Below are 142,704 nucleotides of genomic sequence, written 5' to 3' on the forward strand. Positions count from 1 at the left end.
GAGGGAGGCACGAAAGTGGAGACGGAGCCCGAGCTCCCCGAAAAGGTACGCACCAGTGGAGCGGGAACGTCTCCACCCAATCCCAGGCCTTTTTTCATCCCAATGTGAAGTCCCAAATAGAGTGCCCAAAGAACCATTTTAAAGTTCAAGTTCAGAAGCATTTAGCACGTCTGTGATGTTGTGGGACCACCGCCTCTAACATGCCCCCACACACTTTCATCACCCTCGAAGGGAAAGTCACACCCAAGAAGCAGGCACTCCTCATCCACCACACCCCCACCTCCCTCGACCTCCTCCTGACTTTCTGTGTCTATGTATTGACTTACTCGAGATATTTCACGTACACGGACTCCTGCAGCACGTGGTCTTTTGCGTCTGGCTTCTTTCGCAGGACGTCATGTTTTCGGGGTCCATCCATGTTGTAGCGTGTGTCAATGCTTCACACGGCTGAGCAATGTTTCATCATTTACTCATCCTCCATTGATGGCTGATGGATACTTGGGATGTTTCCACCTTTAGCCATTGTTGTGTGTGTGTTTTTTTTAAGAGAGGCCTCCTGCAGCCTCTCTTGGAGAACCTGCCGGGTGACATGTCTCAGAGGGTCCCAGCCATGAGAGGCCACCCAGCAATTAGGCAGCCATCTCGTCATGCTCCCTGGGGAGGGTGCCAGCGACATGGGCAGGTAGTTCTGTGTGTCATCAGTTTTCTAGAAGCGCCACTGGAGGGGAGCTCATGATCTTGAAGGATCAGGTGTTGGAGATTCCATCTCGAGTCACCTCTCAGCTAACCCTCCTTTCAAGTCCCTAGATATCCTGTCCTACTTCAACTGGATTGTGACCAGGGTGTGTGACAGGTGGAGACGCCGACATGGGAGGGGAGGACAGTGCCAGGGAACTGTGCCCCGGTGTGGTTCACCAGGCGACCCGCCAACACCAGGGCTCTCCTGGGGAGTCAGCTGCTGCCTGATTGTGGAGCCAGCAAAGACGTGTGATGGGCTTTTAGGATGTGACCACATAGAGTCATCAGCTGTGGGGCTGCTTCATCTTTGTTTCCCAAACCCTTTTAATTTATTATATTAAGGCGAAATTCAACACACATAAAATCAACCGTTTTATTTTCATATGTGTGCGTGAGTGTTTAGTTGTTAAGTCATGCCTGACTTTCTGCAACCCCACGGACTGTAGCCCCCCAGGCTCCTCCATTCCATGGGGTTTCCAAGGCAAGAATACTGGAGTGGGTTTCCATTTCTTTCTCCAGGGGATCTTCCTGACCCAGGGGTTGAACCCGAGTCCCCTGCATTGGCAGGTGGATCCGTCACCACTGAGCCACCTGGGAAGTCCCTATATATTTAAATTTTTATTTTGTGTTTGAGTGTAGTTGATTTATAACATTGTGTTACTTTCAGGTGTACAGCACAGTGGTCAGTTACATATGTACATATCAGTTCAGTTCAGGTCAGTCATCCGGTCGTGCCCAACTCTGTGACCCCGTGGACTGCAGCACGCCAGGCCTCCCTGTCCACCAACTCCTGGAGCTTCCTCAAACTCATGTCCATCACGTTGGTGATGCCATGCAACCATCTTATCCTCTGTCATCCCCTTCTCCTCCTGCCTTCAATCTTTCCCAGCATCAGGGTCTTTTCCAGTGAATCAGTTCTTCGCATCAGGCGGCCAAAGTATTGGAGTTTCAGCTTCAGCAGCAGTCCTTCCAGTGAATATTCAGGACTTCCTTTAGGACCGACTACTTTGACCTCCTTGCAGTCCAAGGGAGTCTCAAGAGTCTTCCCCAACACCACAGTTCAAAAGCATCAACTCTTTGGCACTCAGCTTTCTTTACAGTCCAACTCTCACATCCATACATGACCACTGGAAAAACCATAGCTTTGACTAGACCTTTGTTGGCAAAGCAGTGTCTCCGCTTTCTCGTACGCTGTCTAGGTTATACACATATAGTATGTGCATACAGCTACTCTTTTTCAGTCTTTCCCATATAGGTTGTAACAGAGTATTGAGTAGAGGTCCCTGGGCTACACAGTAGGTCCTTGTTTATTACCTAAAAATAAACCATTTAATTAAACTAATTAATTAATTACCCTACTTATTTTTAGAGCTGGATGATTTATTTGTTTAATTGAAGTATAATTGCTTACAGTGCTGTGTTAGTTTCTGCCATGTAACGGCGTGAATCCGCTCTACGCATACAAACATCCCCTCCCTCCCGGGCCTCCCTCCCGGGCCTCCCTCCCGGGCCTCTAGATGGTCTCGGGGCACGGAGCTGAGTTCCCTTCGCTATACTGTAGCTTCCCATTAGCTATCTATTTTTTAAAAAGTTTAAAATTTTGCCCGGACCTTGAAACATGTGGGATCTTCGTTTCCCGACCAGGGAGCGACCCCGCACCCCGCTGCACTGAAAGCTTGGAGCCCTAACCACTGGCCCCGAGGGAAATCCCCACGTTGGCCATTCTAAAGTGCGCAACTCAGCAGCATTCAGCACCATTACAATGTCGTGCCACCACCCCCTCCATCTAGTTCCAAAGTACGTGCCTCCCCCTAAAGGAGCCCTCGTACTCCCTGAGTACTTACTCCCCAACCCGAACCCTCTGGCCAGTCATTTGAAAGTTCAGCCCTACGTGTGAAGCCGGGCCTCTTGATGGATGTCCATGCCACGTGGTAGGAACTTAAAGAAGGAAGGGTGCAGATGAGGACATCTGTCATGTCCAGGCAGAAGGCTGGACACTCCCCAGACGTGTGCTACTCCAGGGGTAACTGGAATGTTTGCCTTCTTCTGTGTTTCAGAGGCTGGACGGTGTCTTAAAAGAGTCAGGGCGGTGGAGGCAAGATGATCGGCAGGGCCTCCGCTTTCTGCTTGGGTGGCGTCAGGCACAGAGTTTATTTATTTACACATTTTTATTTTATTTTATTTTTCTTTCCTTTTTTATTGGATGCACGCACGGCATGCTGGATCTCAGTTCCCTGACCAGGGATGGAACACCTGCTCCCTGCAGTGGAAGCGCAGTCTTAAACGCTGGGCCACCAGGGAAGCCCCAGCCACACTTTTAATTTACGTCACTGGGACTCAGCTTCCTGGCCTCTGGAGGGGCCTGACAATACCTCCCTGGAGGGCAGCTAGGAGGGGCCTTCGTACAGAGGTTGGCACACAGCAGGTGCTTAGAAATCGTTATCAGAATGTTATGCTTATTCCACGATGGACACGGGGTGATGCTGGGGATGCTGCAGAGACTGACCGTGCTGTTGTCAGTGGAGCTGCGGGGGAAAGCCACGCACCACTCTTGCCTGTTCTAGTCCTGAAAGTGAAAGTGATAGTCGCTCAGTCGTGCCCGACTCTTTACTACCCCGTGGACTGTAGCCCACCGGGCTCCTCTGTCCATGGGATTCTCCAGGCAAGAATACTGGAGTGGGTTGCCATGCTCTTCTCCAGAGGATGTTTACGACCCAGGGATCAAACCCAGGTCTCCTGCACTGCAGGCGGATTCTTTACCATCTGAGCCACCAGGGAAGTCTGGAGAATTAAAAGGAGGCAGAAAGGTGAAGACCAGGGCAGAGACCTAGGAAATTGCCTCCACTCAGGAGAAGGCGAGACAGCTTGAAAACCTTTGAAGAAATGAGGACACCATCACAACCTGACTCACCCATACCGGTAGGGTGTCTCGCTGGGCTGGTCCAGGAGCCTCCTCCTCCTCTCCTTTGAACTCGGAAGCTGTGGAGGAGGGTTCCAAAGGCTGTGACTAAGCTCCCAGCCAGCTGACCCTCGCGGCCTTCTGCTGAGCAAGCAGGCGCCGGGCGAGCGCGCCCGGGGCAGTGCATTCATGGGGCTGAGCAAGAATGTGATTTTGTTTGTGGCGTTTCCAACTCTTTGCACACAGAAAAATGCTGCGTGCTTGAGGGTGTGCCCTATTTCTTCTGGCAAAGGAGACTCTTCTTTAATTCCCAAACAGGATCTGGGATCCACTCTCCTGGTGAGGAAGTCACACTGATTGGCCGGGGACCCCCTCCCCACCATTCCCCCAACCCCTAAGGCATCTTTAGCAAGATGCTACTTACTCTAGATCATCAGAAAGGCAGAATCTGACCGTATTTGTTTCCTAGTGACAAACGATCACCAACTGGGTGCTTAAAATCAACAGAAATGTGGGGCTTCCCTGGTGGTTAAGACTTCCCGCTTCCAATGCACGGGGTGTAAGTTCAATCCCTGGTCAGGGAAATAAGATCCAGCGTGCCACTCATCTCGACCAAAAATTCTTTAAAAATTAAGCAAACAGAAATGATTCTCTTCCAGTCCTGGAGGCCAGATGTCTGAAGTCCAGGTGTCAGTAGGGCTGACCGGAGCCCCTCTCCTGGCTGTGGGTGGTCCCCAGCAGTCCCTGGTTTTCCTTAGATGCTAGCTGCTTCCCTCCAGGCTTCGCCTCCGTCACATGGCCATCTCCCCCGCGTGCGTCCTCTCCTCGCATAAGGACACCAGTCCCTGGATTTATGGCCCACCCTAATTCAGTATGGCTTCCTCTTAACTGACTACATCTGCACAGACCCTACTTCCAAATAAAGTCAGATTCTGAGGTCCTGGGTGGATGTGAATTTTGGGAGGGGGGGACACGATTCAGCTCGGTACATGAACAAAAACTGTAAATGGCAGCAAGGATCCTCAAATTCCAAACACACAAACCTGATACACAGAAACACAGATTCGAAGCCAGACTCCCTCCTTTTAAGTACAACTACATTTCATCGGCTTTCTTTTTGTTTGTTTTGTTTTTTTAGGTTAAACTTCTGGGGCTCCTTCATGCCCCAGGCAGCACCACCCAGCCCCAGGTAACCGCCGAGCAGCTGGGGCCTTCCGGGAGCAATTAGAGGTAGCAGGGGTTCTCCGGGGGCAGTGCTCTGAGGGAACCTGCACGTGCTGGGTGCCAGTATACAGAAATACAGCTGGGTTTTATACGTGGCTGTTACATCCTGTGACCTTACTGAATTCACGTCTAAGTCCCAGGAGACTTTTTAAACGGGTCCCTTGGAAGTTTCTGTGTAGACAAGCACATCATCTGTAAATAGGAGCGCTTTTGTGTTTTCCTTCGGCACTTGTGTGCCTTTTCTTGCGTTTCTTGCCAAGTTTGTTCCAGCTCGAACTTCTAGGACTCTGAGGAGCGGCGGTGCTGAGAGTGAAGTCCTGGCTTTGTTCCCAGTCTCAGGGGAAAATCTGTCAGTCTTTCAAAAATAAATACGATGGTAGCTGTAGGCTTTTTGTAGATTTGGAGGGGCAGCTGTGCTGCGTGGCACATGCAGACCAGGGGTCCGTGTCGCCTGCAGTGGGAGTGCCGAGTCTCAACTCTACCTCCAGGGACGTCCCCCCCAGTTCTTTACACGACTGAGGAGGTGTCACGTGTGGGACACTCCACAAGCAGACCGCGAGTGGCGTGGCAAGGTGTGTTCCCGAGAACAGACTTGGAAGCAGAACAGCTAGAAGGTGGTGGTGAAGGGGGGGAGCCCTTACTGAGATCCACCCTTGCCTCCCAATCCGGACACCTACATCCTGGCGGGCTTGGGGAAGAGGGAGCAGAGAAGCTTTCTGTGCGTGACAAGGATGAGCATCGATTGAGCGCTTACTGTGTGCCCTACACTCGTGGCGTATGATAGCATCGAGCTCTAGTTCTCAGAGTAGCTGTATGGGGCGGAGTCATTGTCGGTTCCATTTCAGCCGCAGAAACTAGGGTGCCAGGAGAGGTGAAGTCATTTGCCCAAGGTCACACAGCCAAGAACACGAAGTGCCTGGGCCGTCTGACTTTAGAGCCTGAAATATTCACTTAGCAGAGGTGACGTGCTGTGATGCCTCATGGCTGGGGCCTAGTGACTTTACTGGGCAAAGTCAGTGAACGACGGGAACTCGTGGCTGGCTTTCGCCACCCGACAAGCCAGACTGCAGACTCACACTAGCTTGGGCACAGTGAGGCTCTCTGGGTCACAGAATACTCTGTCAGGGGTATTGTTCTGCCACTCAATTGCTGGCTAAGAGCGGTTTCTATTCAGAGGACAGGGATCACAGATGTCCCATGTCCTGATGTTTGTCATTTTCACATTTTTTTCCTTTTTAGTTGCCTGTCCAACAGTCCACTCTGCACCCGGGGATGGGTTTTCCTAATGAGTTTAAGCTGCACACAGCAGACTCTGACCGACTTCTGAAGGGGACCTTTTTAAATTAGAAAAAAAAAATTTTTGTTTTTGTTTTTAGTAGTTCAGGGACATCCTATAAAAATGAAGAGTGAGATAAAAATAAGACAGCTTTTTATTACTACGGAAGACACTTTGTGTTTGAGAACTCAATATCCACATTGCCTCGAGTGCGTAAGTGAAATGCCTTTCTTCCAAAGAAATAGCTCAAAATGGTGGCCAAGTTATTTTCTCCCCCCGAAGTTTAACATTACTGAGAAATCTGACCTGCCTTTGTTCTTGCAAAAATGCAAGTGACTAATCAATCTGAAAGGAATTAAGCTGCCCTTGGTAACGTGAGGCCACGGAACTCGTCAGTTGTGTGGATTCCAAGGGGGAAGAGAACACGACCAAGCTAAACTGCCCTGAATGATTGGAAAGGGAGATGGACTCTGTGAAGAAAGTGATGTCTGGGTCTTTGAAAATTTAATGAGGGTGTGACTTGACACTTGGTCCCCTGTTGTTCGCCTGGGCAGAGTGGAGAACACTAGTCTGCACAAAATCATCTCCATTCCAATGAGACATTTTCTTTCCCAGATGAAATCAGATTTCTGAAAGCACTGTTTTCCTTTCATGACTGTGATGTGGCAGTGAGCGGGCCACTGTGTGAGGCTTCCCCAGGCTGGACCAGACCCCTGAGCAGATGTAAGGGATTAGCTGAGGTTTCCATCTGCTGACGGTCACTGCTGTCTCTGAATCTCCTGACTGGTTATCAGAGGACACGGGAACTGCTTTGTGCAGGCGGCGTGGGCTGCCTCTTTCTGGCTGAGGGTGAAGAAACTGGCCTTGGCAGAGTTTGGGCTATTGTGACCTCAGTGCTGCGTGAGGACCCTTCTGTCCAACTGCATAGACTTTCTCTTGGAGGACTGAGATGAATAGAAAGAAGTCCTCTGACCTTTCTGGAATGTGTGCACATTTTTTTGATTTCTTAAGCTCATTCTGCAATGGTCAAAGGCTGATAAATGGGTTTCAACATGTTTTCAAGATGTCTCCCACTTCTGCTTGCCATGGTTGTCCAGCAGCAAAACCAGATACGTCCAATTCAAGCAAATACTGTTGCTTTCTCCCCTTCTCTGATACGGCCAGGCCCTGCAGTGGATCACAGAGACATAATAAATACAGACTACAGTCTTGGTCTGAAGGAGTTTCAAGGCTGCAAAGCCAGTAGACAGGAAAACAGTAAGAGAAAGTCTATAAATAGAGTTGTTGTTCAGTTGCTCAGTTGTGCCCCACTCTTTGCCACCCCACGGACTGCAGCATGCCTGGCTTCCTTGTCCATCACTATCTCTCGGAGTTTGCTCAGACTCATGTCCATTGAGATGATGATGCCATAAATAGAGTAGGACATCACATTTTCAATTAAATAATTATTTGAGTAGTTATTTGCTTAATGGCTACATTCTTCCTAGGTCAGAAGGCCCTTGAAGGCACAAAAGGAATCTATCCTTTTCATCACGGTATTCCCAGCACCTGGGCAGTGCTTGAAACAAAGCAAGTCCCTAAATAGGTATTGTCTGATGGAATGAGATTGCAACAAGGTTTTGGGTTTAACACTTGCTACCTTGGAGTGGTGTCTGCTACATGAATTGTTTTCCTTACAGGTTGACATATAAAGCTTTCAACATCTAAGTAACATAGATGGGCATAAAGTGAGTGCCTATCTCAGTGGATAACTAGGATACTTAATTTTCCTTTGTAGGAGCAATCTGCCTGTGAGCAGACTGAAACGCCTGCTGCCTTGGTGGGAGGGGCTTCCCCAGTGGCTCAGTGGTAAAAAATCCACCTGCAATGCAGGAGACATAGGAGAAGCGGGTTAGATCCCTGGGTCAGGAAGATCTCTTGGAGGAGGAAATGGCAACCCCACTCCAGTATTCTTGCCTGGAGAATCCTATGGACAGTGGAGCCTAGCAGGCTACAGTCCACAGTGCACAAAGAGTCGGACACGACTTAGTGACTGAGTATAGCACATCTTGGTGGGATTTAAGAGACACTGGACAGCAGCTCCCTTTAAAAAAAAAATTCTAATTTTTCAATTAGATATTCATTCCTTTGCACACTGCAGGTTTTTAAATCTTCCAATTACCCCATTCAAGTGCAGAAATAAAGGCGTGTACCTTAAGCTTCAGGACTTCCCTGGTGGCTCAGATGGTAAAGCATCTGCCTACAACGCTGGAGACCCAGGTTCAATCCCTCGGTTGGGAAGATCCTCTGGAGAAGGAAGTGGCAACCCACTCCAGTACTCTTGCCTGGAAAATCCCATGGACAGAGGAGTGTGGCTACAGTCCATGGGGTTGCAAAGAGTCTGACACAACTGAGCAACTTCACTTCATCTTAAGCTTTTATTCTCCCAACACCTTTTGCAGGCTTTGTGGAAACGGAGGCCCTGGCTAAGCTGTGGGGATAATATTGATCTAACTCTCTGCTTACAAATAATGGGGCTATGGTTGATTCTGATGGCAGTGAGCTTAGGCGGTGATTGGAGAAGCAACTTTCAGACTCGAACTTGGGAGAAGCACTACAGATCACACTCTTAAGAAATCTAAAGAATTCGGAACTGACATTGAGAAGTGTTTAAAATTGATAATATCATTGAGTTCAAAGCTGCACATGTCACATTATCAAGTTCAAAGTATACTGTCATTCTTTCTCAGTAACTACGCTGTTATCTCCAGGATAACCGAGGCTACAGGAACAAGATCAGGAAGCCAAGTCTGAGGGCTGAGGCCTGATGCCCAGACCCCCTTTCTGCTGGGCCTTCGTCACATAAGCTGCCACACGTCTTATCTGCACCCAGAACTATGTGGGGAGCCTTGAGCAGCACCCAAATGCTGGTTGTATAACTTGAGATTATTAGGAGATTGAATTCTTTGGGATCATCCCACAACCTCGAACAAAGAAAGTGAAAACGGCCCGTTTTGATAAATGACAGCAGAAAGTTTCTTCAACTCAATGGGCCATCTGTAGATATAAAACAGTTGCTAGTAAACTGTATTAGAGATGAATTATCTCATCCATTACAATGTTTCCTTTTCTTTAATGCAATTTAGTTCAAGCAAATTGAACAGAAAAGCTTGGGAGGGGTCACATTCAATGGTGGTGGTGGGGGCTGGGGGGGGGGAGGCAGAGAACTTACTGGAAGCAAGATGTGGAATGGGAAGGGAGGTCCGGAGCACGGGCCAACGGAGGCCTGCTGCCCAGGAGGCCTGTGCCGAGGACCCTGGCTGTGCCCACGGGAAATTGAATTCAGAGCTCCTTCTGGATCGTAAATCTAGGGCAGCTGGCAGCTTGCCCAGGGCGGCTGGCGCGAAAGCGCAGGAGCGTCTGTGTCTGGCCGACCCCTCTGAGGGTGGGCCCCAGGTGTGCCGGCTGGGGATTCGGTTCCAGCCTTAAGACAACGTTCATCCATAAGCTTTACACTTTATGAATGTCAAAGCGCACTCATCGCCAGGAAAGGAGGGCCTCCGTGACACCCCAGAAAGGGCTGAAAAGCTGGAATGACTCTGAAATGCCTCCGGACGAAGGGAGAAGGCTTGACTTTTAAATACGTTTCTCGAGCTTTTTCGCTGAGCGCAAGTGCGAGGAGGACCCCCGCCCCCGGACCCCCCCAAGCCCCTTGCCGCCGGGTTTTGTTCTCCGGACCCCACGTCGGTCCAGAGGCTGCTGGCCCCTGCCCGCCAGGGTCCGGTCTCAGACACACTCGGGGCTCCGGGCGGGGCCGCGCGCGCTCCCGAGGGGGGCCGGCGGGGCCCCGCCCACCGCGCCCGGGGCGGGGCCTGCGCGCCACGTGACGGCGGCGCCGCGCGCTGAGCGCCCCGCCCCGCGGGAGGAGGCCCGGGCCGCGACCCGGCGCGCGCGCTGCTGGAGCCGCCCGGCCGCCCGCGCGCTCCGCACCCGCGGCCCCTCGCCCGCCGGCCCCGGGCTCGCCGGCTGCGGCAGCCGCCTCAAGATGGACGAAGACGGCGGCGGCGGCGGCGAGGGCGGCGGCGGTGAGTGTGGGAGGTGTGGCCGGCCCGCCCGGCGGCCTGGGGCCGGGCCGGGGGGGGTGGGGGTCGCGGACCGCCGGGGAGCGGGGACGGCCGCTCCCGGCTCGGCGGCTGGGGGTCCGGGCCCGCCCGAGGAGACAGCGTCAGGGCAGCAGCGCTGCGGGCTGGCGACCGCCGAGGCCCGCGGCGCGCCGGGCCCCGGAGCCCGAGGCGGGGGTGCGGGGACCCCCGAGGCGGGGGCCGGCGGGGTCGTCGCGGGGGCCGGGCGAGCGTCCGGAACGGCCGGGGTCGCCAGGAGGCTCGGGCCGGGACTCGGGGGTCGCTTTCCCCGGGGCGGGGGACCTTGGGGGCGACCTTCCCCGCCTCCTGTCGCCAAGGGCGTCCACGCCCTCGGAGCCCAACCGCCGGTGACCACCCTCCTGGCGTCTTCCCCAGGTGGTGGGGGTTGCCAGGGGGGACCCCGGGAAACCGGGAGGGCAAAGTTTGGAATTGGGGATACCCCGGGTCCAGGAAGGGCGGCCGCGGAGAGAAGGTTGAGCATCGTGACAGTTTTCTTGGCTTTAGGTCCCAAGTGGTCACGGGGGTCGTTTAAGTGAGGAGGGGGCAGCGAGGGCACAACGCGTGTTAGAAAGTAAGGGAACGTGACGGAGTCAGCCGAAAATAATAAGTAAAAAGTCAGAGGAGACGAGGGTCGGAGTCGGGAACTGCTGCCCGCCCGCAGATGGGACCAGAGAGAACCAGGCTGTCCGTCCGACGCTCAGTCACCTCTTGCTGGAAGATTCACGTTGACTGTAAATTATTTAGTGGAATACAGATTCCTGTCGTGTCATGCTGCGAATTACGCCTTTCAAACCGAATAAGGCGTCCGCATAATGTCTATGGATGGAGTGAGTCGTTGGCTTGGGACACAAAGGGTTAATACGCCTGTTTTTTTACAGGAACACTGGAAGTTAAGGATCTCTCTGTGTGTGTTTTTGCTAAAGATCTCCTAAATGCTGACAGACGGAATCATCAGAATCTTGTAATAAGGGAGCGTTTGGGGAAAAGAAAAAAAAAAATCTTAATTACAGGCTGCCGGAGCAGCTGCCTGTAAGAATCAGCAGTATTGAACGCTTCCGGATGAAGTAGTTAATCAAGGTGCTTTCTAGAATTTAAGTGATGCTCCAGGGGGAGATGTTTGCCTCGCAGTAAGCCGGTGGGACTGGGAGGGTGGGAAGTTGGCCCGAGCCCTGGCATTTGCGGAGTTCACTTCTCCTAGTTGAAGCTAGGGGTAGCACTGTGGCACCGAGTGGCTGTGTTGTTTATGATGGAAAGTTCTGTGGGAAGAAGGAGCCCAGGTGCGCACCCTCCTCCAGCCAGACTGCTGTCTAAAGCGTCCAAGAGATGGATTCTCCCTGGACGCCCTGCTTCCTGCCTGTCACAGCTGCGGTAACGGTACAGGCAGACAAGCAGCTCCTCCTTCGAAAATGAAGACTGATCCGCTATAATACTTAAACGTTTGGCATTCGCGTTCAGGGAGCATGCTGGCTTGGCGATTTCATTCGAAGGTGTTTCGGATTCTGTGAATCAAGAAATGAAGAAAACTTGAAGGTCACAGCAGGTATACATGTTTGTAAAATAGGAAGCCAGTTTAGATCTTGAAGGCTAGAGCAAAGGATAATATTACATCTCAAAAGTCTCAAGACTTGCTATTAACATAGCTCTTTCTGGGGATACAGTCTTGAGACGTCAGAAAAATACCTCATACAGGGGGCTTGCATTAACACTATTCATAATACAGAATTGGAAATTGCGGTGCCTAATAGATTGGTGAAGTAAATTATGGGACATTTTTGGATGAAATATTTCACAAGCGTAAAAAATAAGCAGTCATATATTATGGTCTAAATAATGTAAAAACTGATATACAGATGTTTTATTTTCCCAGTTTTTATTCTCCAAGTTTATGGAATGGTATATATTACTTTCAAATTTGGGGAAAATCTTATTAAAAATTTACCCTGCAGTGGGAAAAGGGCTATGATTGTTTTTAATGTATGTGTCATTTGATTCACTTCGCTGGAACAGTCAACAGTGATACTTATTATCTAAATGTCCCTATAGCATTAACACGTATTGGTGCAGTTTATAAAATATTTCTTCCTTGCTTTATGAAAGGCATTTTTAAAATATGTTCGGCATTCTTAGGATGAATATGTTTTTGAGTAAATGGAAATCTTAAGAAGAGTCATTATACAGTGATTATTATATAAATTTGGTGTGCTTATATTGTATTGATGGGGGTTTTGAAGTTAACATAACTCTTTACAGTTCGCTAGTTTTTTTAAATCACCGTTTAGATTTCTAAAAAAAATTGCTTTGCTTTAAAATTCTTGTTTTTAAAACTGAAGTTCAGCTCTTTGGAAGAGAATAATTTCTCGTGCCAGTCATTTGCAAACGTAAGTTTTTTTTGGCCTATTTTTAAGAGTGTAGTACAGAACTTTGAACTGTATATGGGGAAGTCAGTTTCAGCTTGTTTACAAGAGAGGGTAAATAATCTATTCAAACAGTAGTCATGCCAGAGGGAAAAGGATTTAAAATATCTTCTTTGCTAATATCTTGGTCGAGTTAGGAGACTTCACGGGAGACTCCTGCTTGCTGTTTGGATCATTGAAGTTTTCCTCCAAGGCATTATTTGTTCTTTAAACGCAGGATAAGGAGAGAGGATGTGGCAGGAATGGCTGGAAGGCCCTTCTAAGGAGGAACACGTAGGGGGTACTGGAAGACAGGAGCACATTGTTATTTATAACCGTGCGTTGAGTGCATTAAGGTATTTTTGATTCCTTTGGGGGCCCTGTTGCCTTTCAGTTCTGGACCAGTTCTTGAGACGCGTCTGTATTTGGAAGGTGCCTGGCTCGTCTGGCTGGTTGCCACCGTCCTAAGGCTCAGTTTGGGAACCCGTCTGATTGAACTTCCTGCGTGGACCATCTGTGGCAGATGAAGTGAATAACTTTCCTGGGCTTGCCTCTTCCTCTCCCAGCCCCCCACGCCCACCCCGCCCCGCAGCCGGTGTACATAAGAGTGAAATTTGCGCTTTAGGTGAATAGCTGCTCCACCTCCTTCAATAAAACTCACATAAATTAAGACCAGGTTGAGATCCCGGATTTCGCTTGTCAGACGAGCGATAACCCCCACACCTGAAACCATCTGTGGGCCAGAGTATCCATCAGGTTCCCCTCTTAAGGGGGCAGCGCCGGCCAGGGTTTGGTGGGTGTGGACCCTTCGCTTGGCCTGCGCCCCGCCGCGGGGCTCATCTCCTCGGGCGCGGTTTGGCCGGTAGGAGGCGCCGGTGGGTGACCCGATGGCGGGAGCCCAGGGAGGCGCCCGGTTATCATCCGCCCCCTCCTTCTGCCTCCGGCCGTGTGTCCAGCGGCTGGTCTGCTTTTGGCTCCAGCTCCTGCCTATTGACCCCTGAGCTGGAAAGCCATCCTTCCTCTGACCCTCCAGTGCAGAGATGCTGGCCGCTTGTTCCTCTTGCTGATCTCTGCATCGTCTCACTATTTCCTGTATGATCCTTGGCTTTTCTGTCACACGTGTAACCAACCCCCTGTTTTAAATTCCCTCTCCTTCAGCTCCTTAGAGGTTTTCTCTGGGTGGGCCCAAAAGAGATGCATCAGCTTACCACTGTGGTGAAGAACCTGCCTGCCAGTGCAGGAGATGCGGGTTCAATCCCCGGGTCGGGAAAACCCCCTGGAGGAGGAAACGGCAACCCACTCCAGTATTTTTGCCTGAAGCCCTAACCCTAACCCTAACCCTAACCCATGGACAGAGGAGCCTGGAGGGCTACAGTCCATGGGGTCACTGAGCATGCACACACACATATCCTTGGAGGCAGCAATGCGGGTTCAGGAATTTAACATGTGTTTTTACATGTGTGAGATACAGGATTATTCACTGTGTGGCTTGTAATAGTAAAAGATAGGGAATAACCTGAGCGTGTGTTGCAGGCTGTGTACCCAGATGGCAAGTGAAGATGTGAGGCTTCCGAACGTTTTGCTAAGTTATAAAAGCAAAGTGTAAGCAAATGTGCATTGTTTGTTACCATTTCCGTTTTCAAAAAGGGGGCAGAAAGGAAGTGCTTGCATGAAAATTCTCAGGAAGGCTCAACAAGGAACTCCTAACAGTGGTTACCTGGTGGGGAGGCTGATGGAGGCAGGGAAACCGAAACCTCTCTCTGTGCCTTTTTAGTTTTTGCTGTTCAAAAAAAGGCTTGTCCATCTCCATTGTTTCCCAAACTGGAAACCAGTTTCACAGAAAAATGGTACACTGGTAAGGAAACACCCTTTGTTGAGAGAAATTTTGCAGTGGAAACAGTTGTTTCCATACAATGTTACATTAGTTTCAGGTGTACCACATAATGCTTCAATATCTTGTAGAGTTTTGCTATATTAAAATGTCAGGATAGCATGTAGAAAGTTGTGGAATACATTACTTGTTTTTCAGCCTATGCATAAGAAATTAACTGCTTTCTCATGAATGCTTCAAAAGTGGCTCGATGGGTGCCTTCACAGTGCTAGAACAGTTATTCCGCAGACATCGATACTGTCCGTGCCAATGCCCGGTCCTGTGCGAAAGGGTGAATATGATGAATAAAGCAGCTGAATTTCCTGCATTCCTGAGACTTTTGTTTAGATGGGAGACTGATGAAAAATGTAAACAGATGTATCAAGTCCTTGCAGATTTTGCTGATGTGTGAAAGGAAGTGTGGGAGGGGTGAGAGGTTGAGGGTGAGCGGGCTGCAGGCAGGAGCAGGTCGGTGGGGTGGGTGGCGTAGGGGCAGGCGGCCTCCTGGGGAGAAAACTCTTTCAGGGGTGGCCTGAAGGGGTCCAGGGCCTGGCCAGCAGAGGGCCCAAAGCTGCCCTGTGTGGTGTGAGCAGAGAGGGAACTGGGATGTGTCTGGCAGTTAGAGTAGGTAAGGAATTCACATTTTCTTTGAAGTGCATGAAGCCAAGGAAGGGTTTCAACCTGGGGAATGACATTTGATTTATGTTTAAATAATTGTAGCTAATGTTTACAGAATGGCCTCCGTGTCCGGTTCTGCCCCGCCTGCCTTACGGATCTTAACCTATTTATGTTGCGCAATAAACCTGGTAGGGACTTAATGTCAGCACCGTTTATGGATGAAAAGGGAAACCGTGGAGGCACAGGGAAGCCAGGTAACTGGTTCAGCCGCCGCAGCTAGCAAGTGGTGGAGCCGGGCCTCGAACCCTGGCGTGCTGGTTCCAGAGGCCTTGCCCCTCACCGCTGGACACTGCCCTGTGCCGGAGGGGAGGATGGGCGGCGAGGACCAGGGCCCGGCCCCAGGTGAGGTGAGGCGGGTCGTGCAGCGGAAGTGAAGGCGACGCACAGAAAGCAGTGACACTCTTGTGTTCCCGTCCCCCAGGGTTCATGTAGTAGGCGTTCCGTGTCCTGTCGCCCGATTCCAGGTCTTTACAAAACACAAGGATGGCATTTCAGGCGCGTGTCTCACCTCCGCGCCTTGGCAGCGCCGTGCCTCGGTCGCTCGGGCGGCGGCGCGGCGCCGGCCTCCCCTTCTGCTGCCTTAGCCCTCCCTTAGTGCTCCGTCCTCCCTGATGCTGTCCTTGGCGTCCGGCAGCCAGAGGTCGTGTCACTCCTCTCCACGTCCGCGCTGTCCTCGGTTATCCCAGAGCCCTTTGCTGCCTGCATCCAGGACCTGCGGTCAGGGGTGCCCGAGCCCTCGGCGGGGAGCTGCACGCTTTTCCTCCAGGAGGCCCGACCGGAGGCGTTTGCAGCTGTGTGCACCACACACGGGCTCTCGAGAACTCTCCTTGGTAGCCCTGGTGGTGGTTGTCGTGTCTGACTCTCTGTGGTGCCATAGACTGTAGCCCACCAGGCTCGTCTGTCTGTGGGATTTCCCAGGCAGGAATAATGGAGTGGATTGGCCGTTCCCTTCTCCAGGGGATTCTTCCCACCCAGGGATCGAACCTGCATCTCTGCCTGGCAGGCGATTCTTTACCACTGAGTCACCTGGGAATTGCTGATAACCCTTTAAAAACATAAAGACTACTCTTATCTCGGCCTGTCCTTGCCCTCTCTCCACCATGGACGCGTCCCCTCACTTGTGTCCCCTCGCCGGTCTCCTGGCTGTTCGAGCGCCCCCAGCCCCTGCTCTTCCCGCATGGTCTCCCCTTGGATGGCTGGGCACGCCCTGGCTTCCTTCCTTCCAGCTTCTGTTCCCGTGTCTCCTTTCCGCAGAGGTCTTCCTCGACCCGCCTGTGGTAAGCGGCATCTCCCTGCCCCCTTTCGCAGCCTTCTTTTTCCTGCTTGGCTTTTATCATTCCTCACCTGCTCCCGTCCTGTTCCTAGCTGGCGGCGTCTTTCTCAGAAGGTGAGTTCTGTGAAGGCAGGACTGTGGTCTGCCTTTATCCGCCACTGTGTCTCTAAGACCTGGGCCACTGTGTGTAACAGGCCACCAGGAAACACTTGTTCATGAGCTGAGCGAGTGGAACTCGCTTTTGTCGAGCAGTTGTGGCTCCCTGCCTGCCTTTTGTACTTCCTCAAGGCAACCATGATGAATGTGATGTGGGCCCCCCGGAATGGTTCTCACGCTTGAACACGTATGTGTGTGTGCCCACAAGCAGTGCGTGGATCTATTTTTTGGTTTAAAAACTATCAAAAATGTCATTGTGCTGCGTGCAGTGTTCTGCAGCTCCAGTTAGAGGCTATCCACGCTGTTACATAGAGACCCTGTTTACGTGTTCTCTCTCTCAGCCTGCACTTGGACTGTCTGTCACCTTGGGTTTGTATCGTTACAAACAGCACTAAGGGGGTGCTCATCTCCATTTACGGGCGTGTGAAAGTTCCTCGCAAGTATCGCAGCTGTGGGTTATAGGTATGCTCTCTGTTTCCCCAGATGTTGGCAGGTTCCTTTCTCACTAGGCGTATTATCAGTATTCTAATCAACTCTTGCCATTTGTGAGACTTTTAAAATGTCTTGCCGTCTCCTGGGTAAGAAAGGATGTGTTGTTTTAGTCTGCATGGCTTTGCTAAATGTATTTTGGAGAATCAGAAAAAGGTACTGATAGCTTGGAGGTTAAAGGAGAAGAAACTGCAGAAGCCAAAGGGGACCCCTCGGCTTCCAGCTCCTGTGACCGAAGGTGGTGCTGCAGCTTCACGAGAAGGGCAAGTCTTGAGAGAAAACTGTTTGGAGGGTCCACTTGTTTCTTTTTTTTCTTTGGTCCAAGGTGTCATTATTTTGCTTTCACTTTTGAAGGACAGTTTCTCTGGGTATGCAGTTGTGGGTTAGCTGGTTAATTCCTGGCCATGCTTTGGTGGGTCGAGTCATTGCTTTCTGCCTCCCGTCGCTTCTCTTGAGCAGTCAGCTGTATCAGGCTTGTTTTGTTGAGGGTGGCGTGTCTCTCCCCTCCCCTTGGGCTGCTTTTTAAGATTTTTCTCTCTGCCTTTGGTTCTTAGTTGTGTCAGGTTTTCGTGCAGTGTCCAGAGAGGGTTTTCTTGGAATTGGTCCTTATTGGAATCGGTGGTGGTTCTTCTTTTTGGTAGGGCGGTGACATGACTTACTCTTAAATTAGGTTTGGAGAAGTCTTAGCGTCTGTCTCCACGTTTATTATTTTGGCTGTATGTCCTGTCTCTTCTCCTCTGGGACACTAATTACCTCTTCATCATGTCCTTATATCTCTTTGACATGTTTCCTGTTCTTCATCCTTTTGATCTCTCCATGCTTCACTCCGCGTAATTTTCTCCTGACCTACATTCCAGTGCATTAATCCTTTCTTCATCTCTGTCTGATCTGTGTTAAATTCTTAATTTCAGTCATTGCCTTTTTCAGTGTTCTTGATTCTTTTTTTTTTTTAAATACCAGTTTTCTATGAAAAACTTTCATCATGTCTGTGACTTTCTGTATTAATCAGTTATAGGCATCTGATAAACATTTGGGCATCCTGTGAGATTCTAGATTGCCTGTTAAGCTCTACTTAAATTCTGGATGATGGGTATGAAAAATGGTAGGGGTAGTTTGAGACTTGTCTTCCTCTAGAGAGGCTTCTGGCAGGCAGTTAGGATAGGGAAGTACCACTTCTAGAACCGTGAGGGTCGGTCCCCCTGTGGTTACCCCTCTCCTAGGGCATGGCTCTTCCGGGTTTCCAGCTGCAGGCTCGGGGTGTTTACCAGCACCTCTTCTGCTTGGCAGCCCCTGAGTTCTAATTTGGTCTCCCAGTCCCATCAGACTGCTGGAGATTCTGCTGACCTCAGATTCTCAACTGCTTGTCTCTGCGCAGCTTCTTGGCCTGTCACTCTCTGCCTGAATTGGCAAGTGTCTTGAGGAGGAAACTGCACCTTCTCTGTGGGATCCTGGCCTCCTAGGTCCTCTGATACCTTCACACAGTTAGTTCTTACAATGTACTTAGCTTTTTTAGTTGATTTTTGGCAGAAGGGTTGTCTGCAACAAGCTGGTCAGGTTTTACTGGAAACAGAGTTTCAGGAGTTCCATTTTGGTGTTTAAAATCGGACCTGTTGAGATGTCCTGGTAGAGATGGTAAGAAGATGCTTAGCTGTGTAGTCTGCTAGGAAGATTTAAACTCATTTTAATTCATGGGAATGGATGAGTGAGATCACTTAGAGAGAGTTGAGAGAGGAGGAAAATCCCAGGACTGCAGACAGCCCAGTACAGGAGGCCGAGAAAGAGTAGCCAGCGAAGTCAGGCGCAGCCTGAAGGCCGCGTGGAGTTGCAGGGGGCGCTTGCAGCAGAAGCAGTGAGTGGCCAGCTGCGCTGGCTGAAGTGCAGCAAAGGCGCCCCGTCGCTTGTCCGACTCTGCGACCCCATGGGCTGCCGTCTCCCAGGCTTCTCCATCCATGGAGTTTTCCAGGCAAGAGTACTGGAGTGGGTTGCCGTCTCCTTCTCCAGGGGATCTTCCCGACCCAGGGATCGAGCACCGTTCTCCCGCATTGCAGGCAGACGCTTCACTGTCTGAGCCACCAGGGGAACCCAGGCCTGAATGAGAGGTGGACTGAAATGAGAGTGGGCACGTGTCTACAGGGTTTGATAACTTTAGACCGGAGAGGGCTAAAAGTGAACGGGAGAGATTTTACCTCGTGGAGGAGTAGCCTGGGCCGTGGCCCTTCCTAGAAGTTTGCTGTGTGATGAGAACAGAGGGGAGGGGAGCTTAGGATGAGAAAGGTAGGCATTTCTCAAGTAAATCCTGCTGACGGAGGACCAGAAGTAATCCATCAGGCGAGTTAGAGTAGTAACGCTGTTTGCACACTACCACTCTTATTATAAATAACTTTGGGAGAGAGAAATTGTTTTCTTAAAGTTATTGGCACATCCTTCAGGATGCAGGATTATCAGTTTGTAATAGAGGATTGTTAAAACTTCTGAAGTGAAATGAAATGAAAAAATAGATTTTACCATAGTATCCCAAAAGCTGCATGAAGCATATTAAATATTTCAAACTTGTGGGGAAACAGTAAATCATTTAAATGAGAGTAGAAAAATACATGATTCTCCAGCCTGATTTTTTTTTTTTCCCTTGGCCATGTGGCCCGTGGGATCCTGGTTCCCTGACCAGGGATTGAACTCGAACCCCTTGAGGTGGAAGCGTGGAGCCTTAACCACTGGGTCGCCAGGGCAGTCCCTCCATCCTGATTTTGAAGTTAATCAAGCTTGTCAACTTTTTACAGTTAATGTCAGCCTCCCAGTCGACATGATAGAACCGACATGAGGTCCTGTCCTGTTTTGTAATGTGACTGGAGACAATTCGGCAAGTGTTTATTTTGGGTAAATGTCTTTCAGTTTTCTGTAAATATTAGAAAAGACTCACCTGAGTCAATTCAGTTGGCTAAGAATATTTTGTGATTTACTTTGCTAGAGCAAATTTACTCTTTTTGCTGACTTAATGTCACCAGGATCACTGTTCAAATAGTGAGAAATAAGTTCCTGTCTTAAACTCGTAGCAGGGCAATTTTTAAAAATTATTGTTCTCTTCTTTGAGCAACTTATTCCTGTAATTAATAAAAATGGCAGTTTGCTATAAAAAATGGCAGTTTGCTATAAAACTGGGCATTTTAATGATAATTGGAAAGTATTTCCCAATATCTGGCTAATAGCGATTTTTTTTTTTCCGGTTTTCATCCAGATGTTTGGCAACATGTCGACACAGTCTTACTGCAGTTTTCAAATTCACTTTCATGGGAACATATAATATCCTCCGTTTATCTTGGACGGCAGAGCTTCCTTTTTCTCTGGACAGATGCATATGAAACGCATGCTCTTCAAGTGGAGTTTGTGGTCCTCTGAGAATTCCATGAAGGAGGAAATGGGTTGACCTATTTGGTTGCTATGAAGTAAAAACAATCTTGTTTTCTTTTTTTTTTTTTTTAGAGAACATCTGGGTTGCATTTATTTTACATTCTGGAAGTTCTTTAAAACCACAATTTGATAATGTGAGGCTTCATTAAAGCAGTCACTATTTAGCTGTTTCTCTAGTTGATTTAGTGCTAGGGTGGCCGCATAGGCTATTGAAAGTATTTAGAAAATTTTTGCTTTCTGTAACATGTAACTTTTAAATAACAACCCTTGATTTTAAACCAGAAAACAGGACCTAGACATTTTGGGGCAGCAGTGGAAGGGCAAGTCAACTGGGTTGTTTCTCTGCTGCCCACTGCGTGCAGGCTGGCCGTCTGTAGGGTGGAGTTGGAGTCTGTAGCAACCCATTTTGCTCCATATCCCAAATAAATCCTCCCTTTCTTCCTTGCTTAACAACCCTGATTTGCTTAAGCCATCTAAACCGGTAAAGGTAATCCCGTTTTCCTTATTGAAGGAAGGATATAGAAGCCAAGTTCAGCATGAGCTGCGAGGGGCAGTTTACAGGGGGACTTTTGGGGAGACTTTTCCTTCTTGGAGGAATACTCAAGGAGGAAACAGTTTCTCCTCTTGCCGTGGCCTTTGTCGGGCCCGGGTGGTGGCCAACCTGTATTCACGGTACCCCTCAAATCTGTTCAGTTCCAGGCCCTCAGGCTGAGGATGGTCTGCCGGGCTCTCGGTGGAGTTGCTGGGTCACATCCACCCAGGAGGGCCCTCTCCCCTCCCGTCTCCACGTGTCCCGTCTCGTGGGACTGTAAATACCTGTCTTGTTTTGGGCTGTGGAGAGGTGGTGGAGCCAGGGGCCGCGAGGTCGCCTGATGCTGGCTGGAGCAGCAGGCGAGTTTCATTCTCTTTTTTATCAAGAGTAAGGATCTTGTCTTGGCCACTGAGGGCCCAGGGGAAACCTCATCTCTCTCCCACGCGTGTTCGCTGGGTATATATATTTATCCCTTTAAGAACTGGGCTAGGTTATACTTTCTTTCTGAGATGAACACTTTTCTCCTACATTGAATAAAACAAAATCTATTTTCACATGCTCGTAAATCCATTAACAGTTTCGTTTGGCACATCCTTATGACTACATTTATTTTAACACAGAAGGATTTTTTTTTTTTTTTTAAACACAGCAGTCAGAAGCGGCAGGCATCGGCCATTTAATATTCTGTTAGAAGACAGGACTTCCTTTGAGCTCTTTGGAGAGGAAATAAAGCGATCAAGAATGTCCTTTTCCAAGTTGCAGTAATTAGATTAAAATTTTTTTGAATTGAGACAGGCAGATGAGTTCATTTCTGTGTGTGTTAGAGTATGGGAAAACGGGAGGATTTCAGTGACTTTTCAATGTTTGGCCTGTTCACACGATGAGGCTGTATTTCCCGAGTGTGGGAGGACAAGTGGCCACAGACTTTGATGCAGTGTGTGATGCACTCAGAGGGCGAGAACCGTCTTGAGAATAAAATGATGCCTTTCATCGCCTGCGCAACAGGAATATTAATGTCGGGTGAGTGTTCTTCTGAAACATTGCCTGTCCCTAGGAATCACAGAGTGTCTGCCGTGGGCTCCCCCAAGATGCGCCGTTTCTGGAGCTTGAGCCTTTTCATTGAAAATCGCGATTAAGCTCTGTGCCCGTCAGACGGTTACTGTGATGTTTTTGACACAAAGTCACATGCCTTCTTCCCTCCTTCCTCGGGTCAGACTGGTCCTGAGGGGCTCTGAATCTTGCTCACGAGAACATTCCTGGCGGCGGGGCAGCCCGAGGGAGCGTGTGCTGGTCCCACGCCCATCTGGCAGCCCCCGTGGTGGTTCTGCCTCCCAGATGCCCGGTTCTTTGGCCGGACGTGCAGAACATGATTATTATTACTATTTTTTAATCTGGAAAGAACATAAGCCAAGATGCTTCCCCGGGGGCTCTGCTTCTGTCAGCGCTGAGGTGCTTGGCTTCAGGATTTCAGTCTCTGGGCCCTGCGGGGGCCTCCCTTCTGCACACCCCCCCCCGGGGGTGGGGCATCTGAGGCCTGTGTCACGGCTTCTGCACAGAGCAGGCTCGCCCGCGTGTAGCGCTGAGAAAGCCTCTCAGAAGTGTTCTGGCTGCTTCTCCATTCGAAATTCTATTTCCCTTTTCTGTTGGTGAAAATTTGTGCGTGTGTGTCAGTCACTCAGTCGTGTCCGACTCCGCAGCCCCACGGACTGTAGCCCTCCAGGCTCCTCTGTCCATGGCGTTCTCCAGGCAGGAATACTGGAGTGGGGTGCCATTCTCTTTTCCAGGGGTTTGTGAAAATTTGGGGGTAGGGTAAAAAGTATTGCAGCCTTGAGAGGAAAGTCTGCTTCATCTAGTCCTTCCAGCGCCCGGAGATCTGCGGCAGGCCTGCCTGGGAGCCCTGAGTCAGGGGTGCACCCCGGCCCACTGCCCTCCGGGTGGGTGGTTGCTGGCCGCAGCTGTGTCCCTTCGGAGAGGGAACGCCTAGAAGCTTCTCTAATCTCGAGGTTGGCTTGGGCAGTTTTATCTTGGTTTTAGCAATCAAACAGATTGGCGACTGGGAATTTCAGGAACAGATTTGACAGGAGAACCATTTCCTTAATTAAAAGAGCTGTAAATTGACAGCCAGGGCCCATCCAGCGTTCACTAGAGATGAAAGACCAAGCTCCGGTGGTAAAAGCTAATCTGATCACCTTCCCCAAGTGCTGGAGAGGGTTCTTTTAGTATAAACCCTTCGTTTTGAGGCTGTTTTTGCTTGTTTTATTGAAGCTCTTGTTGCCTAATGTCCCTGCACTCCCCCACCCCTCATCCATCATCCATCCAGAGACCATTACTTTTATCCGTTTATTGGAATCAGGGTGCTGGGTGATTCAGTGCTGTGGCGGGTAGCCTTCCTTGTCCTTGGCCACGCTTCCTCCTGGCTGGCTGTGTTGGGATGAACCATGCAACCGCTCCTGCACTGATAACCTCAGTCCCAGGGGATTGGAGAGGCCGCCCGCCCCCCCCTTGTGAAATCTGGGCATTAAGAGTCTAGGGTTTGCCCATTTGCTCCATCAGGTCAGCCACTGAAGGATATTTCTGACAGTTTCCCCAGTTTAAGGCAGAATATAGTCAACCATGGCATCAGTGGTTTGTTCTGAGAATCTGAGTCTAGTAGGGAGGTTTGTTTAAACATTTGAACCGGTTATTTGCTGTTGACATTTTTAAGCAAATATCTGCAGCTGTGGTACCTCCAGCCTTGAGGCTTTGTGTCGATTACTTAATCTCCTTAAGTCTCAGTCTTCTCATATGTAAAATGGACATGAAAAAGCCCATGTGAAATTATGTCCTGAAAAATTAATCAAAAATCCCAATCAGTAGGCATTTAAAGCCATTAGTCAGCAGAGAGGCCCGCCCCTTGCCCCCATTTACGTTCACAGCAGAGCAGAGGGGCGGATCCTGTGGGTTTGGGTTTAGGAATAACCGGTGATTGGCAGTACACTTATTGTTTCTTTTCTCTCTCAAGTTGGTATTTTAAAAACCTTTGAGTCTGCAGAAAAGTTGAAATAGTGTTGTCAATATCCATGTATGTTAACCTCATTGCTAGCATTTGCCACATTTGCCTTATCTTTTAACACTGTTAATACTACTTTTTTTGGCTACCCCATCTGAAAGGAAGTTATGTATAATGTGACACTTTATTCCTGAATACTCCACGGCATTCATCTCCCGAGGACAGTCTCCTACTTAACCACAACCGTTGCCACACTTAAGGGACCCAGCAGTAAGGCCACACTATGCTTTCACATGTCATTCAAATCCTGCTCTCCCCAGTTTGCTCCCACGTTGCCTTTTATAGCTATTTTTCTTACCTATCCAGATTCCCGTCAGGGTTTACACTCTATATTTAGTTCTGTCTCCTCAGTCTTAAAAACAAACAGACAACTTCTTTGTTTTCTACAATGACTTTTTAAGAGTCCAGGCTGGTTGCCTAATACCGTTATTTGTATCCTGTAGTCTAGATGACATATATATAAACAGAAGAGAGGAATGCTTTGGTTTCTTTCATGTCATTTAAAGAACTATATGTTAAAGTCATGTGCTTGATTCAAGGTCAAAGCCACATTCATTTTTCTTGTTCTTTGGTAAATGTGGATCAGATTGGTAACCAAAAGGAGTTACTAACCGGCTCAGATGTCAGTGGAGTATGCGCGTGGGCGGACTTGGAACCAACGCACACAGTGGTTGGTTAGCCCACCCCCATATGGAGGTGATTAGTTATCTGGCTTAACATACTGAGGAGTTTGTTTTAATATTTGGCCCTGGTTTCACAAAGAAACGAGCTTTAGAATTGGAAAACTTAGTAAGACAAACTATTTACATAACACAGAAGAGATGTCTTTGCTGCCAGAACCTTGGAGGAAGAGCAGACGTCCCAGCTCTCAGGGACAAGTCTTTTTCTTCCTCTCTCCTTCCCTCCGCGCCTTCCTATTGGCTTCAAACGCTTGTAGACTTGAGCTGCAGCTGAGGCTAATACAGGATCCAGCTGTAGCTTTTTCTGTTGTTGTTAGTATATCCGGTGATGATCATAGCACACTCATTGTATGAAAATTCAATAAAGGAAAGGACGGGGGGGGGGGGGTGGGGGGAGTGACACTTTGTAAAAGTATTCGAGAGACAGTGACTGGTTCCAGGAGTCTCCCTGCCAGACCTGCCCTGAAGTGCTCCTTCTGTCTGCGAGGAGTCCAGCAGGCCTCTCGGTCCCTCCCTTTTAATCATGTGAACAGCACGAAGCTGACGTGTTTTCAGCGGGGCAGGGACCCCTCAAAATGCTGTTCATGCTCCCATGGAGGGGGCAGCAATCTGGGGAAAGAGTGGTGTTTTCTTTCCTTAGATCTGTTCCATAGAAGTCATACTTAACTCATTTGCCAGACAGCAAGTTAGTATAGAATCAGCAGTTCAGTAAAATTAGGTTTCAGACTTGCTTGTCCGCTTCTACATAATTCCTGTGAAAGCCCTCGTCCCTGATCAGCTCTGTCGTGCCGGTGTCCGTCGCTCAGTCGTGTCCGATTCTTTTGGGACCCTGTGGACTGTAGCCCGCCAGGCTCCTCTGTCCATGGGATTCTCCAGGCGAGGATACTGGAGTGGGTTGCCATTTCCTTCTGCAGGGGATCTTCCCGACCCAGGGATCGAACCCAGGTCTCCTGCATCGCAGGTGGATTCTTTATGGTATGAGCCACTGCGTAACCTCACCCGGTAGCGGAAAATGGATTATGGGTTTCCAAATGATAATTTTTGTGATCGTTGTAGTAATCATAAGACTAGTGATTTTCACATGCTGTGCATCTTGAACATTTTGTTTCTTTTTTTTTTTTTTTTTAATGTTACGGAGGTCAGATTTCCCAGGTTTCTTCTGGTTGTAGCAGACGTCTTGTCTGGGGGCAGTTTGAGACCCGCAAGGCCTGTGAAGAAGTCCTGGGGTTCCATGGTGACCGTCTAAGCTGTGGGCTCTGGACTTGCCCTTGAAACTCTGTACTCTGTTTTTAGATGATCTCTCTACGTTTCTGAGGTTCAGGCATCAGTAGTAAATATATTTATTATTTAGCATAGAAATACCGTTGAGTGTCTTAAGGCTGTGTAAACTTTATAAGAAAAATAAGCCCGTGACACTTTAGTGGATGCAAGAGATGGGTGCTGCTTAACAAATTGGAGAGCTCTCTGCCCGGTCCCTCAGGCCCCTGCTGTGTGCACGCTGGACAGTTCGGTCTCCTGGGTTCTCACAAATTACTATTTTCTGCCTCCCACTGAGAGAAGCGTTTTTTTTAATGACCCTTCAAGAGACTTCCCACAGTCTCCTCTACCTCCGTCCTGCCCCAGTTTTAGTCATAGTTTTTGCTGTTTTTTTAAACTTCCAGGTGGCTTAGTGGTAAAGAACCTGCCTGCCAGTGCAGGAGACGTAAGAGATGCAGGTTCAATCCCTGAATCGGGAAGATCCCCTAGAGAAGGAAATGGCAACCCACCCATTCTCTTGCCTGGAGAATCCCATGGACAGAGGAGCCTGGCGGGCTATAGTCCGTGGGGTCGCAAAAGAGCTGGGCATGACTTAGCAGCTAAAGGAAGGAATAGTCTGGTAGCGTCTTAGATTTACGACTGATCCGTCTGCTGCTCCGTGTAGCACCAGAGACCCCCCCCTCCTGAAGTGACCGATCCAATGAAGGTGTTACGGCACCTCTTCTTTTTTTTTTTTTCTTTTTTTTTTTTTTTAGAAACTGAACTGTGATTTACATAATATTTTGTCATCCTTTTAAAAAGGTTTATTTTGTATTTTCATTCTGTTTAGGTTTAAAAATTTTTTCAAACTTTATTTTTTTCAAGTGTCCTGATTTTCCCCTTTTTCAAAAAACTGAAGTATAGTTGATTAACAGCGTGTTTCTGGTATACAGCAGTGCGATTCAGTTATACATATATTACTACACATTTTTTCATATCCTTTTCCAGCATGGTTTATCACAGGATGGTGAACAGGGCTCTCATGCTCTACGGGAGGACTTGGTTGTTTATTTTATAGATGCTAGTTAGTATCAGCTAATACCGAGGTCCTCATTCATCCCTCTCTGCTACTCCCCCTCTTTGGTAGCAACTTTGTTTTCTGTGTCTGAAGAGTCACCCTTTTAGAGTCATACAGTTCGTGGTTTTTAGTATATTCACAAAGTTATGCAGCCATCATGTAATTTTAGAACATTTTCATCGCCTGAAAGAGCACGCCATCTCTGTTAGCACAGGCCTCCCTACTCGGCCCCACTCTTCTGCCTTCTGCCGCCGTGGATTTGCCTGTTCTGGACGTTTCGTGGCCATGGCCGTCTGTGTTTGGCTCCCTTCTCTGAGCAGGTTCCTCCGAGTTGTAGCATGATCCCATTTTCCGAGCTCATCCACACCCTGAATGATTCAGTCTGGAACGCCTGCGCTCTGCCAGGGAGTGCGGGGGCCCTGGATTGGCTGGAGAGATTTTACTCACCTTTGTCACATGGTTGACAGCGTGGTTTGTGTGCTGCCTTGAAGGTTTTTAAGTTGGCATGTGTTTTCTTCCCATTGAGAAAGCTGAAAGTTATTTTCGACATTTTTATTTGAAGAAGGACGACACTGAAGGTTTGCTGTCCTCAAGCCTTGGTTTAGAATGTTTGTAATGCTCTGCGTGGTTGCCTCAGAGCAGAACTGCGTCGTCAGTAGAAGATTTTTACGCTGGAAACCAACATACGGGTACAAGAAGCCGACTTTCCCAGTGAGCTGTACTGAAATGTTTTAACGAAAGCACAGAGAATCTCCCAGTGGGGATCCAGTGAGACCTGGCAAGTGCGATCCCAGCGGCGGATGCCTGAGACCAGACTTCTGTCCTGTGTTCACCCTGCGTGCACATTAACTCACTTCAGGCGTGTCCGACTCTTTGCCACCCTTTGGGCCAGGCTCCTCCATCCCTGGGATTCTCCAGGCAAGAGTACTGGAGTGGGTTGCCATGCTCTTCTCCAGGGCATCTTCCCAGCTCAAGGATCGAACCCACATCTCTCGAGTCTCCCGCATTGGCAGGCAGGGTCTTTACCACTAGCACCGCCTGGGGAGCCCCTGTTCACCCTGAGATCCCAGCAAACACTCAAAAAGGAGGCAATAGGAAACTCAGAGCAGCAGAGAGTGGGAGAGACCTTTTAACAGAGGAGAGTTTTCTACAGACCTTTGAAAGAGATAAAAAGTTGGAACCTTTCAAAAAGAAGATGAAAACCGGATGCAGGTTTAGAGTGAGCAGAAGGGCTCCCGGGCTGAGCGAGTGTGGTCGTGGATGTGGTCGAGGACTCAGGCCGTCCCCCGGGGGTGCTCCTTCTTTTATCCCGGCCAGGGGTCGGAGCCAGGCCCACAGCCGTCGAAGTGCCTCACTGCTGGACCACCAGGGAATTCCCACCTCTCCCTTCTTGTTTTGAGGCGACAGCACTTTGCCATAAGGCAAACGTTCCTTCATGGAGATGGAATTCTCTGGGGAAGAATGGGGGCTCCCGGAGTAGGTACCAGCACCCAACTGGAGCTTAGTCCCCCGCTGTGTGATGGGGGCTTTTCATCCCAAAGTGAAGCCTGCCAGGGACTTGAACACAGTGAACCTTCCCGTTCAGGATGCAAGTCGAGGAGGGAAGGTACCTAATCCAGTGTGAGAGGAAGCCGCACAGCTGCGTCTTACTTGTAAATATGTCCAGACAGATGGGGAAAAAACAACGTGAAAGAGAAAATGTAATACAAAATTTTTATGGAGAGGGTAACTGCCTTCCAAAGGAGGGGGATTCCGAAGCTAGAACCCTTGAGAAGAGGATCATCGGAAACTTGAGGGAAGGTGGGACTTGAGCACTGAGGGGTTTGACTTCCGGCCTCCCCTCCCCGTCGGGTCACTAGGTTCTGATGGAAGTGATGGAAGAGAAAAAAAGTCAGTGAAAAACCGAAGGGTGAGAATTGAAATCAGGGTGAAGAGATCCCAGGGGCTGACTCCTGACTGCTTCTCAAGGGCTCGGTGCAGGGTTAGGAGAAGTGCAAGAGGATGTGCTCTCGGCTCTGCCGATTGCAAGGAGCACAGGGAGAGTGAGGCCGGAGGACACAGACAGCTGTAGTGTGCTCAGGACTAGAGGGGTCCACCGGCTCACAGTCGCGCGCCCCCGCCGGTGCAGTGGGAGCACCCCAACTCTCCGGAGCAGAAGCCGTGCCAGATGGAGAGTGATGTACAGAAACTAGGTCACAGAAGCAACACGATGGATTCACGGAGACGCTGGACCACTCGCGAATGGGTGATGCAAGCTGATGTGCCTCGGCCCTTCAGCTCACAGACAGATCTGGAAGAAAAAAAAAGCCCACCAAACTCAGCTTCCTAAGCAGTACCAGCCAGCATTTTGAGGGCAAATCGCACCTGAATATCCTTGTTCCATGATAAGTAAAAAGCAAAAGAAGCAACATGTTGCCAGGATAAAATAAGCGACAGTGAGAGACTTTTTGAGGGAGAGGAAAAGTGTAATTTTTGAGGAAGACTAATTATAGAAACTGTAAGTCAATTTCAGGTTGAATCTGCTTTGTGCTTTTTTAAAAAAAATAAAATTCAATTTAAATAAAATTCGAGGAAGACTCTGAAATAACGTGATTGAAAGAGGAGATAAGGGAGATAAAGTGAAATGAATGAGCTGAGAGGAAGAAACCTTAATGATACTAAATGCATTCGCAGGAAGAACATCATTCCAATGTAGCAAGTTAATCAGTGCTCTGATCTAAATAAGTTGTTCCTGAGGAGGCTGACCCAAACCAGCAGAACAGAGGCAGTAATCAGAGATACAATGGAAAAACCTATCTTTGAGCTGAAAAAACAACAGCTGCTTCTGTGTATTGAAAGGGCTCATTCTGCTAAGATGAAATTAGTGGAAAGAGCAACTGTGCTTGTGAAAGTTTTAGATCTCAAAGATAAAATACAGCACAGCCAACCAGTCAGAAAGGGGGCTGGGGGAGGTTACTTAACAAGGAAGAATCCCGATGACTTTAGGCTTTACTGAACCATTGCCAGAAGATAGAGTGGAGGGTAAGAGTTTTGTGGCTGAAAGATTGTAACCAAGAATTAAATAATTACACTAATTGCTGTTCATTTGTGAGGGCAACAAACAGATGTTCTGTGAAGGTACAGAAGTCAGGCCTAGCACCCTGCCTTCTGCTGGAGCTCACCCTGCTTTTGCACTTAAGAATTACAAGGGCCAGCATATTTCCTTATGCTTTAAGGAGCTTTTTTTTTTTCCTGCTGCTACCTGGACCGAATATCTTCCTGATAGGACCAGCTGTGAGTTTTTCTTGGGGTAGGGTGGGCACTTTTTCAAAGATATATTCCAATTTACTAAAGGTTACTTAGAATAACTTAGGAAGGAGAAAGTTGTGATTTATATTTATAATATGATTTATAATGTGATTTATTTTATAATAAAATGGACATGGAATTGAAATCAGGTAAACATAAGTGTAAGTGTATGTAATTACAGATTTGGTTACAAATCAAAATTCAGTCGTCATAAGTCTTGCCAGACAAGATAATGTAATGAAAAAAAAAAAAACTCTACAGTAATTCAGTAATAATGGCAGCAATAATAAAGGTGGATTGAACTCAAACAGAAGCCAAGAAGTAGGTGATGGGGGAGTCAGGGAGGTTGTGACAAAGTAAAAGTCCTGCGTTTTCCTCTTCCTGTTTTATTTTTGATCTTGAAAAATAGAAAAATATAGTTAGTAGTGTGATTTAAAAAAAATAGCTTCAAGTAACATCTAGAATATTTGAAGTAGGATATATACATTCCACATCACTAGAGGGAGAAAAATACGGGTAAATTAATTCACGGGGTAGGGTCAGGTTATGTGGGATCCAGGGACAGGGGAGCCCGGTGGGCTGCCGTCTGTGGGGTCGCACAGAGTCAGACATGACTGAAGCGACTTAGCAGCAGCAGTTCCCTGACTGGGGACTGAACCTGTGCACTCTGCAGTGAAGGTGCAGTCTTAACCACTGGACTGCCAAGGAATTCCCAGTGGAGTTTTGTTTTTGTCACTGGCTTTTTGAATTTATTTAGAGGAGAATCACCTGCTTTTCTTCTGCCCACATACAGGAAAATCTTTAAGAAGTAAATGCCTTGGGGGGTAGGGGTTAGTGGGAGATTATCCATTCTGTGGAATGTATTTGTTTAGAAATTTAGATCTTCCGTGACTCATCCCCGTGCTATTTTGAGATGTTTCTGGACAGATCTTTAGGAAGGTCTTTGAGGCAGAAAGGACTGGGGAAGAAGGGTGGTGTGATCAGAGGTGGGGAGGCGGGTCTGGTGTGGCAGTGGCTCCCTCTAGACGCGGTTTCCCAAAGGTGCGCCTTCCGAGGGTGGCGAGGACCACGGGGAGTAGAGATAGCCCAGTGAACTGCCCCATCCGAACGTCCTTGGCCAGCTGGGGAGGAGCTGGCTTTTGTGGGACATGAAGCTCATCATTTGGAACACCCTCTTCAAGAAGCATAGCACAGAATTGAGTATCAAAGCGAAATTGTTTACAGTGAGAAAGAAGTCATAACTTAGAAATTTTAGAAAGCTTAAAAAACCACAAACAAGTCAAAACTGAGACAAATCCCACAGTTCTTTTCTGTGCTTGCCACAACTTTATACTTTTCCCTACATTTTTGGTTGCCTACTCCAGCTAATTGATAACTTCTGCACATAACAATTATGTTGTATTTTACTGAAAAAAGGAATAGCAAGATCATTCAGTCTTTCCCCCTAGGATGGTTGAATGAAAAATTTAAATTACTGATAATTTAGGAAGGTTTCTTTTAAGATTTTGACCATTGAAAGTTTTTAAGTTTTCATTGTAATACAAGATTTTTTTTTTGACATTTCGAAGCTTTTTCCAGTCTTTTCTTTCAGTTTCTGGTTTTGAATTTTACCAGGAAACTTTTCCATATGTTTGAGTTTTTGATTGATTGATGAAATGTTCTGAAAAACATACCAAATTATTCTAAAGGTGATGCAGGTACAAATGGAATCGGAATGCATGGAAACGTTCCCGCCAAGTTGTGTTACATTACGTAGTTGAATCATGAGCGGGTTTAGAATTTTGTCACCTGAAACCATGTTTCTTCAGGCTCTTTTGTCACTTCGATGGTAGCCTGTGTGCTGCTTTACCTGTGGAGTCTGACACTGCCAGGATGCACCAGGTTGACTGTGGTTCGCTGGGCTGCATCAGGCATGCGCGTTCAACACAGACTTACCTGCTAGTTCCCGGCCGCAGGTGTAGAAACCTGTAGGCATCGGAATTCTCACAGACTCTGTTTTTCACGGTAAACACCAAAGAAGAAAAAAATGTACTTGTGACTTGTAATCGGCAAGTGTCTCCCTAACAGGACAGCATTTCCATTTTGATGAGACTTCAGTGATAGGATCAAGTCTGCCCTGTCTGCAGCGTCCTCGGGATGTCCCCAGTGGTCCACTGGTTAGGACTCGCCCACTCTCACTGCTGAGGGCCGGGATTTGTTCTGTCCCTAGTCGGGCAACTAAAATCGGTAAGACGCAGGGCAAGGCGCAAAAAAAAAAAAAAGGTTCGTATCCAGTGATGGGAACCACTTTCCACAGGCTGCCTTCTGACTCGGTACAGTTCCCAGCTCATTTCTCCTCCACTGGCCCTCCCCCTCTCAGGCACCGAGAGGCCTGACTGTAGTAAAGATCCCTCTGCCTGGTGCCCGCGGTCCACTGTTCCATCAGGTAAGGAGGCTCAGGTGTCTGTCAGCCCTCGGATCACGTGTCCTGTCACGTAAAGTATCCCAGGAACCGGAACCACGTACATCCCCAGCTCAGCTTCCTCCTAGGGGTCCTCAAGTTTTGCAGATTGATCTGAGAGAGAAATTTCCACAAGTGGGATTCTGGATCCAAAGGGAAAATGGATCTGAGAGGCTGGTAGAGGTTACCAGACTTGCTTCCACACCTGTTTGCTATTTTTAACTTCCACCAACCACGTGGGAGACCTCAGGAGCCCGCGCAGCCTCATCCACAGAGAACGCCAGCTAGCCTGTGGGTCTGCGCCGCCCGAAGGTCAGAAATGGAACCTTAGTTTAGTTTTCGTTTGCTTGCCTCTCATTGTGTGCCCGTTTGTCCGCTGGGTTATTGATCGTTTCCTTTTCAACTTCTAGAAGGTGCGTCTTTGTTCGGGCCATTCATTCCATGATCTGCAAATGTTGTCTCCCAATTTGCCGATTCTGTTTTGACTCTCCTTATGACGTTTTGTTGGCTTGTTTTGCTGTCATGAAGAAAATCGTATTTTTAGTGTAGCCAAAATTTTTTTTTTCCTTTTGCTGCTTCTTAATTTTGAGTCATACTTAGAAATGACTTCCCCATTCAAAGATTTTTATAAAAGAGTGTATCTGAATTTTATTTTATAGTTTCCCTTTCTACATTTAAGTCTTTGAACTACTTGGGATTGCTTTTGGTGTATGATGTGAAGTGTACATACAGCTCCCCCCCGCCCCCGCCCCCCAGAAGACTGTTTGGTCCCCATTTATTAAAAAGTTCATCTTTACCTTGCTGCCTTGTCATAAGCTAAGTTGCCATCTGATTCGAGTCCTTCTAGACTTAACTGTTCTGTTCCCTTGGTCTGTCATGTCAGTACCGCCCGATTCCCCTTCCTCATTGCCGGTGCTGTTTTACCATTGTTTAGGATTGTTTCTGCCCCTTTTCATTTTTCTTTTCAGAGTTTTCCTGGCCCTTTTTCTTTTTTTTCTTACGATCTTTACAATCTGCTTGTGTACAGCAGAAAATAAACAGCTGCCACTTTGAGATGGCGTTAGATTTATAGATTACCTTGGAGAGTATGACATGTTTCTGATGTTGCATCTTTATATCCAGAAACATGATACGTCTTCTCATTTAAGTCTGTAAGGTCATGCAAGAATGTGCTAAAGTTTTCCTTCCACTTAGACACAAGTTTTACACATTTACTAAATTTATGTCTGGATGTTTGATGTTTTATTGCCCTCCCAATTGAGGTGTTCTTTCCAGTTTGTTTCCATTTTATTATCTAACTAGTTCTTGTTGGGATTGAGGTAAGCTGTTGATTTCTGTGTATTTGTGTCTCACTAGCTTACCAAATTACTGTTTTCTAGACATGTCGAGTTTTGGTTGGTTCTCTTAGATTCTCTACTTCCACAGTTATTTCTTTGGCAAGTGATCATTTATCTGCTCTCCAGATTTTATTCCTGTGATTTTAGTCTCTTGTCCATTTGCATTGGCCTGGAGTCCTGTTTTGAAACTGTGTGTTTTGAGATGCTAGGGAGGCCTCCATAAGGAGGAGGAGGAGGCGTGGGTTTGAAGCTGAGGAGACAGATAATAGGGCTGGGAATCATATTTGCAAGTCATTAACTGAAGACATTGGGAGCAAGTGCAGTGGGGAATGGGGACAAAGCTGGAGACAAAACGGTGACGACTCGTGGGCGATGATGGGCAGAGACCGCAGAGCCCAGGCGGGGAGGGCTGGCTGGCTCTCTTCTTGTTTTCCCCTCATCTTAAGTAGACTTTATTTTTAGAGCAGTTTTAGGTTCAGAGCAAAACTGAGCAGAAATTTCAGAGGTTTGGTGTGCCCGCTGTCTCTCCGCCCCTGCCGCGGGCAGCGCCTCCGGGAGTGGTCGGCTGCGGCGGCGCCCTGGCGCATCAGGCAGGGCTCAGGTCACCTCAGGCCTGCTCTGGCGCGGGGCATCCTGTGGGTCTGGGCGCAAGTCTGGTACCTGGTGTCCCGCATAGCCGCTTCATGAAAGGCTTCCTCTGAGAGTTTCCTCCTGGTTTCTCAGTGCGCTTGCCCACGCTGTAGGCTGTTCACATTGCACTGCGCTTTGTGTTTTCTCTACTAAGCACACGACTCTGCCTAGTCTTTGTTGAACTCCATCTTGTTCATTAGCAGTCATTTCTTTAATCTTTCGCTATTTTCCCCTCAGCCCTTTTATTCTCTCTAAAAGCAAAGTAAAGAAGTTCTTCGGTGGGAATTGTTCAAACAGGTACCTGCGGGGGAACTGTGCCTGAATGGCGGCCTGAGGGCGCTTGCTTCCTTTTGGTGACAGATAAGCAATAAAATACATGTTTAGGATTCAGTGTTGTTGTTTTTTTTTAGTGGACCTGAACTTAAAAAGCAATTCTTTTAAAAAGAAAACAGCTTTAAAAAAATACAACTGGTTCCTAGAATGTTAATAGTTCATTCTTCTTCTGGTTGGTACAAGCTGTGTAGTCATTTTGAGTGATAACTGTCGGCAGAGGAGACTCATAGGGTCGGAAGGTTGTCCGAGGTATATAAGATGTATTTTCTCCTATCGGAATGTCACAGTGAGGGAAGGCCGTGGTGACGCTGTCCTCGTGGCTCAGCGTCGCGGCCGGCCGGGGGTGCGGGGCCACGTTCTGGAGACGGGAGCAGACACACGCATACGCGTGGCTAAGTCTCAGAGGGTTTCCACTCTTGCTGTCCCTGCAGGTTGGCCAACTTGGGAGACTTTGTGTAGATGAGATGAAGATCAGTGTATACATAGCGCTGCCGTTTGTGGTGTGGCGTCTTAGCTTTTGGTGGGTTTCATACGTGGTAGGAGACCACCATGTGTGAGGAAGAGAGTGGGGGCCTTGGTGGGGGCACCCGGAGCCCAGGACAAGCGCCAGGGGCCCTGCCACAGGGGGCCTGGCCTTGGGGGTGAGCGCTTCTGGCCACGGGGACCAGGGCCGACCCGTGGAACGAGTGGTACCTGAGCCTGGGGGAACGAGCAGGTGGTCCTCCTGCCAGGGGGACACGTGCCCCCGACGGCAGGGAAGCTCGCTGAGCCTAGGGGCCGGGTGGGGGAGAGGCTTGAACCACCGCCAGGACCAGAGGCAAGGCGCTGCACGGCTCCCAGGAGGCTCTGGTTCCTGTGGTGGGTTGGTGGGGAAGAACCGTCAGTGATGGCACGCCCTTGTTCTGCCCGCAGATCGCCCCAGCCCTCCCACTCCTGAGCACAAGGAAGTCCCGTGTCCCCTTCAGGATGGCCCTGGTGGACCCCGGGCGCATCCTGCAGCCGGGCCGGAGCCGGAGGGGGTGTGGTCCGTAGGCAGTGGACACGCAGCTGGCCCTGCCTGCACACAGCTGAGTGACGGGGCTGCTGGGTCCCCAGCGGGGACCAGTCCAAGTTGGTCTTCAGTCCAAGTTGTGCTGAAACCAGCCCCCTCCTTGAGCTCGAGCCGTGGTGTTGAGCCCCTGACGGTGTCCTCCTCGTAGGGGCTTGAGGTGTCTCCTGCTGGCTGACCTGTGCAGTCAGGCTCCCCGAGAACTTCCAACATGAGGGACGAGGGCCTCTCTGCTTTGCCTCCAGGAGGTCCCTTGGCCCAGATGCAGAGTGGACCAGTGGCATCGAGTTCCTGGAAAGGCAGACCTTGGTCAGGACCCAGGAGTCATGTGTGTCCTCTTCCCAGGGCGGTGGGCGCCCGTCCTATCTGGTAATTGCATCCTGGGGACTCGGCACGCCCCTTGCAGGCAGCTCTGCAGCACGGGAGGGTTGACCCCCCCCCCCCCTGCCCCGGGCTCCTGCAGCACGTGATTGGAGGGGAGGGTGGGCACGCTGACCAGCTGGGTGATGTAGGAAGATAACTGTGTGCCTTATATTTACATCAGCGAGGAGGTCTTGAAATAGGGTACCTGCTGGGACTAGAGAGGAAGAGACAGGCTTACTGTCTTAAACAGAACCAGCACTTGACAGAGGTGGGGTTGGCAGGACTTGGTGACCTCTTGGGTGGAGGTCAGAGAGAACTAGCGTGGTGCCCAGTGAAGACCTGAGTCAGGGAAGCAGGGCGAGCCGAACGCATGGAGTTCGGGTTGGCGGGGTGGCTTTGGACACGGTGGTGTGTCTCTGTGACGTCGAGGTCGGGACGTCAGGCAGCTGAGTATCCTGGGGCAGCCCACGCCCCGTTGACCTGTGCTGTGGTGACAGCGCTGAGCTGTCAGGAGACGCAGGGGCGGGGGGCGCCCGAGGGCCAAGGTTGCAGGGAGCGGCCCTGCGTGGGGAGCTTGGGGAGGGGAGAATCTGGGGTGGCAGAGTCAGGACGGAGGCAGCGGGGTGTGGGTTCCAGTGACCAGAGGCAATGGTTGGGAAGACGCCAGGGAGGGCACGGAACCTCTGGGAGCCCGAGAGCCCCGTGTGGAAGGCCAGCTGCGGCTGGAAGAGGCCAGGCCGCAGAGCCCCCTTCCTGGGCAGGTACCCACCGGGTCCTGGCTGCTGCTGGCACTGGCGAGCTGTCTCTAAACTTCCGGAGCACACTCTGTGAGCCGGAGCCCGGTGCAGGGGCAGCTCGCAAAGGCTCCGTGGGTTCCCAGATGTCAGCGGCCCCTCACGACAGGCCAGGAGGCGGGCTGGGAAGGTTGGCAGGCACCGCACTCCTGGTGGGCTTAGCAGGGGCAGGAGCAGGAGCAGCAGCTGGGAGGATAAATGGCCAGTGGCAGGAAGGAGACCCCTGTGCCCCGGGGCCTGGTGGTCAGGGCCGGAGTGTGCTCGACCTCTGGGGGCTTATGGCCGCCCCTGCAGCCTGGACTCCTGGAGCCTGCCAGCGTCTGGCTGTGGGTTTACCAGGGTCGGAGAACTGATTCGCCTCCTGGTTTGTGGTACAAGTGCAGGAATGCGCTTGTCTCTGGGTTGGATTAAAGGGTGGTTGAATTTATCCTTTGTTTTTCGCTTCTCTTCTTTTCACAGCTATTTGTAAGGCCTCCCTAGACAGCCATTTTGCTTTTTTGCATTTCTTTTCCTTGGGGATGTTATTGATCCCTGTCTCCTGTACAATGTCACGAACCTCATTCCATAGTTCATCAGGCACTCTATCTATCAGATCTAGGCCCTTAAATCTGTGTCTCACTTCCACTGTATAATCATAAGGGATTTGATTTAGGTCATACCTGAATGCTCTAGCGGTTTTCCCTACTTTCTTCAGTTTAAGTCTGAATTTGGTAATAAGGAGTTCATGATCTGAGCCACAGTCAGCTCCTGGTCTTCTTTTTGCTGACTGTATAGAGCTTCTCCATCTTTGGCTGCAAAGAATATTATCAATCTGATTTCGGTGTTGACCATCTGGTGATGTCCATGTGTAGAGTCTTCTCTTGTGTTGTTGGAAGAGGGTGTTTGCTATGACCAGTGCATTTTCTTGGCAAAACTCTATTAGTCTTTGCCCTGCTTCATTCCGCATTCCAAGGCCAAATTTGCCTGTTACTCCAGGTGTTTCCTGACTTCTTCTTTTGCATTCCAGTCCCCTATGATGAAAAGGACATGTTTTTTGGGTGTTAGTTCTAAAAGGTCTTGTAGGTCTTCATAAAACCATTCAACTTCAGCTTCTTCAGCGTTACTGGTTGGGGCATAGACTTGGATTACTGTGATATTGAATGGTTTGCCTTGGAAACGAACAGAGATCATTGTGTCGTTTTTGAGATTGCATCCAAGTTCTGCATTTCAGACTCTTGTTGACCGATGGCTACTCCATTTCTTCTGAGGGATTCCTGCCCGCAGTAGTAGATATAATGGTCACCTGAGTTAAGTTCACCCATTCCAGTCCATTTTAGTTCGCTGACTCATAGAATGTCTATGTTCACTCTTGCCGTCTCTTGTTTGACCACTTCCAATTTGCCTTGATTCATGGACCTGACATTCCAGGTTCCTATGCAATATTGCTCTTTACAGCTTCAGACCTTGCTTCTATCACCAGTCACATCCACAGCTGGGTATTGTTTTGCTTTGGCTCCATCCCTTCGTTCTTTCTGGAGTTATTTCTCCACTGATCTCCAGGAGCATATTGGGCACCTACTGACCTGGGGAGTTCCTCTTTCAGTATCCTATCATTTTGCCTTTTCATACTGTTCATGGGGTTCTCAAGGCAAGAATACTGAAGTGGTTTGCCATTCCCTTCTCCAGTGGACCACATTCTGTCAGACCTCTCCACCATAACCTGCCTGTCTTGGGTTGCCCCGTGGGCATGGCTTAGTTTCATTGAGTTAGACAAGGCTGTGGTCCTAGTGTGATTAGATTGACTAGTTTTCTGTGAGTATGGCTTCAGTGTGTCTGCCCTCTGATGCCCTCTTGCAATACTTACCATCTTACTTGGGTTTCTCTTGCCTTGGTTGTGGGGAGTTCCAAAGAATAGCAAGAAGAGATAAGAAAGCCTTCTTCAGTGATCAGTGCAAAGAAATAGAGGAAAACAACAGAATGGGAAAGACTAGAGATCTCTTCAAGAAAATTAAGAGATACCAAGGGAACATTTCATGCAAAGATTAGCTCGATAAAGGACAGAAATGGTATGGACCTAACAGAAGCAGAAGATATTAAGAAGAGGTGGCAAGAATACACAGAAGAACTGTACAAAAAAGATCTTCAAGACCCAGATAATCACGATGGTGTGATCTCTCATCTAGAGCCAGACGTCCTGGAATGTGAAGTCAAGTGGGCCTTAGAAAGCATCACTACAAACAAAGCTAGTGGAGGTGATGGAATTCCAGTTGAGCTCTTTCAAATCCTGAAAGATGATACTGTGAAAGTGCTGCCCTGAATATGCCAGCACATTTGGAAAACTCAGCAGTGGCCACAGGACTGGAAAAGATCAGTTTTCATTCCAATCCCAAAGAAAGGCAATGCCAAAGAATGCTCAAACTACTGCACAATTGCACTCATCTCATTTGCTAGTAAAGTAATACTCAAAATTCTCCAAGCCAGGCTTCAGCAATACGTGAACCGTGAACTTCCAGATGTTCAAGCTGGTTTTAGAAAGGGCAGAGGAACCAGAGATTGCCAACATCCGCTGGTTCATGGAAAAAGCAAGAGAGTTCCAGAAAAACATCTATTTCTGCTTTATTGTCTATGCCAAAGCCTTTGACTGTGTAGATCACAATAAACTATGGAAAATTCTGAAAGAGATGGGAATACCAGACCACCTGACCTGCCTCTTGAGAAATCTGTATGCAGGTCAGGAAGCAACAGTTAGAACTGGACATGGAACAACAGACTGGTTTCAAATAGGAAAAGGAGTACGTCATGGCTGTCTATTGTCACCCTGCTTATTTAACTTCTATGCAGAGTACATCATGAGAAACGCTGGGCTAGAAGAAGCACAAGCTGGAATCAAGATTGCCAGGAGAAATATCAATAACCTCAGATATGCAGATGACACCACCCTTATGGCAGAAAGTGAGGAGGAACTCAAAAGCCTCTTGGTGAAAGTGAAAGAGGAGAGTGAAAATGTTGGCTTAAAGCTCAACATTCAGAAAACGAAGATCATGGCATCTGGTCCCATCACTTCATGGGAAATAGATGGGGAAACAGTGGAAACAGTGTCAGATTTTATTTTGGGGGGCTCCAAAATCACTGCAGATGGTGACTGCAGCCATGAAATTAAAAGATGCTTATTCCTTGGAAGAAAAGTTGTGACCAACCTAGATAGCATATTCAAAAGCAGAGACATTACTTTGCCGACTAAGGTCTGTCTAGTCAAGGCTATGTTTTTTCCTGTGGTCATGTATGGATGTGAGGGTTGGACTGTGAAGAAGGCTGAGCGCCGAAGAATTGATGCTTTTGCACTGTGGTGTTGGAGAAGACTCTTGAGAGTCCCTTGGACTGCAAGGAGATCCAACCAGTCCATTCTGAAGGAGATCAGCCCTGGGATTCCTTTGGAAGGAATGATGTTGAAGCTGAAGCTCCAGTACTTTTGCCACCTCACACGAAGAGTTCACTCATTGGAAAAGACTCTGATGCTAGGAGGGATTGGGGGCAGGAGGAGAAGGGGATGACCAAGGATAAGATGGCTGGATGGCATCACTGACTCAATGGACATGAATCTGAGTGAATTCCGGGAGTTGGTGATGGACAGGGAGGCATGGCGTGCTGCGATTCATGGGGTCGCAAGGAGTCGGACACGACTGAGCGACTGAACTGAACTGAGTTTTTCCAGGAGTAGGCTTGGCAGTGGGTCTGGTGGAAGGGCTGAAAAGGAAAGAAGTTATTAGAAAGGTGCGTCTTTGTGCTGAGCAGGGCACGTGGGACCTGGAGCGTGTGGAGAGACCAGGAGACAAGGGCGTTTAGTGAAGGCAGGTGGCGGAGGAGAGCGGAGCGCCCAGGTTGTCGCCCAGGTTGTTGGGTCAAAGTCAGAGGAGAGCCTGGGAGGGGACAATTGGAAAGAGGGCTTGTTGGGGGCATCTCAGGACAGCAGCGACGTGTCCTCAAGGCCTTCATGAAGGGGGAGATTGATTCCTGTCTCAGGGCTACAGACTGTGAAGGCAGTCCGTCCCTTCCTGGGGTGCAGAGGCGGAGCTCCCTGCTGGCCCCCAGGGTCCAGCTCGGTGAGACCCCGTTCGAGTGTGAGGGTGTGTGCAGCGGGCGTCAGCAGTCCCCATGGAGGGACGGGGCATCTGGCCAGGTCCTGATGCCCTTAAACTGCCCCCTTGCTGGGTCGACTGTGAGCACACAGCGGTTTTTCATTATGAACGGGCTCCCCACCTGGGAGCTGGTGTGGTGATCATATTAATTCTAGTATCTGCCTGTCCCCTGGGATAGGTCCATAATTAACCTCTGAACTGACCAGTCAGCATGAAAGCGATGAACAGTCATATTTCTTACTGTAAATGGATAATCGGGCATGCCGATTTGAGACATAAATTGCTCGAATGTGACTCTTGTGTTGGAGGGCCTGAGAGGTGGGCCCACTCCTGGCACATAAGTGCAGCTTCTGGGCTGCAGGGGCCCTCCGGCAGTGAGCACCCCTGGGTGAGGCCACTGGTGGGAGGGTGCCCTTTTGCGAAACACTGTCACCGGGTCCCGTGAAGTCTGAGCAGGGCTCCCACTTCTGCAGAGCCCTGAGTCCCTGCTCCACAGGGCCCCCTGTCCAGAACGCCCTTCAATCTGGCTCCGTCCCGCTCAGCTTCCAGGGCACTTGGGCAGGTCCTGAGGCCCTTAACCTGCCTCCCTCCCAGTTCAGCTTCGTGGGCAGCGATTCTCCATTATAAGCGGGGCTCTTCCCAGCCCTCTCTAACCCTCAGTCTAAAGTTCCTGCTATTCTCTTTCTTCCCTCGTGGAGCTATTGTTACTGTTCTAATAATAATAATAATGGGTGTGTGTGTGTGTGTGTGTGTGTGTAGGGGAGGAGTGCTGCCTCACTGGACAGAATATGTGAGTCGGGCAGAGGCCTGTGGTCTTGTTCACACGTGTGGCCCCTCGCGCACCAGTCCCTGCTCCGGGCAGGTGTTGAGTAGTGTTTACTCAGTGAATAGAGCCCTGGGTGTGGGGGGTACAGGTGGGAGGGCGGAGACCTCGAGAGGAACCCGGGGAGTGAGACGAAACCCCGCCGAAGGTCGTGGGGGCAGGTGCCTCTGAAGCATGGAATGACATCATCGATTTTCTTTTTTCTGATTGTAAAAGTATAAGCTCCTAAAAAAAAAATTCCAGAAAATTACAAAGAGGAGAAGGAAAGCCATCTATAATTCTCTCACGATCCCCATTTTTGGTTTGTGTGACTGTTCTGTGGGTGAGTATATATATTTTTCAGGACATGAACACAATTTCATACACTTACGGTTTCCTACCCAGGTCTTCTCATTTAATTACGTCATAGACATCCTTCCGTGTCAGCGAGATCCATGTTGGATGGGCTGCGTGGTACGGTCATTGGAATGCACGCCTTTCTCCTGTTGCAATTGTGTAGATTACATTGGGTTTTTTTTCTTGGCCGTGTAAATTGCACTGTGATGAACAGGCTTCAGATTGTCATTTCAGTCCTCCAAGATAGAACCTTCCTTGAGTCTGTGGCGGGTGGAGTAGAATGCAAACTGGGCTCCAAGCATTTCTTTTTGACCGGTTCTGTCTCCTTTGCGTGAGTCATTTGATGCCCTCTGTAGAGCCAGAAGTCCCCAAAAAAGTTCCCCTCTCCCTCTGAGAAGAAGGGGAATAGGTATTTTAGCTTTAGGTGCTTGAGGCTCTGCGTGAAGAAGGAGAAACGCATAGTGAGTCCCTCTGTAGATGAAGGATGCAAATAGTTAACCGGATGAATTGCAGTAACAGCAGCAACAGTTCTGGTGGTCGGTTATTAATTGTCCACGACATGCCCCGTGTTGCACATGGCACTTTGTGTTCTGGAGTAGGAGCTCCTCGGTTCTGTCAACAGTCCTTGAGATCGGTGCTATCAGCCCCATTGTACAGATGAGGAAACCGAGGCCTGACCAGGCGGTGCTGAGCCATGGCCCCCGCAGCTGTGTGTTCCTGGGGTCCGCCCTGGCGACCGCGCCCCTCTCGGTGCCTCTCAGGAACATGAGCTCAGCTGGCAGCCCTGAGAGGTAGTTTCTCTGTAAAGTGACATTAAAAAGACTTTAAAGACACCGTGTCTGTAAAAGGAGAAGCAGAAGTGTTTTAACATCTGGGGGAGCATATTTAAAATCCAGGTGTGGCTGATTCTGTCTGTTTGGCTGCAGAGGCGGCGGGGGAGAGCAGGGCCATTGGGCGCCCGGCCGCGCGTTTCCTCCTGGGTTCCCCCCGCTCTCTCTCTGGCTCGGGCCGCTTTCACCTTCCGTTCTTCTGGTCTGCGCTGTCTCTGGACAGCTGCTGGACATCTGTTGCTGAGGATGTGGTGTGCGGATGTGCCAGTGGCTCTGACCCTGTCGGTATCGGCGCCAGGAGCTGAAGGGTCTCCACGGGTGCTGGGCCACGTCTTCTGTTCCCCCGGTCACCCCAGCCTCAGGCGCTGCCATCGCCCATAAAGATGTCTGACAAAGTTAAGGGCCTTTCTCCCATCGCAGGAATAGAGGAAAAGATGAGACAAAGTGGAAGGAAATCTCCCATTAAAAAGGGGCGGAATTTACATCCTTGAACACAGTGTTCTCCAATGCGAGGGAATCCTCTGTGGATCTGGGCTGCGGGAGGGGTGGCCGAGGGGGAGAGGGGCCCGGGCTTCCAGAAGCTAAAATGTTAAAGTTGAGCATGGCTTGGATGCAGATAAGAAGTTCTTTTGCCTCCTCGACTTGCTTTACAACCCTCATTTTTTATTTTTAAGGTCATCTGGGGGCAGTCTCTCCACTCGCAGCCCGGCTCTTTCAGTGTGGCCTGACCCCCGAGTCCAAGCCCTCCCACACAACTTGAGAACTCGATTCTTTGTTCACAAAGACTTCTTTCCAACCGCTTTCCTCCCCTCAAAATACTCCATATTTGGAGCTGAGTCTTCTGAACCAGAGCATGGCCAGAGGACACATACGTATGTTCTTCTGTCGCATAGACACAGAAAAGTCTGCTCCTTAAAGCACGTGTGTGAACATGGAAATGCCCCTCCCAGCTTGGGGCACACGGTTTTAGGAATGTGCCAAGCTGAGTGATCTATATGATGTTGATCCCCGAAACTGAAAAGGTGATCAGTGGTGGTGTGAGATAGTAAAGGGGGCTGGAGAACCAAGGATACAGGTCCTTAGACCGTTGTTACGTGAGCCTGGGTTTAGCAGTTAAACCCTGAAATGGGGACGTAAAATAAGGGAAGCTTCACATTTTTACATTGATTGCTACATGATTTTTTTTTTTTTTAATAGGAGAATCTGAGTCAGAATGAGCCCGAGCCGTGGTCTGGGTTTTGAAGTCAGCCCCACCTCCCACGGTCTTCTGATTAAAGACACAGAGCCGAAGCAAGTCAGCGGCTCTCGTTCTCCAGAAAGCTAGAGTTTTTATCCCCTGGTTCAGCCGGGGTCCCGTAAGGTTACTTGTTCACACACACGGTGGAATTTTCTGCTGGTCAGTCTCAGAAACATTTGCAGTAAAGTTTATGAGATGATGTTGTCTTGGAAGACGCACAAAGACTCTGACAGCCCGTTTGGGTGGAGAACTACAAATCTGCTAATTATTGGAAACTTAGTTGATGTCAGTGCGCCTTCCCTCTGGAAGCCCCTCGGAGCCGCGTGGGTTGGAGGCAGCGTCCGCGATGGCTGCGCCCGCGTCTTGGCCCGTCCTTGTTGGGAGTGCTTCCAGGTCTGCTGAGTGTTATAGGTTTCTGCCAGAGATCCCTTGCCGAGGTTAAGAAATCTTCTATTCTTAGTTTACTGCATTTTTTTTTTTTAATCAGGAAGGGCTGTTGAATTTTATCAAGTGCTGTTTTTCCGTCTGTTTGAGACAGTCATGTGTTTTCCATTAGGCGCCTTTCTGTACCGTTCAACTTTCTCAAAAAGCCATTTGCACATAGTACATCCACTCACCCAAGGCTTAGAGCTCCTTTAAAGCCCTGACTTTGCAGCCGTGTTACTGCATGTGTTTTTCCTCGAGTTTGATTTCTCCTTCATTCTGTACCTGTCTCCTTTCCACTTTGAGGTGATTCCTGCATTTCTAGGCTGTTGGTGATTCTTCTTTATCCAGAAGCCTCTCTTGTCATTTCACTCATTTAGGGGAGAGGGAAGCACGCACCTTTATGCCTGGGCTGTCCTTTGACCTTGGGCTGCCCTTTGACGTCAGTCGTCTCAGGGACTTTGAAAAGCAAACGACAGAATTACCCTTTTTTCTTTTTTAAAAATATATTTCAGCACAGGGTTTCTCTGGCTTTAGTTTTTTTGCAAGCCTCATATCATTTACCATCAGTGGAATCATACAGTATGTGGGCTTCTGCAGCTGGCTGCTTTTGCTTAGCACATCTAGTAGCAGGAATCAGTAGTGGGGTTTTTTGTTTGTTAATTTTTGTGTTTGTTTTTTTTTTTGCTGAATAATATACTGCATTTTGTGGCTATATCACAACCTGTTCATCTATTCATTGGTAGCTGGACATTTGGGTTGTTGCTACCTTTCAGCTGTTGTAAACGGTGCCCCAGGAATATTCATGTACCAGTATTTGTTTGAATCCCCGTTTTAAGTTCTTCTGGGTATATTCCTAGTGGAGATACTGGGGTATATAGTAATTGTGTGTCCAACTTTTTGAGAAGCCTTTAAAATGTTTTCCGGAGTGACTGAACCATTTTACGTTCCCAACCAGCAATGTATCAAGAAGGTTCCGATTTCTCTGCATCCTTGCCAGCACTTGTTAGAACACTTCCTTGGTGTGAAGTACCACCTCATTGTGGCCTTCATTTGCATTTCCTAGTGACTAGTGGTGTTGAGCGTCTTCCCGTGTGTTTCTTGGGGGTTTGTATGTCTTCTCTGGAGAGATGTCTGTTCAAGCCCTTTGTATTTCATGAGTCGTTTGTCTTTGAGTTACAAGAGTTCTTTATGTTTTCTGGATGCTAGACCCTTACTAGACACAAGATTTACGGATATTTTCTCCCATTATTCTGTAGGTTGGCTTTTCACTTTTTGATAATTTCCTTGGATGCACAAAAGTTTTTATTTGATGAAGTCCAAATTATCTTTTTTCTTTTGTTGCTGGTGCTGTTGGTATCATATTTAAATAATGCCTTGCCAAATCAGGGTCATAGAGATTTACCCCTTCCTGTTTTAAGAGTTCAGTGGTTTAGCTCTTAGATTTGGCTCACTGATCCATTTTGAACTGACTTTTGTATATGGTGTGAGGTAGGGGTTCAACGTCTTTCTTTTGCATCCAGATCATTTGTTGTCCCAGCATCATTTGTTGAAGAGACTGTTCTTTCAAATACTTTTTAATGCACAATTCTGTCCTTAGGCTCTGTATCCCATTCCATTGATCTGTCTGTTTTTGTGCCAGTACCACACTGTTGTTACTAGAGCTTCAAGGAAGGCCTCCAGACTTCAGTGTATACCTGCTGATACAAGCTTGTTAATAATACTCAGATTATCTGTGTCTTTAAGAACCAGAGAGAAAGTGCAGGCTGCTCTTTCTAGCAGTTGATGTGAGGAGAAAGGAGATGGTGTGACAGCGCTGAAGGAGTACGGTAAGTAGTTCAGAGGGCTGGGGTTGGAGAGATTCGATCCAAAGCAGCTGGATCAGAAAGATAAAGATAAAAGAGAGAGAGAGGGGCTGTGGCTTTGGGAGCAAGATTTTGGAGGAGAAAAGGAGTTACAGGCAAGGACTTCACTGGTGGTCCAGTGGTTGGGACCTGGCACTTTCACTGCGGGGAGCCTGGGTTCAGTCCCTGGTTGGGAAACTGAGATCCCACAAACCACACTGCAGGCAAAAGAGAAGAAGGTCAAAGGCACAGGCTTGTGTGCACTGAAAGGTGCTGTTCACGCCCTGGGAGAGCGAGGGACACCGTACTGTGAAACAGGAGCATACTTCGGCTTTTGTAATCTAGATGGGGGTGGGGGGTTGTGGCTTGAAAATTGGGCTACATTTAAGTAGTTGAATTTAAGTGGATGTGTGAAAGCTAGTCATTCTTTTCTCTGTTAGAACTGCTATTAGTTTTTCCTTTAATGAGTACAGTGCAGTCTTTCTCTATGGGGAATGAGTTTCAATTTAAAATAAACTAAGAAGGACTAAAATAAATTGTGAACTTAATCAAACTTAGTTTTGACCTAAAAGGTACCTCTTGGTCCTATGATATGAGATTTAATTTTGTTTTTGTTGCTTTTCATATCGTTACAAAGTTTCTTTAAAAGGGTGGAATGGTGTGGCGCTGGTTTGTGTGGCCAGGAGGAGAAGTGATACAGTGAGGTGCTAATTATTATAAGAAAGTGAGCGGCACTGAGCATGGAGCAAGGCACTGCACTGCCGTGCAGCCTGGGCCCCAGGTTGCCCAGCCGTCAGGCTGTCCTGTTAGTGTCGTCCCATTAAACACCCTTAAAGGTTCCCACTTCTCTTTCTGTGTCTGTGTATACTTGTCTATCTGTAACCTAGAAGGATGGATCTAGAATGCTAACTGGGGGGTTGTAACTGCTTTTTATTCTGCTTCTCATTTGCTTTTTCTGCTTGAGCTTATGTCTTTGCTTTGAGTGAGGTAGAAAGATTTTAAAGATGGGTGAATGGGGATAGAGTTGTGAATCAATGAGAATTACGCATGGAAACATAAGACAGTATTTGCCCCACTCACAGACTTTAATGATTTGACTGCTATAAGTGACACTCATTGTCTGTTCTTGAAATCTTTGGAGAACTTGTGTATAAATACCTACTCTCCATGCAAGTGGAGAAGTGAATATCCTTACTCACTTTTAGCTGCTTCAAATAATGGAGAAAATCACTTGCCTGTCAGTAAAGACTCCCAGCAGGTATTTTGTTCCTGTTAATTACCGATTCATTGACTATTTTGACCCCGGCTAACCGAAGTGTTTGGAGAAGGCAATGGCACCCCACTCCAGTACTCTTGCCTGGAAAATCCCATGGACGGAGGAGCCTGGTAGGCTGCAGTCCATGGGGTCGCAAAGAGTCAGACACGACTGAGTGACTTCACTTTGACTTTTCACTTTCATGCATTGGAGAAGGAAATGGCAACCCACTCCAGTGTTCTTGCCTAGAGAATCCCAGGGATGGGGGAGCCCGGTGGGCTGCCGTCTCTGGGGTCGCACAGAGTTGGACACGACTGAAGCGACTTAGCAACAGCAACAGCAAACCGAAGTGTTGTATGGAACCACTTTATAAAATATTCTTTTGTCATATTAGCTGTGTTGTCAGATAAAAATTAACCATCACCCCAAATCTGCAACATTTCTTTATTATAAGGACTTAGAATAACTGGATCGGCTCAGGTGAAGAGCACTCGTAGTGACTTCTGTCTGGATTGCTGCTTCCCGGGATGTTAAGATGGTAACGATCCTCCAGGTGGGCGGGCATCCTCACCGACTGCGCTGCAGGGGAGCAAAGCCAGCTCTCACCTCCCTTAGCAGAGTCGGGGCCTCTCTCTTACCGGCTTGTTCCCATCTGATGGAGTGAGTATCTTTAAAGGAAGCGAGCCCTGTTGCTCCCTCAGTGACCTTGACAGTTCTGCTCTTGAAAGCCAGCCTGCTGTTTCCTTAGCACTCCGATCCCACCCCATTCAGAGACTGGGATGAGCGCTGACGGGGGCAGGGGTGGGGGGGCCTGCGGTTCTCTGCTCTAGAGCTCTTCTTGGACCCCCTGCCAGTTTTCCCTGAGGTGGCTCGTGGGACTGGGTAACTGGAGATCAAGGGGATAACGAGTTCCTTCTGTCCTGTCACACAGGTATAGAAATACCTGTTTTTTCCCCTCTAGGTGATGTAATTTTTTTTAAAAAAGCAAACTTTTAACTTAGAAAGAAAGGAAAAGGAAAGTGAAGACACTCAGTTGTGTCCGACTTTGCGACCCCATGGACTATAGCCTACCAGGCTCCTCTGTCCATGGGATTTTCCAGGCAAGAGTATTGGAGTGGGTTGCCATTTAATTTTGAACGGATTATAAATTGACAGTTGCAGAGCCAGATCTTACTTGCTCTTTACCCATCCCTGCTCACTGGTTACGTCTCATGTAACTAATACAACATTAAAATCAGGACGTGGGCATCGGTTTGATGTGGGTATAGCTCTGTGTCATTGGAACCCTTGTGTCGGTCGATGTAACGACTAGCGCCATCAAGATGCAAAACCACAGAGATCTGTATCTTTCTCCTGCTGCCCCTTTACAGTCATCCCCAGGCAGTGACTGATCTGTTTTCCATCTCTATAATATTGTTGTGTCAAAAGCATCATATAAGTGGAACCATACAGTATGTAACCTTTTGAGATTGCCTTTTTCCGCCACTCAGCATAACGCTCTTGAGTTCCGTCCGACTTGCGTGTATCAGCAGTTGGTTCAGTCATATTTATTGCTGAGCCGTATCGCATGGTACAGATGCACCAAGTTTATCTCCCTACCTGTTGTAGGACACTGATTGTTTCTCACTTTTAAATGTTATAAATAAAACTGCTGTGGACATTTGTGTATAGGTTTTTGTGTGAACGTAAGTTTTCTTTGGGATAAATGTCCAAGAGTGATGTTGCTGGGTCGTATGCTTAGCGTGGGTCATTTGGAAGAAATTGGTAAACTGTTTTCTAGAGGGCTGTAACAACTTATAGTCCCACCAGCCACGTAAGAGAGACCCAGAGCCCTGCATCCTGTTTTAAATGCTAGCTGTTTTAATCGGTGTGATGCATTTTTCTAATGACTAATATTAAATATCTTTACTTCTGCTTATTTGCTGTTTATCCTCTCCAGGGAAATGTTTCTTTATGTGCTTGCCCATTTTCTAATTGGATTATTTATTTTAAACATATATATAATTTATTTTTGGCTGCGCGGGGCCAGCCTTGCTGTGCAAGGGCTTCCTCTAGTTGGGGCGAGTGGCGGCTGCCCTCTGATTGCAGTGCCAGGCTTCTCACCGCAATGGCGCCTCTGGTGGCCGAGCACTGGTTTAGTTGCTCTGCGGCACGTGGGATCTTCCCAGACCAGGGACTGAACCCGCGTCCCCGGCATCAGCAGACAGGGAAGTTTCTGTTTAAGCGTGTTTAAGTGTGGTGAATCCACCAGTCAGCAGTCTACCAGGGAAAGCACTTAGTCTCATCCATTTCTTTCTGAAAGATACGTAAAGTTGGAAGGAGAAAAGTGGCTTTCCTTAAGCGTGGGGGCCACTGCTCAAGGCGGAGTTGAGGTGGTGTCAGTATTCATATCAGAACTGGTCAGATGGATTGGAAAGAAGATGGACATAGGCAGGTTTATTTTGGGGACATGCTTACTTGATGCAAATTCTATGCATTTTCAGCTAACTGGTTATAAAAATGTTCTTATCTTCCCAACTTAATGAAGCTTTCAAAGGCAGAGTTTTTGAAAAGAGTTTAAGTGAAAAGAATAAAAGGGCATCTTAAATTTTAGGTGATGTTCTTCTGACATCATGGTTGAAAATCTCATTTGGAATCTGATGAGGTACCTCTTTCATCTTCTGTCTGATCTTTAGAGGAACTTCTTGGAAGTCGGGGCCGATTAAAATGCCAGCGCTGACGCCCATAAAATTGTTTAAAGAATACTATTTGGAAGCTTTGGATGTCATGATCTTTTTTTTAGAAACATTATTAATCGAGTTTTTGGGGGGAGAGTTTTAGATTTACATTAAAAATGAAAAACTGAGCAGATAGTACAGAGTTCCCATCTGTCCCCTCCATGTCAGGTGTCCCTGTTCATAACACCCTGTTACTACTTCAGTGTGGTCACATTACAGCTGATGGACCAGTAAGTTACTGTTACCTGAAGCCTGTAGTTTCCAGTAGGGTTCGCTCTTGGTGCTGTCCGGTTCCGGGAGTTTTGACAAAGGCATAATGACACTTCTCCACCGTTAGGGCATCATCCAGAACAGATTCGCTGCCCTAAGCGTCCGGTGCACACCCGCTCACCCCTCCCCTGAGCCCCTGGCAACCATTCATGCTTTGACTGTCTCCGTAGTCCCAGAGGTCACGTGCCTGGAACCCCCCTTTCAGACTGATTTCTGTCCCTTAGTGACGTGCATTTCCAATTCCTCCGCGTCTTCGTGGCTGGATCCTCATTTCTTCTTCATGCTGAGTAACATTCCATTGCCTGTTGTACCACAGTTTACCTGTTCACCTCCTGAAGGATGTCTTAGTTGTTTTCCAGTTTGGGGCAGTTGTTGTGTTTTTTTGGCCATGCCCCTTGGCTTGCGGGACCCCAGTTCCCTGACCAGGGATCAAACCTGCGCCCTCAGTGAAAGTGCAGAGTCCTACCCACTGGATCTCCAGGGGAACCAACTCCCTGGGGCAGTTTTGAATAAAGGTACTGCAGGCACTCGTGTGCAAGTTTTCCTGTGGCCAGGGATTCTTCAGCTCAGTCGGGTGAATTCCTGGGACTATGATTACTGGATCGTATTGTAAGGTGGTGGTTAGCCTTGTCAGGAACTGCCAAACTGTTTTCACACAATTTTTATTCATGTGTATTTGTGAAGCTGTTCCCACTCTGTCCTCCACCACCAATCGCAGCTTCTGCCTGGGGAAAAAAAAAGAATCAGTTGCAGGCCTGATGTGAAAAGTTGTTTGCTTTTTCAGTTATCCAGGGTAGAAATAAAAAGTCTCATTGTTTATTATTAGTTATTCGTGACTGAGGTTAAAATGCATCTTTCAGGATCTTTAAATGGTTCTTGCTTCAAGATACAATATTTATCTTGAAATTTCAAGCAACGTTCAAGAAGAGCATTAAATTTTGATTAGCTTTTTGATGAGTAATGTGGGGACTATCCTATCACAGGTGAGGCAGCTGAGGCACAGAGAGAGTTGGTAAGTTGCTCAAGGTCACACAGCTAGTAAGTGGCGGAGACAAGCTTTGAGACAGGCAGTCTGGCTGCAGGACCTAGGCTCCTAACCACTTTGTATGTATTTAATGCATTGCACTCCTGATTTGTGTTAAGGAGGTAGCCGCGCATAGCTACATTTTAGCAATGTTCAACAGAGTCATTTGGGAAGCTCATTAAAATTCAGAGTCCCTGGCCTCCTACCCAGAGGTTCTGATTTGATAAGCATGGGCTAGGGCCTTGGAACCCTATTTTAGCCAACTGCCTTCACGGGTTGCTGATGAGAAGGCCTGTGGACCGCGTTGAGTGAGAACAGCTGTAGATAATGAGCTGGGATTGCTGATGCAGATGAGACGCGATTGATGAGGCTTCCAGAGAGCTGGCTGAGTCTTGGCTGTACGTGTACTTTTGCTGGATGGAGCCAGGGGGTCACTGCCCTTCGCCACTGCTTTCCGTGGTACACACGCCGCTGCGGAAGTCCTCCCATCCCGTGGTGGTGGTTGGCTCTTCACCCACCGGGAAAAGCGCCCATTGTGGGTTGGCAAGTGGTCATCCAGAGCACGTTGATATATGAGTGTCGAAGCTTGTTTGGTGAAGCGCAGCCCCATGTATTCAAAAAGCTCGCAGGGCCTGCTCTCATTCCTAGCTTCTTACTGACTTGTCCTGTCATTTCTGTTGAGCAGTGATTCTTAATGGGCCCACCCCAGAATTGATGCTGACACCTGAGGGGAGGGGGCCTTTGGAGTCACAGCCGTCGTTTTCAAAGGTTTCACCTTCTACAGTAGTTAGCAGTGGTTTTTATCTGCTCTGAAAGCAACTTAGAGTTGAGGAATCCTATTCCTTTATAAAGTAAGCGTTCTTCATAGCTCTTCTGCCATTGATCCTAGGATGCACATCTCAACCTCTCTAAAACTGGAATGCTTCTTACAGTTGGGCATCTTAAAAATTAAACTTGGTAGTCTTAGGGCTTTTTCCTTCTTCACAGGATGCAAAAGAATAATCAGTGGACTCTGTGATGACCTTGGTGGGGTGGGATGGAAGGGCGGGAGGGAGGCTCCAGAGGAGGGGATGTATGCATATATATATAATATAATATGTATATTTATATATATATAAAATAGCTGGCTCAGGTTGTTGTACAGCAGAAACTAATGAAGCACTGTAAAGCAGTTGTATTCCAATTTTAAAAGTCTAAAAAGAATTTTAAAAATAATGGATGGATTTTCAATTTTCTGAAATAGGCTAACCTTGGAGACATTGCAGCCAGGCCACCGACTCAGGTTTGTACCTCAGACCAGCCTACCCTGCCGTCGTCCCAGGTGGGCGCGCGTCCGTTTCTGTCCACGCGGCAGGTGCGAATGCTCTTCCGGTGTCTTTTGAAGGAAATTCTGCCTGCACTCTGCTGAGGGTTATACGGGGCCACTCCTCCAGAAGCGGACCTGCAGGGCGGTGAGCGCCCCGCCCCGCGCCCAAGCGCGCAGAGCTGCTCTCGTGGTAAGCGCATGCGCAGCCGCCACCCAGATCCAAATGCAGGGCGTGTGCTGGCCCGCGCCAGGCTCCCTCCTCCCCGGACGAACCCGTCCTCCGGTTTCTGTTGCCACCCGTTCGTTTTTTCTGTTCTTAGCCTGTTCTGGACGTTTCCTATCAGCGGAGCTATGCAGTGTGTGGCATTCTGTGGCTGGCTTCCTTCCCCTTGAGCATAACATGTGTAAGTCTCAGGACTTCGCTCCTTTTGTGGCTGCATAATATTCCTTTTTTGGGTTCACTCTGTTCATCCACTCATCACTGGGTGGGCCTTAGGCCGTCTCCGCTTCTGCCCTCTTGGGAGTGCTGGAGCTGTGGACAGCCATGCGCCAGTGTCTGTGTGGACACGCGTTCAGTTCTCCCGGGTGAGCACCTGTGGGGGCACTTGCTGGATCCCACGCAGGCTCAGTGTCGAACCTTTTGAGGAGCTGCCGGACTGTTTGCCAGAGTGGCTGCACTTCACTGCCTTTTAAAATGAACTTCTTTTCTGTTTTATTTTCTCCTTTGGGTTTTAAACTGTTACTTTAAGGTGAATGCTTCTCTCTTCATCTTCAGCGTAATTCCTAAAGAAGCATTTTAGCTTGTGAGTTTCTAAGGACTGGTTTAGCTGGAGCGGATAAGTATTGACACATAGTTGTTTATCATCATTCTCAGAATGTTCTCATTTTGAGAAAATGCTATCTTATGGTGTCTTCTTTGACCAAGGAATTATTTACAGTTGTGTTCCTTAACTTCCCGTCTGTTTAATGGGGTTTTCTAGTGACTTTGTTGCTGATTTCTAACATAATTGCTGTGTGCCGGGGGAACGGGGAACGTGGTCTCTACGGCAGCATTGTTGCAGTGAGTGCCACCTGAGATGCGTGAAGCCCGGGTGAGTGTCTGGAGCAAGAAAAGAAAATATCATAGGGAATCAGGTGCTTCTCACAGCCCTGGAATGGCTGGAGGACGGGAGTCTGGCCAGGTCTCCAGAGTTGAGTCATGGATGGAGACCCTCGTAGGCGGCCCCTGGAACCATGGAGGTCCCCCGGGGGTCGGCCCACAAGCCTGGATCCGGAAGCTCTCTGCTGCAGCCCCACCTCGATTCCTAGCAGCCCCTGGAGAAGGAGCGCGAGGAGGCTGTAGCCGGAGACCCTCCGCTTCCGCATCCTCACTGGCCGGCCGGGAAGCCTTCTTTCACACGGGAGGACCCCTGCTTCTCCTTGCTCTGTGGACTCCTGGGCGGTGCGTCCCACGCGGAGAGCCTGCTTCGTCCTCAGAAGTCTAAACGTGAGAGAGTCCAGGGGTGTAATTTTGACCTTTCAGTGGAGCAGAGCCAGCTCATTGCTTCCGCCACTCTGGTCCTGTGACAGTTCGCGCGACTTTTGCTGAGGGACAGCGTGCAGTCAGTTTGCATAAACATCCTCTTGCGAGACCGCACACCGCCCAGCTCCAGGGGTGTGACTGAACCTCTGTCTCCAGTCGTTGTAAGATGCGTCATCATTTTATGTTCCATTAAGGAAGAATCTGTCAAACTAGACTTAATGATTTCTTCTCCCTTAGGCTTTTTAAAATTTATACCAATTGAAAGGGTTCTTTGAACTTCTTGAAGTGTTTAATTTTTTTTAATAGCCTTTACTAATTATTTACTAATTATTTTATTAGTAGTAGATTAGGTTATTTACTAATAACCTTTACTATCATGCATACATAGAGTAAAATAGAACCCAAATAAGTTGGTTGAGGTGGTTCTAAAACGTACTCACATCGGAGCCGCCCTCCACGCAGAGTAGGTGTTCGGGAACACAGCGGCGGCGTCCTCTGCTGCTCAAGGCACGGCTGACCCGACCCTTCTTGAATGGCTCCTCCTGTGCTGTCTCGGGGAGTTCTCCAGTTCTGCAGGTTATCGTGCTGAGACTTGGTGGACCTTACCAGAGGGGACCCATGCACGTTCCAAAGCAGCAGCCAGCCTCCTGTCTCTTCATCAGATGGCTCTTACGTCGTGTTCTTCGCAGACCCATCAAGGACTGGCACGTCCGCAGCGCCCCCGGCGGTGGGAGGCTCACTCCCAGACGTGAAGGCAGTGACCCGTGTGTGTCACATTGGATTTCATAGATGCGAAGATGTGCCTCTTAAAACTGACGAAGCGGAGGATGCCTATTAGTTCAGCTTGTTAATTAGTCAAATCTATAGCTCTTTCTTTCGCCTTTAGGAAGAGTCCATTTTTACAAGTACACCTGTCAGTTTTTGCTGTGTATGTTTTGAACCTGTCGTGTTAGATGAGTGGATTTCAGACTTGTTAATTTGGGGATTAATGTAACAGCGTCAGTATCTGGTGACTTTTATCTCTTTTTTGCCTGCGTTCGCGTCGCAGGACCAACGTTCCTTTGGTCTATCACTCCCTACCCTTCTGCCTTCAATTGTCATGTGTTCTTACGTTTTGAATAAGCCTCTTGTATCTAAATGGTAGAGATGAACTTATTTGCAAAGAAGAAATAGAGTCACAGATGTAGAAAACAAACTTAACGGTTACCAAGGTGCAGGAAGGTGGAGGTGGGATGAGCTTCGAGATTGGCATTGCCGTATATACCCTAGAGTATATAAAACAGATAACTAGTGAGAACCTGCCGTAGAGCACAGGGAACTCTGCTCTGTGGTGGCCTAAAGGGGAAGGAATCTGAAAAAGAGGGGATCTGTGTCTTCGCACAGCTCATTCACTTTGCTGTACAGCAGAAACCAGTACAGCGTTGTAAAGCGACTTTACTCCAATGGAAATTAATTTTAAAAGGAAAAAAAAAAACCAGGCCTGTTTGTCCCTAATTATACTCAACAGGCTACATAGCACAGAGGTGTCCTGTTTTGTAAAAATCAAACAAACAAAAAAATGAGTCCACCATCAAGTCAGTTAAGAATCTTCTTAGGGACTTCCCTGGTGGTCCCGTGGTTAAGAATCCGCCTGCCAATGCAGGAGACACAGGTTCCCTCCCTGGTCCGGGAAGATCCCACCTGCCACAGGCAAGTAAGCCGGTGCGCAAACCCCAACGAGAGGCCCTTGCAGTGAGAAGCCTGCTCACTGCAACTAGAGAAAGTCCTCACGCAGCAACAAAGACCCAGCGCAGCCAAAAATAATAAGTACATTTTTAAAATGTGCAGAATAAAGAACCCTCTTAGTTCAATACAGTTAGTTTTCCTGGTGCTTCTTCTCTGGTTACAGATTTCATGGCATCTCTAACATGTTAACTTGCACCATGACGTCCTCAGAGCGGTGATGTATGACATTGGATTATGGAGCAAATCCATGTTTGTGGATTTAAATTTCAAAAATTTTACTCTTCACGTTTATAGCAGCATTGTTGACAACAGCCAAAATATAGAAACAGCCCAAACATCCATCAGTAGATGAATGGATGAGCAAAACGGTGGCTTCCGCTGACCGGGCCCCTGATGTGGCTGACATACTGCTGGCCCCGCTAGCCACGTGGACTCCTCCGTCACCACACGAGGGGGAGCCAGTCCTTAGGGTGACCAGACCCGGAGGTCCAGCTGCCGCCGGCCGCAGTGTCCCTCGGTGCAGCCGCACCTTCAGGGCAGCCGGCCCCTCCTGCTTTAACTGTCTGTCGCGTTTTTATAGTGCTCCAGGGAGGTGTTATTTGCTTGGGTTAAACCACACTCCGCTGTAGAGTCTCAGAGTTCCACCTCGTGAATTAACGGGACCAGAGGCCCAACTCTCGCTTTCCCAGCATTCTTAGTGCTGCAGCATTGACCAAAACTCTGAAAAATACCGTATCATAACAGAAAAGTTAGTATTGATCAGTAGCCGAGGTGACAGTAAGGTTTAGGTGACATCAGTTTCCATTAGGGCTAGGTTCCGAAAACACACAGTTGTGAGGCATCTGCATGTGCTTGCGTAACTCTGTCTTATCACCTATTATCAAATTTAAATTTATTAAATTATCAGTTTGATGTTGAGTGGCTAAAACAGTGAGGGTTTCTGGCTGTAGCTCACATCTGTGGCGCATTATCATCTTCTAGGAGAGCTACTGATTAACCTTATAGAGGGCTGTGTGTGTGTAAGATTTGTAAGGCAGTCATTAGATGACTATAGCAATAAACCAAATCGCAGCTTCTTGGTGGATTGGAAGCTGTTAGCTAAATAGGTTATTAATATAATTTGAAAATTAGGACATACTTGGAGATACCATCTGCTTCTGCTTTGATCAGCATATATAATAATCTCCCTTTTCCAATGATTCTGATTTGCAAAAAATTTCCAAATCTTGACATCACTGAAATGGACATTATATTTGATGGGATCTGAGGTCTTATTAAACATCATAAAGTGGTGATTTAATCACTAAGTCGTGTCTGACGCTTGCGACCCCGTGAACTGTAGCCTGGCAGGCTCCTCTGTCCCTGGGGTTTCCCAGGCAAGAAGTACTGGAATGGTTGCCATTCCCTTCTCCAGGGGATCTTCCCCACCCAGGGATTGAACCTGTGTTGTCTCCTGCATTGCAGGCGGATTCTTTACCTACTGAGCCACTCTTATTAATAAGCGATTTTTGCGTGCTTTGTGTTTGTGGTTTATTTCAGTTTTTAATTGGTATTTCTTCTTGGATATTAGATACTTTTAATTTATCAGACTCTACTATCAAATAATATCACACCACTTCACATCCAGCGTAGGAAGCTCCTAACTGTAGTTGCATTTCTCGCCTTCCAGCCTTTGTGCTCATGTGTTATCAACCTAACACACGTTTTTATTATTTTTGCCTTAAACAGTAGCTGTAAATGTTTTTAAGAGATTCATATCATGTGCGGAAGAGGTTTACTCCCATAGTTGGCCTTTACAGTATTTTCCATTCTTCCATGTAGATGCAGATTTTCTTCTGGTGTCTGTCCAGCCCCCACCCCCCCCATCCCATCGGAAGGACATTTAAACAGTTCTTAGTGACTCAGCAGTAGAGAGTCCACCTGCAGTGCAGAAGATTGCCTGGGGTGCAAGGGATGCAGGTTCAGTCCCTGTCAGGAGGATACTCTGGAGGAGGAGATGGCAGCCCACTCCAGTATTCGTGCCTGGGAAAGCCCCTGGGGAGAGGAGCCTGGCGGGCTACAGTCCATGAAGTCGCGAAGACTTGGACAGGACTGAGCAACTACACCACCACATCGCGCAGGTCAACTCGTGACAAATTCCTTAAGGTTTTAATGTCTGAAGACGGCTCTGTCTCACCTTCGTGTTGAAAGCTCCTTGGCAGGGCGCGAAGCTGTGTCCGTTGTTGCTGTTGTTTCCGACAGGAGGCTAAGTCTATCCCTGTTACTCCGTCTGGGCTGAAAGCAGAAGCTCTCACTTTAGTCCTTTAATTAAATCACATGTCCCGAACCCCAGACACCGCCCTCCCCCCACGAGCCTCCATTTGTGGGAAGGTAGTGACTTCTCAAGAAAGGCGGGGGCCTGGCCTGAATTACACAAATTGCTCCTGATACTTAATCTGAAACCTCACTGGCAGCACCTCTGTACTAAAACGGGGAATTTCTCACGACCTTTCCACGCTGCTTTTCCCCCGTGAAAACATTTGTATTTGTAGAAACTACACCTGCTGGTCGTGGCTAAGGGAACTGGCCTGAAGGGACATGAAGAATAACCCCGTGTCTCTGCCTCCCCATCTCTGTGTTGAGACTTGAGCAAGACCCTTATTGCTGGAAAATCAGGAAGACTGTGATCATGATTGGAGCGTTCAGCTACAGTGAATTGCAAAGAATTCTTACCAGCAAGTTCCAGTTAACTTGCTTTTTTAAAAAAAGAGCTTTTATTGAGATTGGAAGGAAATGTCTCATTGCATGCCCTTTTGTATATGTTCAGAGAACATGTGCCTGTGTGTAACCATATCCATGTATAACTTTTTCATTGAGGAAAAAGTTTCATGAAGAAAAAAAAAAACTAGCTTCTTAGGAGAAAAATCAGCTGTAGACTTTCATTTTACCTAACGAAGTCAAAGTGAGAAAATGTGGATGATAAGCAAGCCAAACCCAATTTTTGTCTTCACTGGGAGAAGGCTGCCTAGTTGTGGGAGAGGTGGTGATAATTAAGAACACTTTCTTTGAACATGGCTTATCTCCCCATTTTTTTCCCATGGCACTTGCACGTGATAACCTGTGCATGAGCAGAGTCTGTGACCGCAAAGTTCTTTCGAACGCCAAGAGATACTGATAGACTCTCTCTGACTACCCGCAGAACGTTGGTATCCACCGCGCATTTTGGCTGGTGATGGAAATAATAGGATAGCGAGGTATTTCAGTGACAGCTTGAAGAGATTGGCCCCGAGTATTTCATTGTCTGCTTCTATTCTTTCTATTTACTAATTCTTTCAAGTGTGCCAGGGAACATCCCATTATTTCTCATTAATACTTTAGCCAAACACCCTGAAAAGGTGCCATTTGTACTTGAAACCTTTTTTTTTTAACTTATGAAAAATTCTAAACCCTTAAAGTATAAAATAGATAATGCATACCCATATATCAATCCAATAGATTTAACAGTTGTTACCATTTTGCTTAATTACTTTTTGGCTGAATTATTTCTAAGTATGGATGTAATAACATCACAGCTCGTCAATTCTACAGTGTGAATAAGGACATTTTTTAACATAGTCACAATGTCATTATCCCCCCTTACAGAATCTTTCTTTTAGAGGTACAAATTCTGGTCAGAGTAACTGTAAAGTAAATGGTTATTACTTTAACTCTTTCGGGCCTTAATCGTATAGGACAAGATGGGCATTACTGAGAGAAGGTCAAGGAAATCCATTGATGATCATGGTTAGAAGCTTCAGGATCTTGAGTTGAATCACCCCGTGTTTAGATTCTCTTAGGATGTACCTTCATTCTGTTATCGGCCAGCCTTACTTACCAGGGTTGGAGGGGAGAAGCTGGAGGTGGGTTTTTTTAAACCAAAAAGTCTATTGATGATTGAACTAGAGTGCCACCCTTTCAGACTCTTGTCCTCGCATATCTGCCCAGGTGAACTCAGCAGAACAGGTGTGTGTTTTTCATTACGAGGTCCCCTTTGGGAGCCCAGTCTGTGCCCTGTAGGTATCTTTATTCTTTCATAACAGGATAGTGTCACCCAGCTGGTTTGTTACTTTCAGATTTCCTTCTTAATTTCATTAAGATGCTTGCTGGTAAGAGTAATTCCTTGGAGAGTTCAAGGATTGGCACATCTTTCCTGTCTTGGTTTGGGGAGCATCATTCTCTGCTGGTTCTTATTTTTTCTCTTGATCTGGATACTCCCCCACCCCTACCCCCCATGCATAAATAAGAAGCTTCTGGAAGCCACTAGCAGCAGCTTTAGGATGAAGCTGACACTTTGGACACCAGGATGGAAAGACTGTGTCCATGGTGACACTCGTGAGCTCCTGGGCCCACGTGTAACATACTCTGGGACCTTGTGGGTCTTTAGGTTTATCCTGCTTGGAGCTTGAGCACCTGGGACATGTATATTCATGTATTTTATCAAATACAGAACATTTTAGCCATTACTTCTTCAAATATTCTTTCTCTATCAGGGAAGATCATTAGATGTCTCTTGGCCTGTTTCCCTAATTATAAAATTAGGATAAGAATGGCTGCTCTCAAAGTTACTTGGTGTGGAGGGAGGGTGTGGGGTGTGCGATACAATTTCCTACCCTGAATTTATAAATACATTCTTTCTTTATAAGAAATTATGTGAACTTAAGCCTTTATTCTACTTGGAACTGATAAAAAATATGACGATAATCAGGATTCAGTTTCATTTTCTCACCTGGAGATAACTGACACAGCACATGTCGCGCACAGGAGTCCGCCCTGTCTCTCTGAGCTGCAGCGTCCGCTCTGTGCTGAATCAGTTTCTGTGAGTCTGGTGTATCTCTGGCTACTGTCTTCCAGTGCATCGGTCCAGTTGTCTACCCTGTGCCATGATCCCGTTATCTTACTTGAAGATGCTCTGTGTGTTCTTTTGCTCTTGGCTCAGATTCTTAATCTCTTGTTTCTTTAAACAAATTAATGAAATAGAAATTAAACATACAGTAGAGGGTTATTAAAATCAAAGGCTGTTTCTCTGAAAAGCTTTATGAAATAAGTCAATTATAGCATAAAATGAAGAGAATATAGACGTAAGAATGGAAAATACTACAGGGGTCAATCATTAATACCAGGATATTATGAAGAACTCTGTCAAATAAATATCCGCGCGCCAGCCAGCCTTCACCCACCGTGTTGATGCTTCCTAATATCCTTCTTCCCTGTAGCTCAAATGGTAAAGAATCTGCCTGCAGTGCAGGAGATCTGGGTTCAATCCCTGGGTTGGAAAGATCCTCTGGAGAAGGGAATGGCAGTCCACTGCAGTATTCTTGCCTGGAGAATCCCATGGACAGAGGAGCCTAGCAGGTTACAGTCTGTGCGATCGCAGAGTTGGACGTGACTGAGCTACTCTCACACAGACACGGACACACCCACACCCACACAGACCCACACACAGATACACACCCTCACAGACACACACAGACGTACTTTCTGCCACACCGGCCTGCTCGGAGGGAGGCGGCATCGGGAGTGTGGCGCGCTGCTGGCGCCCTGCTGCACACACGTGTCGCTCCTGAGGGCGCCACAGCCGGTGTCTGTCTGCTGCCGTTACCTTCTCTTCGTTCAGCGTGAGCTTCGTCGGTGTGAAAGCCTGGGCTCAGCCCTTGGTGATGGTGCGAGGTTCTGTTTCATAACTATGCCACAGTTTATTTTCTTAGTGGTGACTCAGATTGTCTTTCTATCAAAACAGGGCTGCTACGTGTGTCCTACATGTGGTCTGCAAGCGAGGGTTCCTTGGTTCCTTTGAATAAATAACCTGGGCACAGAATTGCTGGCTTGCATGTATGCCCATCTTCAACCTTAGTGGATGTCTACAGATGGTTCTCCAGAGTTAATTCGATTTTTTTTTTTAATTTCAGTGCCTGAAGACCTGTCACTAGAAGAAAGAGAAGAACTTCTAGACATCCGTCGAAGGAAAAAGGAACTGATTGATGACATCGAGGTAAACCAAAAAAAAAGCCTTTTCATTTTTGCTCTTGGGTAAAATTGTAAATCGAGTAGCTTCATGAAAATGTGAAAAAGTGGATATCTAGTGTGTGCATATTTGAACCACACGGGGAGGCAGGGAGTGGGAGTTACCCAGGCTGGTGGAACAGAACTGGTACTCACCGGGCAGACAGACTCTGGGGTGGAGGAGAAGGCCTGACTGGAGTCTAGAGCGGGTGACTCCTGACGCCGGCGTCACAGAGGGCATCACACGTACTGCCCTCGGAAATTGTAGGATGAGCCCCTGTCTCGACCAGTGTCCCCAGCACCTAGGACGCTGCCTAGCATGTTATTGGCACTCAGGGATCTTTTGAATAAAGGGCTAAACCTATATCGAGTTCTGGCCGTGCACCCAGCACCTACCAGCTGGTGGGAGTAGAATGACGGATAAACGCAGACACACGGGCGTTGCGCCTTCTGCCCTTGTGTGCTCAGAGGGTGGAGCGGAGGGCTCCCATGGGAGGTGCAGGGGAGCCAGCCACAGTCTCCGAGTTGGTACATTCATAATACTTGTAGAAACCGATCGGACATGCGGCTGCTCTCTGAGCAGCTTCCTAACCACTGGCGAGCCCAAGTCCACTCCGCCTGCCCGGCCACTGCCCGTGGGACCGAGCCATGTCCAGACAGCAGCTCCTTTCTAGGTGCTCACGGTTGGAGTCTGGAGTTTCTTGGCACCTAAGAATCATAGGGGCTTGATAAAAATTTCCTTGTAGTTGAGAGAGAGTTTGTGAAACTTTTTCTTCTATGGTTACCTGTCATTCTTGGAAAAATCAGGTAACCCAGAATATGTGCTTTGGTTGAAAGTATATTTCAAGGCTAACATTCCAGCGTGGATGTTAGTGATCACAGTGCCCCCGGAGCCTCGTGTGGTTCTCACAACCTCACTTCTGAGCTGAGGCCACCAAGGCCCAGGAGCTCAGAGCCGGCTCAGTGGGGAGGACCTGTCCCTCCATGAGGCCTGGGTTTGCCCGAGGCCACAGGCAAGAACCTTGACGCCTCCTGGGCTCTGTCCACGGTGTCGCGTCTCACCCAGGGTGACAGGATCATCCGGAGACGGTGGCTGGGGGCCTGGTACTGACCTGTGTGTGTCTGGCCCAGGCCATCCTGAGACCTGGGTGCCAGCGCTGGCAGGTGTGCGTGTGGTGGGACCTGTTGCTTCCTTTTGCTGTTGGTATCCTTTTACCTCTGTGATCTTACACACATACACTCTAGACTCTGCCTGCTGGGCCCCCCCGCTCTCCTTCTGATGGGAGGTGGACAGGCGGTCATTTTGTTTGCTCCTGAGTCGGGGTGCCTCTGACTGGGAGGTGCTCTGTGTCAAGAAGAGGTCCTGGTTTCTCTACACTTGTGTTGGCCCAACGCACCCGAGGGCGGCTCGAACCTGGGGGCCTGAAAGGTCTCCGGGAGGTGGAGGCCCCTCTGTCAGCCCCACAGCGCGCGCTCTCTGTCTCAATAGAGGCTGAAGTATGAAATCGCAGAAGTGATGACGGAGATTGACAACCTCACGTCGGTGGAGGAGAGGTGAGCGGCGTGGCTGCCCCGTCAGGCCGCCGTGGTGACGGCAGCAGAGGGGGCCGGGCCGGGGACGCCTGTGGGGGGCTGGCCCTTCTCCGCCACCCCTCACTGTCTGGCCTTGCCACTGAGGACGCAGGCACAGCCCCTCAGAAGCACCCTGCCCCGACGTGCCCTCTCTCTAACGGGGAGCTCTGCTTCCGCTTAGCAGTTTGTCACTGTGAAGGGAAGGAGCCTTGTGGCTGCCCTGAGCTGCACCCACCCAGGAGACTGGGGGCCCCTCAGGCAGGGGCGTTGGGGGGCTGTGGCCGTTCCATCCCGAGCTGTCCTGTCAGGACACGAACTCCTCGTGCTCTGTGCAGACGTCCAGTAACAGCTTCTTCATTGTTCCGCACGCACAGCAAAACAACTCAGAGGAACAAGCAGATTGCCATGGGAAGGAAGAAGTTCAACATGGATCCCAAAAAGGTAAGCAGCCGCCACGAGCACGGCTGCCCATGTTATTTACAGATATCCACACCATGAGTCCTTATTCAAGGGTCTCCAAAGGGAGTTTTCTTCAGATATAGCACGTCTGTAGGCGCAGGAGAGTCTCATTTAGCTGGGTGTTCCGGCCGCCGTGAGAGTTTTCCTCTTGCTTCCTGATTCTCTGCTTACAAGGTGTGAGTCAACTCCAGATCGTCAGGGCAACAGTTTTGTGAACTTGGTGATGATCTGATATTTGGGATTTGTAACAAGAGGCTTTTGTGTTTTTTTCCCTTTGGAAGTTGAGTTTACAGAGTAGACGTAATAAGCACTGGAGGGAGATGATCTAACAGGTGGAAGTTTTCAAAACCAGGCCTTAAGTTCTGGGGGCAGCACGGGGGAGGCCGTCCAGTTCGTGGAGAGAGTCAGGTTTTCTCTCATAACAGACAGGTAGGGTAGTATCCCCGCTCGGCCTGAGATGCTCGCTGTCAGGGCCTAGGAATCCGATGAACTCTGCATCACACCTGCAATAACGAGGACTAAGGTTTACTGAGAAGTAACTGTCAGGAGCTGTGCAGAGCACAGCCGAAAAAAAGAGAGAGAGCAAAGAAACCAGAGCTCACAGTAAAATCTGGCAGCCACGGCCCCACCGTGGGCCCACGGCCGCAAGCCCGGGGAGCTTCTGCTGGTCTACATCCTGGACCTTGGGCTCCTCGGAGCCCCGCTCCCTGCAGTGTTGGGGGCACAGAGTCTACCATCTCGCCCATAGCCCGTCGAGCCCTCACGATGAGGACTCCAGCGAGGCCACGGGGGGCGGCCCTGCCCCTGACCCCTTGGCATGGATTTGAGGTCAGACAGCCTCTGCCCAGCCCGCCTCCCCGCCTCACTCCATCCCTCACCCGGGCACCACCCTCGTCCCTGGCATTGTTTTCCAGGAATCTGGGTGAGGACTGTGCTCACCTCTCATCAGAACACTCTGTCCCAGTGTGTCTTCACACTCTGAAAATGGTACCCAGGTGGCTGTACCCACTTAAGCTCCCACCAGAAATATAGGGCAGTTAATTTAGGATTGTCAGACTTACTGTGTTTCTTCAGTAAACTTTTTTTTTTCTTTTGAAGAATGACATGGTACACAGATTTTAAACGTACAGCTTGAAGAATTTTAACAAATGCAAATACGCATGTAACTACAACCCAGACCAAGATGCAGGGCACCTGAGTGTTGCCTTTTTAAAAGCTTACATAGGTGGAATTACAATATACTGAGTCTTCTTACTCCGTGTCACGTCTATAGATTTTATCCGTGCCTGTGTTTGTTCCATCTGGTTCTGTGGCCTTTCATCATGTGAATGTGCTAGAATGTACTTGATGGTTCTCTTACTGGCTGCTGGGTTGTTGCCAGTTTTTAAAAATTCCACATGAGGCTGTTGGGGCCGTTCACGTGTTTAAAAAATTAATAGGCTTTTCAGGTGGATCATGTGAGGGAGCCCTGGCCTTGGGCCTTTAGGCTAAAAGCTAGGCCCTCTCTGCATTTGTAGAAACAATCTCTGGGCAAACAGACGGCAGGATTCCCTCCTCTTTTAAAAGCTTCCTAGTGTGTATGTTGAAACCAGCTCAGCAGCTGTGTCGGAGGTAAACTGTGCTCTCATTGGGGCTTCCTCCGAGCCAGAGCACTGCCAGTGTGGGTCCAGCAGGCGCTCGCAGGGACCGTTGGCTGGTTCCCGCAGGTCTCTCCGTGGCCGCGGATTTGGCTGCCCGAGCTCACTGGCACGGTGACCGAGTACTGTGTTCAGCCACAGGTGGCGGTACATCCATGAAGACAGCTTACCCTGCAGGCTGCCCTCTCGCAGCAGAGGTGGCCTCAGTGCCGAGTGGCCCCCAGGACCCAGGGCGTTTCTCGCAGCGGAGGTGGCCTCAGTGCCGAGTGGCTCCCAGGACCCAGGGCGTTTCACGCAGCGGAGGTGGCCTCAGTGCCGAGTGGCCCCCAGGACCCAGGGCGTTTCTCGCAGCGGAGGTGGCCTCAGTGCCGAGTGGCCCCCAGGACCCAGGGCGTTTCTCGCAGCAGAGGTGGCCGCAGTGTCAGGTGGCTCCCAGGACCCAGGGCGTTTCACTGTGTGCTGGCGGCTGCCAGGGCTCCTGCCATCACGTCTGCATTCACGGCAGGAAGGAGGAGGGAGGAGCCGTGCTGCTCAGGAGTCCCCTTCTATCAAAAAACGAGCAGCTCTCCAGGGTCCTCCTCACAGACTTAATCTGTTTCTTTGACCCGATCTGTTCACAAAGTCGTTTCAAGTTGCAGGGGAGGATGGAGAGGGGGTGCTTGGGACTGGTGTTGGGTCGGCCAGCGGCATATGACGAGCTCCTCTCACACGCAGCACAGACCCTTTTCCTGAGCTGGGGAAGCTCTGTGTCGTGACTCCCTCTGCCTTTATAATGTCTGGTGACTTAGGAGGGCTTATTCCACAGCCTGTCTGTCCTTAGCCTGGTCGCTTTTCTTTGACGGGCGAGATGAGTTCAGTGATGGGAGCACCCCACCGTGCTCTCGTGTCAGTTCGGCTGTGTCCAAACCAGCGAGGCGGTGGCACGTGGTCTCTGGACCTTCCTCAGCGCTGCTTCCGTCATGTTCCTCTCCAGGGAATCCAGTTTCTAATAGAGAATGACCTGCTGCAGAGCTCCCCGGAGGACGTGGCCCAGTTCCTGTATAAAGGGGAAGGCCTGAATAAGACCGTCATCGGGGACTACCTGGGTGAAAGGTGAGCTCAAGGGGAGAGGGCCACCCGCCTGCCCAGGCCGACCCTTGCATTGGGGTCTGTCACGGGGGCTCCGGGGGTGCCTGTGCTCCCCAGGACTGAGCGAGCCCCGCGGAGCCGCATCCTCCCCTGTGTCTTCGTGAGCAGGGGCAGGGGGCAGTCCTGGGGCCAGGTGGGGTCTGCGCTCCTCTGGGGCCCTCTGCTTACCCCGGGGACTGTAGCAGAACCCAGGAGGCCGCTGCTTGCCCCAGAAAGCATCGTGACCTTCTTGGGATGTTTTGCACAGAAGCCTCGGCTCCCTCGGCGGTTGTCTTGCCCCTGTTAGTTGGGGGTATGAGGAAGACTTAATGTTGCAAAAATGGCAACTGCCTACACCTTGATAAACAAATTTAACATACTCCCTAGCAAAATCCAAGCTAATTTCTTTGTAGAAGTTGACAAGCTCATCCTATAATTCATACAGAAATTCAAGGACCCCAGAATAGCCATAGCCATCTTGGAAAAGAAGAACAAAGTTGGAAAAGTTACACTTCCCAATTATAAAACAGACTAAAGCACCACTAACGAAGACAGTCTGGTGTGCTGGTGTAAGAACAGACATATAGGTCATCGAACAGAGTTGAGAATCCAGAAATAGACCCTCACGTAGACCATCAAACGAGATGCCAAGTCTGTTCGGGTGGGGAGATAGTCCTTTCAGAACATGGTGCTGCGACCACTGGATATCCACACGCAGAAAGACGGCACTGGATCTCTCACCAAAGACCTAGATATGAGCACTGAAACTATAAAACCCTAAGAAGAAAACCTCGTGATAGATCTCTCTGGCCTTGGATTAGGCCAGGGTTTCTTAGATATGACAGCAGAAGAGAAAAACAAAATCATTAAATTCCAAAACATCAGTTGCTTCGTAGGACATCATCAAGAAAGGGAGAAGACAGCCCACAGAATAGGAGGAAATATTTGCAGGTCAGAAATCTGATCAGGACTTGTATCCAGTATATAAAAAGAATTCTTATAACTCGGCCATAAAAAGACAGTCTTCGATGGGCAAAGGGTCTGAATAGATATTCATCCAGAGAGGATATACATACCTAGGTGTATGATAGGGGACTTCCCTGCTAGTCCAGTGCAGGGGACGCAGGTTCAGTCCCTCGTTGGGGAACGAAGATCCCACATGCCATGGGGCAACTAAGCTTGTTCGCACGCACCGCAGCAAAGCGCCTGTGCAGCCAGAATAAACAGGCATAGGACAAGGCCATAAGCACAGTGGCCAGTAAGCATATGGTGAGATGCTCAACATCATGAGTCATCAGAGAGATGCAAATCAAACCACAGTGAGGTAGCCGTTCACATCCACTAGGAATGGCTGTCCTTCAAGAAGATCATGAATGTTGGTGAGGATGTGGAGAAACTGGCACCCTCATACAGGGCTGTAAGAAAACAACAATGGTGCAGCCATTTTGGAAAGTCATTGGCAGTTCTTCCAAATAGTGAACTTACCATGTGACCCAGTAACTCTGCTGGTATTCTACTAAACTACTCGGTTTAGTTTTTAAAAGCTAGTTATTAATGGCAGGCATCACTTCCAAACCATCTTCCTCTCTGAGCCCAGGACCTTGCTTTCTGGCTCGTGACCCTGGAGGAGCCGTCTCCCCGCTCTGAGCCTCAGAATCCCGCCTGGGAGGTGGGAACGGGACTAGCGCCTGCTTCGTGGTGGCCCTGAGGTCGAGGCTCTGCACCACGCACCTGGGTGGGTGCCTTAGCGCTCAGCACAGGGGACTCTGAACCTTGGCAGTCGGGCTTATATTTGGGGTCTTACCGTGACTTGTACTGATTGTGAAGTAAACTCCGCATCCTACTGGGTCGTCTCCTTTGAGCTAAGCTTGAAGACAAACGCACTGTGAAAAATAACTTGTCTTTTAGTCATATGACATTAAATCTCTTGAACACTTGCTTTCAGTTCAGTGCAGTCCCTTGGTCGTGTCTGACTCTTTGCAACCCCATGAACTGCAGAACGCCAGGTCTCCTTGTCCATCACCAACTCCCGGAGTTCACCCAAACTCATGTCAGTGATGCCACCCAACCATCTCATCCTCTGTCGTCCCCTTCTCCTCCTGCCTTCAATGTTTCCCAGCATCAGGGTCTTTTCAAATGAGTCAGCTCTCCGCATAAGGTGGCCAAAGTATTGGAATTTCAGCTTCAACATTAGTCCCTCCAGTGAATATCCAGGACTGATCTCCTTTAGGATGGACTAGTTGGATCTCCTTGCAGTCGAGAGTCTTCTCCAACACCACAGTTGAAAAGCATCGATTCTTTGGCGCTCAGCTTTCTTTATAGTCCAACTCTCACGTCCATACATGACCACTGGAAAAACCATAGCCTTAACTAGACGGACCTTTGCTGGCAAAGTAATGTCTCTGCTTTTTAATATGCTGTCTAGGTTGGTCATAACTTTCACTTGCTTTAGGAAATGTCTAATGAAACGACTGAAATGACATGCAGTGAGGCTGTAAAGTCCATTTTCTTTCCTAGGGATGAATTTAACATTAAAGTTCTTCAGGCTTTTGTGGAACTCCACGAGTTTGCTGATCTCAACCTCGTACAAGCCTTAAGGTGAGCGTTCATGCCCTGCGCGTGAAGGGAGGCTGGGCGGGAGAGTGGCCCGGCAGCGCTGGGCGGTGACCCTCCAGGTAACTCCAGCCACCGGAGAGAGAAACGGGGGCGGGCCTCTCCTGCCTCCACGTGGCCCAGGCTCTGGCTCCGCTTCCTGTCGCTTTGCCTTCTCTCTCTTTGCCTGGTCTTCGGCAGTTGTGGGTGTCCCCCTTCCCACCTCTGGGTGCGGTCTCAGTGCCTGGGCCCACTTTACGCCACATTTGGCTTTGCCCACTAGCCACGTGGAGGCCCAGGGTGTGCCCAGCAGGGTGTGGGTTTTGTGCCCGGGAGGCCGCCCTGGCCCAGGATCCCAGCCTCCGTTGGCAGGTGCTGGTCTCAGCCTGTCTCCTGTGTCCTCTGCTGCAGCGCCCCCCCTTTCCTGGTGACTGCTCCCCCAGCTGTGAACTGGGGTGGCCGGCTGCCTTTCTGTGGGCTCAGCCCCTGGCCTTGGCTGAGGGCTGCGCTGGCGGGTCCAGTTTGAGATGATGCGTTTTGAAGACGGTGTCTTGGGGAGGGGCAGGCCTGGCGAGCCTGGGGTGCGGCCACGAGGACCTTGTTCTTTTCATCAGCTGCGGGACCTCCTGCAGACAGCGGGCGCGCCTCGGGGTCCAGGGGGTCAGTGCGCTTCGGCCCCCCGGAAGGGCCTCTGGTCTTGGAGATGCCCACCCACCCCCCTGTTCTCGCCCCTGCAGGCAGTTCCTCTGGAGCTTCAGGCTGCCGGGCGAGGCGCAGAAGATCGACCGCATGATGGAGGCCTTCGCTGCTCGCTACTGCCTGTGCAACCCCGGCGTCTTCCAGTCCACGGGTGAGTGCGCGGCGGGTGGGTGACGTGCGGGCGCCGGGGCTGGGCCCGTGCTGATGGCCCGCGGCGCTGACCCCCCCCAGACACGTGCTACGTGCTGTCCTTCGCCATCATCATGCTCAACACCAGCCTCCACAACCACAACGTGCGCGACAAGCCCACGGCCGAGCGCTTCGTCACCATGAACCGCGGCATCAACGAGGGCGGGGACCTCCCCGAGGAGCTGCTGCGGGTGAGCCGCCCCGCCATGCGCCCCTCCTCCCCGTGCACCCCACCTCCCCGTGTACCCCCGTGTCCCCTGCCCCCTCCCCAGGTAGCCGCCCCCCGTCCCCGCCCCGTGTTCCTCTTCCCCGGTCCGTGTCCCCCTCGTCCCGTCCCCACCTCTGCTCAGGAGCGTCAGGCCCTGCCCTTGCGCCCAAGTCGACGGCCTTTAGAGGGGCCCTGGGCGCGCCCTGGGGGGCTTCGCGGGGCGGCTGGTGGCGCTCGGCCTGAGCCCCGGCCGCCCTCCCTGCGCAGAACCTGTACGAGAGCATCAAGAACGAGCCGTTCAAGATCCCCGAGGACGACGGCAACGACCTGACGCACACGTTCTTCAACCCCGACCGGGAGGGCTGGCTCCTGAAGCTGGGTGAGCGGCGGCGCCGGGGGCGGGACCCCGCCGTGGCCCCTCCGCCCGCGCCCGCGCCGCAGCCCCCGCGGCGCCCGGTGCGCCTCCCCGCGCGGCCGGAGGCGGCGGCTCCCCGAGGTCCCCGCACAGCGGCCCCTGGCGGCCAGGCGCGCCCGCGCGGCGTCTGCTCCGGCGGCCGCGCCGCCCCCGGGCGCCCGCCGCCTCTCTTGGTTCGGTGTGGCTGACTTTCGATGCGTGGTTTAAATGTGCCTTCTTGTTGTTTTCCTTCTGCCTGTGGCTCCCACCTTTCTGTTCTGTGATGGGCTGTCCCTGCTTGTCCTGCGTAGGAGGTACGTACCCAGCGGCTTCCTGCCCTTTGCCAGCTGCTCTCTCTTCTCCTGTCTCTCTGTCGGTTCGTGTGAAGCTCCGACTTGCTTGCCATCCATCTGGCCCTCGTGGCTTCAGACGTGCCGGGCTCACTTCATCCTCCACGCAGGGCAAGGTGCCGCGGCCGCGTCGCCCCTCCGCGGCTGGGCGAGGAGTGAGGGACCGAGGCGCGTGGAGATGCCGGGCGGAGACAAGCTCGCCCCTCCGCGTCCTTGGCCCTGAGCGCATCGCCCGCCGCCCGTCCCGCTAACCAGGCAGTGCGTGTTTGCACCACCTGTGCAGAGTCCAGGCGCGTGTGTTAGAACACGGGTGCTCTCGTCTGACCTCGGAAGCTAAGCAGGGCCAGTCCTGGTTAGTACTTGGATGGGAGAAGCGTGTTAAGAACCTCTTGACTATTGACAAACAAGCAGAAGAGCATTTATATATTCTGGGCCATCTTAGGGATCCGTAGGGAGTTATCATTCTGGTGGGGGTTGAGATTCCTTCTTCTGGTGACATTAGAGCCTGTGAGATGAGCCAGATGACGCAGGCACTCTGCAGACAGTGTGTCAGACACCAGGGCCTACAGGAATGCTGGTGGTTTGAGTCTTTAACCAAGAGGGGATGAACATGGGCCTGGTGACAGTGTGGCCAGTGTAAGAGTCTGTAGCATGGGGCAGCTGTCCTGATTTGGGATCTAGCTCTCACCTTTCTCTGGCTGTGCCAGGGTTCGGAAGACTTTTGGATCTTTGCCTAAAAAGCCAGAAGCGTAGCAATGGCCCTGGGTAATGTCTGAGTGACCTTCCAGACACACCTGGCTTTGAGATCCCATCCAGCCTGTGGGCCTGGGATGAGGGCACGAGGAAGGTGCCCAGAAGAATAGCAGCTGCACTTGGGCTCTTCCTGTTCTCTGTCGCCAGCAAGGGCCCCCCGGGATGGTGACAGCACAGGCCTGCCTGGCAGCCAGGGTGCCCCCAGTGCCCCCTGGGTGACTCTAAAGACTGAACTAGATGTCTGACACCAGGGCTCGTGTTCCAGCCTGTCATCTGGTCGAGCAGATGACCGGACCACAGCGTTGGGCCAGGGCACCGACAGGCACAGGGCCGGCTGGTGCCCAGGAGGGGCCAGGGGCCCAGGGCTTGCTGCTCACCCGTTCCCGCGGCCCCCGCTGTGTCCTCAGACCCAAGGCTGAGGGCCACAGAGCTGGTGACAACTCAGGTCGCGCCTGCAGCCCGGAGCCTCAGCCCCTGGGGCTGTTCTGCTCTCATAGCTGTTAGCGTCCCCCAGGGTGTCCAGTGCACAGCTGGCTGGTCAGAGCGCCAGACTCCTGCCTACGGTTCTGACCCCATGAAGGGTCCCTGGGTGTCGGTCCCCTAGGGACCCAGGAGGCGGGTGCTGAGGCCGTGTTAGGCTGGGCCTGGGTGCACACCTGTACTTAGTGAGGACACACAGCCCTAGGCCCCTGAACGGCCTACACACGCAGGCAGAGAAGCCAGAACTGTGGCCGTGTATGTGCTAAGTTAGGAACCGGAGGTCCTAGCATGACCTCGCTTGGGGGTTGGTTGTCGTAAGTTAATCTTAGTGGAGAGCGTGCTTTCAGGAGGCCAGGGTGTCCCGCCAGAGCAGAGCCTGGTGATGGTGCTTCATGATGGTCCTGTAAATACTGTGTAGTCACTGTGTTTTGAGAGTGAGTCAGATGTGTTAACACAAGAGTTTGGTTGGCACAGAGCTGGCGTGCAGAACAGGCTTGCGTGGTATGCACGAGAGCCCGTGTCTGCTAACAACTATGCAGGCAGCAGGCGTTTACAAAGAGAAGAGGGCTGCTTCTATCCATGCTAGTCAGGAGCAGCCAGGCTCCTTCCTGCAGGGGTGTGTGTGTCTGTGTGTGTGTCTGTGTATGTGTGTCTCCTTGTCCTGAAGCCCAGTCACAAACACATGCTTGGGCAGAGCTGGTCCATCTCCTGCAGCAAAACCTGCTGGAGCTCAGAGACCAAGACTGTCACCGCCGCCACCCTGTAAGGGGGCTTGGGGCTGGGCCAGGCTCAGGGGTCCACCTGACCACACACCTCCGTCTCAATGCCCACTGCCCCTGGCCCAAGAGGCTCCCCTGGTCTCAAGACCTGGACCAGGGGTTGGGCTCCTCCAGACGTGCCACTGAAGTTGGGTGTAGCAGGGCAGGAGTCTAGGTGCAGAAGAGTCTCGAGGCCTTCCAGGAGAACAGAGAGCCCTGCCCATGGTTCGAGACACACCTTGAGGGGGTGGAGGCCTTGGGGGTTGGAGGCATGAAGGGGCCTCAGGGTCTGAGGGCCCCCAAGGACTGGAATTTGGACAGATGCTTCTGACGGGGATGGAAAGTGAGATTAGGGGAGCAGGGGAATCTGGGGACCCTCTTCACGGCATAACTGAGGCTGCCGCCCCACACACCTGCCCTGCCTGCCCAGCCAGCCTGTGGCCATCATGAGGACAGACATCTCATCAGTGACCCAAGGGTGAGGGTCCCAGTCTCCGAGGACCCCTCAGTGGCACTGAAACCGCAGGCGGGGCTCCCTCCCTGCAGCTGGGTGTCTGCGTGTGTCTCCTCCCCCCAGATCTCCCCAAATGTCAGGCCTGGTGCCTCAATTTCTGGACAGCCTTCATGTCCCCCCATGTCCCTGTCTGGGCTCCTCAATCTCAGGGACCAGATCCGTGACCCTCAGCCACAAGGGTCTCACCTGTCTGCACCAGGGAGCCAGGGGGCGGGGCAGCTGCTGCTTACCTCATGCTGGTGGATCGCAGACATCTGTCACCAGGCGCATGTTCTCTCTTTCAACTTTTGTTTTTAAACTTCATGTCGGAAGCAGAGACTAGAAATAGAAATGGAAGCCAGTTGGTTTCTACTGAATATTTGAGAGTGAAAGGTTTCTTTTCTGTAGTTTGAGGAGAGTGGGTGCAGATGAGCTGTGTGTGCGCATGTGTGTCCCAGATCTTGTTAAGAGATTAATTCAATCTAATAATTCCCTGGGCCAAGGCCATAATCGATTTTGATGGATCCCAGGGCCGCCCCAAGTCCTCAGTAATGCGATGACGGTCCTGACGTAACGGGATTAAGTCCTGGACAGACCGGCAGCGGCGCTGACTTCATCCTGTTGTCATTTCCATGTGGGGAAATTAAGACCATTCATCACGACTAACTCTTCCAGGAAGCAGACTTGGGAAACGCTCGGGTCATCTGGGTGCCCTGCAGGCGGGCGGGGGTGCATGCGGGCCCCAGCAGCCACGGGCAGGCCAGGCCGCACACCGTGGCCAGGATCTGGGGCAGAATGTGAAACGTTTTCACGAAGGAGGAGGTGTAAAACCCAGCTCGGCCCCAGTGGCATTTCTGAAAAGCACAGTAGCTCGTGTAGGGCTTGCTCTGCCCAGACTCACGGGGTCCCTCTGCTCTTAGGGGGGCGCGTGAAGACCTGGAAGCGGCGCTGGTTCATCCTCACCGACAACTGCCTTTATTACTTTGAATACACGACGGTAAGCGCAGGGCTGCGGGTCCTCCAGGTCGCGGGACCCTCGGCGGGTGCGAGGGAGGCTGGCTGAGCGCTTTGTCCCGCAGGATAAGGAGCCCCGGGGAATCATCCCGCTGGAGAACCTGAGCATCAGGGAGGTGGAGGACCCGCGGAAACCCGTAAGCTGGCTTCCCCGCCGCCCGCCCTTCCCTCCCGCTCCCCCAGCACCAGGTGACAGTCCTGTCTGTCTCCACCAGAACTGTTTCGAGCTGTACAACCCCAGCCACAAAGGGCAGGTCATCAAAGCCTGTAAGACAGAGGCGGACGGCCGGGTAGTGGAGGGCAACCACGTGGTGTACCGCATCTCGGCGCCCAGCCCGGAGGAGAAGGAGGAGTGGATGAAGTCCATCAGGTGCGCCGGGGCCCGGCGGGCGGGGCCTGTGCTGTGGGCGTGTCAGGGCGGGGCCTGTGCGCTAGGTCGGCCGGGAGGGTCGGGCTCTCGACTGGTCGGGGCGGGTGAGGCCCGAGCTGGGGCTGTCAGAGGGGCGGGGCTGTTGTCGAGCGCGAGTGGCGCTCTTGATGGGGCCTTGTGTGTGGGACTGCCCCTCCCATCCTAACCCAGTTTTTTTTACCCTCTCCCAGAGCGAGTATCAGCAGGGATCCTTTCTATGACATGTTGGCCACGAGGAAAAGGAGGATTGCCAATAAGAAATAGAGCTTTCCTGGTCTGAGCAGCAGGTAAAAGTAAACTGAAACCCCACAGCAGAGTGACTGGGGGCCCCTCCACGACCCCCTGGACCACCCCGACGGCCTGCCCTGTCTCCTCCGGGACAGCAGCCCCTGCTGATCTCAAGAGGCCTCACGTCACCCCTTCCCGCCGCCGCCCTCCCAGCTCCGGGTACATCCTTCTCGAAGCCCCGGCCTGCAGCTGTGCCTGGTGGTCCAGCCTTGAATATCCGCGGGGCAGACTAGGGGCCACACGTGCTCCTTGGTGGCAGTGGCGGTGTTGGCCGTTCTGGAAGCCACTGTTTTGTGTCATAACAGGAAAGGAAAAGCTACCACTTTTTTATTGAGTTTTTTTCTCAGATACATAGGATTATAGCTTTTATACGCCTTTTTATATTCTGAAATTATAATGAAAGATACTTTCTAACAGTAGTATTTTTAGAATGGCAGCTATAAATTTAACTTCTGGACACACGTATATACTGTGCACTGAGAACAAGTTACATATACACATATGCAGCAACTGGGGAGTGGGGTGCCGTGCTCAAGGGGAACCCGAGGGCGCCCCCTGGTGGAGGGAGACGCCCGCGTCCTTGAAGACGCGCGCTGGGCAGGGTGGCTCCAGGGGTCCCGTCTCCTGAGTCATCCAGCTCCGTCTTCGTGGCCCCGCAGATAACTTTTACAAAGACACAAATCATTAAATTTTGGTTTGGGGTGTTTATCCTGTAACTGCTGAATCCCAGGACGGACAGTGTATGTATTGAACCACATGAAACTGCTCACATTTGACCCCTTTCTGATACCCACAAACAGCAGTGTCACATGGTCCAACCAAACACATGGTTCAGGCCAGCTGTGACCCCTGTCTTCACTACTTAAGGCCTGTTGGCCAAACGAATGCTTATAATGATCAGATATATTAATGTAATGTGTAGACATATAAGGAACTAGAGACAATCTTCCTCCGTGTTTTGAGAGATTTGATATATTACAGGAAGGGAAAGAGCAGGCTGGGGGATGAAGGTGTATAGCACTTACGCTTTTCTGTAAATAGTTTAAAACCCCAAATATGCACTGGTGGTCGGACTGGCGAAGATCCCTGACCAGGAGGTTGCCAGGTGCCGCTGGCTGAGGGAGAGGTGCTCAAGCGTGCAGTGAGGAGCTGGGCCCATCACGCCGCAGAGATGGCCCAAGGGTGCACAGGTGGGGCATTCAGGGCCGGGCCAGTGCCATGCCTCTTGTTGTAAGTTTCATTTCCACCACCAGAACCCCCGCACATTATATGTAGGACTCCCTCGCCCACATGGGCTGTTTCGGTGGAGGGTCCCTTCCCTGGGGGACCTTTCCCTGCCCCACTGCGAAGGCACCCACCTTGTTCAGTTTGTACACCTGAGAGGTCATCACCTCTCCTGTGCAAAGGCCAAGTTCAAGAAAGACCACCTCAGCCTATGCATAGAGAGGTAAAACAGAGAAAATGTTTCCTGGGAGTTGCCTCGATGCTGAGACGGAATGGCTGTGGGCTCTCAGCCTCGTGCAGCTTGCAGTCACGCTAAACTGCATGGGGGCCACGCCCAGGACCCTCCACCAGGCATCAAACTGACTTTTTTGGTTCATTCCCAAGCATTTAGGCTTTGCTACTGTAGCAATACCTCAGATTCAAACCTCTAGTTCTGAGAAAGGCAAGTCAGCATTCTTGAAATGCCTGACTGGCATATATGCAACTCTGGCCCCAGTCTTCTGTGAAAAGACGCTGCCCAGACCACCCGACCAAACACTGCTGACGACACCAGCAGCGCCCGCCCCGCTCCTGGGCTGCCTGGGGCACCGGCTCCATCAGTATTTTGTGTGGGACAACCGATCTCTCTCTCCTTTGTTTGATCCAGGTAGAACCCTGGGGATACAGGACTTTCTGTCTTTTGGGTCTGCATCAGGGTGGGGTTGAGAGAAGTGAGCAGAAGGAAACCTCTGTAAGACATTTTCTCTGACCACTTGTGAAGGAGCCTCACCAGACGGCTGTTTGCCCAGAAAGATGCAGAAGGCCGTGGTGCTCAGGATCTGTCCCTTGCCCTAGGAGTGTTAGTGAAGTCATGAAATTGCAGGTTTTGTTGTGACAGTATTAACCTGACAGGCTTAAGGTGTCCTCCCCCCACTAAGCTCTCAGATGGCCTGGTCCAGAAGCCCTGCTGGGTCAGGGCTGTGCGGGGACAGGTCTGTGGCTGGCAGGCCTGGTTGCCTGGACCTCAGGGTGATCCTGTTCACCCCCCTGCCACCCTCCTGTCTGCACTCAGTGCTTGAATTACTTGCCTTGTCCCAACTCTGGCCAGAGAGCTTCCCTCCAGCGACAGGGCTGGAGGCAGGGAAGGTCTGCTGGGTGGGAGGCATGGCTTCCACAGCCCCACTCGCCCCCATTGACATGTGGGGTTTAAGCGGACACCCTGGGCCCATACAGGCAGGTGTCCTCAGGATCACAACATCCTTGAGCAGTTTAATGTGGTACCAAACGAAGTCCAAATAGGAGCTATTTATAGATGAAGCAGCATTTAATGCTGCATATAAAGCAATGCATATTTTTCAAGCTAAAATGCATATATCTACGTAGATGTGCTTTGCTGAGAAGTTAGGTCTGTTGTAGACCAGAAACCACACATTGTGATTTCTCGTTTTATTTTTTCTTAGAAAACATTTCTATTTACAGTAAATAGTTAATATGTAAATAATGTACATATATGTTGATTTCTGGAGTGTTTGTTATTCAATGTACATACTCCTACAACGTGCATGAAGAAATATCCTTTTATCTATTGATAATTTTGTTGTAAAGTGAATGGTAAGCCTGGAGAGTGTATGGTTGTCAAATGGCAAATACTATGTTCATTAAATAAAAACACATTGTTAAAATAAGATTGCTTACAGCTGGGTTCTTTAAAACAGGGGGAGTGTGGGTGAAGCAGCCCACGCCGGACGCTCTCACCAGTGGGGCCGAGAGCCCATGGCTGGAGCTTTAGAAGTTTTAAGACAGTAAATGCAGAGAAAGAAGTCCGTGAGAAGTGTCTGCAAGCAAATGCGGAAACAGCAGTAAAAAAATAAGACACAAAAGGTTTAATTTGCTGCCATTTATATACTATATAAATTTTACATGCTGTATATTTACAGTGGGGCAAGTGCTTTTTTAATCTTTAAAAAAACAAAGATCAAACTTTAGACATCTCTGAACAACACAAACTGTATAAACCATACAGATTATTCAGATACAAACTGTATTAAATACAGTTTTCCCCACTCCATCTCCTGATGCAGGACCAGTGAATTATAAGTGTATCACAGTTTGATAGCATATCCATATTAAAAATAAAATCACAGTATGATTTTGTCTGTAACTAGAAACTTTAAGGGACCAAGCTGACAACTCAGACTCCAATATCATAGTCAAGACAAGAGACACTGTATAAAAAAGTGTTATGTAATAAAAACATACTGTAGGCCTTACAAATAATGTTTGGATTATACATTCATAATGTAAATACTCATCATAACTGGTAAATTGATTGGAATAGTTCCACAAAGTTCAAAAACAGAACTTGTCTATAAAATACATCTTCAAATCTTGAATACAACTAAAATATGAAGCAAATTAGTTTCTAGTATCAGACATTACAGAAAACAGACTGCTCTCAAAAGTCTAGTTGAGAGCTTGTGAATCTTTAAATAAAGTCTTTAAATTAAATATACACGCTGTCAGTTTGTACTTTTAATAATTCCATGGTTTCCCGGTTGGTCTTGCACCGGATGTCTAACTTGGAGGAGCATTGCATGGAATACGAGTGATCAACCTGAGTCTGTGATTAAGCAGCATTTGAGATGTTCTAGTCCAGGGCGTTATTTTCAATGTGATTTATATACACAGTTTATAGATTTACAATGGTCAGCAGTTGTAGAAAGTGTTCATCCGTTTGGAATAAGGGTAATTAAGAAAAGGTAAAAACTAAAAAAAAAACGTCCTCCATGGTAAAATCTGTACAGTATTTACTAAAGAAGCACCACGCAGATTTGAACAAAGTTATTTTCTCTATTTATAATTTAAGCTGGGTTGGGGATGGCTTCTGTTGAACACGGTGAATCTGAAAGACAAGAGGCAGCCGCGTCAGTGATCCAGAGGCAGGAAGTGGAACCCAGGGCCTGGTGAGCCCCAGCTGGGCTGTCTTCCATTCACGTCCCCCCACCCCTTCGCAGATGCCCCAGGTCTCTAGGAAAGCCCCCTGGCCTCCCTGCGGGCAGTAGCTGGGAGGCCAGTGGGGAGGGCGCCCTCTGCTGGGCACTCGGAGCCGCCGCCCTAGGAAGAAAGTCTGCGAATTCTTCAGCGGGGCTCAGGGGCTTTCCCCTTGAGAACTCGCTGCTAAGCGTTCACTGGCCGAACGGTGGTCCTCTGTAGACAGTTCACTCAAACCTCACCTTGCTGAGGAGGAGTTACACATTTGGGCAAAAGTCCCTCCCCCACCCCCACTGGCACCACTGAGCACCAGGCCTGGAGATGATGCTCGAGGCTTTGATTTGCTGTAAAAAAGCACCCAAACCTCATTCAGATCAAGCCAAGCCCTTCTCGTCTGAAGCGCAGGGTGGGGAGGAGCAGGGCGCCCAGAGCTCAGGACAGGGGTCTTGGGAAGGGCCCCCTCCCTCAGGCCCTCAGGTAGGGCTGTGAAGCAATGGCTTCTCCATCTTTCAAATGACTTAAGCTTCTGACCTGCCCTCGTTTTCTCCAGCGAGGGAGAGTGTGTCTAAGGCCCTGAACCTCACCCCCCTCAAGGGCTGACTCCCCACCTGCTCCCATGCAGCCCCAAGCTCCCTCCTCAGGCCCCTCAGCGGCTCCACAAACGGTCAGGACAAACATGCAGAGAGGAAAAGAGCTCACCATAACTAGTGAAGTTTTTGTTTTGAGGCCAAGTTTTCAATCACCTAGAAAGCAAAGGTTAGGAAACATTTTAATGATGTTTTGGCAAAAATTTGAGCACCTGTGCTCTGTGCGTATCACGTCATTAACTTAGAAGCAGTTCTCAAACAGGCTCGTTGCCTGAAATCAGTCCTACACGAGCTGTGCTTCCAAGGGTTTCACTGAAAACACGCTTTTACATGGTGACTGAGGGCCATGTCCCCGTGGGAACAGCCCAATCTGATCCCAGCAAACCCATCAGCATTTCAACGCTGGGTCAAAGAAATCCAGAGCTTGATGGTGCCAGAGAACAGGAGTCTGGAGGAAAGGTCAAGGCACCAGCAGGTAAAGAGGTCCGTCCTCTGAAAGGTGACAGAGGTCAGGACAGGATGGGCGTCTGAGCGTCATCAGATCGAGGACAGGAAAGGGTCCCGCTGCCTGCAGCCCCTGGAGACCTGCATGTGGGCCACCACATGTCCACTACCGGGCTTTGCGTGCCACCTACTGTCCCCCGAGCCAGCTCTGTGGGTGAGCCGCACCCATGGTGGGCTGGCGGCCTCTGGCTGTGGTCCTCACCACAGACTGCAGCCTGAAGGGGAAGATTCAGGCAGACATGCAGAATCCTGAGGACTTGCCCGGACCCTAACCTGAGCCTTGCAGGGGGCCGGGCCGAGGGCGGGATGCGACCTTCACCACACGCAGTCAGAAGGGACTCATCTCATCCAGCCCCTGGCCCAAACCGTGGAGATGTTGGTGGAAACCAAGGTGGAAATGCACATTGTTGCCATCTTAACAAACACAGCAAAGGACACCTAGCTTCCCTTTCCTAATGGCCTCACGAGTGTTCTAATTTGCTCCAAGCACCCCTGGCATCCACCCCTCCCCAAACACCCCACCTATCCTCATCTCTGCTTCTCCCAAACGCCAGTGCGCTGTGTGGCCATCTGTCCCTCCTCCACCAATCATGACGTGACTGTGGGCCATGGGAGGGGGTCCTCCCCTAACCAGCATGACACCTCCCTGGGTCCAGAACACAGTAGAGAACCCATGGTCTCCGGGGCTCCCGGACAGCAGGCAGGGTCACAAGGGGGCACCTCGCGGGTCAGGGTGGGTGGGGGGTCAGCAAGCTGGTCCATGGAAGGCCCAGGCCGGGCTCCGCCAGCTCCGCAGGGCCACAGACTGGCTGGGCTGCAGCGCAGCTTTACTGACACATCAATTTCACAAAATTTTCATGTGAAATGCAAGTCTTCTTTGGACTCTTCCAACCATTTAAAGGAGAAGGCAATGGCAACCCACTCCAGTACTCCTGCCTGGAAAATCCCATGGATGGAGGAGCCTGGTGGGCTGCAGTCCATGGGGTCTCGAAGAGTCGGACACGACTGAGCGGCTTCACTTTCACTTTCATGCATTGGAGAAGGAAATGGCAACCCACTCCAGTGTTCTTGCCTGGAGAATCCCAGGGACGGGGGAGCCTGGTGGGCTTTCTTCTATGGGGTCGCAGAGAGTCGGACACGACTGAAGCGACTTAGCAGCAGCGGCAACCATTTAAAAATGTCCAATCCTTCCCAACCGGCGGGCCACGTGAAGGTCGCATCCCGCCCTCGGCCCGGCCCCCTGCAAGGCTCAGCACTCCTTCTAGGGTCGACGGTCAGGGGAACAGCTAAGAAAGCCAGAAGGGCTGCGTACAGGGCGGTCAGAGCAGGAGAGGCTAGGAAGTTACAAGTGGGCCAAGCCCTGCAGGGCAGACAGGAATCCCAGAGCCCGGCAGGCTGCGGTCGCCCGGGACCCCCACCTGCAGCCGTAGCCCGAGACCCGGGCCAGAGGCGTGACGCCTGCGCACCGGTCACCAGACAACGTCCAGGGTCTCCTCATAACGGGCAGGGGTTCAGGACCCGGGAGAGAAAGGAGGTACCACAACAGTATTTCTGTCAAACATGGCGTCTGAACAGTTCTGCCCCCAGCCAGACGCCCAGAGCCACACGCAGCACAGGCTCCCGGCTCCGCCTCGCTCAGCTTTCCCGCCAGCCCCGAGGCGCCGCGCGAGGCCTCGCGGGAGCCGCGTGAGGGCGCGGGGCGGGGCTCAGCGAGACCGACAGCTGCCCCGCCCCGCGCGGCTCCTTCCTCGAGCGCCGGCCTCCTGCCGAGGGAAGGGCGCCTGTGGCCGCCACTCCCAGCGCGCCCCCTCCGCGGCCGCTCGCCCCGCGCGCCCCCTTACCCTGGCCGCACTCGGACAGCCGACACCTGACCTCCCGGCTCTCCATCCTGAAGCGTTTGGTTTTCTCACAGAAAGGTGCCGCGCCCTCCAGCGGCAGGCCGTCTGCGAGGGGGAAGGCGCCGTCGGCTCTCCGGAAATGGTCCACAGTCTCACAGCTGGCTGCCTTGGGCAAGCGCGGTTCCGAATCTCGCCCAAAGTCCTCTGATTTCCTCGAGTGTCTCTTCTTTTTCTTCTTCTTCTTCTTGTGTCTGTGGAGGTCAGCGTCAGAGTGCGCTACGGAAAGGTCTGAATCCTGCTGATGCCTGCCGAAGACAAAGCCAGGACTAGGGCCACTAGGAAAGCAAACCGCCCCAAGGCGAACGGGTCCTCGCTCTGAGCCACACCCACTTCTGCGGACACTCAGCACGCACACACACGTGAGGCTCTCCTGATTACACATGCGGTTTTCACTGCAGTAATTTAAGTCCAGGGTCATAAACTCACCAGTTTCAACCTGTCCCCACCGCAGCCTTCAACTTTGGGGAGAAGAGCTCTGGCCAAAGCACCAGAGGAAGGAAGGACTCCACTCACCACCTTTTCCTGAAACTAGTTAGTGGCTAAAGGAAAAAGTATCTTTGCCGGGTGTGTCAGGCACACAGAAGGAAGGAGGTTTGATGTCCTTTTCCTTCAAGTAACCACTCTTCACCTGTGGCTTCTGGTAGGTAACCTCTTCCCAGGGTTTCGCTCTTAAGAGACACCAGTGTATAGTAACTGTGTGCTCAGTCCTCTCCTCACGGAGAAGTCATTTTCCAGAAAGCTGCTGACCAATTTAGCTTTTAAAAAATACAAGAACTTCCCAATGAGATTTCAAACTGAGAAATGGAGAAATGGAAACTCAGCTTGAAATCTCACTGGACAATTTGTTGGAGAGTATCAACAGACATAGAATTACAACTACATCTGTGAATAAATAGGTTAACAGTCAATCCTAAAGAAAATCAACCCTGAATATTCATTGGAAAGACTGATACTAAAGCTGTAGCTCCAATACTTTGGCCACCTGATATGAGGAGCAGACTCATTGGAAAAGACCCTGATGCTGGGAAAGACTGAGGGCAAGAGGAGAAGGGGACAACAGAGGATGAGATGGCTGGATGGCATCACTGACTCGATGGACATGGGCTTGAGCAAACTCTGGGAGATGGTGAAGGACAGGGAAGCCTGGAGTGCTGCAGTCCATGGGGTCACAGAGTCGGACACAAATGAGCAACTAACCACCACCACCACTGTGAAGCTGGACAGCCCCAAGCTTCACCTCCTGAATGCCACATGTGTACTCAGAGTTACAAAGCACCAACTAAACACAGCCACGTCTTGAAAGACCAGGTTTTTGGGTGTTTTATAAAACCACATAATAAGATACCGCTTAAAACAGAGCTAAGGTTTAGGAATCGATAAAAACAGGGCAGTCCCAAACCCCCCCGAGATGAAAGCTACGCACGACAGAGCCCTCACCCATCTGCAGGCTGGGTGCAGAGGGCGCACCCCCCACGCACAGCCGCCCCTCACCTGGAGTCTCGGTCCCGGTGTTTGTCTTTGGATTTCTTTTTCTTCTTCGACTTTTTGTGCTTCTTCACTTTGGGCTCCTCTACAGGGTCCTTCTGTAAGCTTCTCCAAGCTTTCTTTTCTACATGACTCTCATTCTCGAGGCTATCGTATCTCCGTTTCCGTGACTTAACATTGTCGTGTTCGTGAAACCGCGTGGCCAGGTCGCAGCTGCCATCTTCAGCCCCGAAGCCGAGCCTGTCGTGGGCGTATTTGGCAGCGGGGTGTGGAGGGGGCGCGTGGGCCATGCCCGCCCGGGGGCTGCTGAAGCGGTGCCGGTCCCTCTCTTTGGCCGCCAGCTCGTAGCCCTTGCGGCCTCTGTAGTGGTCCTTGTAGGGCCGGCCGCTGTAGGGCCCGGCCCGCTCGTACTCTCGCTCAGCGTGGAAGGGCCGCCAGTCCCGGGGCTCCCGGCCGGGGTACAGGGGGGACCTGTCGTGGTGGTACCGGCAGCGCTCCCAGCGCAGCCTGTCTGGGTAGTACTTCTCCCGGGCCCAGGCGTGCTCGCCCTCGGCATGGTGGTAGCGGCCCCACTCCTGGTCGGGGGCGCCCCTGCTCCGGGAGTGGTGGTGGCCCGACCTGGCCAGGGAGCTGGGGCAGGGGGGCTGTGGGGCCAGGGCGCAGGGCTCCAGCCGGGGCCGCTCAGGCCGCGGCCGCTCATGCTCCCGGTGGGGCCGCTTCCGCCGATGCTGCACCTCGGTCCTGCTCCGGCTCTCCCGTGCACGCTCGCCACTGGATGAGCGGTCCCTTCGGCTACGGTAATGTCCTCGGTCAACCTTTCTGAGGCTGCTGACCTTCTCCTGGACCGGACACGGCTCTGGGGCCTTGTGCCCGGCCTTACTGTCTTCCCCTCTCTCACTGCTGCTGCGCTCGGGGGGCCCCTCAGGACGGTTTTCTGTGATCATGTCTAGCTGCGGAGAGGGCACCTCATCTGTGGACACCCCCGTGCTCTTAGCGGGACCCTCCACCTCTGAGCCTCTGTCCCGACTGCTGTGCAAGGGCTCAGGCTCACGGTCGCCCTCGGAAGGCACAGAGGGAACCGGGCTCAGCCTCCCTGTGGCTTCTGCAGCCACCGGGTCCGGGGGCCGCTCTGGTAACGTCCCTCCCACGTCTGGGGACGGTTTGCTCTGATCATCTGTTAAATTCCCAGGGTCACAGGGTGCTGGAAGCTGATCGTCCCCGAGGGCATCCTTGTCGGGGTTACAAAAGGTGCTGACACTCGGCACAGCCTCCTCGGGTTCTGCCGAAACATGTTCCGAGACTTCTTCTTTGGTAGGTTTGATGCTGGGGTCCGAGGGCGGCGAAGCCTTCTTGAGTTTGCTGCTGAGATTCGAGACAGGCTCCAGGTTGTCCCGGGCATCGCTGGGAGGGGAGCAGCCGGCCTCCAGCTCCGCCTCCAGATGCTCCAGAGGCCTCTCCTCTGAGCCAGGTGTCCTGCAGCGCCGCAGAGACAGAAAAGGACAGGGGTCATTTACTCTCTGGGTTTTTGTCAGTGGGCTACAGGGACGGACAAACACTTCATTCATTTACTGAATATTCTATAGCTTTACTGTATCTGGCTGAAACCTAAAACTGGGCTTATCATTTTTGGAAACTTCAAGTTTTCTCATTGTACATAAATGTAAAACTTTCTATCAAGCCTACTTAATTTTTCAGTAATAACTCTGCAATTCTAAGTGCCTCTGGTTTTCAGGTATTTTTCTAATTCTTCTCAGTAACTAAGTCCAGACCATCAAAAAAGTCAAATAATGACAGGGCGCTTACTTTTTCTCTGGATCCCTTTTCTCCGAATTTTCCTGGAGCCTCAGAGACAGAGTAGTTACCTCCCAACAGAGCCAAGAGCTCCCTGAATTACCAACAAACTGTGAGGGACCACTGCTGCAGTAAGCGAATTCTGCCATGCTTTTGACGGACTCCTCAAGTTAAGGAAAGCTGCCAGAAAACAAGAAAAACCCTAAAGCGGGCCCCCTTTTTGGTCTGGGAGAGAGAAAACACGCGAGGTCACTACAGAGGCTCAAGGTCGCACGTGCAGCTGGGGCGAGCATGGCTGGGGTGTGACCGTCACAGGTCACCTGTCATGCTGCTCACGCACGTTCCACCTGAAGACAAGCTGAGCCAGACAAGGGGAGAGACGAGGACAGCCGTGCTGCAAGGGACTGAGTGCTCAGGCTGCCCCCTCTGTAGGCTCAACTGGGAACGTTCCTGACTGGGGTTCTTGCTGAGGGCACATCCCCCTCAAAGGCCCTTCTGACACAGAGTGCATTGGGGTTGTCCCTGTGATGGGGGAGACCAGCGCACCAGTAGGGAGGGGCTGAGGCAGGCAGTTCTGCAGAACAAGCCAGGCGCCCACGGCCCGAGGTCCACGTGGAGAAAACCTCAGCTGTTACTGGCCCCTTCACAGACACCCCCAGGTGTCCAGCTAAAGACAGTCACACCTTGGCCGAGAGCTGTCCTCCAGGAGGCCATCATGGCGTTGACGTGAGGTGACGTGACCTGACCTCTGTGAGGTGCTGGCTCCCGGGCTGTCCACCTGGTGACCATGGCTGCCGCCTCACGGCCCTGCCTTTACTCCCATCACGTTATGTACGCTGAGGTCAGGACACTGACGTGTGTTTTTAAGCATGGAGACACACCGCACTGACTATTAACTTAATCTCAGAGCTCTAGAGAGAGCATAACAAAGCCTTTGCTCCTGGACAGAGCAAGACTCCCAGCCCAGCCCCTCTGCACACCCTCGGGTGCCTGTTGGGGGCGCTGAGTGGGACGTGCTGGCTGGTCAGACATGTACTGACCCAGCACGGGAGGAGGCTCTGCGGGAGAGGAGGTGGGCGCTGGACTAACAGGCCCCGGTAACTGTTTACCTGACTCTCCCACCAGGCAAATCAACGAGTTCTACAGAGGCTTATTCAAGAAGGCTCATCCTGGGCCTTCCGTGAGCAGCCGCGCCCTGCTCCCGCATCCTGCTGCCCTGGGACAGCCGTCTTACCTAGTCTCCTCTGCCGAGCCTTTGGCTTTGTTGCCGAGTTTGAAGGTCTCTAAGATTTTGTCTTCTGGAAGAGGTGGCAAAGGAGCAGGCATCAACTAGGATTAAAAAAAAAAATGGTTTTCAGCTGTGAGTGCCACGCCCGTCCCTCCTGAAATCCAGCCATGTGACCCGCCGGACACGAGGGCAAAAAGGAAGCCCGCCTGCCCGCCACCCCGCAGCCGCTCACCTTCCCAGGGAGGCCGTTTGCCTTGGGAAAGGGGTGTTCTGAGTGCAGCGCAGGCTGGCCTGGGCAAGGGGCCCCGTCTGAGGGCAGGCCGTTTTCCATCGGGTCGCTGTCCGGACCAGTAGCACCATTTAGAGCCACGGGCTCTCGGAGCTCGTGCGGGGAGGCGTCGCCGTCTTCGGCGTCTGGAGCAGGGGAGCACACGCTCTCGGTCAGCCCGCGGCCGTTCTCCTGGCCGAGGCCCTTGGCCTCCTCGTCAGACTCCTCGGAGGACTCGGCGCCGTAGGGGACCAGCACGCCAGCGCTCAGCCTGGGCCTGCCGTTCATCACGGGCCTGGAGCAGGCCTCCCTCGGGGCCGTCTGCTTTGGGACCTTACTAGAGGCGGGCGGCGTGGGGGCACTCGAGGTAGACTGTATTGCACAAGAAGCGGTAATGGTAGAAGAGGGGGCGGGCTTGTTGGGGTGCTCCAAAGAATTGCTGTGAAGGCTAGACTGAGACTGACCTTGGCGCACAGGCAACTTGTTGTGAATACTGATCGTGATTTTCTGTTTCTTGGGGTGTTCTGGAATAACTGAGGGCCTGCTAACTGACCAGTTCTGAACAGACGGGGAGGCGTTCACAGTCCTGCTGACACTGGAATTCCCGCTGGGGCCTGACATGGGGCTGCTCGGCGTCTCCTTCGGTGGTCCCGTCCCGTTCAGGTGAGGGGGGTTCTGGGGACAAGCAGACCACAGCCAGGTGAGAGCTCCAGAAACCGCCAGGCTCAGAGACCTGAGGCGGCGGGCCTTTCCCACTTTGGCCCTCTTTTCTCTCTATGAGGAATGAGGAACACCGCCCCTCTCACGTGGGCCTGCCCGCCCCAGACCTTTCACAGGCCCCCGTTTTCTGGGAATTAATTTCTGGTAAACAGGGACAATGGCTTTTGTCAGAAAACAACCCCCAGACCAAACTCTTCCCGCTCTGGCAGAAAGCAGCAGGTCCTCTTGGGCGTGGAGAAAAACAGGTTCTCCTTTGTGGTTCTGGGAGCCCCTGGCAGTTCAGGCAGGAGGCGGCCAGCCCCGGCGACTTCCCAAGGCCCCAGGAATGCGGCGACAGTCACGTGGCCGGACACGCTCGCTTAGCCATCCCTGCCTCTGTGACCTCCCACCCTTACTTGAGTAGTTCTTTCGCTCCACATCCCAGCTTTTGCTGCTAAAATCCAGAAGTTGCACACCGGTGGTCATGGGTGAATTCTGCCTCATAGAGGAACTTTGTTTGGCCTTCAAAATGTTTTCTTAAGTATCTGAATTAGTTGCTAACTTACCACTGGATAATGGCTCAGCTGATAAAGCGTCTGCTTACAGTGTGGGAGACCTGGGTTCAATCTCTGGGTTGGGAAGAGCCTATGGAGAAGGGGAAGGCTACCCACTCTAGTATTCTGGCCTGGAGAATTCCATGGACTCTATACAGTCCATGGGGTCTCAAAGAGTCGGACACAACTGAGTGACTTTCACTTTCACACCGGAAGTCTTAGCCGCTCATTTGTACCCAACTCTTTGAGACCCCATGGACTGCAGCCCACCAGGCTCCTCTGTCCATTAGATTTTCCAGGCAAGGATACTGGAGTGGGTTGCCATTTCCTTCTCCAGGGGATCTTCCCGACCCAGGGATCGAACCCGGCTCTCCTGCACTGCAGGCAGATTCTGTACTGACTGAGCTACAAGGGAAGGCTTCACAGTTAAACAAAAACATCTCTTGACAAATCAACAGCAGCGGCCCCTCCACACAGGGCAGGCGCTCTGCAGCTGGTCTGTCCCACATCACTCAGGCCGAGCCCAGCACAGGACCTGCTGCCTGTCCAGCTTCCTACAGCACTGAGGCTGTGACTCCCTGTCAAACTGAAAGGCTGTTATGACACGATGGCACAGGTGGCAGGATTCTTCCACGGTGTGTACAGGCTATTCCAACATGTCTGCAGTTTGAACATTTATGTCAAGCAAAAGCCAGGCCTCCACTGAGGATGCCGATGTCACAGGAACCAGACAGCATACTCTCCACTCGCTCTGGGCAGCCCTCAGGGGTGTGATTGGGCCCAGCCAGACGGCAGGCAGAAAACGTCACACCCCTGAAAGGGCTAAACAGAGGCAACGGAAGTGTTCTTTCTGTACAAGCATCTCTCTCCTGGAGGCCAGCATGAATCAAGAACCCCTCAATATTTACTCCATAAAGTGAACGGAGTCCAGGGTGGGAGATCAAGTCCCCAGTGTTTAGACAGACTCACACCCCTGCTTCCTTCTGGATCACATTGTGTGTCCTCAGAGATGTCCCCTATGTTTGAAGTATTTTATACTAAATGGCCTGAATCCACTTTTGTGGATACGAAACTCAGCTGTGCAGGTCAGGCCACCACTGTGCCACTAAGTAGAGGGCTGGACGCTCTGCTCGGGAGGGTTACCTTCATCATGTGCGAGGGGAGCTGGGGGCCTATGAATCCTGAGGCTGCCTGTTTGCTGTTGACAACCCGCTGACCGATGACCGGGCGGGGCGAGGACTGGCCAGGGCTGTGGGCGGAATGAGTAAGTTCACCTCCATTTTTCACATCATGGGACCTGGGGACAGAGAGTGACAGTGCTCAGGGTAACATGGGACACCTCCCCAAAGAGCTCACGCACACCCCACCCTCGGCAATAGGAGACGCGACCTGGGGAAGTGCACACAGTCCTGGCCCGGCCCAGGCTGGCACTGGAGCTCAGGTCAGCACACAAAGGGTCACTGTGGATTCTCATCTGATATCTGTGTATTCTAGCTGAAAGGGTTTTTTTGGGGGGGTGGTAATTTTTTTAAAGCTACTTTTGTTTTCCATTTTTTTAATTCTAAATACGTATCACTTAGAAAGATCTGTGCTATCCTGAAAAGTTAGAAAGAAACAAAGACACTTTGCCTCCCCTCACCCCTTCAAGGAACCTGCTATCCAGATTTTGTGGATTTTCCTCCAGGCTTTAGCCTGGACTGATCTCCTCGACATCAGCGTGTAAAATTTCAAACTGCTTATCCTCCATATATAGAGCACTTTCTCAGAGCATTTTAAAAACATCATAAAAAACACTTTCAACAGCTGCATTGTATTTCCTGACATGCACACGCTACCATTTATGTGATCTGCTATTGTTGGCAATTTCAGGATGTTCTGAATTTCCAGTTACTACCAATGGATATACCTTGGAGCACTCATCAGACTGCCCCAAGGCCCCACATCTCCAGAAGGAATTATCGAATCGGTAACACGCAGCAGCAGGCGGGGCAGGCCCGGGCCTGCCCAGGGGCGTGGCTGGCTGCTGCTGCCCGGGGCTGAGAGATGACCACATTGGGTACTCAGGACTCCCCTTACGAGGCCTCTGCTCACTGCCTCCCCGGCCCGCCAGCCCACCTGGTTTGCTGCCAGCAGCAGAAGCCCTCTGTGGCTACTCCCTTCTGTGAATTTCTTTAACCTGCCAAAGAGCTGGGAGCTACAGTAAACGCATGGCCCACTCTCAAACACACCTTCTTTACTCTCCCCACCATCAAGATGCTGTTTAACCAAACAATGGAATTTAAGCATGCTGATGAAGTGAAGCGCTCTTTCTGACTTAACAGAAAAGGTGGAAGTGCACTTTCCTGACAATACCTGATATAAAAGAGGACATAAGCTTGCTGGCTGAGTACCGATCTGATATCACTGGTAGACACGATGGAGTCATTCATTTGGTACCAGAGGCCGTTGCTAGCCTGTAAGACAGCCAACAAAAGATACTAGATTCGATCAGGTACATGGGGAACCCCAATCCAGAGACCTATAAGAAAAGGGGGCTACCACACATCAATTGGAAAAGGCCCCGTTCCCTCCCAAGAATGCCAGTGGTATCTTACAGTGTACTGTAAATATAGTAATTAACAAAACCCACACAACTTACTTTTATGTAGCAGAAGTAATGGCCAGCATGGCAATTAAAACCAGTGTGTACCAGGACTGCATACAAAACATAAATGATCGGCTCTCCATTTGGCTGAGACATGTACGGTCGAATATCAAGATACTCAGGGTATTTCACATCCTACACAAGTATGAAGAGAGAAAAAAGGAACGTCATCTCTGAAGGTGCAGATCATCCCGTCCATACACGCAGCGCAGGGCAGGAGGCTCACGGAGCAGGGCGCCTTACGGTGCTCCAGCAGGGACCCAACACCCGAGGCCTCATTTCAGAAGACAGGTCTAACCCGGAGCGCGCCTGACTCTAAGTGTGTTTACTGCAATCCTGCCGTATTCTTCCTTCTTTACGCAAGTAAGGACCCAGACTATGTGAATTCTCCAAACTCATCAAAGCAGACAGTTAACAATCACAAGTCTGGACTTGAAGTCATCTCTTATTTTTAACAATTCAGGAGCAGGTTATTTCTTCCGCGTGTTACTGGATTTCTGACCACTTTCAGTTTCAGAAAGTGGGAAGAAAATGGGAAAGGTCAGTATACTACCAATCAGAAAACAAATGAATAAACAAGAAAACAAGCTCTGGTGAAGGAATGGCAAGGTCTGGCTAGGAAATCTTTGGACTTGAAATGCCAAAAGCGTTCCCTCAACGCTCAGCACCTTCACTGACTATGATGCCCAAACGTGGGTAACAAGCACCAGTTGTGACCTTCAGAAAGTCTAGCCAGCTAAGGGATACAGACGAGAACACACACACTCTGTAAACACACATATCAAACTTTGAGCTCAGTTCTTTGACATTTTATTCTACTAACAAGTGCTGGAAGAACTTAGAACATCAGGTAATAAAACTTCCATGTAGCTGCTGGACAGTTAAGCCTTGAAAGGCTCAGCATAAAACAGTTGTTAATAACGTTATCTACCTACCTTAGCAATTTTTCCACCAGTAAAATTTGCAAAACGTTTCAGAGAAAGTGTAAGAACATTAGAAGATCTATGTATAGTGAATCTCTTTGAAGCTGGAACCATCTTTTTACACCTTGGGAAAAAAAACAAAAACAGATGTTTAAGAAGATTAACGTGGGTTGGTTATTTTTTGTTTTTTCGTCTTACCCTTGTTATTTCTCTGAAACAGTCTAAATTAAGTTTCCAAAAGAAGGGTACTGGATGAGAAATACCATCCTTTTCATCCAACAGTGAAAAAATTAAAATTTGAAATTTGAGGGATGGCTTAATTAACATGAATGAAAGCCACAGGGCAGTTCTGAAATGTCAGGCCACTGACACCTTAAAAATTAGATTTATAGAAGTTTCTCTTAATTCAAAACAAACTGAAAAACTGGCTGGTAGAAGAACTCTGAAAACAAAGCCCAGATACAGAAGCAAAGAAGTAAATACTAGAAACGTCCGTGAGGTTTAAAACAAAGGAAGCATCCCTCTGGTCTTAGGAGGAAAGGGGTCCTTCTCCCCGAAACAATGAACCCAGGCACCACATTTTACTGCCCTTGGAAGATACTGTATTTTTCACAAGTTGAAGGTTTGCGGCAACCCTGCGTGGAGCAAGTCTACTGGGCCATCCTTCTAAAAGCATGTGCTTACTTCAGGTCTCTGTGCCACATTTTGGTAATTCCTGCAGTATTTCACGCTTTCTCACTATTATTGTATCTGTTATGATGATCTCTGATCAGTGACCTTTGCTGTTACTCCTCTAGCTATTTTGGCATTTTTAAACAAGTATTTTTAAATTAAGGTTTGTACACTGTTTCTTAGATGTAATGCTATTGCACACTTAAAAACTACGGTATAAGGTAGATGTAACTTTTCTATAAACTGGGAAACAAAAAAATTCATGCAACTCGCTTTATTTCAAGATTCGCTTTATTGTGCTGGTCTGGAACCAAACCCGTGGCTATCCCTGAGGTCTGGCCCTACTCAGTAACAACGCTTACCCATATTACCTGACTTAAAGCGAACATCTACTTAAACCACAAGAAACAGGGCTTTCTTAAAACAGGCCCTCTTGACTTCACGGGGAAACATTACAGAATGACTCAAACTTGAGGGTTCCGGCAGGTACTGACCCCAATCCTGGGAAACCACCGTGAGAAGGAGAGAGCCTTGACTGCTCTGGGAGAAAGCGATGCACCACCCACCCCAACCCTCCACGCCGGGGTCCCTGGAGATGCTGCTCGACATACATGTGCCACCCCAGTCACCTTCACACACAGGGGCACTAACGTGTGGATGGTCTTACCCCTCCCCTCCACCCAGCTCCCCAGGAGTGAGGACCCGCCTCCCCCGGGTCTAAGGAGTGTTAACACTCGGTGCCCTGGCCCTCGGGGAACAGAGCCAGGGTCTTCCCAGACGGTCCTGGAAGCTAACAGGAACCTTGCTGGTCAGGCAGACACGCCAAACCCTTTCACCCCAAGCCTCCCCACTGCCCTGCCCACCAGCACCACCATCGTACTTGCTGCACTTGTACGAGTTTTCTCCATCGAGCTGTTCCGGCTTTACAAACTGCTCCAATGCCTTGTTGACACTCTGAGCAGCCTGGGGACAGAAGAGCACCAGCAGCACGTGACCACGCACTGCCGCTTGTCAGCAAAAAGAAGCAAGGGGGCTCCAAAGGGTAAAGCCAAGTGCAAACCTGGCTGAAAAAGTGCAAGCTTGGTGTGAAAAGAAATGACCACGCACTGCCGCTTGTCGGCAAAAAGAAGCAAGGGGGCTCCAAAGGGTAAAGCCAAGTGCAAACCTGGCTGAAAAAGTGCAAGCTTGGTGTGAAAAGAAATGACCACGCACTCCGCTTGTCGGCAGAGGGGAAAGGGGACTCCAAGGGCAAAGCCAAGCCCAAATTTTATGTAAAAAGAAACTTTTTTCATTACGGTGTTCAGTTTTACACATGTACACACCAAGTTATTGCCCTCCCCACCCCCAATTAAACAAAAAAAGCAGGGGATTCCCTGGTGGCCCAGTAATTAGGACTCTGTGCTTTCACTGCCAAGGGCCCGGGTTCAATCCCTGGTCGGGGAACTAAGATCCCACAAGCCACACAGTGTGGCCAAAACAAAAAATAGAGGTCGCCCACTGCAGCATTATTTACAGTAGCATAAAACAGAAACAAAATCAAAGTATCTACCAGGAACGAAATAGGCATGTAAATTGGCTGAAGCACGACACACGGCAGGCCCAAGCAAAATGGAATGAAAACAGCAAGTGGCCCAACAGACTAAAGGTATAATCCCGTCAGTGTAAACAGTAAACAGACACTCTGGAACAGTTTATATCAAACTGTTAACAAGTGTTCATTCCGGGGGACAGGCTCACACATGTCTCTGAAGTGTTTCTCATTTTTATCGTTAGCGTGTATCACACTTGAGATCAGAAAAACAAAAGCTTCAGACAACAAAAAATGGGAGAGCTCAGAAAATGCAAGAAGCAAAAAACAGTTTCTAAAGAATAACCACCACCTAAATTTGGCTGATATTGGTATCATAATCTGGTTTTATTAAGATTAAAGGTCAAAGGGTTAATAAACATTAACCCTTTAATGTTAATAAAGGTCAAACATTTAATAAAATTATTAAATGTTTTAAGTTTTTTATGATGCCTAATACAAAGTTTCAATAAGCTCCTCTAATGAAGTCTTAGCATATTAAAGTTTTCAATTCATATTCTCTAACAAGTGTAGTCTAAATTGTAAAAGAACTATAAATAAATAAACTATAAATAAATTATGACTAATTTTTGTTTAACTTGACTATTACCACAAATACCAAACTTACCTTTATCTCCAAAGTTATATCGAGATAGGGATCAAAAGTATCTGAAACACCTTTGCAATTTAAACATTTGACTGAAATAAAAATAAAACACAAAAGATAAGAAAGTATAATCAGCATGGCAGTATCAACTACTGAAATGACAGAACACACACACACATTTACAAAACAAAAGCCATAAGCTACTTTTCTCGCCTATCAGACCAGGCAAAACGTGCTCCTACTACACACTGGGAGCCACTAACTTGGTCCACGTATGCTGCTGGCTGGAGTGTAAACTAGTATAACCTCTTGGAAGAACAATATGGCAAAATCAGAATTTGAAATCACATATCCTTTGATACAGAAATTCTAACTAATTATCGTATGTACGTACACTTTTACACAGATATAAAGGTCTGTGTAGACAAGGGTGCTCAATAAAGTGCTGCTGCTGCTGCTGCTAAGTTGCTTCAGTCGTGTCCGACTCTGTGTGACCCCATAGACGGCAGCCCACCAGGCTTCCCCGTCCCTGGGATTCTCCAGGCAAGAACACTGGAGTGGGCTGCCATTTCCTTCTCCAATGCATGAAAGTGAAAAGGGAAAGTGAAGTCGCTCAGTCGTGTCTGACTCTTCCGGACCCCATGAGTGCAGCCCACCAGGCTCCTCCGTCCATGGGATTTTCCCGGCAAGAGTACTGGAGTGGGGTGCCATTGCCTTCTCCGAATAAAGCGCTAGTGGTAACAACAACAAAAAAACTAGAAACCACCTAAAAGTTCCCTGGTGGGAGTGAAATAAACGGAACACTCCTGCAACAGGGAAAGGCTGTGTTAGACCTGCATGTGCAGAAAACGCTAGAAAGCTTCCAGTGTGAAAAGAACCCAGGCTGTTCACGCACAAGAAGCTGCTGGGAGGATAGCCACAAGCTGGGCCAGGGGCTGACGGAGGATGGGGGATGGGAGCCTGGGCCGGCAGGGAGACACACGGGCCCTTCTTAACCCTTTCGGAGCCCTTGCATCCTTTTACACCACATGCCAGATCACAAGTATCAACCTTCAAAACCAAGAGTTTACCTCTAGATCTTAGGTAGCCTCCAAATATCTGACAGACAAGTGTGGTGGCCTGGGTGTGTCTGTCCAATCTGAAAAAACAACAAAAAAAAAGAAAAGAGTGAGATGAGAGAAGCGTTCTGCAAAAATAAGAGGCGCTGTACCTGATGCTAAAATCACGTACATCCATTAAAGAATGAGAATTCACTCAAGAAAGCCGCACAATATGGAGACAGCCAAAGAACAGCCCTGCCCAATCAAAGACATGTCTGGGGCAAGGAGGAGAACTGGTCGGACGGTATTAAGAAGGGATTCGGAAATCAGGGCAGGACTCTGGCCCCGAGGCAGGCAGCAAGAGGCAGTCGCCCAGAGCAGGACTGGGACCCAAGCGTGAGGACCCTGCTCTGCAGCCCAGCACCCTCCAGAGGAAGGGAACGCAGGCCTGCGGGGGTGTCAAAGCAACGGCAAGTGGGCCACGACTTGTCTGTTTCTCCACCCTTCCCCTGAGCCCACGTTTAGATTTTAAAGAAGAAACTGCAGGGACTGGTAACTGACCCCAATGACAAAGGGGACACACACAGATTTCAAAGGCTGGAGACAGGAAGCACACCTTTACCATTTCAACCATTTTAAAGTGAGGCAAACCACTTGAGGAAGAGGCGGCACAAAGTCAAAAGGTGAAGCTGACAGGGAGCGGGCACCCCTCCGGGAAGGCCCCCCTCCGGGAAGGCCCCCCTCCGGGAAGGCCGTGCCAGCGGGGCGGCCGGGGTGGGGGCGGGGGCGACTGATGCTGCGGACTCACTTATTGCTGCCGTTCAAGCATGCTTTTTGCATAGCATCAACAGTGTACTGAAGGAATTCGTGGGCGTCTTCTTGGTTTCCAAAGCGGAAGTGCCTGGCTATACCTGTAGAGTTTGAGGAAAGACAAAGCCTTATCACCACCTATCATACGCCCAGGCTGTACTTCCCCTTGATTGTATCTTATGACAGTATACTGGTTAAATAACTATTTTATGAGGAAATAGCATTAATAAGTTTCCCCTGAGAACAGCTAGGATGAGCCCTACAGACCACTAAAAGCCCACATGGGCTGGAGTTTCTGAGAACCCAGAGACTCTGTCTTCAGCGATAAAATGATTCTTGAATAAACTCAACTTTAGCTGTTATTGTTTCAAATTTTTGTCTCAAATGTTATGTTAGTGCATATATCTTAACTGGGGTGCAAGAATTCCCTAAGAGAATCTATATAAAACACAAAGTGTGAACCTATCTAATTCTATCCCAATAACCTAGAGAACATATTATATTCTCCACTGCACAGTAACATTTCAGTCCTATTTCTAATTGACTAAATACCACAAGCCAAAATGACAATGAAAAACAATACAGAAGCATAAATACACATACAATTTTATGTGAATGAATATATAGATACGTATTAACTTGAATCATATGAAATTGACCACATTCCACAAATTCTGACCTACAAAAATGACAATTTCATTATTTAACCATGTATGTCTACAGTTGGCGGGGTGTATGTCTGTAGATGTATGTACATACACACACCAATAGCGTTCTCTTAAAGAACTAGGTTTAAAAAAATTAATTATGTCTGCCATGTATGTGTGCGTGCGTATACATGTGCATACCAGCATATATAATATACACATATAATTCAAACAAAATCACCCCTGGGTAAAATTTTGCTAAGATCCAGCAATGTTTAAAAAAAAACGTTCATGGTCTTCTCCAGCCTGTTAATAGCACCAAAGGCCAAGATCATCTTCATCCTCAGCAGCTTTTTAGGCAAAAGCATTATAAATTGTCACTGTGTAATTATCCACCCCTACAATTACCCAGCTAGATACCAGATTAAGAGTCAGGTTTTCGTTTTATTTGTAAGCATTTTTTATTCCAACTCAGTTAATTAAGATAATACAAAAGCTTACTGCAAAAAACATGCAGAAAGTGCATAAAAAATTTCATGCAACCTATCAGAATCATTATAATGCAAGAGGAGATTTTAAAGTCATTAAAAATTATATAGAAACTTGTGAAATTTATCCACAAATCTGCTAACTTCTGAGTATAAAATGTTCTTTAAGAATATAATTAACTTTATTTTGATAATTCCTGTCACTATGTATAGTGTAATACTTATTCATTGAGTTAAAGCTAACTGAAAACTATTTAAAGAAATCGGTGGGACAATATTTAGAGTTAGTATTACTCAGCATAGAAACCCAAATATCTAGGGAAAATGCTGCAAAAGTTATCAATTTTATTAACAAATTTGAGGGTTTTATAATTTTTGATTTGTTTATATATCAAACTGAATACCACCTTCTTTACTATATTGTCATCTTTTGCTTTAGGTTTCAAAATGTTTTTACATAGTAAATGGTTTGCTAAAAAACTGTTATTCGTTAAAGACATATTCATACACAATAAACTGTTTGCTGCAGTACCAAAGGAGCTCATCATTTACAAGTCAGATCATTAAGAGCAACTGGCTAACGAATATTCATATAAACTACTAGAGAGGATACTTACGCCGCATCTCATTAATGACAAACATCGGTTTAATAACATCCCCAGGATTGCTGAGTGCCTGGGTGATATGTGCTTGCATTGTACACATCATGCAAAATCCTTCTGCATGACCTGAAAGATAACAGATGAGAATCCTCCAAGTTAGCAAAATATGACACCATATGTACATCAAGAGTATTATAGATAACACAAGCACACTCCTGAAACAAGGATAGCGGAACTATGTGTCCTGTTATTGAGCTATATACTTTTACTCGTTTCCATTTAATTCTCCAACAAACCTAAGTGATAAATATATATTGGCTCTATTTTACAAGAAAGGAAACTGAGGCTCAGAGAGTTAAAAATCTGCCCAATGCCAAATAGTGATTAAGGGGCAGGCACATAATTGGGCTCAAATCATACCCTTCTAATTTCGAAGCCTGTGCTCTTAACTATTGTCTATACTAGAGAAATTAGAAGTTTTTTTCCGTATGCTACCATTTGTCTCAAACAGTAAAGGAATGTCTCCTTTCAAAATCTCAAGTGTTCTAGCTTTTCCACATACAAAGGTCTCTGCTGTAATTTTTTAACAGCTTTTTAAAAATATGAAAACCACCTTAGCGCATACTAAGTGGTGCTACTGGCATCTAGTGGGTAGAGATCACAAATGCTGTTCAACAGCCTACAGTAAGCAGCCTCTACCATAAAGAATTATGTGGCCCCAAAAGTCAATTACACTGAATTCAAGAAACGCCTAAAACTAAAGGCAGCTCAGTCCTGCCTAACCAAGCTTTTAAAGTCTCAAAAGGTCCAGACTGTTTCCAGTTAACATTACTGTGTCCCAGAGTAGAGCTCAAAAATATTCACAGGAATAAAAAGAAAACCTAGCACCCAGCAACATAAAATTGTAATTGAAGAGTACAAGGCATGCAATAATGCAGAAAAGACCAATAACAGGGAGCAGATAAGCAGAAATAGACCCGGAAATGACACAGAAATAGACCTGGAAATGTCCTCAAAAACAAGGACAATAAAAAAGACATTATATATATATATATATAATGTCTTTTTTATTATTATTATATATATATATATATTTCTATGCTCAAGGATGTAGAAAAAAGCAAGGGCATGTTAAGGAGAGACACGGAAATAAAACCTCATCTACTTTACAGATGAAAGGTAGGATTTCTGAGATGAAAAACACAACAAGTAGATTTAATAACAGATTAGAAAGAAGGAAAGATCAGCAAACTTGAAGACTTAGCAGCAGAAGTTATCTATTATGAAACACAAACCTCAAAAAAAAACAAAAAACACCTCTCAAAATAACAAGAACAAAAAAGCGTATCAGTGACCTATGGGACTACTTCCAGCTATCCCCAGTACACATGTAATTGGAGTCTGAAGAAGAAGAGACAGGACAAATATTTTAAGAAATGACTGTTTCCAAAGGGACAGCACAAGGCAGTTTTTTCTTAAGAGCAGCAGAACAGTTGTGCATTCTGACTGAGGTGCTGATTTACATGAACCTATCACTCAAAGAGTTGACTCACTGGAGAAGATGCTGACTCTGGGAAGGATTGGGGGCAGGAGGAGAAGGGGACGACTGAGGATGAGATGGCTGGATGGCAACATGGACTCGGTTGAGTCTGAGTGAACTCCAGGAGATGGTGATGGACAGGGAGGCCTGGAGTGCTGCAATTCATGGGGTCGCAAAGAGTCGGACACGACTGAGCGACTGAACTGAACTGAACTGATACCTGTATTAAAATTCATAAAACTGACCCTCCCAAATTAACAGACATGTACACTAAAGAAGTTAACCATATAGTAACTATAATAATTGTTATAAATGTTAATTTATTAATGTGAATAAATACTGGGGGCTCCCCAAGTGATGCTAGCGGTAAAGAACCTGTCTGCCAGTGCAGAAGCTGTGAGACACACAGGTCTGGCCCTCGGTTTGGGGACATCCTCTGGAGGAGGGCATGGCAACCCACGCCACTACTGCCTGGAGGATCCCAGGGTCACAAAGAGCTGGACACAACTGAAGTGACTTAGCACAATTATAATAAACAGTTTCTTAAATGACTAAAAAGGCATACAAACACAAAGAGTAAATTTATAGATCTAACAACTTCAACAAAACCCAGACAGAAGGCTACTTATAACAGTGATAAAAATCAAAACTTTAAAGCAAGTGGAAATAAATGGTGTATATGAGAACAAAGGTACAACTGGCAACAGACTTGTGAGAAGCGACGCAAGAGACGGCAGCAGAGCGCCAACTCTCACGTGTAAAGAGAAGGATGTCAGCACAGGACTTCCACACCCCAGGAGGACATCTTTCAGAAACACAGCTGAACGTCTCAGATGCACTGGCGGTACTTCTTCCTATTCCTCCCACTAAGAACAACAACAACAAACACCCTCTGGCCATGGCATATGAAACAGACGTGAGAAAGCTGGGAAAGGTAGAGAGAAAGAGACACAATAACAGTTTCAGAGCCCAAAGAATGACACGGCGGTGAGTTTTCTGGGTTGCTTTCTGCTTCATATATTTCTGACTTGGAGCAGAAGAAGCCACCAACCTGGAAATAGCAATAAAAGCGGGGAACAAATCCACAGTGAAAGCTTCTGGCACAGTGTTAAAAAAAAGCAGATTAGGAATGGGAACTTTCATCCATGCTGAGTGATAACAAACCACACCCCCACCTCACATCAGTGAGATCCAAAGAGGGGCCTGGACTTCCACCTCCACACCCAGTAGTAAAGAAGCATCCCTCCATATTACGCTCAATTTAAGTAAGTCAGACACAGAAAGACAAATGCTGCTATGGTAATACGTACATGTGGAATCAAAAAACTACAACACACTAGTGAACAACAAAAAGGTAACATACTCGGCTACAGAGAACAAATCAGTGGTTACCTGCGGGGAGAGAGACGGGGAGGGCGGGACAGCAGTAAGAGATTGATAAGTACAAACTATGGTGTAAAGTAAGCTGCAAGGACAGTGTGCAACCCGGGAAACATAGCCAGCATCTTGTAATAAACGTGTTTATAAATGGAGCATAACCTTTAAAAACTGGGAGTCACTATACTGTACACCTGGTAAAGGCTGAGCGCCGAAGAATTGATGCTTCTGAACTGTGATGCTGCAGAAGACTCCTGAGAGTCCCCTGGACTGCATCAAACCAGTCAGTCCTAAAGGAGATCAACCCTGAATATTCAGTGGAATGACTGAGCTGAAGCTGAAGCTCTACGACTTTGGCACCTGATGCAAAGAGCTGACTCAGAAAAGACCCTGATGCTAGGAAAGACTGAGGGCAGTGAGAGAAGGGGACGACAGAGGGTGAGATGGCTGGATGGCATCGCCAAATCAAAGGATGTGAATGTGAGCAAGCTCCGGGAGACAGTAAAGGACAGGGAAGCTGGGGGTGCTGCAGTCCGTGGGGTCACAAAGAATTGGTCACAACTTAGTGACTGAACAATAACATGTAACACTGTAATGAATTATACCTCAAGAAAGAAAGAGAGGGAGAGAAAGAAGCATCTGTCCAGCTTCCCACTGGGTAGTGTCAGAAGCAGGACTCTCGCCATCGGCCAGTGGTAAAAAGCCACTGCAGTCTCCCTGGAGACGGGGGGGGGGGGGGGGGGGGGGGGGAGGGAGGGAGCGGAAACCCCCACCTCCATCCAGCAGGAACGTGGAGCCCAACCCCCACCTCGGCTGTCAACTGTGGAGTCTGGACTTCTATCTCCACCTAATATTTCCTCCTTTGCCAGAATGGTGTCAAGAGAAAGCCAGCCAAAACACAGGCCAGATAAGATCCAGTATTTTATAGCATAACACAAAAATGTCCAGCTTTCAACCGAAAATCACTCATCGTGCTAAGAACCAAGAATTTCTGAATGCTGGAGAGGTGAATGAAAGACAATGAATAGATGCCAACCCTAAGATAATAAGACATGTTAGAATTATCTAACAAAGGTTTAAAGCAGCCACGGCAAAAATGCCTCAACAGGTAGTTATGGATATACTAGAAACAAATAAAGCAATGTAGAAAGACTCAACAAAGAAATGAGAGAAATAAAGAACCAAACGGAAATTTTAGGAATGGAAGCACAATAACCCAAGTAAGAAGCTCTGTGGACGAGCTAAGCAGAAGAACGGAACTGACCGAGGAAAGCGCCAGGAAACCCGCGCGCAGAACAGCAGAACTCACGTACTCTGAGCAACAGAGAAAAGCGGACTGGGAGAGACAGGAGGCCGAGGCAGGGCCCCGTGGGACTCTAACAGAAGGTCCAACACACGCGCTACCAGAGTCCCAGAAGCAGGGGAGAGGAAGACTGGGTGCAAAGTGGAAGAAGCGAAGGCGGCAACTGCCCCAAGTTTGGCAAAAGATGTAATTCAAGAAGCGCTGCAAATACCAAACAGGAAAAAGAGCAAAGAAATAAACACCAAGACACGTCACATCCAACTTGTGAAAACTAAAGACACGGAAAAACACCTTGGAAGTAGCGGCAGAAAAACACTTCACCTGTAAGAGAAAACTTGACTAGAAACGGATTTCACACCCAAAACCATGGAGGACAAAGGAAGTCGCACACAAATTTTCAAGTGCTGAAAGAAAGGGGCTGTAAACCCAGAATCCTATGGCCAGGGGAAAGGTCCTCCAGGAAGATGATGAAATCGAGACACTTCCAAGTGAAGCAAAACGCGGAGAATCTGTCACCAGTAGACTTACCTAAAAGAATGACTTCAGGAACAACTTAAAGAACGCCTTCCCTAAGTCAGAAGCTCTCTAAACAAAAAGGAAGTGATTTGGATTTTTGGTTGTTTTTTTTTTTTAAGCAACCCTGGAACATCAAGAAGGAAGAAAAAAAACATAGTAATCAAAAATATGCTGCTGCTGCTGCTGCTGCTAAGTCGCTTCAGTCGTGTCCGACTCTGTGTGACCCCATAGACGGCAGCCCACCAGGCTCCCCCGTCCCTGGGATTCTCCAGGCAAGAACACTGGAGTGGGGTGCCATTTCCTTCTCCAAACCATGAAAGTGAACAGTGAAAGTGAAGTCGCTCAGTCGTGTCCGACTATTCACGACCCCATGGACTGCAGCCTACCAGGCTCCTCCATCCATGGGATTTTCCAGGCAAGAGTACTGGAGTGGGGTGCCATTGCCTTCTCGCCTATAGATAAATACATTTTCCTTCTCTTGGGTTTTCTAAATTATGTGACAATTGAAATAAGGATTATAACACTGTCTCTAAATGTGGTTCTAAATGTATGTAAAGGAAATATTTAATTACATGGTAACTAGGGAAGAATAAAGGAGACAAAAAGTGAAGTTTCTACATTTCCCTTAAATTGGTAAAATGACAACATTAGTAAACTGTGAAAAGCTACACATAATGTAAGCCCAGAGGAACCTCTAAAAAGACTATATAAAGAGAGCTACTCAAAAACATAAACACGAAAACAAACTGTAAACAAAAGTTTAAAATACTCAAGTAACCCACAGGTAGGCAGAGAGATAGGACAAACGGATAACTGAACAGAAAACAAAATACAAAATGGTAAACTTGAGTCCTAATGTATAAATGACTACCTTAAATATTAATAAATATACTAATTAAAAGATCTAAACTAACAAAGCAGATTTGAAAACATGATTCAACTATTTTGCCTGTTTAAGAAACTCACTTCAAATGTAATGAGACAAACAGGCTCAAAGAAAAAAGACGGAAAAATATATGTCATGCAAACACTAACCCAAAGAAAGCAGGAATGGCCATGTTAATGGCAGACAGAGCAGACTTCAGAGCAAAGAAAGCTGTCAGAGAAAAGGACATTATATGAAGGATCAGTCCATCAGAAAGAAAAAGCAATCCTAAACGTGTTTGTACCAAACAACAAAGCTGAAAAGTACATGAATCAAACGCTGACAGGACTGAAAATGGATATACAGAAATCCACAACTAGAGCTGGAAACCTCAACATCCTTCTGTCAACAACTGAACAATTAACCAGAAAACCAGCAAGGAGAACTCGACAACACCAAGAGCCAACGAGATTCCATCAACATTTATAGAATATGCCACCCAACACGTGTGTTTCAAGGGCTCACAGAACATACACCAAGATAGACTATATCCTGGGCCACAAACAAACCTCAAAAAATAAGACAACAGAAACCATAAAAAGTACGGAATGGAAAATCCTAAAAATCAGTGAGAGACAGAGAGAGAACACAAGAAAGTCTATAAATACCTGGAAACTGAGTAACACTTCTCAACAACCCATGGTTCAAAGGGTTAAAATAAAAACTGAAAAGACAACGTATCAAAAGTTTGGAGACACAGCTAAAGCAGTGTCCAAAGGGAAATTTACACTTGTAACAATATCAGAAACAAAAACAAGTAAATCAACACAGACCCTGCAGACATCAAAAGAAACACGAGAATATATATAAACATATTCCGTAATTAACTTGACTCATGTAAATTTGACAACTTAGGAGAAATGGACTAACTCCTCAGAAAAGTGGAATTATCATAACCCATCGAAAATAAAATAATCTGAATAGCCCTATACTTACTAAGGAAATTAAATCTGCAACTTTAAAACTCCCCCAAAAAAGAAATCTCAAGGCCAAAATATTTTCACTGATGGATTCTACACTAAATGTTTATATAAAAATTTACATCAATATTCTATACAATCTCTTCCAAAAAATAGGAGTTAACATATCCCAAACACATTTTATAAAGCTCAGTTCAGTTCAGTCGCTCAGTCGTGTCCAACTCTTTGCGACCCCATAAATTACAGCACGCCAGGCCTCCCTGTCCATCACCAACTCCTGGAGTTCACCCAAACTCATGTGCATCGAGTTGGTGATGCCATCCAGCCATCTCACCCTCTGTCGTCCCCTTCTCCTCCTGCCCCCAATCCCTCCCAGCATCAGAGTCTCTTCCACTGAGTCAACTCTTCGCATGAGGTGGCCAAAGTATTGGAGTTTCAGCCTCAGCATCAGTCCTTCCAATGAACACCCAGGACTGGTCTCCTTTAGGATGGACTGGCTGGATCTCCTTGCAGTCCAAGGGACTTTCAAGAGTCTTCTTCAACACCACAGTTCAAAAGCATCAATTCTTCGGCGCTCAGCCTTCTTCACAGTCCAACTCTCACATCCATAGATGACCACTGGAAAAACCATAGCCTTGACTAGACAGACCTTTGTTGGCGAAGTAATATCTCTGCTTTTGAATATACTATCTAGGTTGGTCATAACTTTTCTTCCAAGGAGTAAGTGTCTTTTAATTTCATGGTTGCAGTCACCATCTGCAGTGATTTTGGAGCCCCCAAAAATAAAGTCTGACACTGTTTCCACTGTTTCCCCATCTATTTCCCATGAAGTGATGGGACCAGATGCCATGATCTTTGTTTTCCGAATGTTGAGCTTTAAGCCAGCTTCTTCACTCTCCACTTTCACTTTCATCAAGAGGCTTTTGAGTTCCTCTTCACTTTCTGCCATAAGGGAGGTGTCATCTGCATATCTGAGGTTATTAATATTTCTCCCGGCAATCTTGATTCCAGCTTGTGCTTCTTCCAGCCCAGCGTTTCTCATGATGTACTCTGCACAGAAGTGAAATAAGCAGGGTGACAATATACAGCCTTGACGTACTCCTTTTCCTATTTGGAACCAGTCTGTTGTTCCATGACCAGTTCTAATTGTTGCTTCCTGACCTGCATATAGGTTTCTCAAGAGGCAGGTCAGGTGGTCTGGTATTCCCATCCGTTGAAGAATTTTCCAGTTTATTGTGATCCATACAGTCAAAGGATTTGCCATAGTCAATAAAGCAGAAATAGATGTTTTTCTGGAACTCTCTTGCTTTTTCCATGATCCAGCGGATGTTGGCAATTTGATCTCTGGTTCCTCTGCCTTTCCCAAAACCAGCTTGAACATCTGGAAGTTCACGGTTTACGTATTGCTGAAGCCTGGCTTGGAGAATTTTGAGCATTACTTTACTAGCATGTGAGATGAGTGCAATTGTGCGTTAGTTTGAGCATTCTTTGGCATTGCCTTTCTTTGGGATTGGAAGGAAAACTGACCTTTTGCAGTCCTGTGGCCACTGCTGAGTTTTCCAAATTTGTTGGCATATTGAGTGCAGCACTTTCACAGCATCATCTTTCAGGATTTGAAATAGCTCAACTGGAATTCCATCACCTCCACTAGCTTTGTTCGTAGTGATGCTTTCTAAGGCCCACTTGACTTCACATTCCAGGATATCTGGCTCTAGGTAAGCGATCACACCATCGTGATTATCTGGGTCGTGAAGATCTTTTTGTACAGTTCTTCTGTGTATTCTTGCCACCTCTTCTTAATATCTTCTGCTTCTGTTAGGTCCATACCATTTCTGTCCTTTATCAAGCCCATCATATAAAGCTAGTATTATCCTAATACCAAAACCAAACAAAGGGTATAAAAACAGAAGATTACAGACTGATACATCTCATGAACAGATGTAACAACCCTTAATAAAAATTCAGCAAAATACAAAAACAGGAGAAGGAAATGGCAACCCACTCCAGTATTCTTGCCTGGAAAATCCATGGACAGAGGAGCCTGGCGGGCTGCAGTCCATGGGGTTACATGACTGAGCATGTGTGCAGGAGGGTGGAGGGTGATGGGTTGGTAGCAATAAACTGGTAGAACTAAAAAAAATAAAAATAAAAATAATTAAACATCATGACTAAATGTAGTTTATTCCTGGGATACAAAGCTGACTCAATATTGGAAAATCTACCAGAATATTCCACCATGATAAGCTAAAGAAGAAATTCACATGATCGTATCAATTTGATATAGAAAAAGCTATTGACAAAAATCCACACTATTTCATGATAAAAAGCAGGAGCTGCTTAAACAGGGGGAAAAGAAGAAACAGAGAACTTCCCTGACTTGATAAACAGGACACACCAGAAACCTACAGCTAATGTCAAACTGAATGCTCTTCCCCTAAGATCAGAAATGAGGCGAGGATGTCACCTCTGATCACTGATTCAACACAGTGCTAGAAGTTCTAGCCAGTGAAATAAGGCAAGAAAAGGGACAAAAGGATATAGATCAGTAAAAAGTAAGTAAAAATGCCCCTATTTACATATGGCATGACTCTCTAGATAGAAAAATACAAGGACTCCACCAAAAAAAAAGCCTAGAACTGTTGAGTGAAATCAGCAAGGTCAACATTCAAAAATTTACAAGAATGAAATGTATTTTTATATACCAGCAATAAATAGATGAACACCAAAATTAAAAATATAGTGATGCTTCTGATTCCTCAAAAATTAAAATAATTAGATGTATAACTAACAAAACAAAACATGCTGATAACTATGCAACACTGACGAAGCAAAACAGAGACCTAAGTAAATGAAGAGACACACCACATCCACGGACTGGAAATGTCAGCACAGTAAGACGCCAATTCTCCCCAAACTGAGATACAGGCTTAACAAAATTCCTATCAAAATCCCAGTAAGTTTTTTTGTAAATACAGATAAGATTATTGTATAATTTCTATAGATAAACAAGGGAACTGGAATAGAGAAAAACAATTTTGAAAAAGAGTAAGTGGACGGAATCACTCTATCTGATATCAAGATTTACTGCACAGTCACAATAACAAAAGACCATACTGAGGGTCAGATATGTACCTTAACAGAACAGAACAGGGGACCCAGAGACAGACCCACACCCAGGTGATTTTTTACAAAAGTATGAAAGCTATTCAGTGAAGAAGCTAACCTTTTCAACAAACGCTGCAAGAGCAAATGAACATCCACAAACATACAAACAAAAAACCAAACTGACATAAAAAGGATCGTATATCTAAACATAAAACATAAAACTTTTCAGAAAAAAAAAAAAAATACATACCCAAAAGACCTACTATCTAGAATACATAAAGAAGAAAACAACAATATAAAAACAAAAGAACACTACTGAAAACGAACAAAAGACACAAAGAGACATTTTACCAAAGAGGATATACAGATGATAAACACACATGGAGAGAAGTTCAGGACCTTTAGGCATTAGGGAAATCCAAATTAAAACCACAATAAGATATCATTGTATGCATAATTAAAGTATGGCTAAATGAAAAATAGTGACAACATCAAATGTTGGCAACAATGAAGAGCAACTGGAACTCTTCATACATTGATGGTGGAAATGCAAAATGGTCAGCCATCTAAGAAACTATTAGGCAATTTCTTTTAAAACCAAATATGCAACTGCCTCGTGACCCAGCAATGGCAGTCTGGGCACTTATTCCAGAGAAATAGACTTGTGATCACACATATGCTCTACACAGTAATGTTTACAGAAGCTCTATTCATAATATCCAAAACTAGCAACAACCCAGACATCCTTTAATGGATGAATGGTTAAACAAATTGTGGTTCATCCATACCATGGAATACGACTCAGCAACAAAAAGGAACAAATTATTGATATATACAACAAAGTGAAGACATATCCAAAAACTTAGGCTTCAGTGAAGAAGCCAATTCCCTATTATATAATTCAATAGATGCAATATTCTTGAAACAACAAAATAACATAACTGAGAACCAGTGGTTACCAGGAATTAAAGAGGATGTAGGGGCTTGAGGGAAATGGGCTTGGTTGTGAAAGGGAAACATTTCCTTAGGAATGGAAATGTTCCATACCTTGACTGTATCAGTATCAATATCCTGGCTGCAGACTGAAGTGCAGCGTCACCACTCAGGGTAACTGGGAAAGGGTACGTGGGAAGTCTCTGTGCGATTTCTTACAACTGCGTGGAAATCTAAACTTACCTTAAAATAAAAAGCTTAACTTCAAACAAGGCAAAATAAAGACATTTCGGACCAGGAATAAAAAAACAAAACAAAAATCAGCAAAAACAGTTAAGAGAATTCCTCCAGGCATAAGAAAATTTCAGCTGGTACCTGGATCTACACAGAGGAATTAAAAGCAGCGGAAATGAGAAGAGTAAGAAAATATAAAAGATTGGTAAAGAAACCTTAACAAACCTCTTAAAACTTTCAACTTTTATTTAAAGCAAAATAACACAACATACTATGTGGTAACAAGATAAGTAAAAATAAAATGCATGACAACAGTAGCACAAACGCCTCCCAGGGAGAGGCCGTCAAGGTGTGCTGTCACACAGTCCTTACGAAACATAAGAAGTGGAACAGCATTGTACAGAAGGCTACGATAAGCTAAAGATACGTGTTAAACCCTAGAGCAACCACTAAAAGGAGAAAACAAAGTTGAGAAGATATGCCAGTAAAGTAGAGGAAATATCATATAATCACTCATTCCAAGGAAGGCAGAAACCGATGAAAAAGGGAGCAAAGGATACAGGACAAACATAAGACAAACAGCAAGATGGTAAACAAAAAACCCAATCATATTAATACTCTCATTAAATATAAATGATTTACACTAAGATAAAAGATAGGAAAAAATAAAATGAAACAAAATAAAATAAAAGATAGAGACCGTAAGACTGGATTAAAAAATAAGAACTATAGGCTATTTATAAGAATTTTATTCCATGTATTTTATTTCCATGTATCTCTCTCAAAATTTGATAGAACAAGTAGACAGAAAAGCAGGAGACACATAAAAGACTATCTTAACGTTATCAACTAACTAAACATAATCAGCATTTACAGAAACGCCAACCAATGCAGAATACACATCCTTATTAAGCACACGTGGAATATTTAACAAACTAAACCACATTCTAGTGCATAAAGCAAGTCTCAAGTTTCAAAGGATTCAAACAATAAAAATATCTTCTCTGACCACGATGGAATTAAATTAGTAATCAGTAGCAGGACAATTTCTGAAAAATCCCCAAACATCTGGCAACTGAATGACATGCCTCTACGCAATCACATGGGTAACCAATCAGGTAACTGTATTTAAAAAAAAGAAAATACTAGAATTAAGGAGCTCGAAAACTTGTAGGATACAAGATCAATAAACAAGAGTCAACTGCATTTCTACGTTCTAGCAATAAACAATCAAAACTGGAAGGTCAAAATATATATTACCATTTATAATAGCTTTCAAAAATATGAAATACTTAGCAATAAATCCGACTGTAAGATGTGCACATTATACTTGTATACTGAAAGCTACGCAGCAGTGCAAGAAAAACCAAAGCGAACCTGAACAAACAAGAGACGCGCCCTGTGCTTGTGGGTCAGAAGACAACACAGTTTAGCCGCCATACGTCTCAGACTGATTTACAGAGTCCACATGATCCTAGCCAAGCTCTCAGGAGGCTTTTTTGTAGAAATTGACAAACCGATTTCAAAGTTAATTTGGAAGTGCAAAAGACCAAGAATAGCCAAAACGGCTTTGAAAAAAGAGAGCAAAGTTGAAAAAGCTACCTAGTTTCAAAACTTTTAAATACACAGTAACCAGACACTGCTGTTATCAGGCTGCAGGGCAACTAAGCCAGAGGGCCCTACAGCTGTGTTCTGCAATGAGAAGCCACCTCATGAGAAGCACTAGCACCCCAAGAAAGAGCAGGCCCCGCTCGCTGCAAAGAGAGAAAGCCGGTGCAGCAATGAAGACCCAGCGCAGTCCAAAATGCAAATAATAAATAAAAGAAAGAATGTGTTTAAAAGACACTGTGTTATGGAGTCAAGACAGACAGTGCATCAGTGTAACAAAACAGGTCAGAAACAGATCCATATGGATACAATCAATCGATTTTTGACAAAGGTACAAAAATAATTCAGCGGAGAAAGGGCTATCTTTTGAACAAACAGCGTTGGAACAATTGGATATTCATATTGAAAAACATGAACTCTACACCACAGACAAAAATTAACTCAAAATGGATCACTGACCTAAACATAAAAACTAAAAGTATAAGACTGCTAAAAAAAAGCAATAGAGGAAATCTTTGCGACCTTTGGTTAGGCAAAGATTTCTTAAATACAACACTGAGCGCACAAGAGACAAAAAAGAAAAATACTGAAGTAAATAAAACATGTTATTTGAAAGACAGCGTGAAGAGGCTACTTTCTCTAGTTTGAGAAATCACATTTGCAAATCATGTACTGGATAAAGGACTTCTATCCAGCATATATAAAGAACTCTCAAAATTCAACAACAAGAGAATTATCCAATTTTAAATCAGGCCAAAGATAGGAGCAAGCCCTTGAGCAAAGCAAACACACAGCTGCTGAAGAGCTGAAGAACCATATGGAGGGGTGTTCAACACTATTATTCACTAACAGAGATGCAAACTCAAGCCACGGAAAGATACTATCACAGTACACACCTGTGAAGAGCTGCTAAAATCACAGAGGCTCAAGGAGGATGTGGAGCAAATGAAACTTTTGTTCACTGCTAGTGGGAATGTGAAATCTCATAATCCTCTTCCCAGTCTGGAAGTGTCTTAAAGTGCAGTGCACCCATATTATGGGACCAGACCATTCCTTTTCTAGATGCTTACCCACAAGAAGCGGACACACGTCCTTACAGAAACCTCACAGCAGCTTCGCTTATGATGACTCCGAAAGGGAAATAACCCAAAGGTCCGTCAACAAGTGAATGGAGAAACAAACTGTGGTACATGGATCCCTACAGTGGAATACTACACAGCAATAAAAAGTGACCACTGATACAGGCAGCGACACAGACTGATACTGAAATAACTGCTGAGTGAAAAAAGCCAGGCAATATAAACATGAATACTGTGTAATCCCCCACAGATGACATTCTAGGAAATACAAGCTCATCTGCAGTAAAACAGAAAGCCCATCAGTGGCTGCACGGCCTGGAAGGAATGCGGGGCAGGAAGGGCTGGAAGGACTGATTTCAAAGACACACTGAGACTTTCCAGGGCGATGAAAGAGTTCATTATTGTGGTAGTCGTTTCATGGGTGCACACAAACGTCAAGATGCATCGAACTGTGTATTTTACGGATGTGCAGTTTCTTGCTCATTGATAATGAGGGAAAACTAGTGATGGCCTGTAAAAGACGAGCACCTGACTCTGAAACCCCAGGCAGCTGCATCTTTGTCTCCATCCCTCTCTCTCGACGTCCAGGTGCCAGGGCTGGACTCTCATTCACACCCCCGTTTTATTAAGTGCAAAAATGATCAGAAAGCTGTCCGTGTTATGTCAATTATTACATATTAACATAATGATCAACTATGGACTTGGAAAAGGAAAAAATGAGGGCAAAGAGCTCCTCGTTCTGTAATCTGAACCCCATGGCAGAGCAAACATCTCCTGGTGGTTGACAGTCTCAGTGATTTTCCTTTGGTTACTTTAAAATTTTCTGTACTTTCCAAATTCTTTACACAGCCATTATTTTGCTCTTTGGGGGGAAAAAAGTTTTAAAAGAATGCGTCTAAATTCTCCATCAAGTAAAGGACTATTCGGGAATTTCCTGGTGGTCCAGTGGTTAGGACTCAGCACTTTCACTCCCGAGAGCCCGGGATTCAGTCCCTGGTGGGAGAACTAAGATCCCACAAGCCACACACAAAAAAGTAAAGAACTATTCAGAAAGAAATCAAGGGCTTTTTTTTTTCACCCCAATAATGAAGGCCTAGCACCTGAACATACACATTATCATAGATCAAAGAACAGGGAGTTTTCATTTATAAAAGGTGAAGTGCATTTATAATACTTTATGTAGAAGTTCAAAACCTCAACAAAAAATGGATACATTCTAAATTCTGAATTTCACTAGTTGACCACTGAGTTGACTTTCCCCTAGTTAAAGTAAAACATGCTCTTTGAAAGATATAACATGTTTTTAAAGACATAACATGTTTTAACGAATTTCCTGCCCTCTAGGTTGGAAACTGAGCTCTCACACACCAAAGGGAAAGTCCTGCACAAATTTCCAGGGGTTAGGAGCTGTGACCAGAGGCTCCTCTTACGCCTAAAGCCTGTAAATGAATCAAGCCTTCAACACAGGATGGATGCCAGGAGAGGCAGGACTCAACCCTGTTTGTCCCAAGCTGTTGGCAGCAGATATTTATCGAAAGATTTTTAGCAAGTGTAGAAAGTCAGCAGTGTATTCAGAAACGCCAAATGCTGAAAAAAATACACGTTTCTTCTTAAATAATTCCACAGATTAAATTACATGCAAAATGTTTTTCACGCAACCTGCATGCAAACCTTTGAGTCTTCCTCCGTGGTTTCTAAAAGACACCAACTTAGTGATGACCAAATTCTTGACTTAATTTTTTCAGAGAGAAAAATGAAAGTAGGTTAGCATATCGAAACACCAGCACACGCATAACATAACACAGGACACTTACATGTCTTGGAGTGCTCATGCGACAGCATGTAGTTGGCGAGAGGTGGCGTGTAAGTTAAACACTGCAGTGCTGCGTTTGCAAAACAGGTATTGCCCAAATTCTGGAGCCCAGCTCCTACTCTATGAGTCTGCTGCCATTTAAGACAAATCTTCTCAGATGGGAAGAGAACTTTTTGTGGAGGAGCAATGCCGTCACCTAGGGCTAGAAAAATAAACATTTAAAACGAAAGCTTTGTACACTTTTGAAGCTAAATAAATAACAACACATCACACCTGAATCTGACCAAGATTCGTATGACCAGCTAACCAGAAACGCAGTGGAGAAAGGGACATTTTAAAAGAAAGCCTAGAATGCGGGAAATTCTAAATGATTTGGTTTTTCTGATAAAAAAATTTCAAGGACAAGAGTGTGTGTGGGAGGGGGGACAGTATTTAACAGATTTTAAAAAACTTAAAAAAGACATTCACCAAATGCAAAGGGTAGACCTTGTTTGGAAGCTGGTTTCAATGACCAACTGTTAAAAACCATTCTATGACACCTGGGGACGTCTGAATATTGACTGGACTTTTCATAGAAAAACATTCTAATTTTCAGAAAAGAATGATTTAGATAAACACATTAAAATATTTATAGATGAAGTAGAAATTCTTAGATTTGCTTTAAACGGTTGGGAAGTGAGGAGAGGAGTTAAGTGGGTGGAGGTATGAGTGGCCAGGAGTCGATAAACAAAGCTGACGACGGGTGCCTGAGAGTTCATTATAGTTATCCTCTTATATCTACTGAAATAAACACCCCCACAACAGCAAGCGCAGGCAAGTCGATGCCCGGTGACACCTGCCGTGGGCGCAGACAGTCCGGCCCCCAGCACCGCCGCCCGCCGTCTCACTCAGTCCTCACTCGCTGTGGGTCAGTCTCGAGTCTAGAGGCTGGTAGTGACGTCATCCCAGCTTTAACAGTAAGGAAGCGGGATTTCAGGCACCAGGATAACATACTCGTAAAGATACTATACACGAACAATTTTTTATCTATTTTTAAGACTCAAATGGCCGATTGACAACTACGCTAATAAAACTCAGGTGAAGCGCAAAAACAACTTATTTAGGAGAGGCCAAAATCATCCTCAGCCAGAGTGTTTCTCAGAAGTCTGCCAGCTTCTCAGTGCCACCCGACTAAGACGCACACTAGATGGTTCTCGGCTTGCAACAGCGATCCTGAGCATTTAAGGACGCAAAACGGCAGGCTTCAGCTTTGGGAAGAAGGGCGAGCCAAGTTAGGAACAGAGACATGAGCCTTGAAAATGTGTGGCAAGGGCCCCAAAAATGGCCAGGCGGGGCGACACCAAGTCAGTCCTGAGGGAGAGGGGCCCCAGTAAGGCGAGAGGAGGCTGGGTCTGCGAGAAGACGCCCTGTGGCAGAGTCCTGCTTATAAAGGTCTCTAAACCTCTCTGGACAACAGTCAGTAAAACTGTTCTGTGAGAAAAAGTCCCCACCAAACACCTTCAGCAAATCGCACCCCCCAGCCCACATCACAGCATCACATGCACCAAGAGGACTCAAACAATCCCGGGGCCAAGCCATCCTCCGTGCACAGAGTCCTGAGTGGGAATCAATCTTTTCTCACAACTTCAAAGCTTTCAAATCCCCGAGTGTCAGGAGCGCCAGCTAAGGTGTCCCCATCTTACTTAACTGGATGAGTTTTAACACATGTAACCACATCTATATGGTTTGATACATAATGTAATATTTACGTGATCTGCTCTCTTTCAAAGAGCTTTATGACTACAGATGACCTTAACTGGGAAAAAAAAAAAAAAAATTGAAAACAAAGTTGGGCAGAGCTCACTTGTCAAAAGTCAACTGTTTTTAAATTTTTAAGAGGCAGACATTTACTTAGGGCACGGTAGTTAATTGACAAGTTAATGAAACGCTTGTCCATCTCGATTCTCACCAGAATAAAGTTTATCCTTCAAAAAATTAGGATAATTAAAGAAATTAATAGTAACTAAAAATAATCTTACCCTGTTATGATACGTTTGTTAATCATGAAGCAGAAGCAGAGGAAAATGAAGCCCGTCAAATAACATAACTCTGCTGGCCACTCAGGTGGCAATAATTTATCTTGCAAAATAAGCCCCTCTCTGAAACTACCAACTTATGGACAGCATTTATACAGGAGTTTCCTGTAGTGATTCCGTCTTTTAAAAAGTAATACCTTGATCCTTTTGTGGTGATGGTTTTGATTTTTCAGGTACAGATGAACTTGAATAAACTACAGCACCAGGTACTGGTCCTAAAGAAAGTGTGTGATTTGAAACATCATTTAACGAAGACACAGCACCCCAGCTGGCAGAACCTGCATCCATGTCTCCAGGTGAGACAGCCTCAGAACTGCCAGGCTGGTTCTGATAGGTTGATGGGTCTGAAGATTCAGAAGCTTTGTCAACTATGGTCATTGTTCAACTCTGTAAAAGACAAAAAACATACAGTTGCTTCATAAGGTCAAGAAAAGTAATCTACTTATTCTACCATTAAATCTTGGAAAATAATTAAAAGCAGGCTAATTTTCCAATAAATCACTCCAATATAAAGGCAACAGTATCTTTTTTTAGCTCTGTAATAATTTTCTTGGGGTATTTACCACTGTGCTAATCGGAACATGCCAACAATTTTTCATCATAAAATCTTCAGTGAAGTATTTGATTAGATCATGTCATTCTATTTCACGCCCTCTGAAAATCTAATATTTTGATTTACAATCAAGTACCTCAATTTTCAATTCTCTACATTCACGAAGTAACTGTCTTTTTCTCTCTTTTGCTTAAACCTAGAATGTGAAATGCACTAATACCTTTGGCTCAATTTTCAATTCATATATAATTCCTCAGGGAAAAGTCTCAACTACCTGAAAAGAAAACCTAACTTAAAGCTTCAAGTTCAAAATGACATTGTTTGAACTGTATTACTTTTTAAAAAAATATAGGAAGTCTCACTTTTGAAACATATTTTCTGAAGAGGCTCATTTATTTGGTATACATGACTTTTTAAAATGAAGCCGGTTAAGGCATTTCTGACATCAAACTGGAAAACAAACAAGTGTTATAAAAGTACTTGACTATAATTTTCTCTCTGAACCCTACTAAAATCTTAGAACCACCATTAATTAAGCACTTTCTACATGCTGGGCATTGTGTTAGTCACTAACTTAATATTCGTAGGGACCTATGAGAGACTGCACAGAATCCACCGGGCCTACGAAATGGGGCCACCCTAACCCAAACTAGTCACCGCTGGGCACAGGCGCCAGGCCCCACACTCCCAGCTGCGCTTCCTTCGGGCTCCACCAAGGCCCAGTGCACAGCCCCGCAGCGGCGGCCAGCCGAGCAGGCCACTGCCCTGCAGGTGACCCTCCAGGTGAGCCCCGCCTCTCACGGCTCCCCGACCCCTGCAGCCCCGCTCTGCCAGCCCCGGAAGCCCCCCCAGGCACCGCTGCCCTCTCCTACCTGCTCTCCCCAGCTCTGCACAGGCTGGTCTTCCCCCAGGTCTCTCCCACCCTTCCACCTCCAGCCAGTGAACACTCCCCGGCTCCCTTTAGACGGCATTTCCTCTGGGACACTTGCCTGGACAGCCCCCTCCCCCAAGACGGGCTGAGAACCCCTCCTGGAAGCTCCCCAGCAGCGGGGCACCCTTTGCTGGTTTCCGGGGGAGACTGCCACGCTCCTCTCCCTCGCGTTCCTGTTTGTACACCCTCACCTGGCACAGGGAAAGCTCTCCCCACACGTGCTGAACAGGTGAATGAGCTGCGAAGAGAGAATGGAACCAGTGTCTGCTCTTTGCACCAGGCTGCAGGTGACTATTTGTATAAAGTATCTCATTTAATCCTTAAGGACTCTGACGTAGAATTAAAACTTGTTTCAAAAACTATTCAAAACAGTGAAATAAATACCCATGCATATGACACCTTAACAAATGTTATGATGCACTGTCTACTCACAACAAGGGTTTTTTTAAAGCCTTGATTTTGTTGTGATTTTACATGAAAGCAAGATTATCACCTCCCTAAAAAGTACAACCATAAAGAAAAAATTGTGGAATCTTCTGTAAAAATAGAAAAGAAGATGTTAATTAGATCTTAACAAAAAGAAAAACTGAATTGAAGTGTTAAGTCAATCTAAGTAAAATATAGTACAGGACCCTTACTCAGGAAGAAAGCTGGAGCCACATTATCCAAATAAAAATTACACTTTCCTCATTTGACAGTCAAAAGAAACTACGAAACAAGAAGCAAGACTAAGAAAATAAGAGAGGAAGGAGTCGAGGAGGAAGAAAAGGAAGAAGCAAATTAACCTAGCCTTATTTACAATAATGTTAAATAGCAAAACCCTTGATTTTCTGGGGTGAACATCCCTTTCAGGACAATCATTCACTAATGACCTAATAAAACTATTTTACTTGCTGCAATTGCCTTTTTTTTTCTTTTTTTGGTGGTCAGGGGGAACAACTCTTAAAAAAAAAAAAAATAAGTAAAACATACAACTCAGTCACTGGCAACCAAACAGCATTACAACTTGGGAAAACCAGAACCATCCATTCTCCTTCATGACGTGTATTCAGCCAATGAATTCTTACCCTGAAACCATCAGGCATTCAACTGAACTCCATCTGCTACGGAGAAACCTTTCTGGAAGCCAAACTATGCTGTGTAGGATTCAGATGTAACGTGTTCTTTACTCTCAGGAAAGCTTTTAAACATTACTGTTATAAATCTCAGGACTTTTAAACAACTACTTCAATGAACAGTTTAAACTTCTCTCAACATCTTCTGATGGCAGATAAAAAATTACAAAAGCATGTTTGAAAAAAATTGGGTACAAGAATCAAGGTTGGATGGTGTGTGGAGGAATGAGACAAGGTGATTTCACAAGTGTTTCCTTTGAGCGTAACTCGCTCTAAGTACAATATTTTACTTGAAAGTCTTAAAATGCTGTCCCTCCTATGGTATGTCTTCTCCCTTGTGGTGGCAAGAGGCTAGAATATATGTTTCTTTTTCATTTTTAGAAGAATAAGCATCTCTCTGAACATTATGGCTCTCCTCATACACTGTGGTAATAATATCAATACATGCAAAAAGAAACTGTTACATTCTGTTTTTAATATATTAACAATGTAATCCACCTTCTAGCTGTATTTCCATTTTCAAACACATATGCTTTAAAAAGACACAACCTGGGTTTTAATTACTTGTAAGTAAACACATCGACTACCTTTAAACTTCTACAAACCAAACTCTGTAGACTTAATTCAATGACACAGAAAAGAAAGTGAAACTGGCTCTAAACACAAACAAGTGAGACAGATGATTCATTATCACCAATCCATTTTGAATGAATAAATACAGTCAAAAGAGAATGGTGTTCCGAATATACAAGTTAAGATTTGAGACTCCACTAACACGTGGAAGAAGCTAAAACAGTGGGCTCACTTTGAAAAACAGGTGCTAACTAGTTTCTCAACCAGTTTTCCTGTTATTTGAGTGTTATTTACTTTAAACAACCAACGTGCTTTTCCCATCAACAAGTCAGCCCTCCTTATAGGCCTCCCGGAAAATAAAAGAGCTATTCACCAAAAACGATCTCGATTGCATTCATCATAAAGCGAGGTTAAAGTCCTAAGACCGTAAAAACTTCGGGTTCTGGCAAATCTTCTCAAACATCTTGATTGCCCTCTCCCGCCACCCCCTCTCCAGGTAACCTGGCTCTTCCTGCCCCGGAGATAAAAGACTAGGACCCCGGCACACGCGCTTTTGGGGAGGAGAGGGGACCGCGACGCCGGGCCGGCCCCCACCTCTCCCTGCGAGTGGGTGCCCGCTCCGCCCGGCGGCCGGCGTGCGCAACTCGGGACGCCCGGCGGGGACCCGGCCAGGTGGCCGGCCCCGTGAGGGCGGAGCGCGCCGGCGCTGGCGCGGCGGGCCGACCCGGTGGGAAAGTTTGTCTCTTTGAGGGGGCAGGGAGGCGAGCCCGGGGCTCCGGGGGGCGCTCGGGGCGCGGGGAGGGGGGCGGGAGGTGGCAGCCACGCGGGGTGGGGGGGTGCTCCGCGGCCGGCGGCCGGCACACGCCCACCCGGGACAGACCGGTGCCGGCCCGGCCGCCCCGGACCCGGCCCACGGCCCGAGTGGGCGGGCTGGGCCGGGCGGGGGCGCCGGGAGGGCAGTGTCCATGGCAACCGGGGGGCAGCCCGGCCTCCCCCGCGCAGCCCGGCTCCCGCGGCGCCGCGGCCGCCGCCCCCCTCCCCGGCGGGCCTGGCGCCGGCCGGCCGGCGGCGGCAGCGCTGCCACCCGCGCGGCGGGGTCCCGGGCGGCCCAGCCCGCTGCGGAGCGGGGACGGCGGGCGAGGGGCCGCGCCAGCCCCCCGGCGGGCCGCGCTGGCTGAGAGGGCGGCGGCGGCGGCGGCCGCGGCGAGCCGGGCGATCGGCGGGCCCCACGCCGGCCGGCGGCGGGCGGGGAGGAGGCGGGAGCTTACCTGACCCGGCTCGGCGCTCGCTCCATCCCCCTCGGCCGCCGCCGCCGCCGCCGCCGCCGCACACAGCCCAGCCGCCCGGCGGGGGACAATGACGTGCCTCCATCCGGGCACCGCCGCCGCCGCCTCCGGGTCAGCGCCGCGGCCGCAGCGCCCCGCCGGGCCGCCAGGGGGCGCGCCAAGGCCGCGCCCCGCACGCGCCGCCGCCGCCGCCCAGGGGCCGTCGCACAAGAGGCGCGGCGCGCAGCTAACGGGCCGGGCGGGCGCGGGAGGGGCCGTCGCCCAAAGCGCCGCGGGCGCGGGCTGGCGCACGCGTCACTGGAGCGCCGGGGCGGCCGCGGGAGCGACGCGCTGATTGGCGGCGCCGGGCCGCGCGCGCGGCGCGGGTGCGCTGAGGTCCTTCCCCAGCGGCCGCGGAGCGCGAGGGGAGGCCCGGGAGCGCCCCCCGCCTCTGCCCGGCGTGCGCCCGGTCTGGCCCCCGCCGGGGGGACGCGACCACGCGGGGACACCTGGGTTCCCCCAACCCTAAAACGGCCGGTCTCCGGAAGAGATTCTCCTCGGTCTAGCGACCCGGAATTTAAGGACGCCGGAGCCAGCGGGGCACCTTCGGACTTCGCCAGCTGTGTTCCTGCAAGCGGAGAATTTTTCCACACGAGCTCCAGAAGAGGCAGACCCCCAACCACCCCCCCCGGCCCGGCCCATCCCGCCACGAGATCATCTCAGCTCAGAGCCGGGCACCTTCTTTGGGGGCAGCTAGACCGGCTCTTGTTCCCGAGGGCCAGATCCAGCCGCTTATTGGATGTCTCCATCGCGAGGCCGAGCAGAGAACAGAATTGATTGTGGCATCTCCCTTCCACCACCACCATCCTGCTCCTCCGCGTGTGGTTCCCTGCTTTGATGAGCAGACGCGGCCCTCTCCTGCACTAACCTGAGTGCTTCCTCTGTCTCCTTCTCCTGACCCTACTACATTAAGTCACTTCCACCTGAACCTACCCAGGGGGGCTCTCGTCCCTTCCTAGCCTGGCCGCTCGCCTTCCTTCCAGTCACCCTGCTGCCCACTTTCAACCTTCACAGGCCAGGATCCTCTTTTTAAAAAAAGACAGGTCAGATGTCGCTCCCTTCCTAAGAGCCTTTAGCTACTTTCTTGACCCACAGAAAAGTCTGCTCTTCCTGGCATGGAAGGCCTCCAGTTCCCTTTCCTCTTAGGGCCCAGCCGAAACTGCCTACAAACATCCCACTCCATGCCTCTTCTTCCATTAGCGCACCCCCCCGCCCATCAGAATCTTACTGCTCCCCCTATATCTAAGTAGCTCTAATTTTACCGTTAAGAAAAGTCACTCAAGTGATCAGCTGTACATTTGGATTAGAACACTGAAGTTTAAGGAAACAAGAAAGGAAAAAGTGAATTTCAAGCCTCCAAAATTCAGGACCCACTTTGGGGATTAAAGATCTTTCTGGTGGCTCAGACGGTAAAGAATCTGCCTGCAATGCCAGAGACCCAGGTTTGATCCCTGTTTGGGAAGGTCCCCTGGAGAAGGAAATGGCAACCCACTCCAGTATTCTTGCCTGGAAAATCCCATGGACGGAGGAGCCTGGTGGGCTACAGTCTAATGGGTTGCAAAGAGTCGGACCGGATTGAGCGACTTTACTTGGGGATTAACACCACAATTTACTTCCTGATGAAGAATGCTTATGAAATTTCACCTGCATGGTCCTGGCAACACTATTAAGAGATTTGTAAGAACAGACCAGCCATAGGGATGGAGCCAGTAATTTGCTTGCCTTTTCCAAATCACTTTCAGGTGATTAAAAACAGAAGGAAAAGGAATTAAGGAGTCAAATGCCTAACAGTCACCTGAGCTTTGTGATTATTTCAAAATGCTTTCTTTGGAAGCCACATAAGAAGTCTGGCTTCTAATTTCATCTACCACTTCACATCCTATTGACAAACTGCCCCTGCCACCAGCCTCTTAATATAGTAGAATTGTTGTTCAGTCGTTCGGTCGTGTCTGACTCTTTGTGACCCCGTGGACTGCAGCATGCCAGGCTTCCCTGTCCTTCACTATCTCCAGGAGTTTGGGCAAACTCATGTCCATTGAGTCAGTGAGGCCATCCAACCATCTCATCCTCTCTTGCCCCAGGGATTTTTTTTTTTTTTTTTTAATCCTTTGGCATTCTCTATCTAGAACAGAATTATTTTGAGAGGCGGGGTTGTCCCATGGCCTTCTACCTCCTCCTTCCTCTATGCCTTGAAAACAAACACAGAGGCCCTATTCCTCTAAAGAACTTCAGGGCCACTTACTGTAGCAAACCTATGACTTAAGTGCAGAAGTTGACAAAGGATGGCCTTCAAACAGCCAGGTCTTTGGCTTTTGCCACAGAAACTCATTTTCCTCCAGACCAGAGTTCAACCAAAGTGAGTGCTGCTGGAAGACAGTTTCACTCTGCCTCTGTTCTTACAAGCCGTGGGACCTACACGAGTTACTTAGCTGGTTACCTTGACCGACACTGTCTTTACGCGAGAGGTAAACTGACACCAGGGGCTTCCGAGGTGGCTCAGTGGTTAAAAACTCTGCCTGCCAGTGCAGAAGACTTGTGTTCCATCCCTGCATTGGGAAGATACCCTGGAGTAGGAAACAGCAGCCCACTCCAGTATTCTTGCCTGGAAAATCCCATGGACAGAGGAGGCTGGTGGGCTACAGTCCACGGGGTCGCAAAGAGCTGGACATGACTGAGCGCATGCACAGAAAGTGACACCAAGTGCTCCGCCTCCCAGTCCAGGTAATCATGTGATCAAAGAGCAAAAGGTGTCCAAAAGGAATAAATTAGGTTTTCCAAGCACCTCTAGATACCGAGGGAGCCTGTGGTGGGTGCTGTTAATGTCCCATCTAGATCCCCTTGGCTGGCCGAGGCGCCCGACCACTCCCAGCTGCTCTGTGTGCTGGCCGCTAAGAACGCAGAGCTACCCAGTTCTAACAGGTGTGCTTGGCCAGCTGTCAATGAAATTGGTCCAGAGCCAATGAAATCAGAAGCAAGCTCATCTCCCCCTGAGACTGCATCCTTACTTAACTCCTTTTCCTGACCGTCCTTCCTCCATTCTCTTTCTCCCCAGAACACTCCCCCTCCATGTAACGCAGGCATCGGAGTTCTGTCTCAAGCCTTGCTTCTTGGTGGCCCAACTTCAGAGAGTCGGTACACGGAGCGGTCCTAAGAAGCAGAGTCTTAAGGATAGGATTTCAGGTGCTTGCTAGGAAGCTGACAGCTGTGTGATGACCATTATCTTGGGGCACCTGGATGGGAGAGTGGTAGATGGGGGTGCACTGGCTTATCCAATCTCTGGTGTTTGAGGACGTGGGGGAAGTTTTTTAAAACTGAAATTAGGTGGCCACTTATGCTTGAAAGAGGCAAAACAACTGCCTCCAGGCAATTTCTTAGCAATATACAGCAAAGCCAAAAGGATCTGCTTAGCAGCCTGTTCCAGCAAATTTGAAAAACTTAGCAGTGGCCACAGGACTGGAAAAGGTCAGTTTTCATTCCAATCCCAAAGAAAGGCAATGCCAAAGAATGCTCAAACTACCACACAATTGCACTCATCTCACATGCTAGTAAAGTAATGCTCAAAATTCTCCAAGCCAGGCTTCAGCAATACGTGAACCGTGAACTTCCTGATGTTCAAGCTGGTTTTAGAAAAGGCAGAGGAACCAGAGATCAAATTGCCAACATCCGCTGGATCATGGAAAAACCAAGAGAGTTCCAGAAAAATATCTATTTCTGCTTTATTGACTATGCCAAAGCCTTTGACTGTGTGGATCACAAGAAACTGTGGAAAATTCTGAAAGAGATGGGAATACCAGACCACCTGACCTGCCTCTTGAGAAATCTGTATGCAGGTCAGGAAGCAACAGTTAGAACTGGACATGGAACAACAGACTGGTTCCAAATAGGAAAAGGAGTACGTCAAGGCTGTATATTGTCACCCTGCTTATTTAACTTCTATGCAGAGTACATCATGAGAAACGCTGGACTGGAAGAAACACAAGCTGGAATCAAGATTGCTGGGAGAAATATCAATAACCTCAGATATGCAGATGACACCTCCCTTATGGCAGAAAGTGAGGAGGAACTCAAAAGCCTCTTGATGAAAATGAAAGTGGAGAGTGAAAAAGTTGGCCTAAAGCTCAACATTCAGAAAACAAAGATCATGGCATCTGGTCCCATCACTTCATGGGAAATAGACGGGGAAACAGTGGAAACAGTGTCAGACTTTATTTTTGGGGGCTCCAAAATCACTGCAGATGGTGACTGCAGCCATGAAATTAAAAGACACTTACTCCTTGGAAGAAAAGTTATGACCAACCTAGATAGCATATTCAAAAGCAGAGACATTACTTTGCCGACTAAGGTCCATCTAGTCAAGGCTATGGTTTTTCCTGTGGTCATGTATGGATGTGAGAGTTGGACTGTGAAGAAGGCTGAGCGCCGAAGAATTGATGCTTTTGAACTGTGGTGTTGGAGAAGACTCTTGAGGGTCCCTTGGACTGCAAGGAGATCCAACCAGTCCATTCTGAAGGAGATCAACCCTGGGATTTCTTTGGAAGGAATGATGCTAAAGCTGAAACTCCAGTACTTTGGCCACCTCATGCAAAGAGTTGACTCATTGGAAAAGACTCTGATGCTGGGAGGGATTGGGGGCAGGAGGAGAAGGGGTTGACTGAGGCTGAGATGGCTGGATGGCATCACAGACTCGATGGACGTGAGTCTGAGTGAACTCCGGGAGATGGTGATGCACAGGGAGGCCTGGCGTGCTGTGATTCATGGGGTCACAAAGAGTTGGACATGACTGAGCGACTGAACTGAACTGAACTGAAGCAGCAGTCACCTGCAGTCAGAGGGCAGACACTTCTGAGGACCAGGCTCAGACTCACTGAAAAGGAACTAAAACTGTGGAACTTCCCTGGCGGTCCAGCGGTTGAGTATCCGCCTGCCGGAACAGGGCCCGTGAGTTTGAGCCCCGGTCCGGGAAGACTCCACCTGCTGCGGGGCAGCTAAGCCCGTGTGTCCACAGCTGCTGAGGCCTGCGCTCTAGAGCCTGTGCTCTGCGCCAAGAGAAGCCGCCACCGTGAGAAGCCAGAGCGTGGCGACTAGGGAGGAGCACCCGCTCGCCGCAGCTAGAGAAAGCCTTCACACGGCAACGAAGGCCCAGCCCAGCCATAAATAAATTAAGAGTAATTTTTTTAAAAAGGAGCTGAACTTTAGAAATGGTCAACTCCTCAGTCATGGTTACTCGCCAGCACCACAGTCAGGGCTCTGATAAGGAAGAGGTGGGACCCCGAGACTAAGGATGAAAACCTAAGTGGCAGAACCTCAGACTTGTCTGAAGCTCTGGGGCCTGTAGAAAAGGCCCGCTCCCATCCCACCCCCACAACCTGAAGACCACGCGGAAGCCTCGAAGGAGGCAGGTGCCCCACAGGACCATGCGCTCTCCAGCCTCTGCCCCAAAGCCCCATGTGGCTGCTAGACCGATCACTAAGATTGGGCCTCACTGGGACTTTTCTGGTCCAGTGGTTACGACAGACTTCCAGTGCAGAGGACTCACGTTCCATCCCACATGCCTCGGGCCAACTAAGCCCATGAGTCAGAACTATAAGACCCAACACAGTGAAAAATAAGTATTAAGAAATTTTTTTAAAAGGAATGCAAACTATCCTAAACAATGATTAAACATGGTTCTGGAAGTCTGCCCCTCCCCAGCATCAAAGCAAGATATTTGTATTCAGTGGAGACAACCTTATTCTCATTAGCATGTTATACTTCTCTTTGGGGAAACGGAGAAAATACATAAGACCCATTGAATAGCTTCCAGAAAAGTGACTGATTTATATGAGTATTTAAAAAGTCAACTGCATGTGCATTTTCTTAATGCCATTGAACTATACACTTGAAAATGATTAAAATGATCAATCTTATATATATTTTACCACAAGAAAAAAGTCAGCTGAAACCTGTATATGCATGTGTGCGTGCTAAGTGGCTTCAGTCGTGTCTGACTCTGTGCACCAAATAGACGGTAGCCCACCAGGCTCCTCTGTGCATGGGGTTCTCCAGGCAAGAATACTGGAGTGGGTTGCCGTGCCCTCCTCCAGGGGATCTTCCTGACCCAGGAATCAAACCTGTATCTCTTCTGTCCCCTGCATTGGCAGGCAGGGTCTTTATCACCAGTGCCACCTGCGAAGCCTGAAATCTACATATAGCAATATCCAAATTAGAAAAATAGGAAAAAAAACTCTCAAGAGCTAAACAAAATACTAAAGAATAAATAATAACGTTTGAAAAACATGCAAGACCCAAAGGAAGACTATCTAAATGAAGAGACACACTTCAGTTTGTAAAGATTTTAAGAATAGGGCTTCCCTGGGGGCTCAGTGGGAAAGAATCTGCATACCAATGCAAGAGATTCCATTCAATCCTTGGGTCGGAGGATCCCTTGCAGAAAGAAATGGCAACCCACTCCAATATTCTTGCCAGGGAAGTCCCATGGACAGAAGAGCCTGGTGGGCTACAGTCCAATGGGGTCGCAAAAGAGTCGGACACAACTTAGCAACTAAACAAACGAACAACTGATCCCAAAGAGATTTTTCTCCAGAACTTAATAAAATGCCTATAATATAAAGATAAAAATAAATTTACAAAGGCTTCCCTGGTGGCTCAGAGGTTAAAGCATCTGCCTCCAATGCGGGAGACCTGGGTTCAATCCCTGGGTCAGGAAGATCCCCTGGAGAAGGAAATGGCAACCCACTCCAGTATTCTTGCCTGGAGAATCCCATGGACGGAGGAGCCTGGTAGGCTACAGACCATGAGGTCGCAAAGAGTCGGACACGACTGAGTGATTTCACCTTCAGTGCCTTCTGAAAGGACTCCTGTGGCACTTACTATAATGTTCTGAATGTTCATCTGGGCAAAAAAGCCATTGGTTCACAGGTTCAACACTTAGCTGTGTCTAGCTCCTTTCTCCCGAAACAGTTGACACTTGCATTCATTCAGCAAATATCCACTTAGGTAACCAAAGATACGGGTACTATTTTGGAAGTCAGGGAAAGAGAAATGATGAGTTAGTCTAAACTGTCCCTGCCTTCAGTAGCTTTGGATGTTTATATAAAACAGCTAAGCAATTAAGGACAATTTTCCAGAAGAGAAGAGTGGGAGAAAATAACTCACCTGGAAGGGCATGGGTAAATGGGAGGGGGAGTTCAGAGTGGGCTTCCCTGATAGCTCAGTTGGTAAAGAACCCGCCTGCAATACAGGAGACCCAGGTTAATTCCTAGGTTGGGAAGATCCCCTGGAGAAGGGAAAGGCTACCCACTCCAGTATTCTGGCCTAGAGAATTCCATGAACTGTGTGGTCCATGGGGTCGCAAAGAGTTGAACACAACTGAGCAACTTTCAGTTTTCCTGCAGAAAGTACAGAGAGATTGAAGCCTGAGGGCTGAGTGGCAATAAGCAAGGTGACTTGAAGACTTGGACACAGAGACTCAAAGACAGAGATGGTAAAGAAAATCAAGCGAGGAAAGGAAGAGTGAATGTGTAATTCACCTTGATACGCATTTGAAAGAAACAATTCACAGCTTTAGTAGAAAAATATCTCAACGTGGAGCTGAACAAAGTGAAGGATGCCAAAGGAAGAGGCTACCACCAGGCTCAGCATTTTTCTGACTTGAAGAATGACAATCAGGGAACCTCCCTGGTGGTCCAGCGGCCAAGAGTCTGTGCTCCCAATATAGAGGGCTGGGGTTCGATCCCTGGTCAGGGAACTAGTTCCTGAATGCTGCAACGAAGAGTTCATATGCTCCAACTAAACATCCTGCATGCCCCAACGAAGACCTGGAACAGCCAAGATAAATAATAAATACTTTTTTTTTTTTTAAGAAGAATGACAGTCAATGCTGACAGTAGTTTACAAATGATCATACCAGTCATTGTTTTCAGTAATTTTATTTATTTTTGGCTGTGTTGGGTCTCTGTTGCTGAGCAGGCTTTTCTCTGATCTGGGAAGATCCCACATGCCTCGGAACAACTAATCCGGTATGCATCACAACTATTGAGCCTGTGATCTAGAGCCTGGGGAGCCCTCCAGGCCACGCTCAGCAACGAGAGAAACCACTGCAATGAGAAACGTGTGCTCTGCAGCTAGAGAGTGGCCTGGCCCCTCTGCATTGGGAACCTGGAGTCTTGGGAGCCATTAAGCATGTTGTTGAAAACCTTTGACTGTCTTCTGGAGCTTTGATAAGGGTGATTCTGACAGTTTGGAGCAGGATTTTCAGCGTTAGAGTTGGCCCCTTGAGGTTCATACGCTACCATTTTTGCTGATGTCACTCTTAAGAGTTTCTTTTGTTAATGCCAGTTTTGTTTGGGCATAACATAGAAGTGATGTCACGCGTGGAAAATACAGGAACACGGTCATGGGAGCAGAGGAGGGAGTTCTCCAGAGAGTTCACCAGTCTCTCGGTTCTTCTATTGTTCCATTTCCCCCACTTCTCTTTGACAAATGGTGCAAACTATATATCAAGGTGACTTTGTCATCCATACAGATGGTGAAGTTGGGAGGGATAATTCTGACTGAGGAGTAGGATGGCTGAAACAGAGTCGGGGACTACAGCCTTCCATGAACAGAAAGGAATGTCACAAAAGTCAGAAGATGAAGACAGAGAAACGGACAGTGATGTGATGACCTCAGGTTTCAAACAAGGGAGGAGAAATAGTTGTGAAAACATGTTTGACTATGAGATAAGGGTGCAGCTGGCTGGTCAACTAAGATATTTAACAACATCTTATGTTTGAACAAAACCATAGTGTGTATTATTACCATAATGATTCATATGGTTCTTTTTTTTTTTTTGGACCAATGTAAAACAAAAACAAGAATAAAAATAAGATGAGAGAGAGAGAGTCAATACAATCAATGGAAACCCAGTTAGAGTATAAAAGTTTGGCTGATGATAAAAGATAGGTATGTAAAGTCAATTGGTCTCTAAGTCTTAGCAGTAACAACTTAGAAATGCTTGAAACAGTGACTTTCATCACAGTAGATGAAACAAAATAGCAAATAATAAAAAATAACTTTAGTGCATATATGAAGAACACGATCAAACATAACTGATACTTGCTGAATGCAGAGTTATAACACAATATTGAATAGGTATCATTTATCTCAAATTAGATTGCAACCGTGATGAAATTGATTCCAAGGGGATTCTTTATGGAACGTAATAAATTGCTTACAGGGCAAATGTATAAATCCTTTTAATTAAGTTACAAGTATTAATTAAGTTACATGCATCCTAAGAGGATTACTTCTGGAAATTAGTAAAAATGATTTAAATGTTCTCCAGGCAACAAACACATTAATTTATGAGTATAGTTATTTACATGGATCACCTTCCCCTCCAAACAGTTCACACTTTCATTCATTCATCAATTTTTCATTGAGTATCCACTGAGCATCAGAGGGTGTACATCATACAGAGAAAAATGACTAAGAGACACATAAACAGTGCTTGTGTTAACAGGGTTTTCACTGTGCTTTTATGGGGAGGGAACTTAGAGGGAGAAAGAGAAATTGGCTTCAAAAATGCAACATTTAGAATGAAGGTATGCTAAATGCTGTGGGAGATGGAGGCATTTCCCAGATGCTGCTAGTGGTAAAGAACTGCCTGCCGATGCAGGAGATGTAAGAGACGTGGGTTGGATCCCTGAGTGGGGAAGATCCCCTGGAGGAGGGCATGGCAACCCACTCCAGTATTCTTGCCTGGAGAATCCTATGGACAGAGGGGCCTGGCTGGCTACAGATCTAGGGTTGCAGAGTTGGACATGACTGAAGTGACTTGGCACACATGGGAGATGGATGTAGCACGTGTGGGAGATGGATGAAGTGCTATGAAGTACAGAGTGGGAGGCTGTGCATAGTAGGATGAAGAGAAAGCTGTGAGGGGAGTGTTTGCTTTAGGTTAAAGTGTGTTCCCCCCCCCACACACACAGTAGATACATTTGTTAGGAGAAGCACACTGATCGAAACCGCCCACCCTGGCCAGGCACGATAGTAACCATTTGCATGAGTTGTTTTAGGCAGCAGGTCCTGGTAAGGAACAGGGAACTAATAAGCCTCCACCAACCAGAAGAGTTTGGGAAAGGTCAAAAGCAGACACCACCTGTCCGACCATCTCCCAGAATCCTCTCTGGCATCCATCTTGGCAGAACAAGGCCAAGGAAGGACTCTGAGTCAGAATGATTGGCTAAGGACAACCGGGAAACTAATCCTATCACCATAAAACCCAAGACTGCAAGCCATGTGGCAGAGCTGTTCCGGGTTCTCTTACCCTACTGCTCTCCACCCAGGTGCCCTTTCCCAATAAAATCTCTTGCTTTGTCAGCACATGGGTCTTCTTGGACAATTCATTTCTGAGTGTTAGACAAGAGCCCAGTTTCGGGCCCTCGAAGGGGTCCCCCTTCCTGCAACACATTCATGTCATCACTCCCACCACCTGAGAATATGACCTTATTTGGAGACAGGGTCTCTGTAAAGGTAATCTAGTTACTGTGAGGTCCTTGAATAGGACTGTAGTCCAGGAACAGGCATCCTTATAAAATGGGGAAGTGTGGGGACTCCCTTGGCGGTCCAGCGGTTAAGACTCCACGCTTCCAATGCAGGGGGAGCAGGTTCAGTCCCTGCTCAAGCAATTAAGACCCCAGATGAAAGTGAAAGTCTCTCAGCCATGTCCAACTCTTTGTAACCCGACAGACTATACAGTCCATGGGATTCTCCAGGCCAGGATACTGGAGTGGGTCACCATTTGCTTCTCCAGGGGATCTTCCCAACCCAGGGATTGAACCCAGGTCTGCTATATTGCAGGCGGATTCTTTACCAGCTTAGGTTATTATGGATATCTTTTGTTTTTTTCCCTGTGGGCCAAGACCTTGGAAGTTCAGCCTCTTGAACTATGAGAAAATTCATTTGTTGTTTAAGCCACCCACTCTGTGGCACTTTGTTATGGTGGGGCTCAAACAAACTAACAAAGGGTGGGAGGTCCTATGACATGTATAAATGCATTTTGTTACAGACCTGAGGGATAGTAACCGGAAGTCGGGTGAAGTGGGGGCTGGGGCGGGGGAGCGTTCTGAGCAGAAGCAACCAGATCTGCATCGATGGATCACCTGCTCTTATTTTCTATATTTTACGATGCTGATGCTTTGACATCTTAAAAAGCTTGCTGGCCAGGAGAGACTGTCCCAGAGCTAGCCAACTCATAGAGATAGCAGAGTTCATTAACCCATGCAAACCAACCCGTCCCAAGCTTAAAGACCTCACCTCTTCCTTATCTCACTCTCACACAGGAGTCAATACTTCCTGTCCCCTAAATTACCCCAGGGCCAGCTGCCAGGCAACTTGAGATAGTGAAGTCACTCAGTCTGACTCTTTGCAACTCGATGGAATGTAGCCCACCAGGCTCCTCTGTCCATGGGATTTTCCAGGCAAGAGTACTGGAGTGGGTTGCCATTTCCTTCTCCAGGGATCTTCTCAAACCAGGGATCGAACCCCAGGTCTCTCAAATTGCAAGCAAATGTTTTACCATCTGAGCCACCAGGGAAAACTTGAGATACCCCTATGGTAAAGCCTTCCAGAATTATTCCAACAAGCCAATCCTAAGCTGCTCACTCTGCTGTATCTTGCTTCTCCCAATAAAACCCCAATCAAAAAAAAAAAAAACAACCCAATCAAGGTTGGGCTCAGGCTTTCCCCTCACTCCTATCTTGTGCCCCTTAACCAGAACCTGATGCTTTCCTTGCCCCTGCGCTGCATGCGGTGACCCTGCTCTGGGACCTGGGAGTATAATCGACTTTCTTCCAAGTCTTGCTCTCGTTTCCTTCTGTGGCTGCACCAACTTCACCATATGTCCCCGACATTTATATTTTTAGGACACTGCAGGCTTGAAGGAGAGGGGCAAGGGAAAGAAATGGGGAGAAAGGAGGAAGAATGTCCAACTCACCTCAGTGAGTGCTGAAGACACAAATTATATACTTTCAGAAGAAATCTTCCTGTTAGGGAGAGTCTAATGGTCAAAGGCTAAGGAACCACCGACACTCCCACCAGGATAAGAGTGTCCGACCTGAGTGATATCCGTCAGTGCTGGGAGGAAGATCAGCCTCCTAGGAGCAAAGAGGAAGGATGAGCATTAAGCAAAGTTATTTTTTTAAGTTGTTTTCTTTTTTTTTTTTTTGATGTGGATCATTTTTAAAGTCATTATTAAATTTGTTACAATATTGTTGCTGTTTTTTTATTTTTTGGTTTTTTGGCCTTGAGGCACGTGGGATCTCAGCTCCCCGACCAGGGATCAACCCCAAACCCCTGCATTGGAAGGTGAAGTCTTAACCACTGGATCACAGGGGAAGTCCCTGAGCCTTTGCTGGTAGCATTAATACTGGCTACCAGCTAATAGCTGAGAGGCCCCTATGCCCCCAGGAACTTCTTCTGAATGGTTTAAAAATATTAACTCATTTACTATTTACAATAAGGCTATGAAGTAGGTACAATTACTATTTCCATTTTATAGATTAGAAGTTAAGTACGTCGCTTGTGATCTCACAGTTAGTGTCAGAACATATATTCCCCAGCATCAAGTTGTATATACATGGATTTACTGCAAGACCAGAAAAGGCTAGGGACGTGGGATTTCCTAGGCAGATGGGGTAGCGTGTGCAAAAGCAGCAGTAAAGGAGACAGAGGGAGATCTCAGTGTGTAGATTGTCTTAAAACGCTGCTGGAAAAAATTCACAACTCTTTCTGAAAAATATCCCAGCTTAGTACAATAAAGGAGGATTAAGGAAGTTTTGCTACCACCAGAGTGCTTTCTCTGATCTTGGTGTTGTCAGTGTCTGTGGCAGAATGAAGTCTCTTAGAAGAGTCGCTTCTAGGGCAATAAGGGAATATATACATAGGAGATAATAATAATACTTGTTATCATGGTATTATATGCTCAGTACATCTTCTGTATATCTGAATTATATGTTAACTCTTTAATTACATTCAACAACACAATGAGGAAGGGATAGTTAGATTTGCATTTTACAGGTTCCAACAAATACAAGGGAATGGCTAACAAACAGAAGTGTGAAAGATCTACTAGGCAAATAAAAGGAGTGTGGGGAACACTAGCATAAAAAGGTGGCAACGGTGGTCAGAACGGGGCCTCGTGGGCAAGCAAATCCACTCTTGCTGGGGAATCTGAAAATATTTTCACCTAATTCGGTCATAGAAGCTTTGCATGTGAGTAATATATAAAATGTAGTAATTGGGGACTTCCCTGGTGGTCTATTGGGTAAAACTTTCCATTCCAATGCAGGGGGCACTGGTTTGATCCCTGGCCGGGGAACAAAGGTCCCACATGTTGTGAGGTGTGGCTAAAAATTAATAAAATAAAATGCAGTAATGAAAAAATTCTCAAAGTGACATTGTTGATAGAGCAAGTTGTAGAACAATAATACAACATTCAGTGAGAATCCAGAAACTAAAGTCCAAAATATACATTGTTCTAGGGGCACATGGCCAGGTACAGAAGTGAATAGAAAAAGATTTGGATAAAGTGAAGACTGCTTAATTCCAGAAAGGGGAAAGAAGAGGGGACAGAGTATAATGGCCAAATGGAATCTGACTCAAAAGGTTTTCTGGAAAAGTCTGCCAGTTCCTTGTGCAATACTATTAACAATAAAATTTTTGTTTTGCCAAAGATACGATTTGTTTTAGCTTTCACTCCTACTCACCTATGCTAACCTCTAGAAGGCCAATGTCTGATTCCAGAAAATAAATGCACCATTAAGGCATTGGTGAGTATAACAAAGAAAATGCCTTGAGGTAATTCCAAATGATAATAGATAAAATAATTTCAACAGTGTAAAATTTTAAAGATTGGTTCTGGGATTCCCCGGCAGCAAATTTGATGTGTCAGCTCCCCGAGGAGCTACTTGACAGCTGCTGGGAACAGGGAGGTATTAAATAATATGAAGTTCCTTTTCACAATTTTGTCTTTACGCTTAATGTTTACAATCTTTGCTTACTAAGGGGAGTCATTCAAGACTTATTACAATGTTTTAAGTACTCATCTGAGCAATAAACTCATTCATTCACCCATTTAACTGCAGGGTCTTCCTTATGAGGCAATGTGCAGACCAGGGAGAAAAAGAAATGATGGACCAGTTAGACATGAAGAGTTCTGCTTACTTGGGGAGGAAAGACCTAAATGGGGTCTGAGGGTCAGCGGGGGGCTTTAGCCTTCTCCAGGGCAGCGGGGAGAGGCTGCCGGGAGCGAAGGCTGCGACCAAGCGGGCGGGGGCGCACCCAGGCCAGCCCTGCATCCCCGGCAGTCGACCGAGGAGAAGCCCACCTGGCCGCGAGCTCTAGGGCTGCATCCACGTTGGACCAGCCCTGCCCTCCATAGTCGACGGAGAGGGGGCGGGACTTCAACCAGGGCCCGCCCGCGACAGCGGAGCGCGGGAAGCTGGGGCGGGACTTCCGCCTCTCAAAGGGCCACTTCCGGACCCGGTGGCGACAGCTGCCGGGTCAGTTTAGAGCCGCGATGCCCTGGCGGGTGATTTGAGTTACGGCTCGCGCATCGCCGGGGATGTTGGGCCGCAGCTCGAGGCGGAAGGGTGAGGCAGAGGGCGACCTGACGGGGACTCTGTCTGCGCCGCCTGCCATTGACTTCTGGGCCGAGAGCTCGGACCCCAAGCGTGATGGTGAGGGACCGGCCTGGGCATCTAGGTACAAGGAGCAGCTCGTGGGTTGGAGAATGTGTGTCCAGCTCACTTCCGTTAACCTTTGAGTAGAAAAGCCATAACCGTCAGAAAATCCTCTCACCTTCACCAGGAAAATAAGAGATGTCAGAGGAAGACTCTCCCACCCGGTTCAGAGTTACTCTGATTTGGAAAATGATGCTGAGCGCACGGCCCCTGGAGTCGTCTCCCAGGAGCCGAAGCTGTAGGATCGAAGCTAACGGAAGAAAATAACGGCTTTGGGTTACAGTTACCAAGAGCTGCCCACAAATAGGTCAATTCATTTAATTCTCATGTAACCCTGTAAGGTTGGGTGAAGTGGAATCTTTACTAATGAACAACTGAGACAGGTTAAATAATTTGTTTAAAAATCACAGCTACTAGTGGTGGGACTCCGTGTAAACAAACTGGATACAGATGTTACTTATCAAGTTTGTAATATTATCGGAGACGTCTGTTTCTCCCTCAGCTGGAGGCATGGCCAAATTATGGAATATCAAGTTACAAAATACTGTGTTACACTAAACATGGAAGTTGCCCAGGACATAGTTCGGAGCGGAAAACAGAATGCAGGTTGCAGAAAAATGTGTTTTTAGCCATTGTTTTTGTAAAACCAAACCCTTTCGAAACAATGCTGTTCTATTGTAGTACACACTTACCTATGTAATTGAATAAAGATTGGAGTAATATATACTAAACAGACAACTGTGTAGAGGAGGGAAGGGGGGGCATAGGGATTTAAGAGAGTCATGGTGGAACAGAACTTTATTCTTACAAAGTTTAATAATTTGAAAAATAAAATCCATCTGATGGAGTGAGGATACAAGGGTTATTGGAATATGGACATAAAAATAAAAGTTCTCAGGGACTCCCAAAGAACATTAAAAGTCATTTTCAACAGTGCAGTATTTCATTAGTCTCAAGGAGCTTTAAAAAAAAAGGAAAGTTATCTCAGAACTGCCCTTGTTCCACATTACATGGCTTATATTGGATGGAAACTGAGAGGCGTTAAGTAAAATTAAATATCTTTTCAAATATGCATCCTGATATTTTCAGTTGAGATATTTTATAGCTTAACTTTATCAAATGGTGATTATTATTTATATATTCATTTTTAATAGTAACAACTCACTGAAATCATATATCTGACTAGCCCTATATAAAAATTGTTAAAAACATTTAATATCTGTTGCATGTTGCAGTGGGGTTGAGGCCCCAAAACTTAAAGAGAGAAGTCCAGGGATTGAAATGGGAGTGACACACTCTTAACTGCCAATAACCACGGTAAATCACCATTTCAATTGTGTCTGTTGACAAAAGGAATATTAAGAAACGATTTTGGCTTGATGATCCCTTTAGTAATTGACCTTGTTTGGGGAAGTAAGGAGGAAAGCAGAAATAGATGTGCTTACCAGAAAAGTCTGTTTATCTGGGACTTGTCATCCCACATTGGCAAGACGGTATGGAGTGAGGGTTCTAATCCTGATGACATCACAGCTGTTGCCTGGTAGCCAGGCAGATCAACAGAATCTTCACAAGGCATTACCTTAGGCTGTTCCTTACCCTAATAAGAGGCTGGAAATCTAGTTAAGCATATGTATTTATTATTGCTGTGTAATAAATTACCCCCCAAGCAAGCATTTATTTTTTTCCCACGGTTTCTGAGGGTCAGGCATCTGAGAGCAGCAAAGCTTGGCGGTCCTAGCTCAGTCTCTCCTAAGGTGGCTGTCCAACCATTGTCTTGCTGCAGACATTTTAGGGTTCTAGGGAAGAAGAATCTGCTCTAAGCACACTTCCATGTTGTTGACAGGCTCGGATCCTCATCGCCTGGGCTTCGCTCACAACATGGCGTTGTGTTTCCCCCACAAGGAGGGATGAGGGAAAGAAAGCAGAGTGGGAGTCACAGCATCTTTTAAACTAATCTTGGACACCTTAGACCATCAGTTCTCCATATGCTAACCATCATACAAACTAACCTTAGTACACAGAGTGGGAACTTGAAAAGGGTGTGAAGACCGGTAGGCAGAGATCTGTGGGGGCCATCTGGAAGGCTGCCTATCAAGGTGTCGTACCTTCGGTCAAACTCTCATACTCCCTGATCATTGCTAGATACCTACAGGTGGTTGGAGCTGTTAGAGTAAAAAGAGAGGAATTAGAGACACTAGAATTAGAGACAAACTGGATAAGACTGGGTCCCAGTGTGTGATTTGGACAATTCCTTAACACGAGATGAATAAGTAGTTAGGAAAGATGATAAAATGGATCCAATGCCCAGTTTTACACAGTACACTAAGCACCTTATTAGTCACCTTATATACTCAAATATCTGTTTATTGATCCATCAAGCAGTATCTTCTAACTCCCTACCACAGAGATGAGAAATTTGTATCTCCTCCCATCTCATTACCTGCAAACATGCATGGATAGACCACTAATTCTATTAAGGTTTATAGCACTTACCTTCTCTTTACTGCTAAGTACTGCTAAGTCACTTCAGTCGTGTCCGACTCTGTGCGACCTCATAGACGGCAGCCCACCAGGCTCCCCCGTCCCTGGGATTCTCCAGGCAAGAACACTGGAGTGGGTTGCCATTTCCTTCTCCAATGCATGAAAGTGAAAAGTGAAAGTGAAGTTGCTCAGTCCCGTCCGACCCTCAGTGACCCCATGGACTGCAGCCTTCCAGGCTCCTCCATCCATGGGATTTTCCAGGCAAGAGTACTGGAGTGGGGTGCCATTGCCTTCTCTGACCTTCTCTTTGGTAATCATCATTGATGTAACAGGATAATTGATAAAGGTAGCTATTGGAGACATTCTCTGATGTTACTGATCTGTCTCTCCCAATAGGTGACAAGGTCTATCTGCATATCGATGTGAAGTTTTCACTAGGGTGCTTAGTGATGGGGAAGGTAAGGGAGAGACTAGGTAGGCATTTGTGCATACACACATATACACAGGGACACACACATCAAGACGCATACACACGCCCATTCTGCCAAAAAGAGGGGGCCTTCCTCAGGGTCCAGACCATTTCTGTCCTTTATCGAGCCCATCTTTGCATGAAATGTTCCCTTGGTATCTCTCATTTTCTTGACGAGATCTCTAGTCTTTCCCATTCTGTTTTTTTCCTTGATTTCTTTGCATTGATGGCTGAAGAAGGCTTTCTTATCTCTTCTTGCTATTCTTTGGAACTCTGCATTCAGATGCTTATATCTTTCCTTTTCTCCTTTGCTTTTTGCCTCTCTCCTTTTCACAGCTATTTGTAAGGCCTCCCCAGACAGCCATTTTGCTTTTTCGCATTTCTTTTCCATGGGGATGGTCTTGATCCCTGTCTCCTGTACAATGTCATGAACCTCATTCCATAGTTCATCAGGCACTCTATCTATCAAATCTAGGCCCTTAAATCTATTTCTCACTTCCACTGTATAACCATAAGGGATTTGATTTAGGTCATACCTGAATGGTCTAGCGGTTTTCCCTCCTTTCTTCAATTTAAGTCTGAATTTGGTAATAAGGAGTTCATGATCTGAGCCACAGTCAGCTCCTGGTCTTGTTTTTGTTGACTGTATAGAGCCTCTCCATCTTTGGCTGCAGAGAATATAATCAATCTGATTTCGGTGTTGACCATCTGGTGATGTCCATGTGTAGAGTCTTCTCTTGTGTTGTTGGAAGAGGGTGTTTGCTATGACCAGTGTGTTTTCTTGCCAAAACTCTATTAGTCTTTGCAAAGATGGGCTCGATAAAGGACAGAAATGGTATGGACCTAACTGAAGCAGAAGATATTAAGAAGAGGTGGCAAGAATACACGGAAGAACTGTACAAAAAAGATCTTCACGACCCAGATAATCATGATGATGTGGTCACTCATCTAGAGCCAGACATCCTGGAAAGTGAAGTCAAGTGGGCCTTAGAAAGCATCACTACGAACAAAGCTAGTGGAGGTGATGGAATTCCAGTTGAGCTATTTCAAATCCTGAAAGATGATGCTGTGAAAGTGCTGCACTCAATATGCCAACAAATTTGGAAAACACAGCAGTGGCCACAGGACTGCAAAAGGTCAGTTTTCATTCCCATCCCAAAGAAAGGCAACGCCAAAGAATGCTCAAACTACTGCACAATTGCACTCATCTCACACGCTAGTAAAGTAATGCTCAAAATTCTCCAAGCCAGGCTTCAGCAATACGTGAACCGTGAACTTCCTGATGTTCAAGCTGGTTTTAGAAAAGGCAGAGGAACCAGAGATCAAATTGCCAACATCCGCTGGATCATGGAAAAAGCAAGAGAGTTCCAGAAAAACATCTATTTCTGCTTTATTGACTATGCCAAAGCCTTTGACTGTGTGGATCACAAGAAACTATGGAAAATTCTGAAAGAGATGGGAATACCAGACCACCTGACCTGCCTCTTGAGAAATCTATATGCAGGTCAGGAAGCAACAGTTAGAACTGGACATGGAACAACAGACTGGTTCCAAATAGGAAAAGGAGTACGTCAAGGCTGTATATTGTCACCCTGCTTATTTAACTTCTATGCAGAGTACATCATGAGAAATGCTGGGCTGGAAGAAACACAAGCTGGAATCAAGATTGCTGGGAGAAATATCAATAACCTCAGATATGCAGATGACACCACCCTTATGGCAGAAAGTGAAGAGGAGCTAAAAATCCTCTTGATGAAAGTGAAAGAGGAGAGTGAACAAGTTGGCTTAAAGCTCAACATTCAGAAAACGAAGATCATGGCATCTGGTCCCATCACTTCATGGGAAATAGATGGGGAAACAGTGGAAACAGTGTCAGACTTTATTTTTGGGGGCTCCAAAATCACTGCAGATGGTGACTGCAGCCATGAAATTAAAAGACGCTTACTCCTTGGAAGAAAAGTTGTGACCAACCTAGATAGCATATTCAAAAGCAGAGACATTACTTTGCTGACTAAGGTCTGTCTAGTCAACGGTTTGGTTTTTCCTGTGGTCATGTATGGATGTGAGGGTTGGACTGTGAAGAAGGCTGAGCCCCGAAGAATTGATGCTTTTGAACTGTGGTGTTGGAGAAGACTCTTGAGAATCCCTTGGACTGCAAGGGGAATCCAACCAGTCCATTCTGAAGGAGATCAACCCTGGGATTTCTTTGGAAGGAATGATGCTGAAGCTGAAACTCCAGTACTTTTGCCACCTCACACGAAGAGTTCACTCACTGGAAAAGACTCTCATGCTGGGAGGGATTGTGGGCAGTAGGAGAAGGGGACGACCAAAGATGAGATGGCTGGATGGCATCACGGACTCGATGGACGTGAGTCTGAGCGAATTCCGGGAGATGGTGATGAACAGGGAGGCCTGGCGTGCTGTGATTCATGGGGTCGCAAGGAGTCGGACACGACTGAGCGATTGAACTGAACTGAACTTCCTCAGGGATGCCAGCCCCCACTTTGAGATCCCCACCCCTGCCATGAAGAAATTTCCATCTCTTTAGAAAGTTCTGTCTTTGCTTCACCAAGAGGAAAAAGCTCCACTGTGCATGCAGTGTGAGTGGAGAAGGTGGGCGAAGACGCCCTGTGCAGCCAACGGCCACCAGGCGTTCAGTCACTAAGGCTGTGTCCTGCTTCTTGTGTGACTCTGTCCCTGCTCTGGAAGCTGTGACCTCAGGAACGATCGCTGCTCTGGCCCCCTCTCATGAATGCTGAGGTCATGAGTCTTAGTCATCTGTGTGGTCCCATGACTGCCGTGAGAGTGATGAGTGAAGATGGGAAAGGAACCCTGGGGCAGCTCTTAAAAGGCCCTATGGGCCCTACAGAGGGGTCTAAATTTTGTTCTCACAAGGTCTAACCAGTTGTCCAGCCACTCCTGCTTCCTTTCTCCTCTTATCGCCTCTTTCTTTCTTTGAAATGAACTACATTCAGTCCTACTCTTGGGTGATTGTACGTTCTTTCTGTCTCAGTTTACCTCCCAGGTCTTAATATTGATGATTTTTTTTAAAGAAATAGGTACAAAGTGTGTGTGGTCCCATAGACTGGGTGCTCAGTTGCTTAGTCACATCTGACCCTGCGACCCCATGGACTGTAGCCCACCAGGCTCCTCTGTCCATGGGATTCTCCAGACAAGAGTGGGTTGCCATGGCCTCAGGGGACCTTCCCAACCCAGGGATTGAACCTGCCTCTCCTGAGTTGCAGGTGGATTCTCTACTGCTGAGCCACTCAGCAGTAAAGCCCACAGGTAGAGTAAGTACTCTTTATCTTTTATTTCATTTTAAAAGATTTATTTATTTGGCTGTGCCAGGTCTTCGTTGTGGCATGCAACTTTTACCTATAACTAGTGAAGTCTGTGCATCTTCTATGTTATGGGCCTTATGGAATTCCTTTTGGTTTAGTATTGCATGTTTATCTGTATCATGTTTCTATTTTTTAAAAATTAATTTATAGGCAGCCTAGATATGTTCTGAGCTTCCCTTGTGGCTCAACTGGTAAAGAATCAGCTTGCAATGCAGGAGACCTGGGTTCGATCCCAGGGTTGGGAAGATCCCCTGGAGAAGGGAAAGGCTACCCCTTCCAGTATTCTGGCCTGGAGAATTCCTACAGTCCATGGGGTCACAAAGAGTCGCACATGACTGAGTGACTTCCATTTTCACTTTAGATATATTCTGTATATG

The 142,704-nt window shown here is 48.1% G+C and overlaps 2 protein-coding genes across 3 annotated transcripts; one reads left to right on the plus strand and one right to left on the minus strand.

The window, feature by feature from the left end:
- The first annotated feature begins 10,108 nt into the window (after positions 1–10,108).
- Positions 10,109–79,056, plus strand: CYTH3 (cytohesin 3). 2 transcript variants are annotated; one of them, XM_052635810.1, is made up of 13 exons: positions 10,109–10,201; positions 62,682–62,764; positions 64,265–64,329; positions 64,722–64,788; positions 67,417–67,535; positions 70,068–70,148; positions 70,880–70,992; positions 71,073–71,221; positions 71,506–71,617; positions 75,387–75,463; positions 75,546–75,617; positions 75,696–75,850; positions 76,081–79,056. In XM_052635810.1, exons 1-13 carry the CDS (start codon positions 10,162–10,164, stop codon positions 76,151–76,153), a joined length of 1,206 nt encoding a protein of 401 aa, XP_052491770.1. In that variant the 5' UTR covers positions 10,109–10,161; the 3' UTR covers positions 76,154–79,056. The 2 variants fall into 2 exon arrangements, with proteins under 2 accessions (XP_052491770.1, XP_052491771.1); XM_052635811.1 differs by lacking the exon at positions 10,109–10,201 and adding an exon at positions 22,043–22,074.
- A 206-nt stretch (positions 79,057–79,262) lies between these two features.
- USP42 (ubiquitin specific peptidase 42) lies at positions 79,263–121,353 on the minus strand. The gene is made up of 18 exons (XM_052635805.1): positions 121,254–121,353; positions 116,951–117,200; positions 114,740–114,940; positions 99,401–99,511; positions 97,647–97,749; positions 96,869–96,936; positions 95,820–95,890; positions 94,505–94,587; positions 92,965–93,076; positions 92,024–92,164; positions 91,738–91,838; positions 90,529–90,682; positions 88,097–88,807; positions 87,871–87,965; positions 84,852–86,318; positions 83,304–83,605; positions 81,071–81,114; positions 79,263–80,282 (listed from the first exon to the last, which is right to left on the minus strand). Exons 2-17 carry the CDS (start codon positions 117,189–117,191, stop codon positions 81,107–81,109), a joined length of 3,969 nt encoding a protein of 1,322 aa, XP_052491765.1. The 5' UTR covers positions 117,192–117,200; positions 121,254–121,353; the 3' UTR covers positions 79,263–80,282; positions 81,071–81,106.
- Between the last annotated feature and the right edge of the window lie 21,351 nt (positions 121,354–142,704).

Source organism: Budorcas taxicolor, chromosome 2 (genome assembly GCF_023091745.1).
Source record: "Budorcas taxicolor isolate Tak-1 chromosome 2, Takin1.1, whole genome shotgun sequence".
In the NCBI taxonomy this organism is placed as follows: Eukaryota; Metazoa; Chordata; class Mammalia; order Artiodactyla; family Bovidae; genus Budorcas; species Budorcas taxicolor.

What these genes read in the sequence shown, in the direction of transcription:
- USP42 (XM_052635805.1), bottom strand. Translation starts at nt 117,191, where the DNA reads ATGACCATAGTTGACAAAGCTTCTGAATCTTCAGACCCATCAACCTAT. An exon ending in TGCTTGAACGGCAGCAATAA is followed by an intron (nt 96,937 to 97,646) that starts GTGAGTCCGCAG and finishes TTGTTTTTTCAG; the next exon opens with ATTGGACAGACACACCCAGG. An exon ending in AACTCGTACAAGTGCAGCAA is followed by an intron (nt 93,077 to 94,504) that starts GTACGATGGTGG and finishes TTTTTTCCCAAG; the next exon opens with GTGTAAAAAGATGGTTCCAG.
- CYTH3 (XM_052635810.1), top strand. Translation starts at nt 10,162, where the DNA reads ATGGACGAAGACGGCGGCGGCGGCGGCGAGGGCGGCGGCG. An exon ending in AACTGATTGATGACATCGAG is followed by an intron (nt 62,765 to 64,264) that starts GTAAACCAAAAA and finishes CTGTCTCAATAG; the next exon opens with AGGCTGAAGTATGAAATCGC. An exon ending in GGGCTGGCTCCTGAAGCTGG is followed by an intron (nt 71,618 to 75,386) that starts GTGAGCGGCGGC and finishes CTCTGCTCTTAG; the next exon opens with GGGGGCGCGTGAAGACCTGG.